Here is a 144,179-nt window from a genome sequence, read left to right as displayed (position 1 = left end):
TTTTCCTCACCTCCTTGTGGCCTAGTCTACATCCCATCTCTATGACTTTAACCATTCTACATACTCCATATAAGAATAATAATAAGTTGTGTGTGTGTGTGTGTGTGTGTGTGTGTCTGTGATTGGCTTATTTCATTACCATAGTGTCCTAAGTAAAGTTCATTCATGTTGTAGCATATTGCATAATTTATTTCCTTTTTAAGGCTGAATAGTATTCCATTGTACAAATGTATAAACATATTTTGTTTATCCATTCATCCATCAGTGGACGCTTGGGTTGCTTCTACATTTTGGCTATTATGAGTAATCCTACAATGATAATTGTTGTACAAATACCTCCTCAAAACCTGATTTAAGTTCTTTTAGATATATGCTTAGAAGTGGAATTGCTGTATCTCATGTTAATTCTATTTTAATTTTTTTGATGAACTGCCACACTGTTTCACATAGCAGCTGCACAAATTTACATTTTCACCAATGATGCACAAGAGTTCCAGTTTCTCCATATCCTCACCAAAAGTTGTTATTCTATTCCTCTTTTTTAAAACAGTAGCCACTCTAGTGTGAGGTGATACCTCATTGCAGTTTTGATTTGTGTTTCTCTATTGATTAGTGATGTACAACCTCTTTTAATCTTTTGACTACATGTTACTTGGGAGATATGTCTCTTTACCTATATTTAATTGTTATGGTTGTTGTTGAGCTGTAGGGTATATGTGTGTGTGTGTCTGTGTATATATATGTATATATGAATATGTGTGTGTGTGTGTGTGTGTCTATTCTGGACATTAATCCTTTATCATATGTATGATTTACAAATATTTTCCCCTATTCTATAGTTTCCCTTTTCACTGTGTTTTTGTCGGTATTAATGCACAAAAGTTTTTAAGTGCAATGTACTACCATTTTTAAAACTTTTGCTCTGGTTGACAATGTTTTTGGTGTCATATGCTGAAAATTGTTGCCAAACCTAATGTTGTAAAGCCTTTTCTCCTATTCTTTTCTAGGAGTTTTATAGTTTCAGATTAAACAGTATAACTTTGGTCCTTTTTGAGTTAATTTTTCATATGGTGTAACCTTATAGTACAATGGCATTCTTTCCCACGTAGATACCTAGTTTTCACAAAGCCATTTGTTTAATAGACTCTCTTTTCCCCACTGAATGGTTTTACCACCTTTGTAGAAAATAAAATAATCACATTTTTGAGGGTTTATTTCTGGATTTTCTACTGCCTAGATTCATTGTCTTTATGCCAGTCCAACCTGTTTTGATTACTATAGGCTTGTAATATGTTTTGAAATCAAAAATATTGTTATTTTGTTGAAGCTATTTTGGTTATTCAGGGTGCCTGACCACTCTGATTTTGTATTTGCCAGTGGAGAAGGAAGAGTTTCAGGTACATGATTTTCAGGGTTTGTTAGCATCCCTCATCTTCAGCTATGCCTGCTTTCTTAATAGTACCTAGAGAAGGAAACTTGGGCTTCAATGGGTAAGAGGCTGAAAACTAGTTCTCCAAGCTGGATCATATCTGCCACATTCAGTCAGGATGTTGGTGGGACAACCCTACAGACTGAGGGAAGTGAGGGGCGGGCTCCCTATCTAAGAGATGCCAAACCCCCTACCCCAGGGTGGCCAGGATGTAGGATCCCTCCTGTGGTGGTCTACTCTGCCTGATGCACATCTTAACTCTTTTCTCCTACTAATATGGATCCTGGGAATCTCACAAGGTCTTGGTGCTTCAGACTGGAGACGTTCAGTCACTTCATTTTGCTGCTTCCCTAATCCACCTCTGCTGGCAGGCAGAGGCCTCACAATTGTGGCAGTGCTGGAAGGTAGCTACCAAGTGATGGCGTAACCAGCCACACTGAGTTCTACAACATTCAAGCAGGTGATGGTCTCTGAGTACGGTTTGGAAACTCCAACTCTGTCATCTTTTAGCTAAAGCCTGAGCTCCTCCTCATCCCCCGTCCCACTTTCCCTCCTTTGCCATCTTTTTATTGGTGTCATTAGCATGAAAATAGAACAAGTGTTTAGTACATTGCACACAGGAGGAAAACTGTTTACTGCTGTCTCCTGATTGAGGGTTTCCATTGTTGGAAATGATACCAAGTCCAAACTCATTCTGCTCACCACACGACAGACCAGTAAATCAGGAGATGAGGTGTTGGGGCAAGAAATAATGACTTTATTTGGAAAGCTGACAGGCCAAGAGGCAGACTAATGATTTGCAAAACCATCTTCCCCAAGTCAGAATTCAGACTCTTTTTATACTAAAAAGTGGAGGGATGTGGTTGGTTGTTGCAAACTTCTTGGAGTAGGAATTCTTGTTCTTGCAGCTGTCCGCCTGGGTCAGGTCTTGGTGCCCCTGTAAACCTCCAACAAAACAAATGTTATTTTCTATTTGCAACTTGTTATTTTTATGTAAGTGCAAAAGTATTAATACCCTTAAAGGTCAGAGCCTTGAGAACAGGCTGTCCTGTATATTTCAGGCTAAAGGCAACATTATTTTACAAAAGTGCAGAACCAGCCTAGAAAACAGAGCACAGGTTTAAAGCCAAAAAAAAAACAAACAACAAAACAAAAAAAAACCCAGATCTAATGCAGAGTCAGATTTGTTCTCTTCTCTTACAGGTACCCACTGTCAATGTCCATTCTACAATCTTGTGGGAAGGGGTGATGACCATTGTGGTTACTTCCTGATGCACAGAGAGGTGAGAGGGTGAATATGGAACGGAATTGATCAGCCTAGGACAGGAAACATTCCTAAGAATCTTTAACTCAGTAGTATAATAATTAATAAATATTATAATTAATAATAATAATAAATAATAATAATTTTTCTTCCGTCCTTCCTTCTTTCCTTTCTTTTCTTCTCTTTTCTTTCCTTTTCTTTTTTACAACTACTTGAACCTGATAGACTCCTTAATACTTCATTGAACTTGGAGTTTTGGTTCCAGTTCCCAGTACATACCTATTCACTTTACTCTTGAGGCTGTGCCATATTTACACTAGATTCCCTGTGCTCTTTACTTGGACAAGCTTAAACAATCGTTGGTCTCTTTCCAGCTACAGTGAAACTATAATCTCAATACTCATCTTTTTTAAAGAGTAACCTTAAGTCTTCTAAGGGTTCACAAGACCATCGCTCCTCAGGCCTCTCAGGAGTTGGGTCACTTTCTGGTTCTGATGATGGTGGCGTGGCTTCACTCCACGTGTGATGAGTCCACGGCTTTACCCCAGCTAACCTGACAGACGAGTGTGTGGTCCCGTCCACCTTGCAGGCCGCTGATGCTCACGCCCTTGTTCCCTCCAGGTTTTAAGCAGGACTCGGTCTCCTTGTTGGGAAGGCTATGACTACTTCAGCTGCACAGGCAGGCCTGTGGAGGCAAACTCATGGGCAGAGGTGAGCAGAGCGCCCAGAGAGTTAACACACTAGGCAACTGTCAGGTCTTGTAGAGCACTTACAGATTCTGCGACCCAGGGAGCCACCTGGAACGGCCTACCGTACGGTATTTCAAAGGGACTTAATTTAAGCCTGCATCTGGGAGCCACTCTGCTCCTTAACAGGGCAAATGGCAAGGCCTTTCCCAAGTTACGTTAGTCTCCTGACATATTTTAGCAATGCTCCTTTTTAATGTACGATTCATTTTCTCGGTTTTTCCTGTTGATTGTGGTCTCTGGGATGAATGTAGTTGCCAGTTAACTTGCAATATGTTATACACTTGTTGGATTATGCTAGAGCAGCCCGTTATCACTTTGAAGAGTATTAGGCATTCCAAATTCAGAGACACTTTCTTTAAGGAAGGCTTTAACCACTTCAGATTGTCTCCTGTATTTCTATAGCATGTATAAGCTTTATTTCCCTGCCTGTATAAATGCCCATGAAAGCTCAACAAAGAAGTATTTCTTTTATGAAAAAAAGTTTTAAAATGTTCAGCATTTATGTTAATGTGAGTTAGGCACCCAAAAGACAAAGAAAAGAGTTAACATTAAGTCATGGTCCAGGTTTTCCCTTGTGAGAAACAAAAACAAGACTTATGGGACTCGATAAGTAAAGACCATCGAAGTAAACTGTATTTCAAATTTGTTTATATGAAAACATATTAACGATCACCTTAAAATTGTGTCCATCTTTTATTTTAAATGGGCATAGGCTCATCTACACTCATGTAAATGCAAACTCATGCAACGAACTCAACTAATACCTTTCTTAAGCTTTTAATATGAACACAGTTCCTTTTTTATGCAACCCAACAAAATCATATAAAGTGAAATTATTAGAAAAATATGCACCTTTCTTAATCTATATTGCATTTTTAATTACAGTTCAGATTATATGAAACACACGAATTTCAGGTTTTCAGATTAGCTGTGTCTTATAGAATATTAGCTATGGTCTTTATTTTGGCTGAAATGCAAAAATATGATTAATTTCTCAATAACAGATTAGTTAAAAATACTTTCCATTGACAGCAGTGCCAGTCCTAGAACAAAATATAAGTGAAACATATTTGTAAGTCATTTGTCTTTTAGTATCTCAAATATGCAGATTCTAACATTAAGCCCTTAATATGCATGTGCAAGATGTCCGAAGGGAAAGCTCACATATCTGGAGAACTAAAATTTTTTTAAATTAAAATACAATCAATTACAATGTGTCAGTTTCTGGTGTACCACACAATGTCCCAGCCATGCGTACGCATACATAGAAAAGTGTAATTCAAACAATTCTGTAAAGTAAGTTTGCTTTCAAAATTTAATTACACATTGCATATTGGATTTAAATTAACTTACAGTTAACTTATGACACATTGGATCATAAACACTAAATATGTAAAAGGATTTTAAAAAAAAACCATCCTTATGCAAAGATGGAACTAAACTCTGCAAGCAGTGCGTGCTGAGTAACCAGTCACTGCAACTGCTTCTTGGTTTGGCACAGTGACGGTGGTCAGAGGCCTCAGGGAAAGAATATTCAAGTACACACCCAGGTAAAACCAAGTCTGTCTAGTTTGTCTTTAATGGCAGTGACAAGACTTGAAATTCAACTATATTTTCCTTAAATATCATCAGAATTGTTCACGTGTTCGAAGGACCAAAGACAGTAAATTTTGACAGGGCTTCCTTTTGGCCATTTCTCCCCCAAAGAGTTGACAGCACTACTTAATACCAGTGAAACACCAAAGAGGCAGCCTTTCCTGGATTCCCATATCACTTGTCCCCCACTGTCAAAGTTACCCAGGGCTCCGGTGGGGAAATTGGAGTTGGGAGCCTCAAGTCTAGAAGAGCAATGGGGCCTCTATATTCATCAGAGTGTTCGTGGGAGCTCATGATTGGGTTAACAAATTGCAACAGACCCCAGCTGCTTGTCACCTTTAAGAAGAACAAATGTGCTTAGTAAATGCGCTGCTAGCAGGCCCTGTGCATCCTCCACACTCCCGTCTCCTTGCCATAAAAAGCAGAGACAATGCCTTGCTTGCACAGTTGAGTCTTTAGATAACACTGTGCTTCCTGGCAAAGCAATGACCCAGGCCCTCAGCTATAAAAGCCAGGCGTGCTTTCTGCTATTTAGTTAGTCTATCATCCCAAGACAAGAAACTGGCTGGTCTGGTGGTCTGCTTTGTAATTAATATGTCTAAAGGATGTATCATGTTCCCCTCTCCCCCTGACTTCCCTGAAGATAAACTAGGCCTCTGTACTCATTATGGATTCAACAATCTCTATCCCATTCTGTCTTTCCCTAAGTTCCTGCATTCCATCACACAACTGTGGATGATCTTTCCTTTGATTGTACACAATAAATGTGGGAGCATTTGAGAGGCTCATGGAGTTGGTCCCCCACTCCCTCACTCTCTTGACTTTCCACAGAGTCTTGAGTGATTCTTTCCATCATGGTGGGACTTCTGCCAGGCAGGGCCCACAAGTGTTCCTCTCCTTTTACAATACAAGGGGCTCCTAGCCTTCTTAATTGTTTTCCTGGATCAGACTCACAATTATGTAAAGTGCACACGTTGGTGGATAGAACTATGTATCCCCTAAAAATACAGGGCCCTGCACAGGCAGAGGACTGACACAAGAAGCCGCCGAAAGGAAGCCCCAGCATTAGTGCCAGTCCAGAAAAAGCGTCAAGACTTCCCAGTACTGTGGCCACATCATCTGGAAGCGCCCTGGCGAGGACAGACGAAGACGGAGTTACTGCTGCAGCAAAACTTACTGAGTGAGTTATTCTCATCGGGAAACACACAGCACGGAACACGGGTCCTTTTAGGCCTTGCTCCAGTACACACCGGAGGACTGTAATTTTTCCTGAGACACACATCCCTGGTACGACTTGTGCTCCAGTACGCACACGCTGTTTTCTACATACCCAAGATGCCAGCAAGTCCAACGAAGCATAACATCCAAAGGTCACACCAGGAACTGTATTGCCGGTTCCTTTCCAGCCTCCTTGGGGAAAAGGGCCCAGAGATAGAACAGCACGTCGTAGAACCTAAGTTAATGGAAGCTGCTCATACCAACGCAAAAATGTGCTCTCTGGAAAGCCGCCTGGGTGTCTCCCCTCCTGGAAGCCATCACCTCTTCATGTGCAAGGATGGGACAGGCTCTGAGAGCACGCAGCATCCTGCTGTTATCAAGTTTCCCAATCAGAAGCCATTTCCTTGGCTGTGGCATTTCATCACTGGGGGGCCCAGTGCCGGCCGTTTCCTTAGCTGTGGCATTTTATCACTGGGGGGCCCAGTGCTGGTGAAGACTGGGGTAGAATAGCCGGGCTGGGCTGAACCTGCGCTTGTCGCCAGTACAGCCGCACATGTCCAGCTGGTAAAGTACACGTCTCTGACACAGCACAGAGTCAAGGAAGCCAAGACATGAGCTGAGTGAGGTTGTGGTGAAGGACACGGGGCACCCCCGGGTGAAGCGGTGAGTGTCTGGAGTGAGCGTTTCCCTGTCGGGTAGCCTAGGAAAGCAACCTCTGCCAGCTGAGAGGGCAGCACTGATTACTGCAGGTCCCTCGCTTGTAGCGTGCGAGCACTTTCATGGGCCTTGCAGTCTGCTGTCGACCTGATAACTCCTTCCCCCAGCTTCAGAGGGGTCTTTACTTGCTTTTTGCTGGGGTTTCTTTGATTTTATCAAACCCAGACTACTGGCCATTAGCATTTAGGGCCCCTGTGGGTTAATGGTGTAGAAGGAATTGTCCCGTGCCGAGGGTGGCTCCTGGTCCGAACGCAGTGCCTTGTCAGCTCTCAGATGGCAACACCAGACCCGGTCCCTGTGCCCCAGGAACTAACAAGGATTTTCTAATTGATCCCTCTAAGGAGGGGGAGCCAGTCCGACCACTTCCTGAGCCCCAGTGCCAGGAACTGGGGCTGGCTGTGTAGGAAGGAGTGGATACACTGGCAGAGCAGCCAGAGCGGCTGGGACAGCTGGCTCGGCCGGAGAGTGAATGTTCGAAGGATCATATCCTAACGCGCATTCCTTTCCTTTTCTGATTTTCCCTCATGTAGTAGCACAAGTGCTTGTCCACAGGGCATCCCATCATCTTTCCCACTTTTTCAGAGTGTCTGAAATTGCAGGAGGGTGCAGAGCCCTTCAAAGGCCACCGCTCCCCAGCACCGTGCTGTAAACCTATAAATAGCCACTGCCCTTCTCTAAGCGCTTCGCCTTGGCGCTAACCAGCCGGGCCGAACTCCGGGCCTGCAGTGATTTTAGGAACTAAGTGGAACCCGTATATTCTCCCTGGGAACATCCTACTCTCAGGGGAGAAAAGAGTACTTTTTGGTTTTGTTGTTATTATTGTTGTTTTCTGTTCTCTTCCTCCATTTAACAACAGTGAAGTTCTAAGCATCACAAAACTAACTTGACTATAAATGGAGAAATGGCACCAAAAGAAAATGAAACAAAAATCCCAAAGGACCAACAGAAAACCCTAAATAAATGCTCAGGTTTGGTCTTGGGGTTTTACTTATACCGATGACACAGGAGACCACAAACGAGATGATTAACATAGCAAAGGTGGCAGTATATGGAGAGAACCTGGCATAAACCCCTTGTGGGATCCAAACAGGTGCTCTGGCCACACATTCTTCATCTTTCTCTTAGACATGGATTCATAGATATAATCAGATCACTTATTCAAAATATACCTAAGAGAAACTTCCTTAGGGATAGTTGAAACGTTCTCTCCCACTCCTTTTTTAAAAACAGGAAAACAAGACAAACAAAACACAAATGATGCACACAAATGCTGGCATCCAAAGAAATGAACCGGTTCACAAATCAGGTAAAAGTCCAACGATTTCCTCTCTATAACAGAGTACTCTTCTAAAACAACTCGGCTTATTTCAGAGGAAAAGCCCCAAATGGTGAGGAATAAAGTTTCTGGCTGTACACAGCAGAGCAACTTACCATACTGTATGGAGCCTGTTGGCCCCTGGATGTCAATTCCTTTTTCCAACTGCCAAGCACTAGAGCAGTTGGGGCCACTTTGGGGAATTTTGAAGGGAAATTTCTCAGGACAAGTGGTCCTGGCAGCTGCTAGGACTTTTGACTGAAAATTCCCGAAATGGGGCCAGCTGGCCACAAGCAGTAAGGCTCCTGGCTGGCTCCTAAAACTTGTTACTGAGTTCCAAACTTATTCTGCTTGCCACATGACAGGTCAATAAATTGGGAGATGAAGTGCTGTAGCAAAGAATAGCAACTTTATTCAGAAAGCTAGCAGACCTAGCAGATGGTAGATGAATGTGTTGGAGAACCATCTTCCCCAAGTCAGAATTCAGGCTCCTTTTATGCTAAAAAGGGGAAGGGGTGTAGTTGGTTGTTGCAAACTTCTTGGTGTAAGAATTTTTGTTCTTACAGCTGATCAAGTGGGTCAGGTCATGGTGCCTTTGTAAAACCTGTAACAAAACAAATGTTATTTTCTATTCTGCATCTTCTTATCTTTATTTTAAGTGCAAAAGTATTAATATCCTTAAAGGTCAGAGCCTTGAGAATAGGCTCTCCTGTGTATTTCAGGCTAAAAGCAACATTCATTTACAAAAGGTGCAGAGCCAGTGAGACTAAGCCTAGATAACAGGGCACAGGGTTAAAGCCAAAGAAAGAGATCTAACGTTGAGTCAGATTTGTTACTTTCTATTACAAGTGCTTCTGGCTTTGTGGACACACTGAGGTATTGGGAGTGTTGTGCACTGATCAAGGCATGGAAGAGCTACATCCCTCATATGTCTTCCATCTGGAGGCTCATTTTTTTCTGAGTTATATACTTTTATAACAAAGTATGTTGAAAGATGAAGTGGGATATTGAAAATTTTAAGATTTTACATGAATAAAAATATATTCAAATCAGGCAGTACAAAACCAGAAGTATTTAGGAATGCCCCACCCAAAGGAACTAGAGGAAAAACATGTATTAGACAAAAAGCAGAAGGAAAGCAAGGAAATTATTGCTTTACTGTAATTGTAAAAATTATTTTTAAATTATTAAATGTTTTATAATTATTATAATTACAAACTAATGATTTTATATCGCTTAACTGGTTACTTAATATGGAGATATCTACCTGGCTGTTTGTGATTGGTTTTTCTTAGGTTTTGATTTGTTAACCATTAGACTTTTATAAGCTTAGGTTTCCATTTGTTTATGTAGGCTTCTAAGGACTAGATTGTCACATTTTTGTGGAACTGAGGCCTTAACATCTATTCTGAAGCTACCCCCAGGTAGATAGTGTCAAGAGTTGAGTTAAACTGTACAACACTCAGCTGGTGTCATAGAATTGGTTGATGTGAGAAAAAAACCACACATCTAATGACAGAAATATTGAGTGTTTGAGTAAAGTAGAAGCACAGGGTAAGTGCATTTTTCCTTTACACACACTGTGAAAGATATGTTTCAAAAGTGCCTAGAGAAAAGCAGTTTACAAATCAATTTACTTAAAATTTATAGCTTATTAGAGGAAGTCTGCAGTGTTTTATTGCTTGTCAACTCCATATTACAGTCAATAACACTGATTCTGAAAGTGTTTTTCTTATTAGACTTGTGAGTAAGAGTATATAATTTTGTGCCTTGTCAAATATTTTTTAAGACTTAAAAAAATAGAATCATGGACGAACTGGAAGACTAAAGAAAAAGAATTTTAAGAAAAAAGAACCACAGAAGATTATTCTGAATAAGAGTAAAGATAATTCTGAATAATATACTTCTGAGTAAGAATAAGGAAGTTATTCTTTTGTAATGGAAAAGAACAAATCTGACTCTATATTTGATCTGCTCCTTTAGCTTTAACCACTGTGCCCTCTTTCCTAGGCTTAGTCTTGCTAGCTGTACACTCAGGTAAAATAACAAGTTACAGACTAGAGCATAAAATTTGTTTTGTTGAAGGTTTTGCAAGAGCACCATGACCTGACCCACGTACAGGAACAAAGAATTCCTGCACCAAGAAGTTTGCAACAACCAACTACACCTCCTCCCCTGTTTTTTTTTTGTTTTTTTGTTTTTGTATAAAGGGAGCCTGTATTCTGACTGTAGCAGGATGATTCTCCCTCTGCCAGCTCTCCAAATAAAGTCACTATTCCTTGCCAACACCTTATCTCCCAATTTATTGCCTGTCATGCAGTGAGCAGAATGAGTCTGTACTTGGTAACAATTTTTACTCAATATAACATTTAATTGGTGTTTCACCCTGTGTAAAACATCATACAAGAAATTTTAGAACCAAAAAAGAAGAGATGAATGGTTAAAATTAAGTGTTGTGCGCCCTGCCTAGGGAGTTGGCATACTACTAACTATGATTAGAGCCTAAGTGAATGAAACTATACTAGAACTGGAGATGATTATGAGAGAGACAAATGAAATGCCTGGCTTGCAGTGGGGCAGCCATAAAGGCTTCTTGGATGAGATGATTGAATAAAACCTTGGATGCCCAGAATGTTCAAAGGCTAAGATAATACCCTCAGCAAAGGCTTGAAAGGTTAATGTGAGTGATATGTTGGGGATGATGACTTATGCGGATGTGTTTGGAACAGGTTTATTAGCTAGGATGGGTAACTCTGCCACAGTCATCTCTTTGTCTGTTTATAGTGTGTGGCAGTGTGCATGACATGTATGTATAGATTTTAAAATTAAGATAATAAAGAATAATTATTTAATTTTTCTGCCATAATTGAATTGATTAGAACTATGACCAGCTCTCCAAAAATGTCTGGCTTTAATTTATGTGAGCATTCTTATTGGAATCTTTATTCTCTTCACTTGGATCTGACTTCTTGCTTCATTGTAGTAGTTAATTTTGGAAACCAGCAACACATGGAAGAAGGCTAGAGAAAGGGGTAATACTGATAAACTATAAATAATTGATAGTTCAGGATAGAAGTATGCATTAGAAAAGTTGGAAAATGGGAGTCCTTTTTGCTTTTTCAGTGCTGTGAGCTATTTATCCAGTTTCTCATCATAAATGTGTGCACTATGTGGCAGAACTGTTGGTCAAGTACATTAAGAGGAAGTCAAATTCAAGAGAAAAGAATAAAGACCAATGAATACATAATTGGTTTATTAAAACAAAAGTGTTTAACAGACAAGAGATAATTTGTGTCTCTAATTGTATACATCTAGTTCTAGGACCTTATTTGTAATCTTAGACCTAATTTTTTTTGAGATGTAATTATGTATCATAATTATAAGCCCATTTTGTACATATAAAATCAATATTGAACTTAATATTGCTTATTTTAGGTTTAGTTCAAAATTTTAATATGTATAAATCTTGCATAGCATAATTATAGCTTTCACATAATAGTTTCACATAATTGTAGCATAATAGTTTGCTTTCACATATAGTTTACTTCTATAGTTCCATGGTTTTATGTCTTGTCAAATAGTGTCAGAGCATTTCCCAGTTAGGCATTTAGATTATTCTAATTGCACCATTGTGGATATTTTTGAAATTTTTTCTTTTATTTTTTAGAGGAGGTAGACTTATTTTAGTCTAAGTATTGACACTATGGAGAGAGTTTCACCACTTGAAAAAGTGTTATGTGTTCCATAGCTTGAATCTTTTGGGAGAACCATGTTTCATTTTTATTACACATAAGCAAGGCAATTATAGTATTATCACATAGTTTATGGAAGATAAACACACAGGGTATATTAGTCCTGTAGAAAGTTCAGTTTGTTACTGAACCAGTCTTGGCTTCAATCACTGGACACCAGGTTGTGGTAAAGGAAAGTCCTGCTTCCTGGTTCCAGCTCCCTCCCCCTTCTTCTAGTTGTCTCCTCCTGCTGGGCTTTGCCTGGGGTCAGACCCACTCACCCTGGGTCAAATCCTCCTCCCATGGACTCAGACTCCGTGGAGGCTGGTCCTATACACAGCATGCACCAAAAACGGTCACTGAGACCCTGCTGTGAAGCAGCCCGCACTGGAAACCAGTGTATAGTCTCTCACTGACCCAGGTGGACCCAATCAATTTTCCTCTGGCCCTGTAAGTTACCACTTTTTCTTTAACTGAGAGGCAGGGGAAGTAGCTGGCTGTGTTACAGGATCCTGTTGGATGAAAAGTTTATTCCTCTGATGGCTGGAATCATGCAGTGCCATGGGGCGCTCATATCTGGGCCTGATGTGGCCTTGGGAGCCACAGGGGCTGGTCCCCTGCACCATTTAAGCTATTTGTTGGTCTTTGATTGAGTGTAAATAGTTGTACTCCATTTTGGGTACCTCTCATTTGTAAGACTTGCTACAGTTGTAACACAAGTGGGTTTGTGCACTGGGTGTGGCCTGCTTCCTGGGTTCCTGGTAAGGGGAGGCACTCACTGAGTACTCCTTGCAAAGCTGCTTTCCCATCTGCTGCAGAGACTGCTAGGCTTCTGGCAGGGAGGGGTGCCGTAGAGTCCTGCTCATGTGATTCCTACTTAATTTAAGACCTGTTCAGATTCTGGAGAGTCTAATAAACTTAGGGAGACATGTCAATAGACTGAATCCCACCAGTTCTGTCAGGTTCACTTGTTTTTGTGCAGATCTTGAAATAAAGGAAGCTATTGGAAGACCTCCCATTGCAACCCTTTCTTTGCACTGTGCCTGCGACAACAACAGGAAACATTTTATTTATCCGGAATAAACACACAGGCAGCTGAGGCTGCGTGCCTGTGGGTTAACAGTGCATTCCAATCCACCGCACTCCCTCCCTTTGCTAGCTATGTGAACTCCAGTGAGGAATGTCACATCTCTGAGTCAGTCCTCTGCTGGGAAACAAGCTGCTGGAGAACCAGCAACTAGAAACCAAGCTGCACCAGCATTTCCATGAGCGTAAAATCTTACATTCACACTTACTTGCTTAAAAATGCACATGCTTGCTTTCTTTTGACGTTTAACAGTAGATGACCTATAGCACGTATTTTGCTAAAGGAAACTTGTGAGGGGCAATCCTGAGATTGACCGTGAGTGCATGAAGGAGGGCAGACATCTCCTTAGGGTACAACAATGGACGGTCCTGAAAAGCCAGAGCGTCCCTTAGCAGAACTTGGTTCTGCCATGAAATCATGCGGTTTAACCCCAGGGAAATATTTGCTATCTCGAGATGTCCCAGAGGCAGTAACAGGATAGACTTAGAAATTTTGCAAACCCCGAGGAGGGTGACTGTTCCTGGAAGGGATGGGCCTGACATTAATCAGTTAGCCAGCAAGCAGAACTTAGTGCTCATCCTGTGGAATATCTAAGGCCCCACCTCTTTGATCGCATTTCTTTCTGAGCTGTGTACTCCTCATAAATACGATGTCGACCAGGCTTTTGGGACTCTAGATCCATGAGATCTTGAGTCCCCTGGTCCCATCTTTGCTCTTTTCTTTGTCTCTTTGTTTCTTAAGTCTTGTGTCACCTGTCCTCAGACACGGTCCCAAGCTGTGCTGGACGTAGCAGTACTCATCTGTGGATGGGGTGACGAGACACTGGTGAGGAGTGAGGGTGGTGAAGCAGAGGCAGAGCTTACAGGGCTCAGTGTTAGCGTGGTGGTGGTGGTGGTGGTGGTGGTGGTGGTGGTGGTGGTGGTGATTTTATCCTTAACTCCCGATTGTCAAGATTTTGAAGTCTCATTTTTTCCCATTGATTGAATGTATAAGTTGCGGGCTGCTATACCAAAGTCCCACAAAAATGCCCTTTGCTTTTAAAAAGGGGAGGGGCAGGGGTTGGAACTGTTGGTTTAGACTGCAGGTTCCTGGTGCTTGAGCACAGCTCCGCCTTGTCGGCACGGAAACCTTCGCACTGAAGTCGATCTTCAGGACCAGGATCCTTTGGCTTCAGTTGTCTGCGTCCACTGCCCTCTCATTTGCTCTGCCCATGACTCTTGCTGATATACCTGGCTGAAGACATGCCTTAAAGAAGCCTCTCCATACAACTCCCAGTAAAGACTTCTTCACGTGTCCCTTCCCCAGAGACTCCCGCACTCCTAGAATGAGCCTGGCACAGTGGCGGGCCACTACCCTGGTGTCCGTGTCTGAGTGACTCTTCCCAGCAGCTCTGAGGTAGGTACTGCTGTCACCGAGTCCCGGGGGCTGTGGGATGGCAGGTAGCTTGCCCTCGGGCCCTCGCCCTTGGCCTTTGGCACCAGGAGCCAGTTCTCCTTTCCCACAGCGGGCTTCTCTTTGCTCAGGAGAATGTTTCCCATCTGCCTTGGCGGCCTGGAAAGACACTGCATGACATTCTCCTCCACCGTAGCCCTGCTGTGTCACATCAGCACCTCTCCGTGGAGGGGCACTTCTTTTTCTTTCTTTGTGTTCACTTCATTTTATTCTCTGGAATGTGGTTATTCTAAACAACTCTAAATTTGGGCACATTTCGAAGAATGAATGAAATATTTTACATTTCATCTTAACAAAATTTTACAGATGTCTGAATGGGATACTTAAGTACAGTACGCAGGGGCAGGTGAAAACTTTTTGGAAAAAACAATGATTAAAATATAGTACTTGATTCAAGGGCTTTTTTTAGGCTGAGAAAGGTCATAGACAGCTTTCAGATGCAGTTTTCCTTCTAAATGAAGAATCTAGCTGCTAATAGAAGTCAGGGATTTCTTTCACATTTTAATTCTTGTGTTTACTCTTAAAATTATGAAAACAGATTGAATGTACATTGCTAAGGTGAGCTTTCTAATTTTTTCTCTGCAGATAATGATGATGTTTGAACTGAACAACTCAGGTAAGACATAGGACCTATATAATATGCTTTTCTTAATCAGATTTCTTTATAGGAACTGCTAAAGTCATGTTTTAACTTTGGTGGAGATTATTTCTTGGCTTTGGGTGATCCTTCCAAACTGGAGTATGACTTACTACATTTTAAGGTAAATTCTGAAAAGAACTTAGCAGGATATCTTTATTCCTTCAGCTTATACTAAAAAGTTTCAAAGGATTTTACTGTTTTTAGAGAAGAAAAGAGAACATTTTTAGTGTTTGTAAACAGATTATGTTGTGTTACTGTATTGATTGCACGAAGTTAGCTTCTGTTAGATGTCACTGGGAAATGAGAAGGCTTGCATAATTATCTATATCACCATGTATGTCTATATTCAGTGCTACAATTAGAATCAGAGAGCTGTTTGTGTGGATATTAGTTGTTTGAGCAAATGTCACCATACTCCCAAGTAGGATATATGGGAGGCCCTAAATTATAGATGGGAATTATAAAAAAATTGCACCCTATTTCTTGGTGTTTGGGTCTAGTATACCTCTAATTTGTTTCATCAGAATAGTAGCCCAAAGTAGGAAATCACACAGTATTATGAAAAAAGAAAAGAAGTATTGAAGAGTCCCGAAAAGTTATAAATTACAAATCTCAAGCAATTTCTAAGACTTAATTTGGTAAGTGTATGCAGCCACTCATCTGGGTGGAGGTTGCTAGATGGCATAATCTGGTTTGCAATTTGATGTAAAGATTCTAGTAAATCAGTGCTGAATAAAGACAACGTGTAAGGCAGTTTGAGACCTACTGAAATACTGGGATAAGTGATAGACTGGAATTCTGCACATCCATTACACCCTTATAACACAACGTGGAACTTTGTGGTTATGTATCTTCAGAATTGTGTGGAAGGAACAGTCTTGGGATGGGAGAGGTTCCCAGTGTTGGAAGTGAACATGCTGAGGTGAAGTGGGGTGGGGCCACCAGCAGAGGGATCAGCAGATGCCAGGGTAAAGGTGAGGGCAAGGGCTACTGCCAGGGCTGAGCGTGTGCAGCTGAATTTCACTTGCACCTGACCCTCCATTTCTGAATGGCTAAAGCAAGAATGGGCAGCAGGGCCAGGTGTCCTGTGTTAGAAGTTGGACTTAGACCTGAGTCTCTGGAGCAGCAGTGAAGAATGTTAAGGAACGGACATTAGATGGATGCTTTTCCTGTGTCAGTATAGTTGGTATGCCTGTTTGGGTTTGTGACTCTTTTTTCTAAGTAGAGGTCATATAAGCAAGACTGCAAAGAACTAAACAGAGGAACTGATTTAGTGCACTGTTGCTGTATCAGGAAATTAAGGGGTTTAGGATGGCTTTGGTTTCCTCTCAACATTAATTTAGCCTGGGCATTGGGCAGAGCGATCCACTGAAGCTGAAAAATCCTCAAGTGGCCGGCACTTTGATTGCCTCACACTTTTGTTGGCCAGTTTAAGTTGCTTTAATTATAGTAGTAATTACTGTAGTGGTAATTAAAGAGCCAGTAAGAGTTAGGGACAAGTTGCTACATGTTTTACCATAGCAGTGTGGGGCATGCAGTAGGAAATGCAGAATTATGGCACCTTATGAGAAGTGTTCAATTACATTATACTGGGTCGTATTTACATATAAGCAGGAGATTGCCAGATAATATTCACTGCAGTGATTTTGCCAGTTCATCCTAGTCAATGTAACAATTATTGTTCATACGTTTATTACCTGTCCATTGAGGGATTCAGAGTATCTTCTTTTAGGTTCAAGTTAATTACCATTTTTGCTCCAGGGCTCTGTTGTTCAGTACAGCTGTTTGTTCTTTAAATGTGACTATTTAAATTAGTTTAAATTACATAAAATTTAAAATTCATTTCCTCTCTCCCACGAGCCACACGTCAAGTGCTCAATAGCCACGTGTGGCTAGTTGCTGCCATATCAGACACTGCAGACAGAGGACAGAGAATTCTGTTACACACTGCTACTCTAAAAGTTGACTTCTTTTAGAAATTTTAATATCTTAAAAGCCATTTAATATTGAAATATTTAAATGTTAAGTGGTACAACTTGATTCAAAATAACTGGGGAGAAGGGAGAATGAGGAGCTGTGGAGGAAACAGGATTTGCTGTAAGTTGATAATTAGTAAAGCTACGTTTACATTCTGTATGGTGTCATTATAATATTCTCATTAGTCAGAAATGCTGTGTATATTTGAAATTTTCCATAATAAAGAATAAAAATAGAAGACTTACATAAGAACAATTCTTTCACCAGGCTGCAAAGGGGCACCTGAAGTTGACCCTCCCTCCACTACCTGTAGTGCCGGAAGCCTTCAGTCCTGCCACAGGGTTTCCCTTAAAGGGTACGCATAGTACCACATTTTTGTTTAAGGTTTATTTCATCCCTCCTGGAAACACAACAGTAACAGCTCAAGCTTGCATTTGTTAAGTGGAGTTGGAGCTGAGAAGTGAGTCTTGGGGGTAGAATGTGCTAGATTATCTTATTATACTAAAAGTTCCCTTGTGAGCATAGAGGAATGCTTGAGACGATGGTTTTGAGGGTTAGCCTGGGCCTTGAGTGCCCGCCTCTGTCAGCCGTGACCCCAGGGAAGGGGAGCATGAGCTGTCCACAGCTGTGTCAGAGGACCGATCGGGCGTTGCCTGGTAGGAGGTGGCGCACTTGGAGAATGGTGCCCGGCACAAGGTGGCGCCCTCAGCGGACGGTGCCTGGGAGGAGGTGGCGCACTCAATAGATGACAGCTCTTGCTATCGGTGTTCCTGTGCAGAAAGGAATTGGCACTCAGTGTTCTACTTCCCTTAGACACCCACATGCATAGAGGCAGGCAGAGCAGGGTACAGATCTGACAGGATATAACAGTACCTTTTATTTTCCAGGCTTGTGAGATCAAAGATCTTGAGATTAAGAATGGCAGGAAAATCATCGCTTTTTAAAGTAATTCTCCTTGGAGATGGTGGAGTTGGGAAGAGTTCTCTAATGAACAGATATGTGACTAATAAGTTTGATACCCAGCTCTTCCACACAATAGGTTGTGGAGTTTTTAAATAAAGATTTGGAGGTGGACGGACATTTTGTTACCATGCAGATCTGGGACACGGCCAGTCAAGAGCGATTCAGAAGCCTGAGGACGCCGTTTTACAGAGGCTCTGACTGTTGCCTGCTTACTTTTAGTGTTGATGATTCTCAGAGCTTCCAGAACTTGAGTAACTGGAAGAAAGAATTCATATATTATGGCGGATGTGAAAGAGCCCGAAAGCTTTCCCTTTGTGATTTGGGCAACAAGATTGATATAAGTGAACGGCAGGTGTCTGCAGAAGAAGCCCAAGCCTGGTGCAGGGACAACGGCGACTATCCTTACTTTGAAACAAGTGCAAAAGATGCCACGAATGTCGCAGCGGCCTTTGAGGAAGCAGTTCGGAGAGTGCTTGCTACCGAGGAGAGGTCAGATCACTTGATCCAGACAGACACGGTCAGTCTGCACCGAAAGCCCAAGGCCAGCTCATCTTGCTGTTGATGGTCAGAGAGGTGGCCCGTGCGACCTAACCAGCCCACACACATACATAAGCACGGGGTGGAGGAGAGAGTTAGCGTTAGCAGCAATGGGTCACATGCTCACTAAGTTAACCCTATTGCTGCCTCGTTAGTGGGTAGGAGAAGGGGGACATTCCACTCACAGGAGAATCTATGTACTCAGTAACGGCACCTTACATTTATAAATTCTGACGGTTGTCTAATAATGTTTAATTTAAATATGTAAGTTACAGAGCTAATACATGAGATGACCAAGACTAATTATAATTAAAACACTTGAGTATTCTAGAAATTACTGTTTTTTCCCTGGGAAATAGAGAGCTACTTTTTCTATGTGTACATTTTTATGTAATTAGCACTCTGTTCCTGGTTCAGGGAAAACGTGTCCTAAAGCAATAATGTTAGATATTAAAGATTAAAATCTAATGCATTTGCACAGCAGTTGTTTGATTTTATTACTTCATTCTCTTTAAAGTGATGTACGTATTCACGTTTTCATTCTACATCACAATTGTTCTCTCTGGTGATCACTTGTCATTTGTGTGCCACACGTGTGACCCCATCCAGCAGAGAAGCTGACTTTCCAGCAGAGCAGTGACAACCCTTGGAGGAAGCACTATGTGTGGATTGTACTTTGTGGGAGGGGAAATGAAGATGTCTTTATTTGGTCATGTTTATTCAGTGTCTTCTCTGCCACTGAACAGTGTTTAGTGATTTGGTCTCGAGATTTTCTGTCATTTTACTGTGGTGAACAGACTTACTGATAAAGCAAATTGTGGTCTCATGTGGGTAAAGTTCAAGTTCACATGCTGTGCCATTCCTGCCAGTCCTGTCCTGCAGAGGCACACCACCGCCTGGACTGCGTGTTCATGAGGACGGAACCCTTGACTGTGGGGCGGTGGGTTATCAAGGGACATGCTTTGGTGGGGGGTGTCATGTCGGGGAGTACATTTTGGAACAGCTAGATTGAGAGTTCTCTCCCTAGCCCCACTGTGTGGGAACCACTGACAAAGAATATCATTACAGTAAGCTAAGGTTTTGAAAGTCTGGCTTCCTAACATAGCAGGCAATTCGGCTTTAAGCAAACCATTTTAACATTTTAAATTTGGGGAAATGAAATCTCTTTGTATTCTCAGGTTAAAGAGAACTGTAGTTCTAATTATTTATAATCAGTTCCCCCTCCCCCCAAAAACCTACAATCCTCCATTCAAAAAACAAAATAGGAACCCACCATTACCAAACTGGTGTATTTTATATATTCCTTTTCCTCTAGAGGGCTTGTTATTTTAAATCAGGTGTACTGATTATTAGGACTTGCACTTTTCTCTTCCTCTGTCTGGATATATTTCCACTGTAGTAGACCTACCTCATTTATTAGCTGCATGGGTGTCTCACCCTCCATTCAAACCATTCCCCATTGATAGATAAATAGCTGTAGTATATTGAAGTGCCAGTTTCCCACACCTTGGTCAACAGTGAGTGTAAGGAGTACATTTTTTGTTGTTCGTGTTTTGAATAGATGAGTCACATGGTTGAAAATGACAGGGGACAATGCCACCCGATCCCTGGGCGTGGAGACAGCCACGCGCCAGCTCCTCGGGGGTCTGTCTAGGTGTTTGGTACCTAGGGAAGGGCACTGTGTTAATGTCTGTGGCTGCCGTGAGTGCCAGACGAGGTGGTGTGAACACTGGGAGCTCCTTCTCACCGTTCCGGAGGCTACAAGTCCAACATCAAGGTATATGGTTTAGTTCTTCCTGAGTCCTCTCTCCGTGGCTGGCAGATGACCTTTCCTCTGCACAGAGCACTCCCTCCACCCCTGGCCTCTCTGTGTCCAGATTTCCTCTTATAAGCACAGCAGTGAGATTGGAATAGGGACCAGCCCCATGGGCTCATTTTAACTCAAATTACCTCTTTAAAGGCCCCTTCTCCAATATAGTCCCTTTCTGAGGGACCGGGGACTAGGCCTATTGAATATGAATTTTGGGGGAGCACAATTCAGCCCATAACGTGTGTGTAGGTATTTATACAAAATGTGTAATTTCGATACTTGTATGGATTTAACTAACACCTTAGTCATTTTTCTAACTTTTAAGCATCTTCACCGTAACTCTTTTTCAGCTGAATATTCAGGGATTAGGTTAGTTGGCGTTCAAGAGGTCTAGAGCTGGGCAGCAAAAAATGATCAAAGGAGCGTATCTTCGTGTGTGCAGACAGGCTGATGGAAGGGAGAGTGATCGGCTTCACACCGTGACGTAGAGGGGCCTGGTGGACGGAGGCTGACTACCCACACGGTACTGAACTGTGACAGGAGGAGGAGGAACGGGACCTGACTGAGGAGCCTCGGCCTTCAAAGCAGTGACAAGTCACCGGAGGAGGAGCTCTTCCAAAGGCAACAAAAGGTAGCTGGAAACCTGATTCTTCTGTTTAAGTCAAAGGGCTTTGATGGGCTGGTGTTTCCTAGGCAAAGATGAGAATTGGGGAGAAAGCGAGAGCTGGGGAGCAGAGCAGGTGACCGTGGTGGCACGAGTGGCGGAAGCAGCGGCAGAGCCCCGAGGGAGCACGGCGCTGCCCTGTTCCGGGATGAGGGGCCCCACCATAACTGCCGATGCCCGCCACCCGGCCTGGCACAGGTGCTTTCGCACTGTCTGCGGATATAACGCCTTTGAGAGAGTGTTCAGTGTTTAAAAGGTCAAACCACTGAACTTGGGAGATGGACAGATGTCCACGTGACAGTCGATGTAGCCATCAGTGTGCCACTTGGAAGATGGCAAAGTGCACATTTGTTGACAAGTTAATGTTTTTGCCACCTTCCCTCTTGGGAAAAATTCCCTACCCTGGTCAAAGGGAACACAACCTTGTGTTTCACATTTCTATAAAAACTTGGGTAAGCTTTCACTTTAAGACCATGGCACTGTCACGCCAGTTCCACGGCACCCGCGGCTTGTGGGGCAGGGAGGTGTTAGGTGGAAACGTGGATCTGTGTCGTCAGCGGATCCTGAGAGGTCACCACTGTGCACGGTAAACCAGGAGGTGCTGTCGTGACAAAAAGTGAAAGGACGGCATAACAGGGCACAGGAGATCAGCGGTCTACACACGTGGAAAACACGGGCACCCCTGAAGCACCCTAGGAAGTGAAAGGGGACAGACTGGGGTTTGCGCATTTTACGTGAAGCGCTTTGGGAACGCTAACGTAGATGCGCACAGGCCTTCCCAGTGCGGCCCACCTTTGAGGTCCCACCACTCCTAAGCTCATCACTTGCCTTCAGGCTTCTTCAGAGGCAGTCACGTGAAACCTGATACTTAACTACACCGGTCCACTCACACAGGGCCCGCGTTCGTGTTCCCGTCTCACCATCACAGGCCTGGTGAAAGGCTCACTGTGTGCAGGGCACCGCCGTTGTGCGGCTGAGCCGGGGTCTGAACCGCCCCACCCTATGCCCTCCTGCTGAAACCCCACACTGCTGCTCCGGACAGGCAGGCGCATCACCGCCCTCTGGGTTCCCTGATCCTGGAGGGCAGAGCAGCCTGCAGACAGTACTTCCGCGTGGGTCTCTCCAATGAACGGGGCTGGAACTACATCTGGATTCCTAGCTGAGTATCTTTTTCTGCTCCCAAAGCTCTGGCAGCTGGTTTGAGGCGATTCGAGTTCTGCATAGTGTTAGTCTGCAGACTTTCAGTAGGGGAAACGGGACTAAGATGGCAGTAGTGGAGGGGTGAGCAGCACTTAAAACAGTCAGTATCAAACTGCCATAATCTTGGACAGACATCTTCATTTAGGAAATCTAATAAATAGGACAAAAAATTATGGTAGCCACTTCACATGAGGATACAAGACCACACTTAGAATTCCTTGCTCAGGTTATTCGGAATGAACAAAATTCTTCAGTGCCCACAATTAGCACAGAAAATACCTGGTGATGTTACCTGCTTGTCAATGGACACTTACTCGTGTTCAGGGGGACGCCACGCTGTTTCAGCACAAGAGGCCCCTCCCACCCCCTTGTATACAGCCTAAAGGGCCGAGAGTGCAGATGTGACTGTAACGCAAGCTTTTCCTGCTTTACAATTCTAGCCCTGCCCACAGCTCTTTACTAGTACAGCTATCAGCAGGCCCACTTAGTCTTTAGTTAGCTGTCTGAGGGGAGGGAAACGTAAGAACAGAGCTTGCTACTTTGGTCCGAGCCTCCTGTTTTACAGACATGGACCCAGGATTCTAGAGCGGCAGGACGGCTGTCCCCAGCCTCCGACAGGGGCAGGCGTGCCGCCTTTGGTGCTGCACAGGCTCTTTGCTTCAGCTTCTGGGGCAGTGCTGTGTACGCTGCCTGTGCGTTTTCAGAGCATCTCTGCATGTACTGATAAGCCCATGTGCGTGCTGTCAGCTTCACTCCCCACTGCAGAAGCTTTCAGTTTTAAATCTGCCTACCAAAGCTTGACGGTGACATTTGGTTCTGGGTTATTACATCACGAATAAGCTATAGGAGCAAAAAAAGCCAAAGCTTATTTTCAGGTTTTAAAAATATTTCAAGATTATTGATAAAGAGCTTTCTGTAAATAACACCACTCACAAGCAAGTATCAATCTGTTGATAATGGTAAGAAATTGAACTTACTGTTTTTAAATATAAAAGCAATTTCATTAAGTTTAGATAAATGGAGGCTACAAGTAAAACTTTTCTGGCTGTTTAATCAAGTTACTTACAATGTACACATTCCTGAGTACACCCCATCGCAGTGACATTGTTTATTTCTGAATTTTCTGCATTCAGCTTAAAAGGTGTTTCTTCCCAAGAAACTGAACTTTTCTGTCAAATGCGCTTGATCGAATAGGAGAATTGGGTTCATAAAATGGATTCACTGCAAACTAGGACAAAAGAAATTTTTTCAGTGAGTTTGTCAAAGGAAAACAGCTGACAAATCATAGGCCTCTAAAAGGAAATTATTTTAAAGTTTTAAGTCATCAAAGATATTCAAAACAAAAGTCTGAATACTACATTTTTCAGCTGCAGTGAAAATGTTGCATTGTTAAACAGTAACATCCCTTTAAGGAAGTTTCTGTCTTGGAGTTTAGGGAAGTACCTGTGGTCGGGGCAGTGCTGCCTGCATCAGCTCAGCTGACTTCCAGGGGTCACCTGTGCCTGAAACGCCCATCCACTCAGGTTTGTCATAAAGATGGGGTTTGTCCGTCAGGCCCGTTGACTACATAAAGCAAACTAAGTCTGCCATATGCTCAGAGTGAAGAAAAAGTTCCGCCACACTGCTATGAGAAGTCACCCTCGCAAGGCAAGCTTTTAACAATCATGTTTTTAATACTCTCCCTTAACACGAGGTGAAGTGATGAGTTTCTCAGATGTAAAGGGTACATAATAACATGTGTGAGAGTATTAGTCCTGGATGGAGTCACAAATGAGGAGAGTGACCAACTTCTATACCTTCATCACTTGATGTTGTCTGTCTGTATAAGAAGGCTATGTATTATTTGCTACTTCTGACTAGAAATATTGACTGTTAACTGTGCATATACACAAAAAAGTCTTGCCCAAATGCCACATGTTTAAATTATTAAGAATATACTATTGGGTGGAGAGGGTATATAGCTCAGTGGTAGAGTGTGAGCTTGGCATGCATGAAGTCCTGGGTTTAATCCCTAATACGTCCATTAAAATAAATGAGTAAGTAAAAGCATAATTACCTCCCTCCACCTTGAAAAAACAAACAAACAAACAAACAAAAACAAAGAAAAAGAAGATACTGTTGTGGTGGACAGTAGAATATGAGCTTAGCATGCATGAGATCCTGGGTTCAATCCCCAATACCTCTATTGAAAGAGAAATAAACCTAGTTACCCACCCTTCAATCATTTAAAAAGAAAAAAAGAATATACTGTTAGCACTGCAGTTAAATCATCTTATTACTATTTCATTATTTCCAGTTAATATCATGAAATGCAGGTGGCACCATTCTCCTTCAGTGACTGTGATAACATATGAAACATAACTTCCTACTGGTTTATGACCTGGATGCACTACATTGTAACTTATTTGCTCAGTAGGTGGAATACATTTTAGATTAGAATTATGAAGCAGCTTTCCTTATGTAGACTGCTTCTGTCCATCTCTTTAGGGTTTCCTCATAAAATTAACTAATGCACCAAAAGGGGGAGAATGAAACTGATCTGAAAATGCTGACCACGAGTTGTTGCCCTCCATACGTGACCGTGGTGGTGGAGACGTGCTGGGGGAGGCGCTGCCAGGGGCAAGGCGCACAGGGGGAGAGCTGGTCTGAGGTGGAAACTGGGCAGTCTCAGTGAGGTACTTCAGCAGGCCAGGTTCTTGTCAAGTTTAAACCCTTTTTTTTTCTAATTGAATCCCTTTTTATAATCAGATTATTACAGTTACAGAACATACCATACCTTTATGTAGAAATCATAGACATCAGTAAAGAAGTTCTTTATTCCATCTTCTTGCCTTACGTCATGCAGCATAATGAATCTCATATGTGAAATAATTAAGGTATAATCTTTAGAAATGAAAGCTGAAAAGGAATTTGCTGATACAGCAGTCCTCAGGTAAGTGACATGCGGTGTATTTTGCTTTGGAAAAGTGGAATACATCACCCATGTTCAAAGTTAGGTTAATTTTACCGTGAAGAGAACAGAATCTTTTTAAGTTAGAACATAACTGCAAAATAAAATCACTCTTGATATGGTTTAGATAAACCTTAGTTTTACACATGAGACTCGGTTTTAAAAGGTGGGTGTTTTTTTCCCTAAGAAAGTAAAAGCCCCAGAAATGGCAATTTTTACCTGACACTTTGCAATCCACAGACTCAGAGCCTAGTGTCTAGGCCCTGTGTTGGGCTGGTTTACTGCCCCCCTCCTTCATTAGCCCTCTTCATTAAGTAGGAAAGGATATGACCTGCAGTGACGAATGCTGAAACAAATCACTCATTGAACTTGTCCACAGTTTTCAAGTACATGTTGTTCGACAGCCACATGTTCTCATCCACGAGGTCAAGAGCAGCGTGCGCTATGAACTGGTTCAGGTGGCGATGGTCGTCCTGGGTGACAGCCAGCAGCAGCAGGTTAACATTTCCGTGCAGTGTCAAAACGCTAACTCTTTCCTCTTAAATTCTGTACAGCTTCCTCGTGGAGGGGAAGCTTTCTACTTTTACTTCTATTATTACTATCATGAGACATAAAAGATCTTCAGTGTTTTCACATCATTTTCTGTATTCTAATTTGATATCTAAAACTCAACAAATAAAAACAGCTAATGACTTATTAAATGACATGTTCAAGAAACTATATAGATTTTTAAAATTTTCCCAGAAGGAAGTTATTAAATGATACAGCCATTTAAGCATGTGAAAAAATAACACTACATTAAAAAAGAAAGGTAGATCCTGCCTTCAGGAGGCTCGCATCTTTTTGAAGAGGAAGACAGGAGAAAACTCTTGGTTATGGATAAAGGACAGCAGCTTCGGTAGGCCGGGGTAAGGAGGTGGTGAAGGAGAGCTGCTGGCACAGGCCATGGGTGGGGGTGGCAGGGGGAGGGGGGTTTCGTGTGCAGCGACACATGCTGAGCAGTGGACAGCCCGGCAGAGGCCTCCTGGAGGTGTAAGCTTACCTGGCAGAAGGCTGTGCTCAGCCCCACTGTGTGCAGTCACCTGCGCCAACAGCAGGAGACGGTCCTGTCAAAGCTGGCAGTGTCCTTTTCACAGGCTGAAAAGGCTTAACTAGAAAAGGTGGGAGTGTCCCACCAGAATGTGGAGAGGGAACTCACAACCTGGAATGCAGTCTCATTCCCGTGGAATTCTTACTCTCAAAATGCGTTTTCCAAAGGGCACCTGTGTTATAGGTTGAATTTGTGTGCCCCACCTTCCTATGTTGCAGCCATACCTCTTAGAACCTTAGAATGTGGCTATACTTGGAAAGAGGGTCATTACAGATGTCATTAATTGCCATGAGGTCGTGGGTCCCTAATCCAACGACTGGTGTATTTATAAAAGGGGGAAGTCTGGAGACAGACACCCATGCAGGAAGAAGGCCACGTGAGGACAAGTTTGACCACCACAAGCCCAGAACTGCCAGAAGCTGGGAGGGAGGCCTGGGACAGACCTTCCCCAGTGGCTCTGGACGGGGCGCGGCCCTGCCGACAGCTTGGTCTCAGACTTCTGGCCTCCAGAACTGTGAGACAGAACACTTCTGTTGCTCTCAGGGACCCAGTTTCTGGTCCTGTCACGGCAGCCCTAGGGAACAATATAACTTCCTCGCCCAGGCGGCTGCTGCTGGGACCGGGCTGGGGGACGGCTGCCGGTGGCCCTGGAACCCCCTGTGCAGCAAGTTTACGCCTCTCTCGCGTCACCATGACGAGGCCACTTTAACCCTCAGAGAAATGGATGCATTTTGTGTCTGGCTCACAGCAGTGTTTTCCTCTACACTGATGATCAATCATGGGAGATTAGAAGAAAACTACAGAAATGTTTTAAGAAAGTGAGTGGTAGCAGGAAAAAGAACTAAGATCAAGTCATGCAGCAGAGGATTTTTGCAGAACTGCTTCGCCTTCCACAAGGCCCCTGTGCTGAGCGAAAAACTATACGTAAGGAGCTGTATATCACACAAAGCACTTGCTGATACAGAGATGCCGCCAATCAAAATTCTCTTTTGGGGGTTGAGGTAATTAGGTTAGTTAATTACTTAACTTAATGGAAGTCCTGGGGATGGAACCCAGGACCTCGTGCATGCTAAGCGTGCACTCTGCCACTGAGCTGTACCCTCCCCCGCTCCGGCCACAGTTTTAATGAGCCGTGTGCTCATGTGAATGTGGGAAAATAATGTAGCGAAAACACCTGCTAGGATTAACACCTGAAATTTCTACATTTAGTGGCGAGATCTGAATAGTTGAGAAGCGTCTTACACTGGACATTACCATCACCACCAATCTCAGACATGAGTTCCTGCCTTAAAGGACATTAAAGCTTATTTTTGGAGGGTGGGAGAAAGCATAACTCGTCAGCAACTTATCAGGCATGCAGCCTTGTGCAGAAAGGTGGAAGGGACCCGGCTACTCCCACCTCCAGACTCTACGGGGCTGTTCCTCTGAACGGCAGTGTGTTCTAGAAGCAAGCCTGTTCCTCTGGAACCATCCCTGACAACAACCAAGCTGGTGGTGTCACTGGGGAGGAGAGCAGGCGGGCACCTGGCCAGTGGGGGCTGTGGAAGGCGCCTGAGAACGGCCCGTCTCAGGCAGCAGCAGCAGCAGGAGGGGCCCCTTTCACACCCCCGGGTGTAAATGCATCTAGTACGTACGTCCTGATGAACAACGTGACTCACTGCGCCAGATGGGCTTTCCGGGCATTTCAAGGCAGTGACAACTGTTCCTGCAGGCCCACAACAGGTCAACTATATTTCTGTGTGTTCAAGGAGCAGCTTTCCACAGGGGGTGACACTGAGCCAAAGGCCAGGAAAAAGAGCCCCAGGACATCCTGCCAGTACGTGCCAAGTGTGTGCTGAATCAGAGGATGAATAAACAATTCAGAGGCTGTTCCTGGCTGGCTTCTATCAACCCGTGGGGCCACAGGGCGGCCTCATTTAACCGTGGTGGCGTCGTTACCTGATCTGCCCAGGTCTCTCCCAGTTCTAAAAATCACATTACACCTTTATCATGACAACAACATATAACAATTGTTATGGAATTTTTTTAAGGTTCCATACGCACTTTGGATTCTGCTTTTCCAGCTGGCAAAAACTCCATTTCAAAGACTGGATTATCGTGGTGACCCACAATGATAAAGTAGAATCTTCCAGACATTGTCTTCAATATATAGCTCCTAATTAAATGAAAATAATATTTTTAGTACTCAATACTGAAAACCAAACACGGTTAACAGGAAGTGAAGAACACCATTTATTTACTTAAGCCTGAATTGCAGAGGAGGTGGCCCCAAGGCTTGGCATGCTTTCCAATATACCACATACATATATGCCTTTTTTTAAAAAAAAAAATCAAAAGTATAGTCAGTTCAGTGTTGTTTTAATTTCTGGTGTACAGCCTAATGTTTCAGTTTTATATATATATATATATATATATATATATATATATATACATACACACACACACACACATATATTCTTTTTCATGTTCTCTTTCATTATAGGCTATTACAAGATATTGAACATAGTTCCCTGTGCTGTATTGTAGGGCCTTGTTGTTTATCTGCTATATGGCTTTTGCATGAGATTAAATTATTCATCTGTGATATGCGTTGTAGAATCCAGGACTGTATTTTCATAGGGAAACTGAAAGACCTCTAATATGAAATTGTAAAAACACCCTCATGTTTTACAGTAAGCCGGCTAAACCGGAACTGGACTGGTTAGCATTAGCACTGACACGGGAAAGATTAATAAAAGTGCTAATTAGGGGAAAATTCGCTTGCCTTGGACATTTTCAGGAAGGGTGCTTCGGAGGAGGCTAAACACCACTCTGACGCATGTCATTTACACAAAGGAGAGAGCCTATGGCATTTATCTACAGCCTGGGCGGTCCTTGTCATCTTCCCACCCAAAGGATCTATGCTGTGAATGTCACTCTGCAAATGAAAGAGCCTGGGATATGCCTCTTCAAACACCATTCATAAGAGGAAAAAACAGCTTTGTATTCTAGAAAAGATGGAAGATGTCATAATCCCAAAAGGAAGACATTCTGAGGCATTAAGATGTCTTGGAACTAGGGTTAATAGGTCTGCTAAAGGAATAAAACCAAGAAAAAGTGGCGTGGTGGGAGAGAAATCAAGGATTCTGTGGCTTTTAGCACACTCAGAACCTGGGCGGGTGGACAGACGGGTGGATGGATTTATGCATGCATTTTCGGCACAAGGTCTTTGGGATCAGACAGAGCTAGGTTCATGTCTAGCTCTAGCAACACGAGCCCAGGCACAGTCCTTCATCTCCCAACGCCTGTTTCCTTCTCGGAAATCAAGATAACGGTGGGGATGACAATCGTAGCCCCTCGGGTGAGTCCGAGGACGACACCACGTAGTGGCCGTAAGGCGCGCAGCAGGGTGCCTGGCTCCTGGGAGGCACTCAGGAAACGTGACCAAGAACAACAGGGGAGCGCCCGCACACGGAGATGTGGGCCGAGTGAGGCCTCCTTGCGTCGGGGGGTCTCCCTAGCCGGGAGCACACCGTCTCGGGGAACGGCACTGAGGAGTGTCGCACCCCAGGGCTCATCTGGCCTCACTGGGACTTCCGTGGAGTGACACAGAACCTGTGACCAAATCAGAAGACATATGAATTTATTCCCTGATGAATACAACGTTTTGTAGAGGAAATCAGGGCACAGCTGGCACTTTCAACTCTGGAATCAGAAGGCCGTGACTGGAGGAAAAGGCAGGTGGGCAACCCCTGTGGCCTGATGAAGTAAGGAGGGGTTGAAAAGTTATTTGGCGCGGCGGCTGCACGCCGCAGCCCGTGGGCTCGTCTGGCCTGCCGTCCTCTCGCCACTGTGTGAGGCCGCTGTGGCCCCACGACGGCAGTGCAGGAAGGGCCACGGAGGCCAAACAGTAATGGACAACCAAGTAATGGACAACCAAGACAAGCAGGAATGACACAAAAGCTACGCAAGCCTGGGCGAACTGGCGATAATTCTCCAGAACAAGTGAGGGGAAGAGAGATGGGAGCCTGAAATTTCAACAGAATAAACAATGACCTCATTCATTCTTGCTCAGAGGTTTCATAGCTGGAGTTTGCCGAGGGAAGGGCTGAATTTTTTCAGCACATTTAAGCAGCAGCAGCAGGAAAAAAGACAAGACAAAAAAATGCTGCCAGGAAACTGCTTCTCTCCTACACACATTTAAGCAGCAGCAGGAAAGGAGACATGCATAAGGAAGATGGCCCACCCCTGCCCCGCCACACTCACTCCTACATGGAAATCCATGTCTGGGAGAGCAGCCCAGCATGGGTAACAGCAGGGAACTGAAGGACGTACTGCAGAAAGGGTCGATCACACGCTGTCCAGGGGGGCAGAACAAGCCCCCCAAAGCGATTTCACACACAGCTTTCCATAAAAAGAGATGCAATGCCAGATTCCATTCTGACAAGAAGCAGCTGAAGTGGGGGGACAGGAAGCCTCAGGAGGGCATAAGCCATCTACCGTCCTTTAACCCTTGGGTTTCTTATGCCCAGGGAGTGAGCCACCGTGACACACTCCAGCATTCTTTGCTGTCTGCTACATCGGACTGCCTGCGAGGGCGGAGCTGTTCTAAACCTGCTCCATTGCCCCATCACCTGAAATGAGGGCCCTTCAAGCATCTCCAAGGTGTGGAGGTAGTTACACACAGCTTGGCAATGAGTTAAACTGGGGAACTGAGGATGAGGGATGTATCCAAACGTCTGGCTGAGGTGATCAAGCACAATATCAAGGTAATGATGCTATTCACCGAGAAAGGAAATAAGAGGGAAGGAAGAGGTATGAAAACGAGCATGTCTATTGTAAACAAGTGATGATAGCCAAAATGGCTCCCATGAATCTCACCAAAATGTCCTAATTTCGAGAACCAGTGAATGTTAATTCACACGGCAGAGAACTAAGGCAGCCCATCAGCTGATCTCAGACAGGAAGAGGCTTTGGGCTACTCAGACCTGACCAGAAGGTTAACCAAGTGCTCCACATCAGTGGATGGCATGGGGTCTGTAGAGAGACTGAGGTTGACCTTAACCTAGACAAGGTCAACATTTGAATCAGTAACTGAGATGAAACAAACTTCCACACTCTCAAGATAACATGCTAAGAACACCTAATTTATTAGAAGGCCGAGTCAGGATTAAAAAGATCTCCATGGCAAGGAGAAATGGGTGACATGAACAGGATAGAATGTAAAAGGATTTGGAATCTAGTCCTGTACTTGGGCTTAAAAAATCAACTGGACAACAATAGGATGAAGGAAACCTAGTTTAAGAGCAGTTCATCTAGGAGAACTCGTTTGCATTCATTGCAAGCTCAGTCAGAGGTTGTTAAAGTAGTAAAGTGATCAAAAAACCTAATGCAATTCTAGGCTGCATTAAGAGAAGATGATTCCAGTGGTGGCGGGGGTGGAGGGGAGCAAGAAAAAACAGATTTTTTTCTCTCTCTTTTTCCTTTATTCTTTTTAGGATGTGTTTGCACCTACATGACTAATAGTCTAAAGCAAACAGAGGATGGGGTTAACATACTTGAAAAACAGAGTAAACACAAATCAAAAGCATATGATAGAGTCACAAAAACTAAAAAGAAACCAAGTTAATACAAAGGAAAATCATCAAACCACAAAAAGAAAAACAAAAAGAAACAGAAAGGAACAAAGAAGAAATGCCAGATCAACTGGAAAACAAAGTTCAAAATGGCAGTAAACATACATCTATCAATAATTACCATAAATGTCAATGGACTAAATGCTACAATTAAAAGGCACACAGTGGCAGGTTGGATAATAAAACTAAAGCCTACAATATGCTGCCTGCAAGACACCCATTTTACAGTGAAGGACATACATACATTGAAAGTGAGAGGATGGAAAAAGATATTTCATGCAAATGGAAATGACAAGAAAGTAGGATTAGCAACACTCTTATCAGACAAAACAGACTTTAAAACAAAGACCATAATGAAAGACAAAAAGGACACTATATATGATCAAAGGAGCAAAACAATATGAAGATATTACACTTGTTAACATATATGCACCCAATATAGAAGCACTTAAATATATAAAACAAATGTTAACAGATATAAATGGAGAAATTGATGGAAAAACAATAATAGGAGGAAACTTTAACATCCCACTAACATATCTGGATAGGTCTTCCAGACAGAAAATCAATAAAGCAATGGAGATACTAAATGACACAATGGAACTGTGGGACTTGGTTGATATTTTTAGGACATTACATCTCCCCAAAACATATTATACATTCTATTCAAGTGCCCATGGAACATTCTCTAGGAATAGACCACATGCTCAGGCACAAATGGAGCCTCAACAAATTTTAGAGGATAGAAATTATTCCAAGCATTTTCTCTGACAACAGTGGCATGAAACTAGAAATCAACCTAGAAAAAGAAACTTTGAAAAAAAAAGACCGCAATGGATACTAAACAACATGCTATTAAAAAACCAATGGATCAACAATGGTATCAAAGAAGTTAAAAAATACCTTGAGACAAATGACAATGAAAACAAAACCACACAAAATCTATGGGACGCAGCAAAAGCAGTCCTTAGAGGGAAGTTCATAACAATACAGGCCTTCCTCAAAAAAGAACATTCTCAAACAACCTAATCTACCACTTAAAAGAATCAGAAAATGGACAAACAAAACCTAAAGTCACCAAAAGTAAAGCAGTAATAAAGATCAAGGAGGAAATAAATAAAATAGAAATTAAAAAACAAGAGAAAAATCAATCAAACCAAGAGCTGGTTTTCTGAAAGAGTAAACAAAATAGACAAACCCCTGGCCAGGGAGACCAAGAAAAGAAAGGGCACACAAATAAACAAAATAAGAAATGAAAGTGGAGAGATTACAACCAACACTACAGAAATAACAAAAAATCATAAGAGAATACTTTAAACAATTGTATGGCAATAAATTGGACAACTTAGAAGAGATGGACAAGTTTCTACAAATATACAGTCCACCAAAACTGAATCAAGAAGAAACTGATCATTTGAACAGATGAATTACTAGAAGTGAAGAAGAATCAGCAATAGAAACCTGCATACAAAAGTCCAGGAACAAGATGGTTTCACTGGGGAATTCTATCAAACATACAAAGAAGAGCTCATTCCAATCCTTCTCAAACTCTTCCAAAAAATTGAAGAGGAGGGAATACTCCCAATAAAGCTGCCATCACCCTGATACCAAAGCCAGAAAGAGACACTACCAAAAAAGAAATCTATAGGCCAATATTGTTGATGTACATAGATGTAAAAATCCTCAACAAAATTTTAGCAAACAGAATCCAACAGCACTTAAAAAAGATCATATACCATGATCAAGTTGGGTTCATCTCAGGGACACAAGGATGGTTCAATACATGGAAATCAATCAATGTAATAAAGCACATGAACAAGAGAAAGGACAAAAACCACACGATCATCTCAATAGACGCAGAAAAAGCATTTGATAAAATTCAACACCCATTTATGATAAAAACTCTCACTAAAGTGGGTATAGAGGGAACGTATCTCAACATAATACAACTATTTATAACAAACCTACAGCCAGCATAATACTCAATGTTGAAAAGCAAAAAGCCTTTCCACTAAAATCTGAAACAAGTCAAGGATGCCCACTCTCACCACATCTATTCAATAAAGTATTGGAAGTCCTAGCCACAACAATCAGGCAAGAAAAAGAAATAAAAGGGATCCAAATTGGAATAGAAGAGGTAAAACTGTCATGTGCAGATGACATGATATTGTATATAGAAATCCGAAAAGGCTGCACACAAAAACTACTAGAACTCATCAAAGAATTCAGCAAAGTAGCAGAATACAAGATCAACATAGAGAAATCAGTGGCATTTCTTTACAACAACAAGAAAATATCAGAAAAGGAAAGTAAAGCATTAATCCCTTTTAAAACTGCATCCAAAACAATAAAATACTTAGGAATAAATCTGACCAAGGAAGTGAAAGACTTCTATGTGGAGAACTACAAAATGCTAATGAAAATATAGATGATTTAAAGTAATGGAAAGATATCCCATGTTCTTGGATTGGAAGAATTAATATTGTTAAAATGGCCATAATACCCAAAGCAATCTACAGATACAATGCAATCCCTATCATGTTACCCAGGACATCTTTCGCAGAACTAGAACAAATCATCCTAAAATTTTTATGGAATCACAAAAGAACCAGAATTGCCAAAGCATTACTGAAGAAAAAGAATGAAGCTGGAGGAATAACACTCCCAATACAATACTTCAGGGCTATAGTAATCACAACAGCACGGTATTGATACAAAAACACACATATGGATCAATGGAACAAAATAGAGAATCCAGAAATGAACCCACAAAGTGTTGGTCAATTAATCTTTGACAAAGGTAGCAAGAACATACAATGGAATATAGACAGTCTCTTCAGCAAATGGTATTGGGAAAACTGGAAAGCAGCATGTAAATCAATGAAGTTAGAATACTCCCTCATACCATACACACACAAAAAAACCCTCAAACTGGCTTAAAGATTTAAACACAAGACAAGACACTATAAACCTCTTAGAAGAAAAACATAGGCAAAACATTCTCTGACATACGTCTCAGCAATGTTCTCCTAGGGCAGTCTATGCAAACAATAAAAATAAAAGCAAAAGTAAACAAATGGGATCCAATTAAACTTACAAGCTTTTGCACAGCAAAGGAAACCATAAGCATAACAAAATGACAACCTATGGAATGAAAGAAAATATTTGCAAAAGATGAGACTGACAAGGGATTAATTTCCAGGATATATAAACAGCCCATACAACTTAATTATAAGGAAAAAAAAAAAAACAACCCAATCCAAAAATGGGCAAAATTAAACAAGCAATTCTCCAATGAATACATATAAATGGCCAATAGGCACATGAAAAAATGCTCCATGTGGCTAAGTATCAGAGAAATGCAAATCAAAACTACAATGATGTATCACCTCACGCAGTCAGAATGTCAATGATGCAAAAGTCCACAAATGATAAACGAGGATGTGGAGAAAAGGGAATCTTCCTACTCTGTTGATGGGAATGTAGCTTGGTGCAGCCATTGTGGAAAACAGTAGGGAGAGTCCTTAAAAGACTAAAAATAGACTTACCCTACCATCCAACAATCCCACTGCTATGCATATGTCCAGAGAGAACCTCAATCGAAAAAAATACATGCATTCCAATATTCATAGCAGCATTATGTATAATAGCCAAGACATGGAAACAACCTAAACGTCCACTGACACATGACTGGATATAGAAGCTGTGGTGTATTTATATAATGGAATACTACTCAGCCATAAAAAAGAATAAAATAATGCCATTTGCAGCAACATGGATGGTCCTGGAGATTGTCATTCTAAGTGAAGTAAGCCAGTAAGAGAAAGAAAAATACTGTATGAGATCACTCATATGTGGAATCTTAAAAAAATAAATAAACAAACATTTAAAAACAGAAACAGACTCAGAGGCATAGAAAACAAATTTATGGTTACCAGAACGTAAGAGAGTGGTAAGGGATAAACTGGGATTTCGAGTTTGCTGATACTGACTGGTATATATAAAACAGATTAAGTTCATACTGTATAGCATAAGGACCTATATTCGATATCTTGTAACTTATGGTGAAAAAGAATATAAAAACAAATATATGTTCATGTATGGCTGAAGCCTTGTGCTGTACACAAGAAACTGACACATTGTAAACTGCTCATATTTCAATAAAATATATTTTAAAGGCCTAAAAAATTTTAATGGATATATTATAATGAAACTAAAAAAACATGCTAAAAAAAAAAGATGATTCCTCTTCACTAATAGTATCATCTCTGGGGTATATACTCAGTTCTGGGAATTGCTTTTTAAAAGGATCAATAAATATGAAATGTGTTTGCTGGGAGGGGGAGGGTTCTACTTTAGTGAATGTTCTGGAAACAAGAGCTACTGAAGGAACTGAGGATGCTGGACCTGAGCAGGGGTGGGGTGAAGCAGAGTAGGGTACAGGGTACAATCTGTAAATAGGATGATGTCTAATGGAAAGGGACTTGACTAGGGAAACGGTAAATGGGTTTCCCCTCTTGAGACGGTTCTAATCAACTGGTACAGAAGGCTGGAAACTGGGGCAAAGAGAGAGACTAAGTGGTCAGCGGGAAAAACTGCTGTGATCAATTACGCACGTCTGCTATGGGGGTCAGTGCACAGGTCGCCCCAGCACGAATAATTTTCCGGCTCCAAACGGTTAGGAAACATGGGGTTAGCCGAATGGCCCAGTTAAAAGTGGAAGAAGAGAAGCCGGAGCCAGCGGACGTGTGACGTTTGCAGGTTGAAAGATGGTTTGGACTGGCCAGGTGGGCTGCGATGCCTCTGGCAGGGCCCGGAACTTCCCCCAGAGTCCTGAAGCGCCAGCCGCCCACTCGCTCCATCCCCTACCTGGGGCGAGACCACGGCAACGGAAACGCCCAGTCAGTTCTAGAGGAAGACCCGCGATCCGCCGCTTCTGTCAGGACTCCCAAAGCTGCCCTCGCGAGACTCCACGGTTGCGCTCTCGCGATACGTGGGCGGGGCTTCCGGTCCGGCCGGATGGCCGCGCCGCGGGGGCGTGGGCCGTAGTCCTACTCAAGGCGGGCGCGGCTAATCTTGGGGGACTGCGGGCTGGGGAAGGGTCAGCTCTGAGCTGTGCCGACTCCAGGCGGGACCTCGCCTTCTTGCCTTCTCTCTGCCCGCCTCCGCGCTCCAGCCGCGGGGACAGTCGCGCGTGGCCCAACCCCGCCCACCTGTCAGAACGCGGAGAAAGGCAGTGCGCGTCTGGGACTGAGTTCCTAGTTCGGAGTGCGAGGCAGGTATTCAGTTGGCTTGTTTCCCGGTCCTCGTAGAGCATGGCTCTGAGGGCAGGGAATTGCCCTGCGCCTGAACCTGCCGCCCAGACTAGGTCTCCGACTGTGGCCTGGGCGGGGCGGGGCGGGGCGGGCTCGGAAGGTAGCCTACACCAGGTGGCTCAGGTAGGTGCACGGGCTCCCTCCCGGGCGGGCGGAAGTGGAGCCTTTGTTTCCGTTAGACCTCTTCCCCCTGGGCCACTTAGGGCTTCTTTGGAGGCCCTGGTTTGTCTACAGAAATTCACGTCCCTTCTGCCCGCCAGGTAACCCGTAACCGGTTTCTCTTCCAGTCCACCATGACCCCCAAACCTGAAGTGTTGAGTCAAGATGAATTGCGGAAAAAACTGTACCAGACGTTTAAGGATCGGGGTATACTGGACACACTCGAGGTATCTGTTTTAGGCGTATCTGTTTGTATAGCTTTTACAAGTGTCACCTGTAACAAGTAGTACACATTTAAATACATCCGTGTCTTGGGTATTAAAAATAGCATGGTGTGCCGATTGTAGTGGTGAATTGCTGTTCTGACCCTGTGTAACTCTTTAATCCTGGAACAGTAAACACGTTTTAGTAAAGATAGATTTGTTTTAAAAAGCTGGCTTACAGGTTTCTGAATCATTAAGTGGTTTAGTCTTACTCGTATATGAATGAGTGGAGGTAATTGATAGTATAGAGAAAACATGAACAGATTGCTTACTGTAGAATAGTTTGGGGGAAATAAGACGTTTCTTCTTTACAATATATTGGAAGATACAAATACTGGAGTAGTATTTGTTGTAAGTTACCAGCAAGGGATCGGATTAGCTCGGATGTGTTTTCATTATTGATACACATTTCAGAAGAGTATTTTATGCTTAAAATGGTAAGTTAAGGAAAAGTAAATTGGATTTTTCCCCCTTCTTCTCTCTCCATTGTTTTTGTAAGTTAAATATACTTCAGATTCATCTGAAATACAGAAAAGTATAAAGAAGAGTCATCTCTAATACAACCACTAATTGACATAGTGTTGGGTGTGTTTGTTTTCTCTTTAGTTTTATATGGTGACTGTTCTTCTGTCTCTTTAAAACTTTCTTGAAAGCCTCCCTTCTTTGGATGGATGGGTAATTTATGTACCAGTCCCCTGTTGTTATATATTTAGCTTATATACAGTCCTTCAATTGCCATCTCTCATTTTTTGCCTATGAGAGATGAAATGGCCTTGAAGAATTAAAGGGAGTAAGATTTTTCAGGCTTTTGGTGTGTGCAGCTTTTTCTAAAAGATTTTAATACTGTTGCCCCTTGAACAACATAGGTTTGAACTGCTGAGGTTCAGCTGTAGAGACTTTTTTTTAAAAAAAAACTATTACAATATTATACTTTTTGTGGTTGAGTCCTCAAATGCAAAACTAGGAATATAGAGAGTGCCCCTAACCTCTAGAGATTCAAGGGTGTGAACAAAAAATATTGCAAACCAAATCAGTAAAAAAAGAATGCTGAAGCCATCAAGTCATCAGCCCCTGCCTCCACTGCCCACAGTGAAGACAAACAGGCAGCCTAGCCACTGCAGCCTAAGGGAACTCAGACAGAATAAGAAAGGACAAAATACTGGCCCTAGGTAGCTAGGAGCTTGTCAAAGCAATGCTTTTAATGAGGCCAAATGTTGCTCCTTCTCATATATAGAAAAGTGCTAAATTCTTTAACTTGAGATGTCTGGTTTTCTTTTACTGTTCTGACTACCCAGTCTTTGTTGTAGAACTCCTGTGTATCCTGGCTCCTCCCCTATCACTTCAGAGCAGTACCTCAGGCAGTCTGAGAGGCTGTCATCCCAGGTTCCAGTCCTTAGAAATGTCCCCCTAATAAAACAGCTGTCAACTTTTAGGCTGTACATTAATTTCTGTCAACAGTTTGGGAAACCACTATGAAGGGACCCAGAGCAGACTTCTTTTCTTCGCCTGAACTCTCCAAGGATCCAGAGCCTTGGTACCAGCAGAGGCCTTTTGGGCCTATCTCCCTCCTTGTAGAGTCCAGACAAATTTGGGTGAGTCTTTCTTGGTTCTCGGATCTCCCATATTGGTTGATGATCCTGAGTTTTATTTGGCTGTATATGCAGGTACCTGGCCCTCCAGTTGAAAGATACTGGGAGGAAATACCCACCCAGTGGAGATGTGCTGGGTGGGACCTAATTGCAAGATACCAGGAAATACCCTCCTAGAGGAGACGTCCTAGGTGGGGCTGATTAAAAGATACCAGGAAAATAACCACTTAGAGAAGACATCCTAAGTGGGACTGGTTGAAAGATGTCTGGACTGAGTGCTTAGCTAAGAGGCTGGTCTAATGCTTTTCTCAGTTTGGCTACCTCCATTGAATTTTTTGAGGTAAAAGTGAAATCTTATGAGAAGTTGATGGACTCCAAAGATGGACCCTCCTGGCTAGCAAGGGCTTTCTCATGTGACTGAGAAACTTCCAGGAGTGGTGGAGGCAAAGACCTCATGCTGTGCAACTGACCCTGAGGGGAAACCCACTAGCAATTTTATTCTGACAACATGACCTTAGAATTGGGAATAGAGCTTTCTAAACAGAAGAAAAAGAAATGACAGATTGCCAGCCTCCAGTTAATGCCGCAGCCAAGTTTATGTACATTCAAAATTTACAAGTACTTAATTGGGAATTAAAGAAAATCTCACCATGAAAATAACTAAGCCAAGTTTTTTTATTGCATATACAGTTAAGTTAAAAAAAAAAAAAAGCTAGTCTGGTAAAAAATTTTTTCAAAATTCTGACCTTACAAAAAACAAAAGCCCTTTTAGGGGGAACTTGGATTTCTCTTCCTGTGTCTTTCAGATGTACATGTTTTATGTTTCTGTGGGTGTTTTGCTTGTTCAGATGTACATGTTTTATGTTTCTCACTTTATTAATGTTACTAACTGTATTACTTGTACTATTTTGAAAGATTGCTGTTCTTACATTTCCTAATGTGTAACTAGACCTCCAACGAGATTGATTATGGCTAAACATCTTAAGGAAACAGACTACATTATAAGCCTGCATAGAATAATTATAATAGTGTGATTCGACATTTGGAAATAAGCAATGGGGGGAAACATTCCTGGAGCATAACAGACTAATAAGACAAGTGATCCAGAGAATTTTTTGAGCATCAACAGGGCCTGGTCCAAAAATTAGTACACTGAGTGGCATGTCAACAGTCTTCACCTGATCTGGAGATGAGCCTTCCTAGTGTCATGGGACAAAATTGGTCATGAAATCTCTCCCAAAATATTGATCGAACTTAGGACCAAGGGGGAGCATTGTGAATGAAAATACTACAACCATATCAGTAAACAAAGGATGCTGAAGCCATCAAGTCAGCCACAGCTGCCACTCCCTCAGTGAAGACAAGCCTGCAGCCCAGCCTCTGCAGCCACTCACAGTAGTGCACTCCGAGCAGACTCAGAATAAGAAAGGACAGGACACTGGCCCTAGATAGCTAGGTGCTTGTCAAAGGAGTGAATTCAGTGAGCCCAGATGTTTGCTCCCTCCCCATACATAGAACAACGCTAAATTCTTTAACATGAGATGCCAGATTTTCTTCAGTTAACAAGCAATCTTTTATTGTTCCAACTCCCTGGTCTTTGTTGTAAAGGTCCTATATATCCTTGCTCCTCCCCATCACTTCAGAGCAGTCCCTCAGAGCAAACATCTGAGAGGCTGTTATCCAGGAATGAGTCCTCAAAATTGCCACTGAATTAAACGTAACTCTCAGCTTCTAGATTGTGCATTTATTTCAGTCGACAGATTTGCAATATTTTTGTTCGCAACAGTTAATAACATTAATAAAGTGATAAAAGCATAACAATTTATAAACAAAGAACAAATTAAAACATTGATTAGTATAACTAGTTGAAATCTGGTTGAGACAACCATCAAATACACAGGGGAGTCAGCTGACAAGTAAAATTCTAAAAAGACTAGAGAAAAAGATAAATGTTTCATCCTTGTTTACAAAGTCATGTGTTGTCAACTTATTGTAGGTCACAGAGTTAGAGGAAAGGTTTTCTTGAAAATAAAGAGTAAAGGCCAGACTGTTTCTCAAAAACCTCAAAAAATCATAATACTGTCAATCTTATTTATTAGTTCATTCAGTTTCATATAATTAATTTCTGTTTATCCTGAAGAAGTCATCAGGTTTCCATTCGTTTCATAATTTACCCAGTTCAGCGGTATGATCTAAAAGTTATCAGGAACATATTTGTTTAAAAGTCCCTTTTTTATGAATCTTCCTGAAGTTCTTCATTTTATGAAAGCATCAGAATAAAACAATGTCTCTTTATATAAATAACAAGGCTTAAAATGGCGTGGTTGAAGATTTGATTATAATGCAACTGACAAGCAACTTGGATATTTTGACATACAACTTTTTAAGATAATAATTAGAAATATGACTGATAACCAGGACATACTACATTTTTAAGAATGTTATACAAACTTCGGAATAACTATATTAGGGACTTATATCTTTACAATATAACCTAAACTTTATCTCCAATCACTCGACAATATTTTTTAAAAAGTAATTTAACATACCAAATATATCTAGTTAGTTTAATATCTCTCTTCTGGATGTTTCGGGGGCCCTCTGAACTATCCTAAAGTTATCTGGAGATCAAAAGAACTTTAATCAAAATTTGATATTTGGAAGCTTGTTAAAAAGTTTCAGAACACTTGGTTAGATAAAATCATAGGTCACTGTGAAACAATACTTCTACTCAGCCAAAGTGACAATGGTTTTAAAAATAGATACAAATCCTTTAAAGTACACTCACACAATCTGTTATAAAAGTAGCACTCTAAGAAACTTTGTTTTCTTAACATAGATAATTAAACCCAGTCTTGTATCAGCTTACTTCAACAAAAATCCATTTACTTAGTCAATCCCTACCATACACAAAACTCTTCTCAGGATTCCTTATCCACAACCTTTTATCACTTTCTGTATCCGTATTATTTTATCCCTTTATTCTCCCTTCTAGAAACTGCCAACTCCTAAGAAGCAAAATGCAATCTTTAATATCTTCTTTTCCTGAAAACACTTTTTTCTACTATATATAAAAATGTTTCTTCATTATTTGTAGTAGCTTTAAATACATATTTAAATTAGAACATTTAACTCTTAAAATCCTTAATTTCCTGTGAAAACTAGGAAATAAGCAATTATGAACTGTCTTTGACATTAGTCTTCTGTAGGTTGACAAACATAAATACCAACAATAATTTTTTAAAACTATGTGCTTTCTCTTTGAAAATCTCTTAAGGTGGCACCAAACATTTTTATCAATAGTCTCAAATACCTTTAGCTTCTCTGTGAAGGGAAGGCAATGTTTAGTAATTAATGTTTTAATATCTTACTTTATTTAGGAATGACCTAGTTATTTAATAAACTCCAATCATTTAACTTAATTTAGCGCAACTCTAGAATTTTAAGATAGCACATATTTGCAAATTATTTAAGCATACATTTAAAAAATATGTTTACTTACCCCAAAGCTCTTGTCTCATTTGTGCTTAATTTACTGGTAAGAATTTTATCACACCAAATTACTATTATATTTTTGACAAATTTGCAACAGATATAACAAGATCTTGTTAGACTTTCAATAAACCTAGGTAAACGTATTATGCTTAATATAGATAATTCTAAAGATGTCTACATTAATTAGATCAACAAACTTAAACTAAACTGAATACCAGACTAAATATCTAATAGTTTTCAGTTCATGTGAACCTGACAGTCAGTTTGGCCAGTTTTTATTTTAGAAATACTTAATTTGTAAGTGTTTACTTTTAAGAAGTTAATTAAATAGAGCTCTTTTTTAACTTTAATTTGGGTAATTTTTAGCAGTAGAGACATCTCACATCTACAATGTGTACACAGTCTTATAAACAGATAAAGCTAGAGATCTCATAGCTTCACTTTAAAACTTAGTTATGAATTAGGTATTACAATATAAATTTACTGCTTATAAGTAACAGTTGGAATAGGTTGAATTTGCTTGCTCAGATCACTAAAGCTTACTATTTATGAGAAAGACTTTTAAGATTTCGATTTGTCCTTGACAAAGTCTGAAGGACCTGTCAGAGCTCTGAGGCCTAAAATGCCAAAAATTTCTTTGACCTTAAGTTTTACCTCATTGAGCAAATTAGGCTCAGTCTCAGGTCATTGTTAGCTTATTTACGTTTCTGATCCACAAGACAAAGACAGTTGCTTTTAGTTCCCCAAAGAGCTGCTCTGTCACTTAAGTCCAACTCTCTCTCCTTAATTTGCTTTTCTGTATCAGTGAGAAGCCCTCCAAAAAGAGTTCCATGTTTTAAAACTTCTGGGTTTAATTTATCACGTCTTCAAAGGCTTGCATGAGGCACTTAACTCTCTTCCTTGAGTTACAAGTTCAACCCAGAGTAAATCTCTATTACTATTTTTATTGGCCCCTGGATATTAGTTTTAGTTCTCCTTTATACTATGCAGCTCAGGTAACACTACTGGTTTCCTTTAGTGTGTTTAGTTAATTTTTCCTCAGGGGCAGACTGATGTGCCCAGTCTTTTAATACCAAGCAGGGGAAGCATTCCTCATTGAAACATAGCTATCCCACAACATAATTAAGCACAAGAGGTTTATACAGAGACAATTTATATATATCAATTTTATAAACTTTTATCTCAATTTTTTCAACTCTTATACCTTTAATTTTAGTTTTTATGAGGTGAAATTAAGAAGTCTTATTTTACAAGGAGTCCTAGAAGCTTTTTTCTTGTTTTCTTTTTCTTTTTTATTGTTTAGCTTTGGTATCACGGTTACACTAGCCTCCTTGACTTCACAGCTGTAGGGTCCTCTGGAGAAATACTGTTTTCTTGTTTGCTGCTGGCCGTTCAGTTTCTCTTACTCTACCTTGATCAATGGCATGATGGAGTTTTACTTTCTCCAGCTGAGCTACTTTACTTTCTCAGTTCGGTGACTGGCCTGGATGAGTTCCAATGTGAAAAAAATTTTAGTGGCCTAATTCCAATCTTATGTATGTGTTGGAAAAGAATTTGTATTTATGATTAAGAACAGAGTCATACTGATACGTGTTAAATGAAGTTTTAAGAAATCTTCTTTATCCTTATTTAGAGTTGTTAATTTCTGAGACATGTGCAGAGGGTCCACAAGTTTTCTCTCTTGCGTTTCCCCTCCTCCCACAATAATTGTCCTTATTTCTGTCTGAGGAACATTACAGTCATTAATGCTAAATTGATTTCCCTTTTTGCTTTGGCTGCTGGAAAGCCCCCCGCCAGTTTTTGGATCTTTCTAGCAAGTGCTAGATGGCCTGCTCTTTGTGTTAAGATGAAAATTCATCTGCAATGTCATTTCACTCTTCACTACTCTTTTCCTTATACCCTGCTTTTATTCACTCATTGAATTTTTATACTGTTTCAGATAAAGGTAACCTATTTTTTTTAATTAATTAAGCTGGATCTGAATTTTTTCTTTACTTAGGTTAGAAATGTAATTAAAACACCTCTAAATTTTATTGGTGGAGAATAGTTTCTTGTTTTATTATTTCAGTTATTTAATTGTGTTAGATGAACAAAAACATGTGTATTTTGTTCAATGTAAGTGTCTTTTACTGTGGTATTTTAGATGTATGTATAATAAAGTTCTGTTCTATGCTGGTAATTATATACTGTTCGACTCTAGCTAAAGGATAGAAAAAAGAGGTGAAACAAGAACTCCATTTCTTTCTTGCTTGTATTCTATTAATAAGATTATTAGGTGTTACTGACTGTTGAACTCCACCTAGACAGTGTACTCTTAAGCTCAGCCCAGTTGTATGTTTCCAGATTATATGCAAAATAGATTAGAACAAATGTCCAGCAGTCCAATAAATTTAGGATATTTTCTTAAAACCCAAATGAATAACACTAGTGTTAAGACCTTGAGAAATTGCCCCACCCTGAAACTAAATTTCATCATTTATAATATGTAGGAGAATTACTGTGATTCCCGGTATCTTGAGTTGTAAATAGTCTATATGGGAAAGTGAATCTTGATACGGCTTCTTTCGGTTTATTGATTTCTTTTGTATATCATATTTCCTTTTTTCAGTACCCAATTTTATTTTGGTCAATATACTGTAATATATTTAAGTCACTATTATTTTCGTATCCTCCAACAATCCACAGGAAGGTGAGGAGGTTGCAGAATTTTCTCCTGTATTTGATAACCTGATGAAAGTGGCTGAAGTGGGCTCATAGGACAGTGAAATTGGAGTCTCCCTGCCTTTGGGCTAATCACCAGTTCACTTGGCAGCTGAGGAAAGCAAGCTGCTTTTCCCACAAGCCACAGGGCTGCTTATCTAACGGGGTCAGATAAAGCGTGGAAGGTTTCTGCCTTGAGGCTATGGATCTAATTCTGTTCTGGAAATCAAAGGAAGGGTTCTAATTCATGTGGCAAACTTGTGTGTCACCAGTGCAGTAATCCTGCTGAAATTGTTTTCCCCCCTTGCTCTGTTTTGTTTCTGAGCCAGACCCAACTCCAAAAGCAGCTGATTCACATACTGATGCACCTTGTTTTTCCCCCTTGCTCCATTTTGTATTTGAGCCAGACCCAACTCCGAAAGCAGTTGATTCAAGAACTGATGCACCCTGTGTTGACTGAAGACCTGCAGCCCCCATCCATTTCAGTGGAAGGGAGTACCCTCTTAGTCAGAGCTTGTAACTCGCTTGTGGCAGATCACTTACGAAGATGTGGCTATGAGTATTCACTTTCTGTTTTCTTTCCAGAAAGTGGTTTGGCAAAACAAAAGGTAATGTCTTCGCTTTTTGGTCTCTGAATTTTCCGCTAGCAGATTTTTCTTCAGATGATAAAGTGCTGCAAGTAACTCAGTGCTCCTTGGCTAGCTGGGTCTGTTTCTTGTTCATCTTTGGATTTACATCATGTATTTATTACATAATGTAACAAAGGAGTGTGAAATTTCATATTGCTACCAATTCCTTGGTTGTTTGGGAGGTGGGGGTAATTTGGTTTGTTTGTTTGTTTTTAACGGCGGTGCTGGGAATTGACCTCCTGCATGCTAAGCATGTGCTCTACGACAGACCTATACCTTCCCCTCAATTCCTTGGAGTCTTAGTTTATCTTTTGTAAAATTGTGATGTGTAGCGGGCAGGGTATAGCTCACTTGTGGAGTGCATGTCTAGCATACATGAGGTCCTGGATTCACTCCTCAGTACCACCATTAAAAAAATAAATAATTAATGAACCCAATTACCTCCCCCACATAAAAAAATTGTGATGTGTAGAGTCACTAAATATTTGAGAGCAAGGGTTGCTCTCCCACTCCCTGTCGTCTGAGACCCATACCTGCCATTCCTGTTGAACATCTGCTGTGTGCTGGGCACCGCTGCTCCCACTTCAGCTGTTCCATGTGTTTCAGAGGGGGCTCTGGGGTCTGGAGAGGGAAGGTGATTTGCTCATGGTCATTTGATGTGTAAGTGACAAGGCATGGCAGTCAGTCTAGATCTCTAAAATGTGCTTTTTATCACAGTACAGTCTTTTCAGGTATTTGTCTTTGTGATTATTGTAAGAGAAGTGAAGAATAATTTTTAAAAATCGGTAGAGTTCTCAAATACTAAAAACACATTTGACCACTTTTCTAATGATTTTAACTCTATTGAACATACTAATCACACTTTGTTATTTTAAAGGTAGATATAGCAAACTTTCCCTAATTTTTAAATAGACTTAACTTTTTAGAGCAGTTTAGGATGACAGAAAATGGAGCAGAAAGGGAGAGTTCCCATGGGCTCCCTGACCCCACACCCACACAGCCTCCTGCTTTGTCAGCATCATTCACCATGTACATTTTTACACTTGATGAATCTACATGTGGTCACATCCTTATCACCCCAAGTCCCTAGCTGACATTAGGGTTTGCGCTTGTGGTTGTCATGTGTTTTTACTCTTTATCTTGGCTATAATTGTCAAAAAGTTCGATACTCAGTTCTTTTAAGAAAGCAACATGTTAGAATTTGAAAAACTTAACATTTAAATATGCTGTATTCATGCAGTAACAACCAAATGTTACCAACATTAGGAATTTTTTTTTTGGCCCATCAATCTCTGAGTGTCTAATTGTATTTCATAATTTTGCTTATTACGTGAATAATGGTGAATAATTATATAGTTACTATAGCAGTAGTAATCTACTTCATACATTCAAAGTTTGCTATACTATAAAGTACTGTGCAGAATACTTTCTTCAAAGGAAGACCAATTGAAAATATCAGTATCCCAGGGTAGACATAGTAAAGCTGATTAAGAATAGCTGCCCAAATGTTTGACTGAAGTGTATCTAAAATAGTTCTAAACAGTCATAGTTGTAAAGACAGTAAAAACTTAAGTTTATCCACATTTTGAAGCAATGGGAATTAAAAGTCATTGCAGTTGAAAGACTGGAATTTACTCATATATTCATTGGTGTCTCAGATGTTTGTCATCTGTAAGGCATTTCCCATTTCTGTCATTTCTCTTAGGCATATCATCTTTAATGTGGAGTATTTGGTGGTTTAACTACATGATCAAGAGAGAGATTTTATCCTTTTGACCTTAATGTTTATTGTAATTTATTTAGTAGTATATAGTTATCTTTTTTATTTAATTTGAAGCATGATTCTTAGTATTATATTCAGCAACATCTTCTTTTATCTTTTAAACATTGATGTTAAAATACGTTTACTTACTTTTTTTTTTTCTTTAAGGTATTGACTATGCAGGATCTGTTACAACTCATTAAAATCAGTTCTGAATCCAGTCTCTACAAATCACTGGTAGGACTGTTAAGTTTTTAATAACCTGCTTTGGTTTGTTAATTATAACGGAATAGTTGAATAAAGGTAAAATATTTTCTTTTAACAGATTTCAGGATTTGATAAAGAAAACCAAAAAGGTAGGAGCCTTCATCTTTGTAGAGAATAGGAATATTTTTGTAAGATGTTTTTTCCTATAAAAGTATGAAACCAAACATTTTGAGGGGAAGAATAGGGAATTTAATGCTGACAATACCTTACCTTTCAGAAAAACATAGTGATTCGTCTGTTTTGACAGATGTGGATCATTTCTCCCAAATTTCTATCTTTTTTATAGCTTTTAGCTCCTCAAGTCAGAAAGCTAGACAGTATCAAGAGCCCTGCAAACAGATTGAAAGCCAGTCTTTGTATAAATACCCACTGTTGGGAACATTTCCCCCAAACAAAACTGGGAACATTTAGGTCGGTTGTCTTTGTATGCTAGGTACCCCTCTCCTGAAGTTCAATGTATAGAGTATTAATATTTGCTTAAAGAATGAAATATTTGTTCAGTAATTGTATTTTTTTATTCACTGTTGATACATGCCTGTTAAATGGCTTTAATTTTGGCTTTGATAATAGCCTTTATAGGTCATAGAAGATGTAACTATAATATTGGTCTTTGGCGTCTGTTCTTGATAACTGGGCTCCTGAAACCCTTGTAAGTTCCTGGGTGATAGGAACGTCTTTTGTTTTAATGAACCAACTCTGGGTGGGTCCCTTGATGAGGGCCGGTCTCTGGTCACCACAGAGATCAAGGTGTGGTTACAAATGTGGGATTTTCAGCCTTGCCCCCATTCTCTTGAAGGCAGAGGAATTGAAGGTGGTATTACTAATTGACAGCACATATGTGATGAAGCCTCCTTCAGTTTGGGGATCAGAGACCTCCTGGGTTGGTGAACACGGGCAGGCGCTGGGAGGGTGGTGCATCTAGGGAGGGCAGGGAAGCTCCAGGTCCCCTCCCACAATGCCTTGCCCTGTGCATCTGTTCCATTTGACTGTTCATCTGTATCCTTGATCATATCCTTTAACAAACTGGTAAACATACACTATTTCCCAGAGTTCTGTGAACTGCTCTGGCAGATTAACTGAACCTTGAAGTGCATCTATGTATGAGGAGACAGAAGGGTGGGGTGTCTGGTGGGACTGAAGCCCTTAACCCACAGGATCTGATGCCATCTCCAGGTAGACAGTGTCAGAATTGAGTTAAGTAGTAGAACAGTCCTCTGGTGTCACAGAATTGCTCGGTGTGGAGGAAATCTGCACATGAGGTGAGCAGGAGTGTCGGGAGTAAAGTATTGTTAAGTGTTTGTGTACAAGAAAAGCCCAAGGAGGCTCCACCACCTTGTGTTCCTGCCAGTGATGAGTGAGAGCTCCACTGCTCCACATCCTGATCAGCATTTGGTGCTGTAGCTGTTCTGGATTTTAGCCATCTGAATAGCTGTAATGCTGTCTCATTGTTTTAATTTGCACTTCTGTAAGGACAGATAATGCGGAGCATTTTTTCATGTGCTTATCTGTGGGGAGGTGACATGGTAGGCACAGGGTGGGTGTTTCCCACACAGGAGGAAGGCTGAGGGCTTTTCCTCTTTACAGCTGCTATGGGTGACACACCACAGCAACACTTAATAGTGGACTTTGTATTTTGAGCATAAGCTTGTCAACTGCCTGTAATGCATATTCTTGAGATCTTTTTAAAAAAATCTATGACATTATGTAATGGTCTTTGCATGTTGGTGTGGTCCTGGGTTTTGTCTGTTGCCAGCACTACTACCATCCCTGATAGGACACTCATTCAGAGCTTTCCATTCGTCAAACACTTGAGTACCTGCTTTCTGCCAGTCATGACTTAACTGCCTGGTCTCCTGGGAGTGATGTCAACAGCGGATGAGTAAAGTGGATCACACGGTAGTCTGGACCGCTTGCAAAGGAGCTGGTCAGTACTGAAGTGGAGACTGGTGGGTGATCCTAGATTGTGGATTCTAAGGCAGTGCTGCCTAGATCACTCTGATGATGGGACCGTCTGTATCTCTTGTTTGGTATGGTAGCCACTGCCTGCCTGTGGCTACTGAGTGCCTGAGACGTGGTTAGTGTGACTGGAGAACTGAGATTGTAATTTAACTAGCTCCCTGTGAGTAGTGCCTGTCACACTGGACAGCACAGGTCTAGGTAACCAGCTGCTGTCTGTAGCTTAGCTGTTTCAGAAAGACACTCAGGGCTTGAAGGGCTACTGTGAAATAATCTGTGTACGTATAGGTGTTTATGTTATTAAAAGTCACCTTTCACCTTTAAACACTCTTTAAGTCTTTCTACTCCAGAAAGACATTTGGCTGGCAGCTCTTAGCAGCTTTGGCCAGCACCCTTGTAAAATGTGGAAGACTCAGGAAAACTGAGTTGCAGATGTGTCAGGACTCCCCGTGGTAAACTTGGGTGGAACTCTTTGCTAACAGTGCAACAGCTGCTGTTAAATGAAGTGATCTTCAAGTGAAGGGATGGCTCGCAGTTAGGAGACTGAGACCATCGGGAAGCACGTAGAAGATACTTTGTACCTAAGTGTTGTCTGTCCCCTGACGGAGGCCTGTGGTCTTCTGTTACTGTGTCTGTGCTGAGGGTGCTGGTGTGTTGCGTGGTTAGAGTACTCTTCTCCTAGATTCCACTCACCCGTCCTTCCCACCCCACATCTGTCCTTTCAGAGATAGTGATGCCCAGAAAATAGCTGGGCAGGAAACAGGGACACTGGCTCTTTTCTGTGTGCAAGTGAAAATCCTTACCTGTGATTGGCAGAAGAATAGATACATACACCAGTGGGGCAGAACAGAGAGCCCCAAAATAGACCTACAGCAGACACAGTGAACCGGTTTCTGACAAAGGCAATTCAGTGGAGGAACGATAGTCTTTTCAGCAAATAGTACTGGATCAACTGGACATTCATATGTGTGAAAGTGACCCTAGACGTAGACCAGCAATCTAAATGTAAAATGCAGAGAAGTAAAACTTCTAGAAGAAAATGTAAGAGAAAATCTTGTGTTCTCGGGTTTGGCAATGTGATTTAACACCAGGAATATAATACATGAAAAAAAAAAGTAGACCAATTAATTAGACCTTATTAAAATTTTTAAATGTTCTGTGAAACACAAAGACTAAAAAGACAAGTTACAGACTGTGAGAAGATAATTGTCAAAAACATCTAATAAAGGGCTTGCATCACAATTAAAGAACTGTGAAAACTCAACAGTAAAGAGACAACTCAGGTTGAAAATAGGCAAAGGATCTGAACAGACAGCTCTCCAAAGAAAATTTATAGATGGCAGATAAGCACATGAAAAAATGCTTTGCATTATCTGTCCTTACAGAAGTGCAAATTAAAACAATGAGACAGCATTTCAGCTATTCAGATGGCTAAAATCCAGAACAGCTACAGCACCAAATGCTGACCAGGATGTGGAGCAGTGGAGCTCTCACTCATCACTGGCAGGAACACAAGGTGGTGGAGCCTCAAGGTGGTGGATCCTCCTGAGGAGAGAGTTGGGTGGTTTCTTACAAAGCTGAACATAGTCTTACCACAATCCAGCAGTCTCATTCCTAGGTATTTACCCAACTAATGGGAAAGCTTAAGCCCATACAGACACCCACGTGTAAAGTTTTGTAGCAACTTTTTGCAGAATTGTCAGATATTGGGAACAACCAAGATGCCCTTCAGTCGGTGGATGGACAAACAAGCTGTGAGACATCCAGACAGTGGAATATTACTCAGCTGAAAGGCATGAGCTCTCAGGCCATGCAGAAAGAGAACTGAATCAGAAATGCATATGGTTGATAAAAGAAGCCTGTCTGAAAAGGCTACATATGCCATAGGATTCTATTTATATGACACCTGGAAAAGACAGAACTAGAGATGGTCAGCACATCGGTGGTTGCTGGGGATTTGGAGGGAAGGGATGGGAGGTTGAATAGGTGAAGCACAGGAGTATTCTTGCGTTACCGTCGTGGTGGGATGCGTGGTGCCGGGCATTTGCCACAACCTGTAGGACTTTACACAGAGTGCACCTTCATGCACATAGAGGGGGTCCGGTGATCTCAGGGTGGGATGCAGACCATGCCAAAACAAGCTCGCTGGGGGTAACCTCACTGACGCGGGCGGGGGAAAGACGCCGAGCTCGCATACTTCGGGAAGGATTGAAGACTCAGCCTCAAGGCAGAAGGAGCTGCGCGTAGGCGATGCGTTCGGGGTGAGAGTCCTTTCTCGTGGGGGTCCCGGCGAACAGTTCTGAAACCGTTCTCCACGTAGACTGGAAGTGAGCAATGAGGTAAATGGGCAGCAGGCGGCGGGAGCCAGGTCTTCCCTGTTGGAGTGGGAATTTACGGATGAGCAGGAGGGAGGCGCGGATCCTCCGCGTGGTAATGGAGTAGTTGGAGGCCTCAGTATGAACTCATGTTTAGCCTGATGTAGGAGGAGACGATCTAGAGATATTTATAGGTGTGTACGTGTGCACAGGTTAGTGTGCGCTCATATCTCCTTGCTCTGCAGGCTGAGGGGCTAGGAGCGGTGCCCTCCCCCCCTTCCCCAGGCACAGTGAGCGCACCTCGAGCCCAGTTTCGGGCACTAAGATACGGTTCCTCATACCATTCCAGAATAATAGGAACCAGGGCTCCTTGGAGCAATGGTTGATTCCAGGAATGGGGCAGAGACTATGCAGGGTGAGCTGGGAGCCTCTTACAGGCCAGGACCTGAGGAAGTGCTTAAGAAAAACGTCCACAGTGAGAGCGCTCCCAGAGGCCGAGGCTGGAACACTTGGAGCAATAAAACAAAAGATGGGGTGATATAAATGAATTAGAGAATTATAATTACCAAAGTATAAAGTAGTCCCTACGGATGTAAATGACTGCAAAACGAGGACACTAGACAAATCCTGCTTGGCGGAGGGGTGTGTGTGGAGGGGAGGTGGGGAGTGGAGCTAATTGGGGCTGCGGAAAGCACTGCAGAGCGGAGAAGACGCATGGCGTTAGCAACACTGCGTTGGAAGAGCACATCTCTGCAGATGATCTACTGCAGGATGTTGAAGATTTCTGCCCAGTGTTGACTTGTTCCATAGAAGGGAGCTACGGATCTGGCCTCAGCATGACAGCAGGAAGGGGTGAGGTGAGAACAGGCCTGGCTGCAAACTGGTCAAGAGAAGAGGGTGGATGAGGCAGAAGAATTGCCAGGCAGTGGAGATGAAGGAGCAGAGTTTATATGTGCAGTGGGGGAGGCAGAAAAATAGTGTTTTAACATCTTCAGCAGAAAAGAAGAACTCTGTACTTGGCTGATGCAGAAGTCCATTCAGCTGTCTTAAGAAACTGAAAACTCCAAAAGTAATTTATACTCATGGCTTAGAAAGTTTAGAAACTATTCAGGAAGGTATAAAATGAAAGAAGAAGTAGAAGTTTCTGCCCATATTCTCTGATTTCACTTTCTGCTGATAACTAGAATGAGAAGTGTCTTGTTTATTCTACCAGAATTTAGTTTATGGAAGTAGGTCTATATATGTAATTAAAATACATGTATACCCATAAATGGGATCATATGGCAGATACAGTTGTGTGATTTGCTTTCTTTGTGCACCAGTGTATCTTTGTCTAGCTGTATACTTGGACTAGTTATTTTTAAAGAATGTAATTAGCCCCCTGTTGATGGAGATTTTGATTGTTTTATTGTTTGTTTTTTTGCCGTGAGGAACAGTGTGCAGTGTACACTCCTGTCCCCTTGGGAGTGTAAACTCAAAGAGGTGGAATGACTACATCAAAGGGCACTTGCATTTTGAACATTCATAAACACTGACAGATTTCCCTCCCGAGCAAAAGGGCACGCCTGCTTCCCCACTCCCTTGCCGAAACTTAGATTGCTAAGGTTACAACTTTGATAAATACACTTACTGGAAAAATATGATCATTCTGTTCTAGTATTAATTTGCATTTGTTTATGATTTTGTTCATGTTTATTTGACATTTAAATTTTTTGCTTATAAAGTCTTTTCATGTCTTGCCCTGTTTTTGTCTTACTGATTTGTAAAAGCTTTTTGATAATATGAAAATTTGTCCTCTGTCTCTGTGTTATGGTAAATATTTGTTTCCAATGTATCTGTTGTGTTTGACTTTATTTCATGCCATACATAAGTTGTTTCATGTTCAATGATTATTTCTCCTTATAATTTTGAGGTTTCTGTGTCATACTTGGAAAGACCTGTCATAAGAAATTATTCTTCTAACTTACATAATGTAAAAAAGATAATGTTATAAAACCAGATTGCATAAACAGTGATGAAGCAATGATTGAGTGAAAGAAAGTTGTAAAACGAATCTATATATGTTGTGGTTTTTAGGTTTTCTCATGAAGTTTCTGAAAGAATTGGCAGACTATCATCAGCCTAAAGAGAGCTGCAATATGGAAACTCAGACAAGCTCAGCGTTTCCCATCAAAGACTCTCTCGGTAATTGTAGCCATCTTCCATAATTTCAGTTCTTCTCTTTTCTGTTTGAATGAAGGAGATGTTCAGATGTCCCGTATTATGTGTTTGTTCCTTGCCTGGGAGGGATGTAGGCTGCCAGCGGCAGGGCCACTCATTTTTTCTGAATCGTTGCTGGGAGGTACCAGGAGCTGCTCTCCAGGGCTGCTCCTCCCTTCACAACCGCCGGGGCTGTGCTTCCCAAACCTCGCGGGAACCAAAGGCCCTCTTTCTTGTGTGCTGGGTTGAAGCTCTCCTGACTGGGAGGGTCCTCCCTGTGCGCATCTTGCTTGCTTTTTTACAGTCACTAAAGTGAGAAATCCTAGACTGTCTGCTTTGCAGAGAACTAACGAAGTCAGCGGCACATCAGTTCGTTTCATAGTTGACGAAACTGAGGTCAGCAGAGGAAGAGCAGCTTGGCGACACTCAGTCTGGGTCAGGACTGATAGTAGAGTCTTAGTTTTCCGGTCCCTGATCCAGAGCCCTTTCCACTGTCTTTGATAGTGTCCTGCCCTTCAGTTGTGTGCTCAGGAGAGAAGGGAAGCAGCTGGCCAAAGCGGCGTGCTGAATTGGCTTCTTGGCCCTTCTTCACTCTTACAGAGCACTGGTGCCTTGAACTTGTAAAAGCCTGTAGTTTGTAATGACTGTGTCGTATGACTAGGCCATCAGTTTATTTAGGTGTAGGTTCTGTCCCATTAGAAGCAGAACATGCTTATTCTAGAGCAGCTCTGTTCAATAATGTAAGCCTCATGTGTAATTGGAAATTTTCCAGTAGCCACAGTAAAAAAAAGGTAAGAAGAAATGGGAAATTTGCTTTTGTAATGTATTTATTTAATCTGGTATTTTTAAAATACTGTTACAACATGAAAGTAATATAAAAATATTAATGAGATATTTTACATTTGCTCTCTGTCCTCAGTCTTTGGTATCTGATGTGTCTTTTACACTTAGAGGACATCTCATTTTGGACTAGTCACATTCCAAGTACTCAATATGACGGGGAGGGTAGTGCTTAGTGGTAGAGCGTGTGCTTAGCATGTGCAAAGTCCTGGGTTCAAACCTTGGTACCTCCATTTAAAAAAAAAAAGAAAGTAGCCAAGTACTCAGGATGGCCACATGTGGCTACAGTCCTGTCTTGGGCACCCCAGGTTGGTGCATTTGGGAGAATACAGAAAAGTAGAGGGAAAACCATAGCTAAAGTTTTGCTGAGCAGAGACGCACCTGCCAGTATTTTAGCCTGCTTCTGCCAGCCTTTTACCCTGTGTGTCCTCCTGGCGGTGTTGGTGTTGCACGTGATCGTACTCGAGGGCCGGCTGTGCGCTGTGCCGTGGGGTTGGTTTGCTGACCGCAGGTCTAGTGGATGGAAGGCTGGGATGGGAGACCGTCAGTAGCACTGGCTTCAGCCCCACTGATGGCACTGTGCGCTTACTCAGCCCTCAGGAGTTCGCTTCACTTGTCTGGGCATCGGTTTCCTGCTCTGTAAAGTGCAGGAGCGGAAGCACGCGCTCTCACATTCCCCCCATTTTGTTTCCTGGATTCCTCTTAAGGCCAGTGTTTTGAAATGTGAGTCAGCTTTAAGCAAAGTCCAGCGAAAGAGCTCTCCACCATGGTGCTTAGAGACTGGAAAGAGATGACCAGTGTTTTCTGACTTAAATTGTACTGTTTTCTGTTCCCCTGACATTTTAGGATGAGAATTTCAGTCAGGAAAGTAGGACCACTTCTACAGTGAGCACTTGTATACCTCGCTTCTGCCACTGAGTTTGTGTCACACCTGCTTGGTCACTTCTCTGTCCGTCCATTTTTTGTCCATCTTAGTTTTTTGATGTATTTCACAATAAATCGCAGACCTCCCTGCACTTTCCCTGAAGTGTACTCTTTCTTTTGAACAAATTTCTGGCCTCTTGCTTACCCGACCACGTTTCTCTAGCCTAATGTCCCATGTCGTTTTTTAATAGCGGAGAAGCTTCAGCTGATTGATGATCAGTTTGCAGGTGCTCACCCCCAGCATCCAAAGTTAGAATCTTTAGAAATCAGGTTAAACGAATATAAGAGAGAAGTAGAACATCAGCTCCAGGCAGACATGTGTCAAAAGGTAAGCTTTGTCTTCTTGTTACCAAAAGTGGTGTTTTTGCTGGTCTGTTCATGTCTTAACCTTAGGCATGTGGGAAAATACCTAGAATCTTTATGAATGAAAGGAATGCTATCCTGTCGTGCAAGTTATTTTTCTTCCTGATTGACGTCATTTCTTTATGCCTTTGGAAGGAATCCTACAGGTACAGTGAATGAGATGAAACTTAAAGATGAATTAGACGAAATGTATTTAGACAGCATTAATGTGGAACCTAACAGGAAAGAGAGAATCTGTTACTATTTCTTTACCAGTTACTGGTATTGACAGTTTTTTGTCATCAATTGGCAGTGGAAGCACTTTAAAGATACTGAAATAGCAGAAATTAAAATGGAAGAGAAAAGAAGGTGTGAGAAGGAATTAGCTGAGGTCCGGAACGAATTCGAGAGAGCTTGTCAAGCAAAGTCTGAAGCCCTCATTTCTCGGGAAAAGATGACCTTTGAGAGAATTCAAAAGCACCAGGAGGTAATAATTCTAAAATCACTTCCTGGCTGTGTCACCAGTAGGGACTTGGGGTCAAGAGCACCAGGGGAAGGATCCACTAACTCCCTTCCTCCGAGACGGCTGGAGGGAAAGACCCACACCAAAGAAGCAGCAGGCTTGAGGCTTAGAGAGCAGCTTGGAGGTGGCAGCCTGGCACTGAAGGAGACCCAACCAGGTGCTTGGAGGAGAGGGTTCCGGGGCAGCTCTCGGGAGGGTGTGTAGCGTCAGCGAGGGCGGAAGGATAGAGGTTCCCCAGGAGAGGAGCCCTAGAGAGCTGAGTTTCTTTGGCTTGGGAAAGGCAACCAGTTTAATGGAAAACACTGGGGTTTGGCGGGGTGGGGAGGGGAGCCAGAGAGGATGGTGGCTGCTCATGTCGGGCAGCAGGGAGGGCGATGTGGCTGTCTTGAAGACATCAACAAACAGGTCTGGGGAATCTGACGGCTGGAAGGATAAGGTCGGGCCAAGAGGCCAGAGTTGCAGGGGTGTTTTCTGGGGAATGATGGGAAAGCATAACTCAGCTACTGTCAGGAGCAGAGATGAGGTCCCTCGGTGGGGAGGAGTCCAGGGCTGTGAGGGTCATCACGATGGTCCTTTTGATCTTGTCCCCAGGAAGATGGTAGCATGGGAGGTTGAGGCTGACGCACTGGTGGGGATTGCACATCAGCAGGAGGGGTTGGATCCGCTGCTTCAGGAAAAGCAGGCTCCTTTACCTGAGGGCATGCCTTGACCTGCCTGGACTGGGGCAGTGCGACCTGCGGACGGCCAGCGCTTCCGCTGTCAGGCGGTGCTGAAAGTAGGAGACTTCCTCCCAGCACCTACCCTTGCTTGGGGCTTCTCAGTGAGACCCAGACCCAGTTATTGAGTGGGAATTGCACCCCTTCTGCGAAGTTTTGAACAGCATTTCTGTTCAATTGGGCTCAGTTTAGCTGTAAAATAAAGGTTGGAAGCTCCAGTGTTTGAGAGGCTTGTGTTGTATTCATACTAACAACGTCATCTTCAAGATAGGTGACTGACGACCTCAGATCACCCAGTTAACAGACTCGAAGCCTAATTAGTCACCTGATGCTCTGAGGGCTCTGGAGAAGGTTACCATCCTCGTGAAAATCACTGTGCCTTTACTCTGCCATTTGGGTTAGCCCTGCCCTTGTCTGCCCGATATGACCCTCCAGCCCTTCAGAATCCAGCTGGGATTTCACCGCCTTGTGATGCCTCTCCAGACTCCCACTGGTGGGCTGCTTCAGGCGTCGTTCTGCCATGGAGTCTTGACATACTTGTGATGTACTTGGGTTGTGAAGTTGTCACACTGTAGTGACTGTTGGGTTTCTCTCTCCCTGATGAGACTGTGAACCTGTTAAAGATGAGGACTGTACTATATCTGTCCCTCTTTGTATGTATGTCCAGCGCCCAGTGTGTCCATGACAGGCGATAGATGTTGCAGTCCTTGCTCGGGGGACACGTAAGTGGAAGCGTGGCCATTTTATTAGGGCTCACGCGCGCATGCTAGCTGAGTCAGGATGACCTTGAATTGGAAACTTGCAGATGACAACAACCACGGGGATTCTCTTCTTTTAAGTTCTACTGCTGAATGTCCATTTTGTTCCATTTTTTCTTGCTGAGAACTTAAACAGTCGAATAATTAGACAAGGGGATGCTAGAAATATAGGGTAATGTAGCTTAATGGCCCTTGGGGGAAGGGAGTCAAGTTTTGTGTAACTAGAAAAGGCAAAACGTACACCTCGAGTTGGAACCTTCTTGAAAGTGAAATTGTTCTAAGCTTAAATTTCCTTTGTTGTCTTTAGCTTGCTTGCTAAAAGTTAATGCTTTCCTATACAGAAATGAAGCCAAACAAATTTATGCTCAAAGGCAGCTTCTACTAAAAGATATAGATTTGCTCAGAGACAGAGAAGCAGAGCTGAAGCAGAGAGTCGAAGCTTTTGAATTGTAAGTATGTGTGTTTATTGTGGATATGTGGAATGAATGAGATTAAAAAGAACAGCTAAATGTGTCTAAATATTCTAACATTAACTACGAGATAGAGCTCTCGGTTGGAAAGGTGATGTCCCCTAGCTTTAAAAGGCACAGGTTATCGGAGGAAAAAGGCACAAGGTAAGACAAAGACCAGGTTTCACTTTTGAAACATCAGGTACTGGGATGGAAAGCAGGATGAGACATGGTCATCAGGCTACAATGAGACCAGACAGATCGTTGGTAGATGCTAATAACGCTTCAGTAGGTCATATATTTGGCATTTCTGTTCAGTCATTCGGGTCTCAGTTTCACATGCACGTAGTAACTGAAACCCACATATCCAGACCTGCTGCGTCTACCTGCTCTGCTGCTCAGAAAAGGAAGTAGGGGTGGCTCTGAGTTGACTTACACTGGGTGAAATGCTTTTCCTATGATGTGTGTGTTGCTTTTTCTCTGTGCTCACCAGTATGTTCATTCTTCATGTCTTCCCTGGGATTAATAGCAAGCTCACCTATAGGTTCTGTTTATTGTGGGTTTTGTCCAGCGGAAGTGCCACTGCGGAAAAAACAAAATTATTCGACTTTATCAGGTCAAGAGAGTGAGAGGGAGCCAGCGACCAACTCCCCAAGGTCCTCCAAAGCCCTTGATTTTTATTGACAATAGTCAAAGAATCAAAGTAAAATGTGTCATAGGAATGAGTAAAGGGCATGGTATACATGCAGGGATGCAGGTCAGCAGTTTCAGTTTGTGAAAAACAGAAACATTATAATCTTAATTTATACTTAAAGTCAAGGTTACAGTATTGATAGTACAAATGGTTATTTTAAGCCTTAAACAATCATGAACAAGGTTATAGTGTTCCAAATAATTGATAATGAAAACTGAGACCACCACAGAGGCTCTATACAATGATCAGAAATCATCTAAGCACACAAAGCAGCCCAGCTGTTCCCAGCTGAGGGATAAATCACAGTTTTCTCCTAGCAAAGCAGCTTTAAGGTAACTGAGTTAAGTTCCATAGATGAGAATGGTGACTGGTATTGAAAGTTTAGTCTTTTGTGCTCTTAGACACTTTCCTTTGAAGTAGCAGCATAATGGCAAATATAGAAGGCATAGGATTTGATTATACATTTCTTATGTGCTTACATAAGGGTGAGAATACAGAAAGGTGAGAATATGATTTGGGAAAAGCCGTTATTACAATATCAAAGTTTGTTAACCCAAGTTTGTGCTCCCACACTCACCAGTCTCCAGCTGAGGGAAGGAGCCTTCTTTCCCATTTGGGATATGCTGTTAATTGTCACAGATACTCCAGGAATCACGTCTCATTAAAGGATCGATCTTCCTCTTCATTAATGTTGTTGTCTAGGCTTAGTTCGTTGGATTTCTCCGCTCTGCCTACCTTACTTTCTTTCTTTCTGGCAGTGCTGAAGAGGTAGATCAATCATAGCAGAGAAAAGGGAAGGAATGAAATGTGGGCCTACATAGTTGGTGGTTATATCATGCCTTCTCTCCCTCCACTCCCCTCCTCCTCCCTTCTGAGCATATTGTGAGCTAAATAAGGTGTGAGTTTACTGCTCCATCCCTAGCCAGATTAGCCAGCAGAGAGCGCTAACATACAGCTTTTAGTCTGTGTTCCTAGCACTTTCCATCATGGTGCGATGGGGGTACCCATGAACCCGACTGCCCGGCTCTGGAATTGATTTTGTGCTTGACTTAAGGTCTCACTGTGAAGACCATTCCATCCTTCGATACTGGGAAGTTCTGATGGACCCACCTACCTTTTACTCTCTTTCAACACTCGTTTTAAGTTTCAGTGAGTAGATTATCAAATGCCAGGATGAGTCTTCTGCCTTTAATAGCTATGGACCAATCAGTTAAGTCTTAGAGACCATATTCTGGGAGAACCAAGCACTTATGTACGCTAGCCAAAGTTTGGTCTGTAGTTTTGTGACTAATAACATCATTCTTTCTTCCCTGAATTGATGATGACCATTTAAAACTTGCAACCATTTTGTAAGTGTGATTCATTCATCTTACCTGCACCCCCAGCGCCCCCCGGTGCCGACGGGTGTACCCGTAGGGCTCCATCTGCTAGTTCAGATCCAGCCTCACCAGGTCAGCTCACAAAATATGTGCCAGACTTCCAGCTCTTTCCGTTTACTTCCCAGCGGTCACAGTCACCTAACAGTTTGAGTCTGTGGAGCTAAAAACACGTATTATCTTTCCCCCCTATATTCAGTACCTCAAGTATTACTGTTCTAATTTGTCTTAACCCATTTTTGCTAATTTCAGGGCCCAGAGGCTACAAGAGGAAAAGAATAAAAGCATGGCTGATAGGCTTAGGCGGCGGGAGCTGAGTATAAAGAGTATTGAGGAGACCTATGACCAAAAGCTCAAGAACGAACTTCTCAAGTAAGTGCTGGGCATTTTTTTAAACAGTATCTTGTTGGAATTAAGTTGACGGAAACACAGCATCGCTAATGAAGTGGATGAGACTAATATTGTATGGCAAAGCCTAGTGTTTAAAAACACACGTGTTTTCAATGACACTCAAGCCTTTTCCATGAGGCGAGTTTTAAAGGTAGCTTGAAGAAGACACAGTACAGAGAATGGCGACCCCTCCTCATTCTTACTTGTTGCTTCTCTGACATTTACGTAGGGCTTGTGATTTGGTTGAATTTTTGAGGGCGCCTTGTGACTTAGCTTGCACTGCTGAAAAGCTGTAAAAGTGCGGTTGTAGTCACTTTTATGTTGGACTCCCACTGCCATTCAGATGGCGGTAGCTAACAATTTATAAATTCTCAGTAGTTGTAGTACTTGTCAGTGAACCAGTGCCTTGTATTCCTTCAAGAGTCTGCAAAGCCAGAATCAAAAGAAACTAGAGTTAACTATATGAAGCAAAAAATGATACAGGGACAGGAAAACACAGACAACTGTGGTGCCATGGATTTCCTGTAGGCTGAGTTTTCTTGTGTTCCAGTGAATAATACCTTCATGCAAAGACAGGAAGCCCATACACGGTCACTTTTCTCTCCAGTGCTCAGTGTGACATCTGGCACATAGTAAGTGTTCAGTTAATGTTTATTGAGTAAATGAATTCATGGTGGAGAGATGACACGACTCAACAGCTCTGGGTATTCCTTAATCATTGGCTTCTTTTACTGCCTCATCCATCATTTGTCCTTGATAGTCCATTATGTACTACTTGCAAAGGTTTTTTGAGGTTATTCCTTAAAAGAATTCTAACAAAAAAATATAGCACCTTTTCCATATGTCAGTTTTAAATGATGGATTTGATTGACATATTCTATGTCAGTTCCTCTCATACAGCAGTTAGCGCTGAAGCATCTGTAGTTGTAAAGCTGTTGGAATAAATGAATGTAAGTGTGTGTGTGAACTTGACATAGCCGTGGAGTAGGGAACTGTTTGGTATCTTTGTCTGGACTTGGTTGTCCTCATGTGACATTGGCAAGCGTTGGAGTTTGGAGGATATCAACCACACGAGTGCTTCTCTTTCCTTTCTCCCATCTCTGAACCAGAATGTCAGCTGTAGTAGCTGGTGGAGATAAGTAAAATTCCATGAAAATGTGCCTTTGGTATCTCCAAGCTGGATACGATGCTGTTGGCCACAGCTCTCAATACTGTGCTCAGCCTCTGAGGGTGAAAGGTCACCCTGCTTGGGGGTGGGGAGGCCAGACTTGTGGATTAGAAGCGACTGCCTTCTTATCTTTTGGGATTTAGTCTGTTGTCTACATTGTAAACTGAACTTAATTGACTTTGTGTCAGTGGACACCAACGGTGTAATACTGCCCTCCGTAACGTCAATAACGTGCCCCTTCGTCTTGTGCTTGAGTTTTGGGACCCAATTTACAGCACTGCAGCTGGGTTTTACTGGACCTTTTATGTCCAGAATTTGGATTCTGGCCTCAAAGTTCGACTGACCTTGAAGTTCATGCCTTGTCCTGTTCAGTGCCCTTCTTCTTTGATAGCACTCTGCCTGGGAAAGTGATAGGAACTCATTATCCATCATTCTGATTCTCAGGTATCAACTGGAACTGAAGGAGGACTACATCTCCAGAACTAATAGACTGATTGAAGAGGAAAGGCAGGAATAAAGGTGATCCTTGGCGGGAGCCAAAGGCTGTATTTTTCAGTTCTGATGCAGGTTATTAGCTTCCTAAATTGGGCCTGTTCTATAATCCGAAAAGTATATACCTTACACTTTATTTTTACTGCAAAATTACATACTTTTTGCCCCTTTAATTTTACAAAATTAAAAAATAATTACTGTTTTTACTGTGTTTTTGCAACCTTCATGTTTAACCCTTTGTATATTCAGAATGATCACTGGTTTATCATTAGGATTTTATCCAACTTTATTTCAGTATATTTTGACAAAATCTGATGTCAAGCAGGTGCAGCGACTTCCTGCCATCAGATACTGGTTACTCTTAACCATGAAAGATTTCATTTTTCCCTGACAGAAAATTTCATGTTAACTTCTCCATCCCCTGTGACTTAGTTTCTTACATCTCTTAATTCTAATATCTATTTCTGCTTCATGAGATTTTAACTCGACATAGAACCTCCTAAACTCTTGTATACGTTAACCTGAGATTGGGAAGTTGGGGAAGTTGGGGACTTTGTCAGTCTTTCAGCTGTTTTACATCTCATTGTATTTGTGGGGACTTGCCTGTGATCAGAACTTCTGGTGAACATTTCAGATGACCTGCTGGGACTAAGCCAGGGCTGGGTCCTTGATACTGATCAGAAGGTCACCCAGTGCACGGTTGCTCCTTGGCGACTATCTTGAGGAGACTACTACTTGTTTAGGGATTAGTACCATCGTGAAGTCAGCAAAGTACTTTTTGATGATTTATCTGCATAGACTTGGGTTAGATGAAGTGAAAACGACAAAATAATGACGACAGAATCCTAACAGACCAGTTAAGAAACTGCCTTTAAAGAAATTCAGATCCGTCGGCACGAGGGCCCCACGCTCTGCGCAGATGGTGTAACTCTGGTTAGTTGTGTGTGGCAGGAGCAAATTCAACACACACAACTGTTAAAAGTAACTTCCCATCACCTCTTAGTAATGGGCTTATTTCTTACTTGCCCACTGATTTTTCTTTTGACCCAGCATCCTCTATTTTTGTTTTCTCTTTGTTTGCTTGCTTGTCTATTTTATGAGGGGAGGTAATTAGGTTTATTTATTTATTTTTAGAGACGGTACCGAGGATTGAACCCAGAACCTCGTGCATGCTGAGCATGTGCTCTGCCATGAGCTAGCCCTCCCCACCACATCCGCTATTTTACATTATGAAATAATGGTCATTTGGTCTGCCATACTGGCCCTAAATTATTAAATGACTTTTGTGTTCTCTGGGAAAACATGATGATGTGTGGTTGGTCGGCCCTGTCTTTCAGAAAAAGCTATACACCTGCAAAAGGAGCTTGTAGTGCTCAGTTTTAAAAAGGAAGAGCTCGATCATTCTGTGAAGCGTGTGAAAGAACTTGAGGTAATTGTTCAGCCTGTTGGTTTTCTGAAACTGATGTCAGACGACACATAAAACTTTAGTTTCAGTCATACGTAATTTACCTTGAGTTATCCTCTTCGTGTGTTTGGATTGTTTATTTTGGGGAGGGGGTAATTAGGTTTATTTCTTTATGTTTGAAGGAGGTGTTGGGGATCGAACCCAGTACCTCATGCGTGCTAAGCATGCGCTCTGCCACTGAGCTCTGCCCTCCCCCCTGTTTAGATGGTTTATTATCTGACAGGGTGATGCAGCAGTTCTTCGTTTCACTCTTAGTCTCCTGGAGAAGTGTAGAAAGAGCATGTCCTTTGGGGCCCAGGGTCCTCCTTGAATCCTGTCTGTCCCCATCACTGCTCATGTGCCTATGGGCAAGTTCCGTGACCTTGGATCCCTCATCTGTGGACTTGGGGCTGTTGTCCACATCCCGTGGTTGCTGAGGGACTTCAGTGAGCTGACAGGTTTGCCTGACCAATAGCAGGTGGCTGACATGCATTAGTATCTACTCAGCCTCTTCTCCCTTCCCATCAGCAGCCTGTAAAATTCCCATCACTTCCTCAGGATCTCACAGGTTAAAATAAACGGAGATGTGTTTTCCATATGCCACTGTTACTTTATTTCTGTTTATTTGTGTGCTTGCTGTCCAAAGGACACAGCTGGGACTTTAGCAACTTAAAGTATGTTCTGTGTATAAAATGTTTCCACCTATGATGACTTATTTGAGAACTTGGTAGGTTTCTGTCTCCAAACATGAGATGTATTACAGTAAGAAAAGGAGAGCACCTCACAGCACGTTATTGGTATCTGGCTCACATTTTCATATTGAAAAAAAAAATATATATATATATATATCAAATCTGTGATGGCTTTTGGGTCCTTAGTTGCATCTGGAAAATGGGATGGTAATCCAAAGCACTTGCTTTGTAGGACAGGCTTCTACATAAATCGAGTTGGATGAACTTGCCCCTGCCCCACAGCAAAAGATGACATTCATTGTCATAGTTAGGGTCATCTTGTCGCAGGGAACACGACTTCTGTCAAGCGACCTTAAGTACATCGTGCCGCCAGGCTGAGAGAGAGTAGCGCACTGGCTTTTGCTGCGGCTGTACTATAAAGTCACTGTTAAAATACAAGTTTTCTTTTTCCAATTCCAGCTCGAGTTAGAGTCTTCCAAAGCCCAGTGTGCAGCCTTAACAAAGCAAAACCACGTGCTGACTGAGAAGGTTCAAGAGATGAGCGATTATCCGCTCCTAAAAGAAGGGAAACTGGAGCTTCAGGCCCAAAATAAATTACTCAAAAAGCAACTGGAGGAGACTAAAAATGAAAACTTGCGCCTCCTAAACCGTAAGTCTTTTCTTCTGATTTGCAGGTTTTCCTAATTCAAATTGGCTTCCTCTTGTGAATAACTGCTCTAAAGGAGGTGTCAATTGGGAAGATTTTATAAAATGAAGATTCTCACGTTGAGTTCCTCCCTTTCTGCTTGCTCTTGCATAACTAGTAGTGTCCCTAAGAAGAAACATTTTAAAGCTGTCCACATGTGCCTCTCCGGGTGGTACCGGGCTCCCCTCGCCCTCTGACTGTCGGTCAGAGGTGCCCAATGGGCCCCCTCAGGCACTTGGGGTTGGGGGAGAGGTCGAGGTTGTGTGTCGTCTCCGCCACGTCCCTGTTCAGTGGCCCCGGGCTGCCCCTGCCCCTCTCAGCCAAGCCAGACCCCAGTGCTTGCGGGATGGCCTTTTACCTGCACCCTGCACCAGCTCGCGCTCTCCAGTTCCAGGAATTCCTCCCTCCCTGGCCCTCCAGGTCCAAGGAGCAGTAGCAGGATGGCCCTGTTACTAGCCCAGGGAACTACATCGGCCTCTGTGGCTAGGAACCCCGTGGAAGTCCCTCTTTATTGAAGAGTCCTCTGGTGACCCAGATAAGGGACACTGTCTGCTTTTTGCCTGGACCCTGAGAGCCGGGGACAGGTGCACGGATCGAATGGGACCTCAGGATGCTCCTTGTCTGCCTCTGCACGTGGTAAAGGGGAGAGGCGGGCTTTCCAGTTAATTTGAGGATTTGAAAGGCTTCTTTGACATGGAGTAGGGCTCGAGGCTAGTAGCCATTGGCATTTATGTGCATTAAACTGTGTTGTTTTGAAACGTGTGAGTCAGAATTGCTCTTAGTCCATTTGATAGAATTAATTTAACATCATGTGTGTACAAAGAATAGGAAGAACAATTTGAAGTCTCTTTCACTGCTTTTGTCAAGTGAAATGGGAAACTGTCAGGTTGGCAATGACCAGGCTTTCTTTTCTCCGTAGGCATAGCTCAGCCAGCTCCCGAGCTGGTGGTTTTTCAGCAAGAATTAAAGAAAGCAGAAAATGCTATTGCGCTTGAGCACAAGGAGTTTGAAACCCACAAGCAAGCGCTGCAGAAACAGCTGCAAAGTGAAGTGAGTATCGCTCCTCGTGTGTCTGGGGGTCGAGTCCGTCCACTCTGCAGGCGTGTCACCTTGGCACGCGCCTCACCAGTGTAAATCAGGTCGATTTTAGCATCCAAGATCCCCTAAGATGCTAACGATGCCCTTTCTCATCTGACGAGAACGGTCCAGTGACCGTGTGACTTTATATTCGTAATAGTCATAAAGTCCAGAGGCCAGCCAGCTCACCTCATTACAGAATGTTCCGCGTCCTGATGCCGCCCACAGCGGCAGCATCTCAGCTCTCACCCTGACTTGGAAACTGCTGCCCTCTCTCTGGCGTCTGCCTGCGCCCGGGAGCAGCTGCTCCACCAGGGGGGGCACGAGGAGGTGGACACCTGGGTGCCTTGTGGCTGTCTTAGAGGGGCCCCGTGTGTTACAGGTGTCAGGCTGCTCAGAGTGGGCAAAATGAAAAAGAATAGCACACCCCGCCAAAAAAAACCCCCCAAAAAAACAGAAACAAAAAAGAACAAGCCCAATGAGCGAACTGTTCCCTTTGGAAGGGAGCGGTGATTGGTCTCACACTGATGGCTTTTCCTTCTCTGTCTTTGCAGATTGAGCATTCTGCACAACTCAAGGCCCAGATACTAGATTACTGATGCTTCTGTCAAGAGGTTAACTTTGCAGGTTACAGATTTAAAATTGCAACTGAAACAAACGCAGACAGGTAGAGACATTTTAACCTACAGTGTGTGTGTGTGTGTGTGTGTGTGTGAAACTTCTAACACTATGTGGAAGTGTAGTGATTGTTACTCGTTGAATTTTCAGTAATTCTCACAGTAGGTGAAAAGCCATGGAAATGTGTGCTGTCTTAGAAGTCCACCTGCCCGTCCATTTCAGGGATACCAGCCGGGTCCTCAGCGAAGGTGATGTGCTCTGACCGGTGCCCTGTGCCAGGGAGAGCCTCCCACCCCACGCAGGACAGGTGCGGTGGTGATGCAGGGGTCCCCAGATGGATCCTGGACCTAGGCTTTCCTTTTATATTTGTTACCCTGATAACAAGACCAGTGGGCTCTTCAGGGCTTTCATACCCACGCTGACAGGGATACGTCTGTGGGGGAAGCAGGTGGCCTGGCAGAAGGAGCACTGCTACTGGAATCAGAAAATTGCTTTTAGGCCCCAGTTTTTAAATTAGTTGCTTGGCCTTAAACATGTTCCTTGTAACTTCCTTGGGCCTCAGTTTCCTCCTTCGTCATGGAGATGATAAAACCTCCCAGGCCGTGGAGGATGAAGGTGAAACGAGGTGGCTCCAGTACAGTGCCTGGAACATAGAAAACCCTCAGGAAATGGCCCTGCCAGCATTTGATCCCGTGTCATCCTGTGGCTTTGTGACGTCTGCCCCTCCTGCTTCCTAACAAGGGTGCTGAAGCTTAGAGACTTTCTTCCGCTGCCTTCAGGTTCAGACAGGTTCTTTCTGTTTCTGACACTGAGCTTTCCTTGCTTTCCACTTGCTCTTCCCTTGCTCAGGCCTGTGGCCCCTTCTCCCCACACCACTTTTATTTTGATCTCTTCACTCATTTCTGCTCTTCCCTGTTCCTTGTTTTCTTGCAGCCATTACACGTTTGCTGTGGTTCCAGCTTTGCGTGGTTTGGCAGTCTCGCGTCATGAGAAATAGTTGAATGGTGATGGAAACTTTTTGAACACACGCACGTAGCAGGCGTCTCCCATGGTGTCGTGGAGGCGGTGTTGCGGGAGGGCAGCGCATATGCCCGCCGGCTCGGCCTCCGGCCCCCAGCGGCTCTCTGCCCTGCTGACCGCGTGACCTGGCCTGGGGCTGGCCTCGGTCCCCCACTGGTGATGTGGGAGCAGGGAGAGTTCTGAGCCACTGCGGTGCTGTGACTGCATGGCCTCCTCACTGCCTCGGAACTCGGGCCAGGCGCTGTGGATTTTGCCGTCGCGCTGGGAGTTGTGTGGCAGCAGCCTGCAGGGGAGCACGTTCGTGCTTGTGCAGTCAGGCATCCGGCTGTTGATGCTGGGTGGGATAAACCAAGATAGTAAGTGGGTTTAGATCAGCTCAGGTCAGGGTTTTCAACCACACAAGTTCAAGTCTGGCTAGGCTTTGCCACCAAAAAAATTACGAAAGCCTTTCCAATCTCAGAGCTTTTTAAGGATTTCAAGGTTGTGCATGATGGGTGGTGAAACAACACCAAGTGTTAGGAAAGAAGGCATACGAAGCAGTAGCTGGTGCACATAAGTTCTCAGTCAACGTTAGTAACTCCTGTTAGGACCGTGGCTGCAGAAACTGTTTAATGTGCTAGTTTGTCCTTAGGTCTTTGATTTTTTCAAAAAAATTTCTCGGTACATTTCAGCTTTGGGTGTCGCCTTTTCCCTCATGTCTCCTGTTATCTGCTTGTACTCCCGCAGCCCTGGAGAACGAAGTGTACCGCAACCGTGAAGCCAGCTGTGCTTCAGTCGCTCCATCAGCGGATCACTGGGCGGCAGGACGGTGCCCCACGGTGCTGACATCGGCGAGGACTTCTTAAAAAATCCTCTCAGACAGGAGGAGCTGATGGCAGGCTCCGGTAGCCCAAGGATCCCAAGTTACCCAAATGCCAGCACAGAGGGCAGTTCCCCCGATTCTGACCTTGAGTTTGTAGCCAATACCAAGGCCATGGTGAGAGAGCTGGAGCAAGAGGCCGAGCGCTTGGAAAAAGCTTTCCAGAGTTACCATCGGAGAGTCAGGCAGTACCCCACCAAGAGCCTGGCAGCAGACAGGAGCCCACCCGCCCTGCGCTCGCTGGAAAGCCTCAAGGGCGTCACTTCGGGGGCCCCTGAGAGGGGGATGTTTGCAGAGGACAGAGTTGCCCCCCAGCAGCCTCTAGTGAGCGCCCGGAGAGAAGAAGAGAGCGAGGCCTCCGAGGTGGCCGGCAGCATGGCCTCACGGCCCCACCGGGGCATGGCCTCCAGACGCCTCTCCTCCACCCCACTCCCCAAAGCAAGGAGAAGCCTTGATGGTGAAATGTGCCTGGAAGGTAAGCTCCTGCCAGAGGGGTTGCAGGATACTGTGCACACAAGTGGGTTGCTCCTCAGTGGACCTCTCCTGAGTTACGAGTGCCGTTGGGCCCAGGAGAGTCTGCCCTCTGACCCTGGGGACCCGGGGCATCTCCCCGCATCACAGGGCTGGCGTGGGAGGCAGTGGGATGGAGCCTCAAGTGCCAGCATTTTGCTTGGCACACAGGGGTGTTCAGAGAGTGACGGTGGCTTTGCCTTTGCTGCCGGTTAGCTTTATGTGTTTTATTGTCTCAAAGCACTGCAATTTTACTTTGGTGCCTGAATCGTTCTCTGGATCCCGTTCACTCATACTCGGCTGTGGGCAAGGACAGGTAGAGTTCATTTTCAAAGTAATAGGACTCTTGAGAAACCACATTGCTATCTTCCCCATGCAACTTTTGTAACATGCTCGCACTGGTTCCCTCTTCCCTGTAGGTCTGGGACGGTCCCACACTGCTGTCCCTGGTCCTGACCGAACACCGCAGCCTTCACCTGCCCCTGTCTCTGCATAGCCTTTACAGACACTCGCTCTCCAGCCCCCCAGAGCAGAAGGCCAGGTAAATTGGCTGCCTAAGGTCTCAGCCTTGACTTGTTTGGGTTTTCTAGGTAACATGAAAAACCATGTGGCAATGTGGAATTTGCAGTCCGATTGTAAGATGTGTGATCTTGGAGACTCATCTGAATTACCTGGGGGAGAAAACGTTCCTTGCTAATTAAACTAAATGTAGAGAATCTGTACTATGGTATTGATAAGCACCGTCTAGTTCCATGAATAGACTTGGTTTATTAACGGCTTAATCAGACATACAAAATCCGCAAAAGCAAATAAATTCAGTGTGAACTTAAAGCAGTTTCACACATCATTAGAAAGTCATTTAAAAATATATTGGCACTTAAATATAAGGAAATAAGTTTCCAGTTTGTAAATCATTGAGCAATTCTAAAGTGGTAGTGAGTCCAAGGGCACGATTGCTTTAGCAGGGTGGCACGGATGTGTTGAAGCTCAGCGACTTGCCGCCTGGGCTGGGGCTCATGTCACGTGCGGGACTCCTGCCTACAGTCCCCACGGCGGGAGATCCTGACTCCTTGGTTCTGGGCTGCGGCCTGGGCATCTGCGTGTCGATTCAGTTGTAGAGTTGAAACGGCCACGTGTGCCCATCCATCCTAGTCGTAAAGTGGGTCATGTTTGTTTATAGTGCTCCTTCCGTGAGATAGCCAAGAGGAGAGACAGGGCCCACAGAGGCCGGGTCAGGGCACTGTGATCCCCCGACTTGGGCTTGTAGTATTGCACCTTCAGCTGGCTTGTGCTAAACGTGTGCAGAATTTGGTTTCTTCAAATTTTTTAATTTTTTGGTTTTGTAGTTCTTAAAAAAAATTCTCCTAGAAACAGCATCGAGTGCAACATTATTCTTTGTTAACGACGGTGGTCCCGACCTCGCAGCATGAGGCGGTCTGCAGGAGGAACTGAGTTAAGGCGCACTAACTGTTCGGAGCGATGCCTGGTGCGTGGAGGGGGCGCAGTGCAGCATAAGCTCTTACGCTCTTGAGTCGGTGAAAATTTAATTTTCTAAAGCATTTTCTTGAGTCGCAAAAGGCTTCTCATTACCCTCTGCTCTTACGTTGTGCGTTATTATTAAAGCTTTACATTCTTGAATTTTATTCTTCCAATCCAGTCTTTTTGAAAACCAAATGGAACTTAAAGACAAAAGTGAATTTTCCAATCTGGACAAGCTAGCTTTTAAGGATAATGAAGAATTTGAATCATCTTTTGAATGTAAGTTCACATATGAGTACTTTTTTTTTTAACAAACACTACCTTTATTCTGCAGCATCATTTAATCTTTGGGGATATGTGTACATACATATATATGTAAACTTGTTTATCTATTTTATTTATAGTCATTAGTATCTGCAAATTTTGAGCTCCCCATTTATCCCTCCCCACCCACGAGTACTTATTTTTGTAAGTTCAAAATGTGGAAAGCTTAGTTTTGGCGATACATAGCTACTGTTGTCAAAAGCAAAGCAGTTATAAATGAGGACATTTTTATTTTGTGATAAAACTACAAATACAGATATAGTGCCTGGTTTCTGTGTCACAAGGAGTTTCAGGTTCTGAATTCGATGTATTAAAAATCTCAGGATAACTAACTTTAGAGTTGGAGCTAAGCCCCTGAGTGAATCCTTAATTAGGTTTGAGATTGCCTCAGATTTAAAACAAATGACTTCTTAAAATGTGCTCCCCCCCCCTTATGGAATATGAAGATAAGCTATCTTTGTATTGTATTGATTTCATCAATTGCCTCTGATTTAGAAAACCCTTCCTTAGTTACAGAATGGAGGGAAAAGGCCATTGGCTTAAGAATCTAGAGACCTGTGTGCTGGCTTTGGCTCTGCCTTAATGCTGCTCTACCTTAGCACCTGCTGCTTCAGTGTAAAACTGGGTTGTAATGTCATCCAGCCCCGTGGTTCTTTGCAGCTTGGGAAGCCTTTTTTTTGGTTAGAAGCTTTATTCATAGTAGCCAAAAACTTGAAACAACCCAGATACTTTTCAATTAATGAGTGGTTGAACTATGGTAAGACTATACCATGAACCACCAGTCAGCAGCTAAAAGGCGCAGAACACTGATACACGTCACAGTTTGCATGGCTCTCCAGGGAATTAGCTTAGTGAGCAAAATCAATCCCAAGGTTACATACTATAATGATTGATTTAGATAGCATCCTGGGGGAGGGCATAGCTCAGTGGTAGAGCACATGCTTAGCAGCATGCACGAGGTCCTGGGTTCAATACCCAGCACCTCCATTAAAAACATATGAATAAAAAAAATAAACTTAATTACCTCTCCCGACCAAAAGAAAAACAAAACTAAATAGCATCTTTTTTTTTTAATTGAAGTATAGTTGATAGACAGTATTATGTTACAGGTGTCCACTAGTGAGGCACAATTTTTAAAGGTGATACTCCGTTTGTACTTATTATAGAATATTGGATACATTCCCTGTGTTGTATTGGGAAGTCTTTATGTTTGTGTGTTAAACTGTCATTTTGCCTTATGAGCTTCATTTTCAAGCATGAATGTATAGTATTTTGAACAGGTAACCAAGAAGTCTTAGAATATTTTGCAAAAATCCTTGCAGCCAACTTAGTTAACTTTCTTAAATCATGGATATTTAAATCGAATTCAAATGATGATCAGCAAGCCAGGTGTATTCTTCTGTCACTGAATTGATTTTCCCACTGGGTAGCAGATCAAACTTGTCAATGAATCTCATAAAGAAAACTTTCAAAAGCAGATAGATTGGCAAGTGGTGATGGTAACTTCTAGAATCCTGTAAGGAAAGGGCCAGCCCACTTGCTTTGGCTGAAGCTTAAGTGCCCCACCATGAGTTAGCCCCCACTCCCTTGTCTTGCTGCTGCTGCTGCTGCTAAGGACTCAGGGGACACTTGTTTGTGCCATCGTAGATGCAGGGAACGTGCCCAGGCAGTTTGAGGTGGATGGCCTCCACCCTGAGGGCGACATGCCTCACACGGATGGGGCCGCAGCCTCTGTGCCCACCAGGCCTGTCTCCTGTCACTATCCAAGTAGGATTTTCTTTGAACTACTAACAAAATGTATTCGTTCATTAATAATATTTAACATTATTTCTCTTTCTGTTTGCTTCCTTTGTGCCTTAAAAAGTTAGGACAGTTAAACCCTTATATTTCCATCTTTAGAAAAGCTGAGGACGGTGGTGGAAGAGTGGTGCTCAGACTTCTCCAGGCTGGCCCGCTTCCTCCCCCCCCCCCACTCCAGACTCCCCGCGCCCTGCGCCTGTGCATTGGGGGGGGGTGCGAGCTTCGTCCTGGGGCTCAGCCACCGGCCGGGTCCTCTCCTCCTTGGACCAGAGTGTGGAAGCCTTGTAAACGCTTCAAGTAAAACCTTCTACTGGCCCTTTCCAAGCCCTGGGAGGACACCGCCCCTAAACCCATGCAGAGCCTCTTGGGAGCAGCTCCTTACTTTCAGTCGCAGCACTCAGGCAGATGAGGAGTTGCTGACCGAAGCAGTGTTGTGAGAGGGTTGATTTTGCCGACTTCAGAGTAAATCATTCTGGAAAGCACTCATTTGGCGCGACTTGATCAAGAGCTTTTTCTGTGCCAGGCACTTTTGTGGGGGCTGGGCACCCAGCAGGGAACGACCCAAGCCCTTGCTGCCTGGGGCTTCTAGTGGAGAGTTGGACAGGCAGGAAGCCATCACCAGGGAACTCCAATGGGATGGGGACTGAGAAGGGACAGTGGCCACCCAAGAGCAGATCTGATGGGCAGCCATCCAGCAGAGACTGGAGTAGGGAATGAAAATGATAGAATAAGGGAAACCAGCCGAGTAGATAGGTGTTCTGCCTCTGAGATGTGCTGTACGTGATAAAAATAGCTTTTAAAAAAAATATGTAGTCCAACTGTCTTGGGGGGGAGAGGGAGGTAATTAAGTTTGTTTATATATTTATTTTAATGGAGGTACTGGGGATTGAACCCAGGACTTCATGCATGCTAATAAGCATGTGCTTTACCACTGAGCTACACCTTCCCCCAATAATGACTTTTAAAATGATGATGAAATAGTGTAGTTACACTTTGATTGTTGAAAAATTCTTCGATCTTTATCATTTCACCTCTTCATCTGGCTGCAGAGGGAAATGAAAAGGCTGAAACTTGGTATCTCTGAGGTGCCCTATGGAAGCACTTTTTTCCTCTTTCATCCAAAGAGCTTCTGTATGCCACTGTGCAGCCACAAAGTATACCCCACAGCAAAGAGGCTGTCTTTTTTTCTTCCTTCTTTATTTTTTTTTTAACAAAGTTTATTCTAGAAAAAGCAACTCATTGCAACATAAAACTGTTGGAAAATCTACATACATGTACTCTTCATTGTTTCTAAGAACAGTTTAGAGCTTTAGCCTTTTAAAATTACATAGTTAACAAAGGAATAAAGCCAACCAGAAAATAAGAATCGACAGGATGCAGTAATCCAATCATGAAGGACAGTCAAATGTGCTTATACATACTCAAGAAATCAATCATCTAAGTTATAAATAATAACTAGTTCCTTTGTGTCCTTTTTTTGAAATTACACATATCAGTGATATCATATGGTATTTTTCTTTCTCTTTCTGGCTTACGTCACTTAGAATGACGATCTCCACGTCCATCCATGTTGCTGCAGATGGCATTGTTTTATTCTTTTTTATGGCCAAGTAGTATTCCATTGTATGTATATATACCACAATTTCTTTATCCAGTCATCTGTTGATGGACATTTGGGTTGTTTCCATATGTTGGCTGTTGTAAATAGTGCTGCTATGAACATTGGGATGCATGTATCTTTTCAAATTATATTCTTCTCCGGGTATCTGCCCTGGAGTGGGATTGCTGGATCATATGGTAAGTCTATTTTTAGTTTTTTTAAGGAATCTCCATACTGTTTTCCATAGTGGCTGCACCAATTTACATTCCCACCAGTAGTGTAGGAGGGTTCCTTTTTCTTCACACCTTCTCCAGCATGTATAGTTTGTAGACTTTTTAATGATGGCCATTCTGGCTGGTGTGAAGTGGTATCTCATTGTAGTTTTGATTTGCATTTCTCTAACAATTAGTGATGTTGAGCATCTTTTCTTGTGCTTGTTGGCCATCTGTCTGTCTGTCTTTGGAGAGATGTCAGTTTAGGTCTTCTGCCCATTTTCTGATTAAGTTGCTTGTTTTTTGATATTAAAGTGTGTGAGCTGTTTATGTATTTTGGAAATTAGTCCTTTGTCAGTCACATCATTTGCAAATATTTTCTCCCATTCTGTAGGTTGTCTTTTCATTTTGTTGATGGTATCTTTAGCTGTGCAAAAGCTTTTAAGTTTAATTAGATCCCATTGGTTTACTTTTGCTTTTATTTCCATTATTCCAACAGCTGGTTCAAAAAATATATTGCTGTGATTTATGTCAAAGAGTGTTCTGTCTATGTTTTCCTCTAGGAATTTTATAGTATCTCGTCTTACATTTAAGACTTTAATCCATTTTTAGTTTACTTTTGTATACAGTGTTAGGGAATGTTCTAATTTCAGTCTTTTACAGGTAGCTGTCCAGTTTTCCCAGCACCACTTATTGAAGAGACTGTCTTTTGTCCATTGTGTATTCTTGCTGCCTTTGTCGTAGATTAATTGACCTTAAGTGCGTGGGTTTATTTCTGGACTTTCTATCCTGCTCCATTGATCTATGTGTCTGTTTTTGTGCCAATACCATACTGTTTTGATTACTGTAGCTTTGTAATATAGTCTGAATTCAGGGAGCATGATTCCCCCAGCTCCGTCCTCCTTTTTCAAGATTGCTTAGGCTATTCAGGTTCTTCTGTATTTCCATACAAATTTTATCATTTTTTGTACCAGGTCTATGAAAAATGTCATTGATAATTTGATAGGGATTGCATTGAATATGTATATCACCTTGGGTAGTATGGCCATTTTAACAATATTGATTCTTCCAATCCAAGAACACAGTATATCTTTCCATTTGTTTATGTTGTCTTCAGTTTCCTCCATTCAGTGTCTTACAGTTTTTGGCATACAGGTCTTTTGCCTCCTTGGGTAGGTTTATTCCTAGGTATTTTATTCTTTCCGGTGTGTTGGTAAATGGGGATTGTGTCCTTAATTTCTTTTTCTGTTATTTTATTAGAGTATAGAAATGCAACTGATTTCTGTATATTAATTGTGTATTCTGCAACTTTACCAAATTCATTGAGTTCTAGTAGTTTTTTGGTCACTTCTTTAGGGTTTTCTTTGTACAGTATCATGTCACCTGCAAACAGTGGCAGTTTTATTTCTTTGTTTCCAATTTGGATTCCTTTTATTTCTTCTCTGATGGCTATGGCTAGGACTTCCAAAACTATGTTGAATAAAAGTGGTGAGAGTGGTCATCCTTGTCTTTTTCCTGATCTTAGAGGAATGCTTTCAGCTTAAGAATGATGTTAGCTTTGGGTTTGTCATATATGGCCTTTATTACGATGGGGTATGTTTTGTCTATGCCAACTTTCTGGAAAGTTTTTATCATATATAGATGTTGAATTTTATCAAAAGCTTTTTCTGCATCTGTTGAGTTGATCACATGGTTTTTATTCTTCAGTTTGTTAATGTGGTGTATCACATTGATTGGCGGATAGTGAAGAACCCCTGCATCCCTGGGATAAATCCCACGGGATCATGGTGTGTGATCCTTTTAATGCATTGTTGGAGTAGATTTGCTAGTATTTTGTTGAGGATTAAGGTTTTTTTGAAGTATAGTTGATTTACAATGTTGTGTTAATTTCTGGTGTAAAACAAGCTGATTTGGTTATACATGTATTATTTTTCATATTCTTTTCATTATAGGTTATTACAAGGTATTGACTATAGTTCCCTGGGCTATATAGTAGGATCTTATCGTTTGTCTGTTTTGTATGTAGTAGTGTGTATCTGCTAATCCCAAACTCCTACTTTATCCCTCCCCTGCTTTTCCCTTTGGTAACCATAGGTTTGTTTTCTATGTCTGTGAGCCTGTTTGTTTCATAAATATTTTCATTTGTGTCATTTTTTTTTAGATTCCACATATATGATATTTGTCTTTTTTGTCTGGCTTACTTCAGTTAGTTTGATAATCTCCAGGTACATCCATGTTGTTGCAAATGGCATTATTTCATTCTTCTCATGGCTGAGTAGTATTCCATCATATATATAGACCAGAACTTCCTTATCCAGATATCTGTCAATGGACATTTAGATTGTCTCTATGTCTTGGCTATTATAAATGCTGCTATAGACATTGGGGTGCGTGTATCTTTTCCAGTTAGTTTTCTCCAGATATATACCCAGGAGCGGGATTGCTGGATCACATGCTAGTTCTAGTTCTAGTTTTAAGGAACCTCCATACTGTTTTCCACAGTGGCTGCATCAAATTACATTCCCACCAGCAGTGTAGGAGGGCTCCCTTTTCTCCACACCCGTTCCAGCATTTATCATTTGTGGACTTTTTAATGATGGCCATTTGTACTGGTGTGAGGTGATATTTCATTATGGGTTTGATTTGCACTTCTCTGATAATTAGCAATGTTGAGCATCTTTTCATGTGCCTGTTGGCCATCTGGATGTCTTCACTGGAGAAATGTCTGTTCAGGTCTTCTGCCCGTTTTGTGTTTGGGTTGTTTGTGGGGTTTTTGTTACTGAGTTGTAGGAGCTGTTCGTGTAGTCTGGAAATTAAGCATTTGTTAGTCACATCGTTTGCGGATATTTTCTTTCTTCAACTTCTTAAAATGGCACCCAAGCTGCATTCCAATCTGAGACCGCTATTGCAGGTGAGAAAGTGGCACCGTCTAGGAGTGACCCCTCTGCCCCAGCAGGGCAGGCGGACGTTGCGTTTCTGCCCGGGGCAACGAGCCGCTGCCTCCTCTGGTACTAGAGGCCATGGCCGGGGTCATGAGAGAGAAGATTGTGAGCTTGGCTCCTGTTAGAGAAACCAACGCAGTTCTGCTGGTGACTTAGAACTGGGGACAGCACAGAGGTTCAGAGTCCTCTGGGGAACCTCTGAATTTGTCTGTTTCTCAGCATTGTTTGAGGGGAAAAGCTTAGGTTGTAGGCCAGAGCTGGAGGAGGAAGGTCAGCATACTCATCGGCGGGACTGAAATGTAATGAAGCCTGTGAATTGCCGGGACTACTGCTGTGAGCTCCAGGAGCAGACAGATAACTAAAGCATGGGCCTCACCGGCAGGAATAGAAAACACATACACGGGGTTTTTGAGAAGGCAGGTGCAAAATACTATGGGAATATGGCGCCGGAGAAGCTGCTTGTCAGTATCGGGAACAGGAGGCCCGTGGAGCGGAGGTGCATCCGAGTGGGAGCCTGCGCAGGAGGTCGGGTTTTGCAGGAGACATGGGAGGAAGGGAGCCAGCCAGGTTCGGGAGAGAGTGGAAGTGAGGGCAGGAGCAGGGAGGAGCAGCTGAAGCCAGGGACCAGTGAGTGTGCTGGCACACGTAGGGTGTTTCACAGGCAAAAGTGATGGTGATAGAAGAAGTCAGTCTGGAAAGGGAAAGGCAGATGGGCAGAGCCTGGGCTGCCGTGGGTTGGAACTGCACCGGAGCAGGGGCAGTGCCCAGCAAATCCAGGCCTTCTCTTCAGGAAGTGACTGGTGCTGGCCTAGGGTGAGCACTTGCAGGTGGTGAGACTGATGTCACGGAGAGAGTGGACGCTGTAACTTCCACCATCCAGGGTGATGGTGATAAGGACCTTGATTGCAGCAGCAGCAGGAGGAGGGGATGGGCTCTGCAAGCTGGTGGCTGAGAGGACATAGTGTAGGACGAGCATGATTAAAGGGACAGGAACGATAACCTCAGGTGTGAAGCCAGCGCTGTTGGATGTCCATGTGCTGATGGCAGGGACCCCATTAGACACGGGAGGTAAGGCTAGGGGGGAGATCGGGACTAGAGAAGAGGTGTGGGAACGATCAGGAAGAGGAGGTAGCTGAAACCCCGAGGAGGGGGGTCAGCCTGGAGGGAGCAGGGTGACGGCAGGGTGGCTAGAGCAGCCGGGGAGGGTGGTGGTCATGTTCTGTTCTGGCCAGGAGAGACTTGGGCGTCCTTCTGGGAATAAGGGGTGGAGAGTGACCAGAGTTCTTTGTCAGTAAATGGGGACTGACAGTAGCTTCAGCACTGTAAGGGTGGAGGGGGCTTGGAACCGCATGCAGAGTAGAAATGCAGGGCTTGCCTTGGAAAGGATGGAGGCGGGAGGAGATGGGTGAGCAGGAGGAGGAGACGTGACCGGAGAGGGGGACAGTGGACAACGTCGTGGCTCAGATGACCTGAATTCATCTTGGTGAGGTGGGGGGCGGGTGTGGTCTGGGGGCTCAAAGGCCGTGAAGGTGGAGCAGCCACTCAGAGCAGGTCATCTCAGGTGGGCATCTCAGTGTCTCCCTGAGGCTTGGCGAGGCCCCTCCCGGCCGGTCCCACATTTGTTTGAAAAATCTGATGCTGGAAGCTACTCCTGATTATTTATGACTATGTTTGATGTCCCACTAGGGGTAGATCAGAAACAAATTGGAGAACTGAAGGAAGAAGAAAAACTTTGGGAACAGCAAGCGAAAGAACGAAGGCAGGAAGAAGAGAGGACGCAGAGCGAGCGACAGGAGGCTTTGGAAAGGGAGCGGCGGGAGCTGGAGAGACTGGATCAGGAAAGGGTAATGCCGAGCCCAGTGAGTTCTCTGTCCTAGCTTCTCCTGCCGCACCTGCAGCAGGTGCCTTGCTCTCCGGGAAGTGAGTCCTTTGTGGGTCCCGAAGTCCTGGGAGTGGCGGGGAGCTGACAAGCCTTGGCTGAGGAGCCCTGAGCTTGGCTGTGGGTCACGCGGACCTCGTGTTTCCTGGCTCGGGTAGCTTGGCAAGCCCGTTTGCGTGCATACTCATTTGGTCTTGAAAATGAGCTGGGAACAAGGAGGACCTCTCACTGTAAATGAGGTTGGAAGAAGAGACCCCATCTCTATCCCCTAACCCCTGCCCAAGACCAGCTAGCTGGGACTAGAGGAACCCAGGGCACATGGCTCCCAGGGTCGCCTGCCCTCCTCTGTCCTCTGGTGCTCTGTCGGCCGTCTGCGTCCTGAGTCGGGTCCAGACGGATTACTCTGGCCACATCACAAGCCGACTGGGTCCTATGTATATTAATCTTCCATCCGGATGGTCCTTGGACTTCTGGTTAACTGGGTCTAAAGCACAGGACACTTGATGCAAATTAATCCCTCCCTTCATTGAGATGACATGTTTGTGCCCCTTTGATGGCAGCAATGACGTCAATTTTTTAAAAAGTAATGAGTTGTACATTTAGGTTGTACTTAAAGGATCAGGAATTAAATTACTGTTCATTTTAGACATTTAAAAGATGGAATTGTGTATTTCTTATTTTGGTACCCATCTATTTCAGAGGCTAACTGAAGAATCATTGAAGATGGAAATGGAAAAAGAAATTGAAATGAGTATTCAAGAAATGAAAGAGAAATCTAAGTCTGGTGGTGGTGGAAGTCCTTTAGAGAAGTACATGAAAATCCTCCAGCAGGATCAAGGCCAGGACGCGGCAGATAAGGTGCCAGTGCCGTGGGCCGGCGTCTGGGGTGGGGCTGCCAAGGGCTTCTGTGCTTTATTTGACAACCTTGGAGTAAGAATATGCCTTCTCCATTGCAGACAAAAAGGTAAAAACCATAGCAACTCCAAAGGTCAGAGGGAGCTTCAAGCTTTTTAAATATCTTACACTCCTGACAAAATGTCCTCACTTTTGCTTCGGTAAAAAATTGAAGAGATTTTGTCAAAGTTGATAAAAGTTGGAGTGTCTCTTATTTTAAGAACAAGAAATAAGTATAATGAAAGCCCTGTGAATGAATAACAAATTCATTAGTACTATTTGAGACACTAATATTTTATATAAGTCTGCAGTACCATAGGTATTGAGAATACATTCCAGGTAGTGAATTTTGATGTTTTTCCTAAACATCATATTTAAAAGTCACTGCTTTTTTAGACTTTTAAATTACATGTGTATTTCAAAAATAGAATTAATACGTATCTAATTACAGAATTCTTCTTTTCCCCGCTTTGTGTCAGAGTTCAAAAAAGCTGGTCAGAGAGGACTCCCAAGTGGAAACGCTGCCATCTAGTGACAAAGATGAAAGGTACAGTGTCCCCAGCATTGTGTTCTTACACAAACCATGATCATACCGCTGCTTTTCCTAGCCGGGGAGACGTTCGGATACTTGAGTCTGCCTGTAAGAAACAGAATCAGTCAAAATGACTACCTTCCAAAAAAAAAATCTGCATTTTTTTAGCTTGTGAAATTGCTACCCATAAAAAGAGGAAGCAAGGCCAGAAACCCCACAGGGAAGGAAAAACGTAAAGATCCCTGAATAAGTTTGACAAGCAGTTAACAAATGTTTAAATTTTGTCTTTCTTTCATGTAGTTTCACAGGTTTTTCTCAGGAGGAACCAGATGACTTCTGGTAATCACGTTTGCTGCCCAGCTTCGTAGACAGATAAAGTAACTAAAGACCTGTGAGTTCTCTGTAATAAGACAAAATTGTCAATAAAAATTCACTTGCAATCCAGTGTGATTTTTTTTTCCATAACTGTAGTTGGTGCTATAGTGTGTAAGTGAAAAATAATCTAGTCACGTGACACCTTTACAGAGTTCTCATTCTTAGGCCTTCCATTACGCTAGAAAGAGCTGCTATTTTTTTTTTTCCCCATTTTTGTCTTAGGTTATATTTACTTGAAAACTGATTTTATGGGTCAAGCTCTAGGCCTGCAGTTTTGGAAGTTTCAGCAGTGTTCCTTCCTCTGCAGGGTTGGGCGACCACTGGTCAAACAAGAGGCCGTCTTCCCCAGCACTCTCCTGATAGTCCCTGAAAATCAAGACATAGGTTTTTCTATCTTAGGTTCTAGAAATAGTATGATGCCACCTCTGGTCTTTACTTTTGACATCTTTTTCTGGATTTTCCTTCCCCACATCTCCAAATCATAAATAGCAGAAGACCTCGACCCCTTTCCATCAGCACCAGGCTACAGAGCTGACATCCCCTCTCTCAGGCTCCAACTGCAAACAGTTATTACGTGTCAGTCAGGGTCCGATACATGGAAATAGCATTCGTATTAAATAAGAAAATTAGAGAATGTCCGAAATCTCTATAGCATCAGCGGAACCAAAGCATATTTAATGCATGTGCCCCTCCCGTTTCCCCTGGGCATTAGCACAAAACAATGCAGTCCGTGTCCCGGGAACATAGAGTGCAGAGCCTGGGACCTCAGTTATGACTCATTATAGTAATTAGAAAAGACAGCTTCCCCAATCCTGCTCCCCAAGGTGACAGACTGCGGACATCCTTCTGTGCCAGACCATGTTCGGGAGAGAGATGGGGACCGGGAATGGGTTGAGGAAGGGCTGCTCTATTCACATCTGCCTCCAGAAGCAAGCCTCCCTGAAAGCGAGGCCAGGCCATCGGGATGGTTTCAAGCTTACCTGACAAGAGGCACAAACCCCGCCACCCCCTTTTCCGCCCCCCAGTGGAAAGCTTTAAACAGGCTATTGTCAGAGCCCTGGGTACCTTTTCTCTCTTGGCTTTGTTCAGTATTTTCCTCGGCGGCAGTTTCCATGGCTGGCTTCATACCATGCACCAAAAATGCCTTTGCCCGCTCCCCCAGCACACACTTCTCCCCCTCCTCTGCCTTTTCTTTTGGACTCCCCTCCGGCTCTTATTTACGCCCGCGTGACTGAGAGCTGCTGTTCTTCACTACAGAAGATTACAGTCCCTTCCAAGATGCGAAAGTCTCGGCGGCGTCGATCTCCCTCTGCCTACTGGTCCAGAGAGACAGCTGCCAAGGAGCCGGCAGCCGTACGTCACCGAGGATCCCGGTTATAAAACAGGCTCCCCGCGCGCGCCCCGGGGCCCCGCGCCCCCACCGGGCTGCGCTCTCGCTCTCCTGCGCGCGCCTCGGCGCGCTCCTCTCTCCCCGCCAACTGCGCGCGGTGAATGCTAATTAATTCTCCCAGGAAAGAACAGATCTGTGACATCAGAGCAGGGGCCGCGCGGGAGAGAGGAGAGAGCCCCCTCCCACCACGTGACCCAGCCGGTCGGCCCCGGCGCCTGTTCCTCTCGGCAGAGCGCAGGTCTTCGCCTAAGCTGCTCGCTCTTTCCCACGGGGCCCCCTTACCGGGCATCAGTTTGTTTTCCTTCATTTTCCCCCCAGCCCTGGCAGGATCTAGCCAAAGGACTTCCCGTGGTCTCCATTTGCTTTTTCTTTTTTCGCTATGTCCAGAGAAAGACAAGCATCACATGATAACACTGATACGTGGAATCTTAAAAAAAGGCTACAAGCGAACTTATTTACAAAACAGAAGTAGACTCACAGACATAGAAAACAAATTTAGGGTTACCAAGGGGTAAAGAGGGGCGAGGGATAAATTAGGAGTTTGCAATGAACAGATACATATATCACATAGAAAAACAACAAGGACCTACTGTACAGCACAGGGAACTATATTCAATATCTTGCAATAGCCTATAATGGAAGAGAATCTGAGGAAGAATAGATATTTATATAACTGAATCACTATGCTGTACACGAGAAACTAACACAACATTGTGAATCAACTACACTTTAATAACAATGCGTGTCTTTCGCACAACCTCTAGTGAGCCAGGTAGATTGACTTGAAAATATATATATATCAAAAAGGTGAGAAAAAGTACTTAAGGGGGAATAGAGCCCAAATACAGATTTAACAATAGCAGTGTAGCAATTCAGTAACAGAACCCATTTCTTGATCTACAGCTAAGTTATATAATGGCAAGGGAAACTTTAGCTCAAGCCCAATTCATAAAAAAGGACCCATCCTTATTTAAAAATAAGCATAATATGCTACAAGTATAATCTGGCTGACGTTTTGGTGGCTCCTTAGAATGAAAAATCAAAATCGAGTGGCTTTTTCTTGTCGGATGTGGTTACTTTAATATGGAGCTTTATTACTTACAACTCCTCACTCAAAGTCAAAAGGCGGTTTTCGAGAGCATTCTGAATGTTCAGCAGAAAGGCTACTGTACCAATAATGATTTTGATTGTCAGTTTCACAAGTCTTCTTGCTTACCCAGATACTACTGGACCAATGTCAACCTATCTAAGCACAGAATCCTTTATCATGGTCATAAGCCTTGTGTTTCCAAGCATCACTAATTTCTGCACCATTTTTTTAAGCATTTGTTGGACCCATTTACCTGCATTGTCCCTATTTAAAAGATTTATCAAAATTCAGTGGATCCCTCAGGGTTCATCCACGTATGCTAAGTGAAAAACAGTCAGACTGAGAAAGACAAATAGCATACAATTTTACTTATATGTGGAATCTAAATAACAAACGAAACAAAATAAACAAAACCCAGACTGAATGATACAGAGAACAGAATGGTGGTTGCCAGAGGGAAGGGGAATTGAGGGGGTGAAATGGGTGAAGGGGATAAAGAAGTACAGCCTTCCAGTTACAGATATGTTAGTCATGAGGATATCATGTACAGCATGTGAAATACAATAATATTGCATTTGCTTTGTAAGGTGACAGATGTTAACTAGCCTTATTGTGATGACCATTTTGCTGTGTATACAGATGTTGGATCACTATGTGGTATACTTGAAACTAATAGAGTATTATATGTCAATTATACCACAATTAAAAAAATTATAGACAAATGCAGGGATGGCCATTGGTAAGCACAGGGTGAAGGGCTCCCTGAGACAGAGAACACAGTCTGCTAGTTGTTTGGGTTGAACACCCATCTTAGAAGAACATATAAAGATAAGTTGGAGGCCACCCCCTCCAGAAAAAACAAATGTCTCGGTTTTGGTGCTCAACATTTTTTTTAAAAAGTATAAGATCCTGAATCAAAAGCCTCTAACAACCTGATCTTTTAATGCATTAGTTTTGGATAATTCAATACCCCTGGTCCTGTTAAACCAGAAAAGACTGTGAAAACCAGTTTAGCCTGTTTCAAAATTTTCTTTTATTTTTACATCTCATTTTTCACTTTGCCCATCGGCCTAGGAGACCACGCCCACCATCAACCATCCCCTTCAATTATGGCCACAGTCGATCTCATTGTCTCATGGCAAGGAGACTGAGAAGAATGGCAGCCTAAAATTTCAGACTTGCAGAAACAGATTCATTTGTGATGCAGCTGACCTGCACAGGAGAACCTGATGATGTGACCAAACAGGATGGTCTTAAAACATTTGTGCAAAGACGGCTTAGGTGCATTCAGATAGGAAGGTGGCAACTGTTTTGTGACAGGCGTGTCCTCCCTCAGCAGTGCTTCAAGAGAGAAATGGTACCAAAACAAAAGTCAATTCAGCGCAAAAGGGGACATTTGTGATTAGCTTTGTTAATACTGATTTTCATTGAGAAAGTATAATCATTCAGTCAAAAGCAAAATTATCCAATTATAGAACTGGCAGAATAGAATAATTTAGGGGAGCTATTACTTAAGAATAGTATTTTTATTGAACTATTGTTAATTTACAATTTGTGTTATATATATATATTCTTTTTCATATTCTTTTCATTAGAGGTTATTACACAGTAACAAATACAGTTCCTTGACAGTACTTGAATTTATAAAGCCTTACTAAATTAAAAAAGACAAGAATAGTACTTTTAAGTGTTAGTAGAAATGAGAAGGCAGAATATGAAAGACATTCTAAATTTAAGGCCAACTCTCGTTTTGTATCACAGTCACAAAATCAAAATTATTGGACAAAATCGTCACAAATTCTCCAACTGACAGTTTGATCTCCTTTTCACCTTGAAAAACTACAGACAATTCATCGCTTTTGCCTGATTCGCAACTTGATCATTTTCTTTTCCTTGGACTGACCGTTAGTGTGACAATTCTACAAGTTACCATTGTATCACTTTAGAAGCAGCCTCAAAACCTCATTGGTGTGTATGAGAAATGACTTGAATCAGAAGAAAACATGATAGAGAAATGGTTCGCAGACAGACAGGAAACAGAACATAACATTTACAACATTTCTGAGATATGTGTACATTTTTGGCCAGAAAATAACATGAGTATGTAGATTGAAGAGGGTGGGAAATGTCTCCCAGAGCTGGAAATTATTCTTTGCATCTCACAACACTGCCCCCCGCCCACTTCAGACATCGATCTCAAATCCAGGTTGTCCCCTGTGCTTCAGACCAGCTATACATGGAGCTTCCAATGACCCCCTCCTTGGGTATGATTAACTTGCTAGTGTCTCACAGAACTCATTGAAATATTTTACTGACTAGATTACTGGGTTTATTATAAAAAGAATATTAAAGGCCAGGAGAAACCTAAAATATGATTCTACAAATCAAAGGCCCAAGGAAGAGATGCAGAGGGCAAGGTCTGGGGAAGGACACAGAGCTCCCAGCTCATTTCCACATGTTCACCAGCCAGTAGCTTTCCAAACGCGGTCCTTGTGGGTTTTTTATGGAGGCTTCATTACGTAGGCATGACTGATTAAATGACTGGTCATTGGTAACTGAACTCAGTGTACAGCCCCTCTCCCCTCCCCAGACATGAAGGGTGGAGGACAAAGGAGGAAAGGGAGTCAGGGTGGGAGTGCGAGAACCTCTAATCACGTGGCCGACTACACTGACAACCAGCCCCCATCCTTAGGTTCCAAAAGTCCCTTCATTAACAAAAGACACTTAATCACTACCCATCACAGGAAATTTCCCATGGTTTCAGGAGCTCTGTGCTAGAAATAGGACAAAGGCCAAATATATGTTTCTTATTACAAACTATAACATCACAGTCTCCAAGTACCATAAATTTGCCTTATTTTCCTCATGTGATCCTGTGATCTCAATAGCTGATGGAAGTGTTAACCACAACAAGACCAAGGTGAGAGACTCCTTTGAGGGCCACTATGGACATCCTCCTGGTCGGGTGACTGGATGGTTGGTTCGTTCATTCATTCAACCAAGCTTCTTCACGCACCTGCAGCATACCAGAGGCTGGTCACTATCCTGTTACATGACTCTGATTGTTCAGTCAGTTGGGAACTCACCAAGTTTTCCAATGATCCACCTACATATCCTTATCAGAGTCACATAGCTATCAGTAAAGTTAGCCAAACGTGTATTCCTTTCAACTTTCAGAATTATATTTTAGGTTTCTCCTGGCCTCAGAATGACTCCTTAGTGGGGAGTCATTTATCACTAAGATGTTTCCATAGTCAGTCAAACTACAATTGACCCTTGAACAGCATGGAGGCTCGGGGCACTGAGCACCAGCAGTTGAAAATCTGAATATACCTTTACAGTTGACCCTCTGTAGACATGGTTCCAAATCTTCAAATCCGACCAACCTTGGATCATGTAATAGGTATTCAGAGGAAAGAAAAAATCCATGCATAAGTGGACCCATGCAGTTCAAACCTGTGTTGTTCAAGTGTCAACTGTAATTCCTCTGAAACTGTCACACTCTATGGAAATTTTTTTCCCAAGTCCACCTCCCACTCAGTGCCCAAGGACAGAGTCTCCTCATGGCCATGCAGCTCCAGGTGATAAAGCATCATTCGTTCCCTTTCCATTCACCTCATTTGCCATTCTTGGCATTGACTCTGCTTTCTGGACCATCTCCATCCTCCTGGAGATGCGTGCTCCCTCCCTTTTCCTGAAGCCCCTTCACCTCACTCCTGAGTAAGGAGCTAAGACTACATTTGTGGAAGACATCATGGCGACCACCTCCAATAAAGGCAGGCAACTTGTAGCTGGTGGCTGTCCCCAAGATTCAGCCCTCTCAGCACTGCAACTCACCAGCCCTGGTACGAGTCTTTCTCTTTGCCCATCAAAGGAAATGAACACCCAGAGCAGCAACCCCAGAACCAAACACAACCTCATCTCACATTCTAGTGTGAAAATCCCTCACCTGCTTGAATGGATGAATTGTGAATAAATTGCGTTTTAACAGAAATTAAGTGACTCTTACTTTCACACTACTCCCTAAGACAAAACCAAAGATGTGTTCTAGTAGCAAATACCTGAGCCTTTGGAGAGACTAGAGATACAAATACAGCAGGAATTTTTAAATCTTATATTCAAAGCAGAAAAAGACACTATGAAGTGGTAGTAATATTCAAAATTATCATTCTTCTGTGCTGCGGTCAAGATGTTGCCTAAGTTTAAAACACAGAAACTGCAGCATAGAGCCAGAGATTTAGAATGTGATTGTCCAGAATTGGGTCTTTGCCATCGTTAGACCTTCCCGGAAGCCTTAGCAATTTGGCAAAGCTCTGCTCCCATTACCAGAATGAAATTTCTAATTTTACATCCAACGTGGGTTTGAGTGCCTTTTGACTCCTTACTCTTCTTGCTCAATTATTCGCTTTCCTGTTGCGTTTCCTCAGTACCTCCTCTATATGTGTTATACTTCCCTTTACAGGGAAGGCTAAAGAGCTTCTTCCTTCATAGCACAAAGCTAAGAGCTGAAATGACCAAATTGGATGATGTACTGTTCGAAAACTCTTACAAACTGTAATGCTGCCTAAGTATCCGTCATCATCGTGAGAGTTTCTCCTTAATGGCAGAGGAGGTTCCTAGGCAGGGCAGGGCCATCGATCACAGGGCACGCACGGGAGCCTCCGGGAGCCAGCCTCTTCCCGCTCGAATCGGCTGTATTTAGCGACAGACAGCATCCTCCTTAGGAGACGCCAAAACCGTGACTGTTCAGATGGCAGACGCCATCTGAGAGGTGGTGAGCCTCCTTCTTCTGGCCAAAATGCCACTAAGCCTCATTTTGAAAAGCAGAGCAAGAGCACACACCGGGCAGGCGCAGGCTAAGGCGCCACATGACGGACACAGGCGCAGCACGAGCGGTTTCGGCGTGCGGGGCGCGGGGCGCGGCGGCGCGGGGCGGGGCGGCGCGGGGCGCGGGGCGGCGGCGTTTCTCCTGGTGCTGCAGCCCACAGCTGTCCTCTCCCCCAAAGTCAAGGCCAGCGCTGCTGCTTCTGTCCCATCTCTGAAAGCGGGGCTGCTCAACGTCCGCACGGGTGACAGCCGGGGCTGCATCACGGCGGGATCACTCTGGGGCCGTCCTGTGCACTGCAGGGGGCGGGGCAGCCACCCGGGTCCCTACCCGCGAGACGCCAGTGACTGCACCCTAGTCGTGACCACAAACGTCCCGAGGCGTTGCCAAATGTCTCCTGCGGGGCAAAATCACCCTGCTCGAGGGCCACTGACATCTCTCTCTTCCCTAAATTTCCTCCTGTGGGTCCTGTGGGTCCATGGTCCTCAGGCCTGGCTGCGCACTGGAATCATCTGGGGAGCTCTGAAAATGCGGATGCCTGGGTGCCGCCCTCACACATCCTGGTCTCATAGTCAGCGGCGTGAATTGAGCACAAGAGCTTTAAAATTTTCCCAGGTGATCCCAATGTGCAGTGAACTGGTCACTCCAACTGGCAGTGGGGCACACCAAATCTGTGCTGCAGTGACAGCGACACGATCAGAACTGCTTTATGAAAATTGTATCGACTGCTGTTTGCTGGATGGAGAGGAGATGGGAGAGGCCGGAGTCAGGGTGACTGCACTCCACCAGAGAAGATGTGGAGACACTGCACCCAGTCGAGGCAACAAGGTGATGGGAAACTAGGCATCAAGGTGAGGGAAAGGGGATTCAGGGCTGAGTCCAGGAGTTCAGCGTGGATTCCTAGAAGGACGGCACATGGGGAGATCAGTGACGGAGGAGTTTCCTAGGGTCGCTGTCACAAAGTGCGACAAACTGGGTGGCCTTCCACCAGAGATTATTCTCTCCCAGTCCTGGGGGCTACAAATCCGAAAGCAAGATGTCTGCAGGGCCAAGCCCTCTCCAAAGGCTCGAGGGGAGCACCCATCCTTGCCCCTTCTAGATTCTGGGGGTTGCTGGTGGTCCTTGGCTTATAGGTACAGCTTTCCAACCTCCGCCACCACGTGGCACTTTTCCTGTGTGTTTCCCTTGTCGTGAGGACACCAGGCACAGTGAAACAGGGCACAGTCTAATTGAGTATGGCCCTGTCTTAAGTTGGTTACATCTACAAAGACCCTACTTCCAATGGGGTACATTCACAGGTACCAGGGCTTAGGGCTTTGACATATTTTTCTGGGGGCTACAGTTCAACCTACAATGAGTGAGGTAAGTGAGTGAGAAAGTCTACCAAGTCTGGAAGCCCCGTGGGCAGCATCTGTGCAGCTGCTCAGACTGGTCGAGTTTGGGCATGAAGACTTGGGCATTATCAGCAGAGAGGAAGCAATTACCATCATGGGAAGGGGTGAGATGCCCACAGAGGAGAAAGCCTTGTGGGACCACCCAATTTGGGGGTCTCTAGTGGAAGGACTACTCAGGGGATGCAGAGGATGCAGGAGACCTAGGGCAGCACCCTGTCATGGAGGAGGAGGGACTTCTGAGAAGGAAGAGGTGGTCCACAGTCCAGGCAGCCAGAAGGCCAGGACTCGGCAAAGGTCACTGGAAGGAAAAATTCCACTTTCCTTACCAGCGTCAGTAGAAAGATAGAATGGAAAGCAGACTAGAGAGGAAGCAGGGGGAGCCTACTTTCTAAAGACACGTGACAGTGGCGGGAGGGCACTAGGAAGACGCTGGCAGAGTAAGGGGAGAAACACAGTAAGGAAAAGAATCCTGAAACATTTTATGCTGAAAAGGCGGTGGTGGTTGAAAGAGAGGGATTTCATATGAGGCAAGTGAAGATGGAGAAAAAAATAAATGGATATCCTAGGACAGGCGGAGGGCCAGCTCTTGGGGGGAAATGGAGGTAAAAGGGAACGGTTCCCCAAGATGCAAGGAATTTCATCTTAGAAGAGGTGGCGGGGGCAGGGAGGGAAAAGGGGCTACCTGTCCAGCCCTGAGAAGGGTACACTTGTTACTTGATGTAGTCCGCGGCACAGCCTGAGGAGGGAGGGATCGTTAGCCCCTTTGACAGGTGATGTCACAGAAGATACGACAGTGTTGATCGCAGTAAGGAAGGCAGCTTGCCCTGAGCGCGGACTGCCTGGGGTCAGGAGTGGGGCTGAGTCTTCAGGAGGTCAGAGCCCAGAGGCAGAGCCAGGGAGATAACTCCCTCCCTGCGTGTCTCATCACCCTGCGGAGAAGTGGACCCCAGTATGATGGAGCCCCACGGAAAGCCAAAACCCAAACAGGGACCAGGTGATGGGTTTTGAAACTGGCTTTGATTAAAAAGGGGAAAGTTTCTATTTCTTCCTGTGTACACAAGGCATGCACCAGTCCCTACTGCATTAGCCAGAAACCCCAGGGCCCAGGGTATGCTCTTACTCAGAGGGAGCTGGTGGTTCAACCTCAAAGCTGGGTGGAACTGGGGTGCTCTCTGGGGGATTTTTCTCACATCATCTGCCAAAACCCCAGCCCACGCCGTCCCCACCCAACTCCTCTTCTTCTCCTGGAAGGCAGAGCCCAAAGCCCACCTCCTTGGTTAAATCCACGCAGTCTCCTCTTCCTCCTGTCCTCCCCTCGGGCGCTGTTATAAACGCTGCCTCTCTGAATCACAGCTACTTCCGCTGGAGAGACACTTTCCTGCCTCCCACACAGGTGGGAGACCAAGACTTGTACCAACTAGGACCAAACTGGCCCTCAATGTTATACCCCTAAGGAAGGCAAGGCTCTCCATCTTTGGCCTCTTTGAGGCAGGAAGCCAGACATTTTCAAATTTAAAGTTAAATCACAAGGCATATGCCCTCTGGAAATTTTTAGTGGAAGTTGGAAAATGACGGGATGAGCCCATCAGGGTAGGAATAAAGATGGTGCGGGCCCTTTAAATTCTGAGAAGTCAAAGGGCATTACATGAGGCCTTCTTCATGCCTAGCAGCTTCTCCGGCTGGTTCCTTGTCCTCACCTCACTGTCCTCACTTCCTCACTGTGCAGGAGTCACTGTCACCTTTCCCTGAAGTGGGGTCAATGTGTGGATTAAAGGGTTTCTAGCTGTTGGGCTGCTGGGTAAAGGTTCTGTATCAGGCAGGCACACAGACTCTCACCTCCCTCTTGGGGAATCGACCCGCCCCCCAGGCCCACCCCCGACAGTGCTGACTTTGTGTAGATCTGAGCAGCAGAAGGCATCAACAGCCCCAGAGGCCGGTGATACCCTCCCACTCTGTACACGAGCCTCTGCTATTATCCCCAGGTCATCACACAAAGACTGTAAGCACCATCTACCAGGGACACTTGGCCGGGTCCCTTCAAGAGCCGTTTCCACCTGCTGCAGGCCAAAGAGGGCTGGTTGTGGAGACCAGGGAACAGGCTCAGTGCGCACCCAATGGCCCAGCACACCCACACGAGACGTGAGGCTAGCGCAGGAGGGGTGGACAGAGGTCAGCACTCGGGGACTGAGGGTCCCTCTGTACCAGCGTTGCTGCAGGAACTTTAACCCATGCTTTTTCAGTTTTGCCTTCACGACGGCATTGAGAGGCCCGCATAACCACCCACTTCGCATAGACGAAGGATCCAACACCAAAGGGAGCCAAAGGGACTTGCCAAGGTCACGCAGGCGGTCAGAGGCCGAGCTGAGTCCTGAGTCAGCCACTGGATGTCAAAGCTGGGAACTCGTGAGTCAGGAAGCCACGACGGAGGCCAGGAGGTCAGGTGCACCAACTCAGAGAATCCGGGTCACCACCAAAGCCTTGCTCAGAAAGGCAAGAAACAGGGGGCCGCGAACATCCGCGGAGTCAGGCTCCCTCGCCTGCTGGCTTCCAGGCCAGCTCCACCATTTACCACCTTATTATACCACACGACCTTTCTGAGCCTCAGCTTTGCCATCTCTTAAACGGGCTCTTAGAGATGGCCCTTCGTCAGGTTACTCAGGGCAGTGAAGGACTGCACGTAGAGTCTCAGCACAGTGCGTCCTCCGCGCTGCTTACGAAGGGCTGTCACTGCTGTCCTGTGTTCTCCATGCTCCCACCAGCATCACAGGTCTGAGGAACAGGCGGTGCGAGGAAGGAACAGCTGCTGATTCTCTGTCGTTCCAGATCCATCCCTGTCCCTGACGGGCTCACTTCCGTGCCCTTGCCCGGCCTGACTGGATGTCTAAGGGCACGCCCTACCCAACACCTGCCCCCGACCTCCCTGCCAAGGTACAGCTTGGATGCAATGCCTGCGAGTAATCTGCAAGTAAATCAATGGAACTGAGATGAACAAGGGAACGCGATTAAAAAAGAGGTGCCTCCAAGGGCACTCTTCAGCAAATTGTCCAGATTGGTTTCTGGAACCTGGAGGGTGGTGCTGACACCTGGGTACTCAAGATCAAATTAGATTTGCCTCTGATATATACATTTTTTTTACTCACAGAGAGTCCTGCTCTCAGAAGGGCCTCAAGCTTGGTTTCACATTCTTCTGTCAATGTCTGGAAATTCTCTGTAATTTGATCTTTGAACTTGGGTTCTGCAAGTGAAATCCAATGGGACAACGGAACATGTGTATGAGCAGGGGACCTAGGCGTTCCTTGCCCCCTCCCTGCGTACAGCATTCACAGCACCCCATGCACAGGATGCTGGTGGTCCACGAGGCACGGGAAGTTCACTGAGATTCACTGTCAGTACAGGGGAAGGAAGTTATGTCTACCGTTGAGTGCACACTGGCTCTGTCTTGCCGGTCATGATGACGTGGGCAACTCACCTCTCAGCCTGTTTCCTCACCTTTCTCTCCACGTGACCTTCCTGAAACTACCTACTCAGATGAAGGACGATGGGCATCCCAAACAAGCAGTCTCACACCAAGTGATTCTGATAAACACATCAAAGTCTGAAAACCACTGATTTGTGGAAGAGTATGATTCTCCAACATGCAGCTTGACAGAATATTTGAGACTTACCAGTACGGAGCTTGACAAGAGAATATGTGAAATTTACTTTCTGATGTTAGAATGCCTGTTCTTGCTACTTCAGGGAAACACCTAGGATTGGCAGATCTGTAACTCAAATGCCCTCAGATTAAAGTCTACAGAAAACCAGTGCCTTGTTGGATCAGCTGCTGGGTGGTCCAGGGTTGCTATAAAACATGAACTGCACAAAAATGTGAGCTATTTCATTTAGTCTACTGCTGGTGAGAATCTACACTACAAAAGACCAAGCCCCACATATTTTAAAATATATTCACATTTATGCAAATACATATTTTATTAAATTGCCTCTTCTGTTTATTTTCTGGGATAGAAATTAGGAGAAGTAGGATGAAGTCACTTAAGTGACTCCACTACTTTACTCCACTAAAATAATCAGGGGGCTTTGAAAGTTGGAAACCATTGGGACAGCTCAAAAAACCCTCCCTGCCAAATCATACAGAAAATATCCTAGAGGGTAGAAAGGCAACCAATGCAGAGTAAATCTTACCAATCACACTGAAATGGATCAGTAATATTTTACATCATTAAATCAAACATGATGACTTTTTATTGGGGAATCTACAGATTCATCTCAGAGGAAAAGGTAAAATCTGAGGAACAACCTCTGTATAGACTCCGAACCCAGGAACGAGCATGGCAGACGAGGACAACCACCTGCTGGGTATGCACCAACATCTCTGGGACTTGAGCTGTGTTCATCATGGCTAAATTTGAAATTTTAAGGGGTGATTGCACGCCTGCTATAGAAAATCACTGTGCAGAAAGAGAGATGGTAGGAATTGAGACAAAAAAAAACTGTCCTAAATTTCTAAGGCAGACAGAACAGAATTCTCTCTGATCACTGAAAAAACTCCAGAAGAGTTTTTGCAATGGATGACTCAGGAACACTTGTAACAGAAAACTTTTGTGAAGCCATGATAGGTTTCTGGAGGAACGCATGATATGAAATTAATCTAGCTTTTAAAATTTACATATTTAATTTGTGGTTTTAACGTGCTTAAAAAACAGTAAATTTGAAAGGGGAAAAAAAAAAGGCTTTCTCCAAATTCTGCTTCTGCATCTTCAACTTTATTCATTCAGCCAATCAGAATCTTTGTGACAGTGCCATTTGGAGTCACAGAGCAGATTCCCAGAGCTTGTTAGCTTTGCTCCCTTCTGAGCCAAGCCATGGCACTTCTGACAAATCTGGGGATGATGCTGAGATTTGCTCAGCAGACAAGGACCCACTGACAGAATTTGCATCTTTAGCTGGGTCAGGTGGTTAAGAGTTTCTTCTCAATTGTGGATTTGTTATTTTACATCAGTGATATACTTTATTGTGAAAAGCCATCTTTTTTTTTTTTTTAAGTTACAAAAACTAGGTCAGGTGACTGTTGTCTTCTACACTGAACCCACAAGTCATTTGATAAAACCCTTCCTGCATTTTGGGAGATGAGACAGTGAAATGCTGGCAACCAGCGAGTATACTTGATAATAAGCCTGCATTTTGCACTTGCAATCAACAAAATTTAAGGTCACTTAATCATATACTCAAGCAGAAACAGAATGGGATACTGTGCTTTCAAAGTAGTTACTAAATAATGGGTGTCAATTCAGAGCAGAAGATTTCTAGTGTTGTGCCTTTGGGCTTTGTCCTTGGTCTGGACCGTGCAGATAGATGGCAATGTCGCCTAGGGTCCTAAGAGAGCCAGGCATTTCATGTTACCAACGAGGCACTTAAGATGAAGCCACCAGAGTCAAGCAACCTAGAATTTCTTCACAGAAACTACCATGAGAAGAATTTGGTTCCATTCTTCCCTGATTTTCTGGCCTGGCTTAAAATCAGCGTTACACACACAACAAATTCTAAAGCAGGAGGAAATTTTTTCAAGCCATCTGGCCTTGCTCTCCTTTTCTGGTATGTAAACAGAAAAGACAGGACTAAAGATTCAGGTATGTTGACTCACAGCCAATCAAGCTCTTGTTTTCATGTGATTCAGAGTTATCAAAGTAAATGTTCTGTTAGGATGAGGTTGAAATACCAGATATGAAATGAACACACATGACACAGACAATTCTTCCTAGAGTATACATTATAACTTTCCAAAAACATGTGTGTGTATCTTAACAAAATATCTTTTAAATATCCAGAGTGAAACGGACACAACAGCATAAATCTTTGGTAATCAATGCTTCTTAATGTCAATTTATCTTTTTAATGAAAAGCCACTGATAAACCATGCCAGTGGGTTGAGTACCTAATGCATGCCATGGGCTTTGCACAGGAGCTAGGAACACTCAATAAAAAGTAGCTGCTATGATTAATAGGCAAGACCGGAGTGGGGCTTGAAATGCTCCTTCACGAAGGCAATAAAGCTCCAGGATGGAGCTTGTCAACCAGTCCCGGCCAAAGCGTAATGGATGGATAATGGTCACCTGCTCCACCCACTCTCAGGGGGCAAACCTAGGATTATGGGCAATTCCCAGCCCCCAGGCTGAGATCCCACACAGGAAAGCAGATCAAAGTGCAAGGGAGTGGTAGCAGTATATAAGAATAGAGGCATACATTTATAAAAAGAAAAAAAGGCAATCAGTGCACATCTCCATGCTTTATCATTCCTAACAAATTGGAACTTCTCACTAATAACCATAGCACACGAGTGTGATCTGTTCCCCAGCTGAGAAAGGATGCTTCAAGGGAATATGAAATGACTCTAAAGCACTGAAAATGATAAAGCATTAAGAGATTCCAAGCTTTTGTTGTTGTTAAACTGCCAAAGGAGAGATGCTCACTACTGTTTGCAATCGGAGAAAAATAAGCACATTCTTGATTTGGGTTAATTCTTCACATCCCAAACACAGTATGAATTTGCAGTGGGTTTTTTTGTTCTTTTTTTTTTTTTTTAGGTGTTGGCATATCAAGGATAAACTGAACATGGTGATGTAAAACTCAAATTTATTTAGAACATTTAAACATTTTCAATTGGCCATCCTGATAATGAGCTTGCTTCAAATGTCAAAAATCATGTTTTGAGGGATGTGCTGTGTAACCTTTCCTGCTGCTCTGTCAGTTTCACAGGTAAACTGACAGGTAATTTGTTATGTTCACGTCAGTTTATCAATCAATATGCTAATTATCCAGTATATTTACTCCTTTTAAAAAAAGTAATTTTGTCATTTTTTACTAATTACTACTAACCCCATTGGAAATACTGCAAGGAAAGGAGATATGGATTTTAAACTTCTTAACCCCATGCTTATTTTAATACATTCTGACGACAAAGACAGAAATTATTTCACAGCTTAAACTGTTAGCATAAAAAATGATTATTTTTATCATTCTGAATAAAAAGCAGTAAACCTTTGCCAGAAGGGGTAACTTTTGAACTTTTCAGCCAGAACATTTCCATTCCCTTCTCTTTGCATTCCTCTTCCTCACTCGACAAAAATCCAGATACATCATTATTTCTCAATTAAAACCTTTTTAACAGTCACTGTTGGAAATTCACAGGAGACATCAAAGGCTCATTCTTTTTTAATTACTTGCAGTTGAGTACTAGCAACATCTAAAACCAGTCCTAAACTTTTTTTTCTTTGGGTAAAGGTAGATTTATTCAGAGAGATACATTGAAAGGTAAGAGAAAGGCCATGAGGTGTAGGGGTTGGGTGCTCAGATTAAAAGTAGGTACACTTTCCATAGACAGAATGTGGGCTGTCTCCAAAGAGGGAGAGAGAGGCAGCCTAAAACTGTTAAGTCAGTAACTCATTTGCTCACTTAACACACATTTATCACATGACCAGGATTGTGCTAGGCACTGTGATGTCTTGCTTCTTTTTTTTTGGAATCAGCCGTTAATATTTTTAATTGAGATGTGATTGACATATAACATTATATTGGTTTCAGGTATACAACACGGTGATTCAATATTGGTACACATTGTGAAATGATCACAAGTCTAGTTGACATCCATCACCTTACACAGCAATTTATTTTTCCTTATGATGAGAACTTTCAAGAGCTACTCTCTTAGCAACTGTCAAATATAGAGCGTTACTAAGTATAGTCAGCATGCTGCACATCAGGCCCCCAGGACTTACGGGTCTTACAACTGGGCGTTTGTACCTTTTGACCCCCTTCACCCATTCCGCCTGCCCAGCATCCCTGACAACAACCAGTCTTCTCTCTGTATCTACACTGGCTTCTCATTTGAGGAGCAAGGGAGCTCCTCGGAGCAGAGGGACACCTTCACTTCCGATTCAGCAAATATTTATTCATCCCCTACCCACCGGTGTGCGGGCTCTGTCATGGCAGCTGGAACCACAGCGCATCCACCTGAACGCAGACTCCGTGTCCGATTTGTTCCTGGGTGCAGGCCGCGCATCTGGCCCTGGGCAACTGTTACCAGTGTCGCTGACTGGCCACCAAGAGGGCTCTGGTCCTTGGCTGCCCGGAACTCACACAACCCACAACCCTCAGGAAGATGTGGGGGAGCCACGGCTGATCTTGGCGGGCTGGGGACAAGGAAGGCTTCAGAGAAGAACACTACCTGATTGGGTTCCTGACAGGTCAGGAGCAGGAGTTTTCTCCCTGTGATACGTTTAGGAATTTCACAGTTTCTTTGGGAGTCCTAGACCCCCCTGTAAAAATCAGGAGTTTAAGTGTTTCTCCAGCTCGACCTGGGAGGCAGGTTACTCAACTCCGTCTCAGATCCTCACTGGTAACCCCCTTAAAGTGACTGGGAGATTAAAGAGAACATAGCAAAGTGGTGAGAACAGTTCCTGGCCCCCATAAGTAGTGTTCAGTATATTTCAGTGTCGATCAAAGTAATCATTTACACGTGCCTTTTCAAAGCTGTCATTATATGATACTTTTTTTCCAAGTCGTACCTTCATGATCTGTGGGCTGCCAGAACCATCAAGAACTCAATGAGGGTTCCGCGCATCACCGAGTTTCAAATCTGGGGAAAGAAGTCTGGTTTTTGGGGTCTGCTTAGCTCCAGTTTCATCCAAACTTTACATGTTTATAGTGAAACATATAAGTACATGATCACTGTTAGATGTGATCTAACTCACTCAGCCAGATACGCACTAGCTCCAGCTCCTGCAGATGCGAAGGGAGCAGCGGCTTACAGGCGCACCGAAACTGACTCAGAAACGCATACAAATGCATACTGATCTTATGCCACCTGTTGAGGTTTTAAAAATAAAGGAAACATGTTAAGCCATCACTTTGTGATCTATGCACATTTGAGCAAGACAAATCTTGGGCTTGCAACCAGTAGCAGTTGTTAGAGCAGGCAGACAGCTAGATATGAGCGGGGGGGGGGGGGTGGCCACAAGCCAAACGCAGGAAACCACAGATCATGTAAGCAGCAGGGGCCCTTGGGCAGAGAAAGAAAAGCAGGAACCTTGGGGCTGATAAGAGATCATGCTTTTTGGGGTGACAAGTGGCCTGGAGAAGAACAAACAAAGGTGAGAAAAGGCAGGAATTTCTAGTGTCCATATATAACCTTTTGCTCATTATGCCCTCATTTCAATAAAATCAGCCTTGCAGATCAGAAGTACCCATCATGCACTGATGGCATGACACTTCCGATCCAGACTAAATAAAGACAAAAATCTCTCCTCCCTTTGGGGAGGTGGAGCTGGGATGATAATCAGGGAATACGACCCCAAACCCTTCCCTCCCCAATGAATATTCTACCCATTCATTTTTACACCCTATGTAACTCACTTGCCAAAGAAACTCAGGGCAGCCACTCACCTCAGCCTGCCCGCTCTCCCCTTGAGAGTGTACTGTCCATCCTTCAATAAATCCTCACTTTACTTTTTTAACTGTTATGTCTTGTCTCTGAATTTTTTCTGAGACAGACAAGAACCTGGAACACTGGTTCATCTACTGGCAACACAGTCACTAAAATAGATGGCTGATCTTCTTCGCTATGAGATCACCAGTCTGCTATGATTTTAACCAGCATAAAAGATTGATGCAAGCTATTTATGAGCTTCAGTTCTAATGCTAACGCTTGTATTTATCACACCAGCAAACAAGAACCCACCCAAAGGAAGATTCCAGACCTTAATTTAAGAAAGAATCAAATCCACACTGCATCATTCACTTAATACCTGTGTGCATCCAGGTACATGACCTGTTTCTTTGTAGAGGTGAATAAATGGACTTTAACCCTAATTTCTAGCCATTGTCAGACACTCCACAGGTATGAGGATCTTCCCATTTTTAAAGTGCAAAGATTGATTAATCATGTTTGAGCTTTTCAGAATTTATCAGGAAGAGAAACAAAGATGCAATGCTTAATATATTAACAAAGTACTTTTAGAGACCACTGCAGTAAAGACATCCTGTACTTTGTTTCCCACCTAAATCGTACAACCATCCGTATCTACCCAGTAATCAATGCAAACCTAGAATTCAATTAACATTCATTTTCTAGTTTTGATGATATAAAATCCTAGAATCCACAGAGTACACAACACGTAGACATGACAGGTATATGAACTGCATCTAATGAGTCATGTGAACTTTCAGTTTGGAAGCACATTTGCAGATCTTAATGGCTGGTAATGCATGAGTTATTCTTCAGTTATAAAATTCACACTTTAAAAAAACTAACTGGGCTGTAATGTATCCATGAAGAATTTAATTAATTCATTTGCCCACATAAAAATCAGCCACTTGGAGCACATAGTAAAATAAGTTTTCCCTGCTGCTGAAGGGAGCATTCCACAGCCAATACTGTCATCTCACTGTATCCTGAAATCTTGGCTAAATTTGCCACATAAAAATCACAGTTGCACGCAGGAAAATTTAGCTACCCATCTAGTTATCTGAAAGGAGAACCAATGGAGGAAGCGGAGAATTGATGAAAATAAACACAGCTGCAAAGATCTTAAACCATGGTCAGACAGGCTTTGAAAGTTCAAGGATTTAGATCATGCTTCAGTCAGGACCTTGGCATAATCAAGTTTTTGCTGCCGGTCTAGGCGGTGGCACCCCCGAGCCCCCGTCCCTTGTGTAACTTCCCTGCCTTGTCGCATTTAATAATTATCAGCACAGAGCCTTCCTGAGAGGGGGACGGTGGGGCCAGCGAGCCCAGGGGGACCCACTCATCTGGGGTGGGGGGGCGCACCCCCCAGGGGCATCATGGGTGACTGGAGAGGCCGCCCAGCTCAGCCCCTTTCTCCCTGCACAATGCGGGCCGAGCCCTCAGAAGCCGCCTTCACCTTCTTCATCATAGTTCATATCTCAGCTATGACAGGCTCAAAAAAGACTCGGAGGGGAACTGTGCCTCAAATTAGCATTTTCCTCCCCTCCACACAATAGAGGCTTTTAAGCTTCTGCTTTTTAAAAGCAGGGGAGAGAGAGGAGGAGGGGCAGAGCCAGGCTGCTCTTAGCAACAGTGTCTGAATGTCAGGATCTGCCTCCCCCAAGGTGACTGGCCTGCTTTCCCATTTTCTTAAAGCAAGCCTCCCCTAGGATGGCCTCAAAACTTCTTTGAAAATATTTATTGAGCCACTGAGTAATCTATAGCCTTCCTCCTACTAAATTTCATTTAAGCTCTTTGATTAAAAAAACAATAATTAAAAACTCTAAACTCTTCCTCCAATCTTCCTGGGGAGGATAACATTAAGACAGGAGGGAAGGGGGCAGGTACAACTGTGAAAAGAATGACAAAACAGATTGCACCAAGATGATGGAAGATTCAGATCCCAGTAGACTTTGAGATTTAATATATGATAATTAAAATAGAATAGCATGCTAAATGGTACTCCCATTGGTGCCAGGATGGTTTTAATGCTGACCGTAAAAGGTCAAGGGTGGGTGATGGCTCAATTCCTGGGAATCCCACCACTTCCCCAAAGTACTCAGAATAATCCTCCCACTTGTAACATATGAAGTATAAAATGTAATAATCCCCATACCTCCAGAAACCTCCCCTCCTAAGTGAGATGGACCAACCAGCCTCTGTCTATGGAGTGTGTATCTACTTTTACTTTAAACTAAGCTCCCAACCCCCACACCTCATGGCCTTTCTCTGGCCTTCTGAAACAGTCTGCACTCTGTCTATGGAGAGTGTATCTCTCTTAATAAATCAACAATTACCCAACTGTAGCTTAATCTTGAATTCTTTACTGCATGAAGCCAAGGACCCACACCTAGTGGGGGACATCCTGGAACTCATTCAAGACCTAGGAAACAACCATTCTCTAGTCCCACATTAACAGTGACATCTGCTTCTAGTGACTAGCAGCAAACCCCTGCCTAGATGTGTGCTTGACTGCACGTGCCCCCTTTCACTGAAATCATATATAATACTGAGTTCTCCCCCTGCCTTTTCAGAACAGTTTCTCAGAGCTTTCTAGGATGCTGTCTCCTGGACTATAGTCCTCATTTTGCCCTCAGATAAAATTTAAGTGATAACTCTTATACTATGTGATTTTATTTCAGTTGACAGTTTCCAATCTCTTTCTTTTCTCACTAAAAGAAAGAGGAAAAGACTGAAAGACACTGTAGATGCTCCAACTGCTCTATACTTGACTACAGGCTGCTAGCCATCACTTCATGTTAACTGGACTTCCTTGGAGGCTGTCCCTGTTACCTTTGTTTTTGCTAATGGAGACTTCTAAAGCTGCAACAGGCACTGGCTGGCCAACCAGACTGGAACATTTGAAGGGTCCTAAACACATGAATCCAGTGCAGTGCTAACTGGTGCCTGCTGAGGCCATATGACCCCCAGTAACTTCTAGCACTTAGATGTCCACCTGCATCCACCTGCTCATCTTTAGAAGATAAATTCCTGAAGAGTGTTTTTAGACAGCATGAGGAATATATTCCAGGCAAAGATAAAATCCCAGAAGAAGAAACAAATATGAGATAGGCAATTTATCTGAGAAAGACTTTAAAGTAAGGATGGTGAAGATGTTCAGAGAACTCAAGAGGAGTACAGATGTACAGAGCAAAGTTTTTAGCAGAGTTGGAAAACATAAAGAATACCCAAACAGAGTTGAAGAATAAAAATCACTGAAATGAATAACACACTGGAAGGAACCAAGAACAGACTAAATGAGGCAGAAGAATGGATCGGTTAGCTAGAAGATGATTAGTGGAAGAGACTGCAGAACAGAAAAAAGAAAAAAGAATGAAAAGAAATGAGGATGGTTTAAGAGAACTCTGGGACAAAATAAAGAGCACTAATATTCACATTATACAGGTTCCAGAAAAAGAAGAGGGAGAGAAATGATCTGAGAAATTTTTTGAAGAGATAATAATGGAAAACTCCCCCAACTTGGCAAAGTAAACAGCCACCCCAGTCCAGGAAGGGCAGACATTTCCACACAGGATTAACCTAAGAGGAACACAGGATTAACCCACCAAGGCACATAGTCATCAAATTGACAAAAATTAAGGATAAGGAGAAAATATTAAAATCAGCAATAAAGGCAACAAATAACATACAAGGGAACTCCCATAAGGTTATCAGCTAATTTTTCAGCAGAAACTCTACAAGCCAGAAGGGAGTGGCAAGATATATTTAAAGTGCTGAAAGAGAAAAATTTACAACCAAGAATACTCTATCCAGCAAAGCTCTCATTCAGATTTGATGGAGAAATGAAATGTTTAGCTTCACAGATAAACAAAAGCTAAAAGAATTCAGCACCTCCAAACCAGCTTTACAACAAATGTTAAAGAAACTTCTCTAGTCATCAACCCACAAGAAAAGAGAATAAAAAGAAGAAAGAGATGGGAAAAGACCTACAAAAATGAGCCTAAAACAACTAACAAAATGACAATAAGACCATACATATCAATAACTAACTTAAATGTAAATGGATTAAATGCTCCAACAAGAGACATAGACTAGCTGAATGGATACAATAACAAGACCCATATATATGCTCTTTATAAGAGAACTACTTCAGAGCTAGAGACACATTCTTCTCAAGTGCACACAGAACATTCTCCAGAATCAATCACATGTTGGCACACAAAACAAGCCTCAGTATACTTAAGAAAATTCAAATTATACCAAACATATTTTCTGATCACAACGATATGAGTTAGAAATCAACTACAAGAAAACAATGCAAACACATGGAGGCTAAACAATATGGTACTAAACAATCAATGGATCAGTACAGAAATCAAAGGGGAAATCAATCAATATTTTGAAACAAATGAAAACAAAAACACACTAATCCAAAACCTCTGGGATGTAATAAAAGCAGTTCTAAGAGGGAAGTTTATAGAGATACAAGCTTACTTCAGGGAACAAGAACAATTTCAAATAAACATCCTAAACTTACACCTAAAGCAACTAGAGAAAGAAGAACTAACAAAACCAAAGTTAGCAAAAGGAAAAAAATCATAAAGATTAGAGCAGAAATAAATGGAACAGATAATTAAAAAAAACAACAGAAAACGGCAATGAAACAAAAAGCTGACTCTTTGAAAAGGTAAACAAAATTGATAAAGATTTAGTCAGACTTAACAAGAAAACAAGGGAGAAGGCCCAAATTAATAAAACCAGAAATGAAAAAGAAGTTACAACTGACACCACAGAAATACAAGGGATCATAAGAGGCCACTAAGAGCAACTACACACCAGCAGAAAAGACAACTCAGAAGAAATGGACATTCCTTAGAAAGGTATAATTTGCCAAGCCTGAACTAGGAAGAAATAGATAATTATGAATAGAACAATTACCAGTACTGAAATCAAATCAGTAATTTAAAAACTCCCCAAAAAAACAAAAGTCCAGGACCAGATGGCTTCACAAGTGAATTCTACCAAACATTCAAAGAAGAGTTAACATCTATACTTTTTGAAAGTATTTCAAAAAATCTGCAGAGGAAGGAACACTTCCAAAGTCATTCTAGGAGGCCACCATCACCCTGATACCAAACCCAAAGATATCACAAAAAAGAAAATTATAGGCCATTATCACTTTTGAATATAGATGTAAATCTCCTCAATAAAACATTAGCAAATCGACTTCAGTGATGCATTAAGAAGATGATACACCATGATCAAGTGGGATTTATCTCAGGGATGCAAAGATTTTTCAATATCCTCAAATCAATGTGATGCACCACATTAACAAACTGAAGAATAAAAACCTGTAGTCATTTCAACAGATGCAGAAAAAGCTTTCAGTAAAATTCAACATTCATTTATGATAAAGAAAAAAAACTATCCAGAACTTGGGCATAGAGGGAACATACCTCAACATAATAAAGGCCATATATGAGAAACCCACAGCTAATATCATACCCAATGGTGAAAAGCTGAAAGCATTTCCTGTAAGATCAGGAATAGGACAAGGATGCCCACTCTTACCACTTTTATTCCACATAGTTTTGGAAATCCTAGACATAGCAATCAGAGAAGAAAAAGACATAAAAAGAATCCAAACTGGAAATGAAGATATAAAACTGTCACTGTTTGAAGATGACATGCCACTATATACAGAGAACCCTAAAGAAGTGACCAGAAGACTACTGGAACTCATCAATGAATTTGGTAAAGATACAGGATACAAAATTAATATACAGAAATCAGTTGCATTTCTATACACTAACAACAAAATAGCAGAAAAAAAGATTAAGGAAATAATCCCATTTACCATTACACCAAAAAAGAGTAAAATATCTAGGAATAAATCTACCCAAAGATGCAAAGTACCTGTACTCTGAAAGCTTTAAGACACTGATGAAAGAAATTGTAGATGACATAAACAGATGGAAAGAGATTCCATGTTCTTGGATTGGAAGAATCAATATTGTTTAAATGACCATACTACCCAAGGCATTATACAGATTCAATACAATCCCTGCCAAATGACCAATAACATTTTTTACAGAACTGGAATGAAAAAATACTAAAATTTGTATGGAAACACAAAAAAGCCTTAACAGCCAAAATAGTCTTGAAAAAGGAGAATGGAGCTGGGGAAATCATTCTCCCTGACTTCAGACTATAGTACAAAGCCACAATAATCAAAACAGTATGACACTGGCACAAAAACAGACACATAGGTCACTGGAAAAGGATAGAATGTCCAGAAATAAAACCACACAATTATGGTCAATTATTCTATGACGAAGAAGGCAGGAATATACAATGAGAAGACAGTCTCTTCAATAAGTGGTGCTGGGAGAACTGGACAGCACCTGTAAAAGACTGAAATTACAACATTCTCTAACACCATGTACAAAAATAAACTCAAAATGGATTGAAGACCTAAATGCAAGACCAGAACCTATAAAACTCCTAGAGGAATAAAGGAACTCTGACATAAAAAACAACAATATTTTTTTTCAAACCAGCTCCTAGTGTAATGGAAATAAAAGCAAAAATAAACAAATGGGACATAATTAACTTAAAAGCTTTGCACAGGTAAAGATACGATCAATGAAATAAAAAGACAACCTACAGAATGGGAGAAAAATAATTGCAAATGATGCAACCAACAAGGGATTAATATCCAAAATATACAAATGGCTCATACACTTTAACAGCAATGAAACAAGCAACCCAATCAAAAAATGAGCAGAAGATCTAAATAGACATCTTTCCAAAGCAGACATCCAGATTGCCAATAGGCACATGAAAAAATATTCAATATCGCTAATTATCAGAGAAATGCAAATCAAAACTACAATGAGGAATCACCTCATACCAGTCAGAATGGCCATCATTCAAAAATCCACAAATGACAAATGCTGGAGACAGTGTGGAGAAAAGGGAACCCTCCTACACTGCTTGTGGAAATGTAAACTGGTGCAGCCACTATAGAGGACAGTTTGGAGAATCCTTACAAAACTGAAAATAGACTTACCATGTGATCCAGCTATCCCACTTCTGGGTGTATATCTAGAGAAAACGCTAATTAGAAAATACACATGAACCCCAGTGTACACTCTATTTGCAATACCCAAGACATGGAAACAACATAAATGCCCATCGACAGATGACTAGAAAATTAGAAGTTGTGGTGTATTTACACAATGAAATACTACTGCGGTATAAAAATGAATGAAATAATACCATTTGCAGCAACACAGATGGAACTGGAGATTGTCATTCTAAGTGAATAAGCCACCCTGTCTTAGGCTATCCATTATGTGCACACTCCTCATAAGCAGAGTCCATGTTTCTTTAGCCCTTCTATTCTATAGAAAACCCTCAAGTGTTACTGTTATTTGCACTAGCCAAATGAGCTTTTCCTGTTTGCATGGGGACTGAAGGCTAGGAAACGCAATCTGCAGCTCAACTCACTCACTGCCCCAACCAGGGCAGACTTTGACCCATGTAATTTACGTTTCCCTCTGAGTCCACTACCAAGGATGTAAGTCTTGATTTATTTCTCTTTCCTTCCTACTAGATTATATATGTATCTTTTTTATAGTCTTGGTCGTATAGAAGTCTTTCTGACCATTTCGAATTAGTTTTCAGTGAGAATTGTTACACATGTAGTTGTATTTTTCATGTGTTCATGGTGGGGGCTGAAATCCACATCCACATATTTCACCACATGATCTCCCCTAAAATGAGCATTCTGAAAGAAAAGAGGGAACTTAGTCCATAAGCATGCAAAGATCTATGTTCAATGCATAACTTCATTACCTTGGAAGTGCAGTCTTCCTCAATCTTAGGGCTAAAACCCTGCCTAACACCTTGACTGCAGCTTTACAAGACTCTGAGGCAACTGACCCCTACCTGACTTATTTCAATCAGTATAATGCCTCAAGTGGCACTTAAGGTGTCACAAAGGGCAGGTTTCCTTCTTTTTTATGGATGAATAACATGCCATTGTATATCTATATATAACATATTCTTTATCCGTTCATACATTGATGCACTCTTGTTTTCATGTCTTAGCCATTAGGGTCCCAAGCATACATTAAATGGACGGCTTGCAAGTTATACTGACAATCAAAATCAGTTTACTCATATCAACTAGATCAAATAGACAGTGGTAAATAATGAATGTCATTTTGAACCTAAATTATGTATGAAATTAGAGCATATGTAGCAGTTGATATAACACGAGCACTCAAAAGGAACCATTTCAGATTTTAAAAAAGTAGCATCCCATACTGCTTCTACACAATGCAGAGGGCAAACACTAAAATAATAAAAGTTTCCATAACTATACATGGGATTGGGATCAAGACACATCTGTTCATCTTTATATACTCTAATTGTTAATTCTTCATTTCATGCATTACAAATGTACTTTTTCAGTCTTTTTCTTTCTTCGAGTGGTACTGATATATTTTGATGTACATAGATTGCTCTTAACTTTGATGCCTTCAATTTGACCAATTTTTAGCTTTATAGCTTGATAAACCAATATCCAGTACAAAATCACTAACTTACATATCTATAATTATTATAAACTTTTAAGTTTTTCTTTTCATATTTAATCTTAAATTATCTTAAATATATTTTTCCTATAATATGAAGTACAAATTCCCTAATCTTTGGGTTACTGATAGTATCCCATTAAATTTGTTCCTTCTCTCAGAGCTCTAGGAAACAGAACAAGGTTTATGTTAATTTCTTGGTATAATATTTCAACACTTTGCAAGAAACAGAAGTTTAAGTTTTATATCTATTGAATAGCTCACAGATAAAACATAAATCTGTTTAGGACTCTAGAGCAGGAGTATGCCCACCACCTGATTTTATAAATTAAATTTTATTAGAACATGCTCACATCCTGAGAAGAAAATAGAGTAAGACTCTTTCTGGAATTAAAATTTTTTAAAGTAGTCATGTATATAGAGGATTTAGAAAGCCATGAACTGGCTCAGGCAAGATGATCAGAAAAGACCTCAGAAGTCCTTAAGCTTTTTAATTGGGCTGATGTTTAAGTTCAAAACAGTTTTAGATAATTGGGGAAGGAGTGCCCACAATAGAGTCAATTATAAAAAACTAGGACAGCTTCTGGCATATATTAGCCTTACAATTAACTGAACATTATCAGTTAATTTTCACATAACTGAAAGGAAGACAAATTAATCAAACATGACAAGAAAAACTATTTTCAAAAGTTGCTTGGTGGGGAGGTAATTGCTCAACTGGTAGAGCCCGTGCTTAGCATGACAAAGTCCTGGGTTCAATCCCTAGTACCTCCTATAAAAATAAATCAATAAATAAACCTAATTACCTCCTTCCCCAAAAAAGGAAATTAAAAAAAATTTTTAAGTTGCTTGGAAAAGACTCAATATACATGAACATATAAAGCCTTCAAAAAGCAAAGCAAACAAATATGTAATAGTCAAAAGCCCAATTTTCAATAAAGAAATCATCACATACAAAGAAATAAGAAAACACAAACTATTCAAAGGAACAAAATAAAAAGATAGTAACAAACCCTGAGTGAGTCCAGACTTTAGAATTACTAGACAAAGATTTTTCAATAACTAATTAAAATAGGTCAAGGAGCTAAAGAAAAAAAAATACACAAAGAATCTAAGAAACTCAGGAAAAGAAGTATAGATAATACTATGTCAACAGAGGCAGAAACTGTAAAAACAAGCTAAACCAAAACTCTGTCAGTGAAAAATAAAGTACCTGAAGTGAATATTTTACTAGAGGGCTTTATAGAGCAGGTTTGAGCAGGTAAAAGAAATAATAAGCAAACTTGATTGTGTCTCAGGAGCAAAAAGAACAAAAGAATGAAGCAGAGTGGACACAATTTAATAGATTTATTGGTTATGAACAAGAGAACCAAAAAAACAAAAAAACAAAACAAAAAAAAAACCAAACCCAACATATTTTGAATAAAAAATAAGGAGAGAAAAGTAGAAAGATTATTTCAAAAAATAATGGCCAAAAACTTCTCCAAAATACACATGAATATACAGGTCTTAGAATATTAATAAAAACCAAGCAGAATAAAATCAGAGACCCACTCACACCAAGACAAATTATAACACTTTAAGACTATCAAAATAAATAGAGAGGCACAAATTACCATAGAAAAGGGATTGTCAATAAAATTGTGAACTGATTTCTCATTAGGAAAGTGAGGGCTAGAAAGTAGTATCGTGATTTATTCAAAGCACCAAAAGGGAAAAACAAAACAAAACAAAAAATGGTTAAGTGAGAATTCTATATCCAGGAAAATTCTTTTCAGAATAGGGAGGCTGTTGTTGGCAGGCACCCCAGAGATTCGAGCAAGAGGACCATGAACCAGTAATAGAAGTGAGTCCTGGTCCCAGGTTCAGGTCTACCAGTTAGCTCCTGCAGCCTTGGCCCTGTTTGGGCAGTGAAAGACACTGGAGAAGTTGCTGTGGCAGAACCAGTGTTCCCTGAACTGTGCCATACGACAGCTGGACAATGAGCGATAGAAACTAGAGACCAAGGAGAAGAAAATAATTATAGACATCAAGAAAATGGCCAAGAAGGGCCAAATCTACACCATGCACGTCACAGCAGATGTGGTGCCCACGTGGCATTATATGTGCAAGTTTGTGTTGCTGCAACCCAACATCCAAGCTGTCTCAGGACCCAGATAGTCAGCTCTAACTCAATAGCTCCAGCTGTGAAGGGTGTCACAAAGGCCATGGGCACCATGATCAGCTGAAATTGCCCCAGATCCAGAAGATCATGATAAGTGTTTGAGCTGCAGGCGGATGCCGTTGTCAATGTCATGGATGATGAGGAAGATGAAGTGACACTTTTGTAGCCTATGTCCTGGATCAGCTGGAGTCGAACCTGGCAGATGAGCTGTCAAACCTCCCCGCCTCCAGAGGCTTGCTGATCCAGTGGGACTACCAGTGGGAAGGAAGTGGAGGCTGAAGCTGATGCAGACTCATTCGAAGGCCATGCCACACGAGGGAGCCAGTGGATGGCTCAGAATTTTCACTGTATCTTCTGTAATAAAACAGATAAGACACTTTAAAAACTTTCCTCAAAAATCAGAAGGAAATTAAAACTTTCCCACATGAATGACAGCCAAAAATATTTATTACTACTAAACCCTTCACATCATATTAAACACTAAAAGCAGTACTCCAAGTAAATGAAAAGACACTAGACAGTAATTTGAAGGTGTAAGAAAATGTAAACATATCCAGAAAAGGTAAAAACATGAGCTAATAAAGACAGTATTATTGTAATTTTGGCTTGTAACTTACTTTCTATTCTCTATAGGATTTAACAGAAATGCATACAAATAATTATGTCTATGTCCCCATATACACAATGTGTAAAGATGCAATTTATGAAACAATACCATAAAATGAGGTGCAAAAATTGTGCCAAAGCAGTAGACGTCTTGTGTGAAACTTAATAAGAAGAAAATTGCTTATTTTAACAGAAAATTCAAAATTAGAACAACTAATGTTATAAGCTCAAAAATGTTTATTTCTACACCCAAATATATACATTTAATATATATATGTACATTATATATATATGTTTATATATTCACTCATTTTATCCAGTATCCTATAGGTTTATTCTATGATAAATTTTAGAGATACATTATTTAGGCCTCTAACCTGTACTTTCTCTTTTCTAATAGATGGAGGGGAAATGATCTCCAAAATGAAGATCAAGACTTGAAATGGAACCAGAAGAAAGAAAAGTGATAAACTAAGTTAAACTGATGATGGTATCATGGGAAATTTTTTTTCAGAAAGTACAATTTTGAATACTCAAAATGCTATATTAATTGTATAGGAAAGTAGATTTTTACCAAAAGACTGAACTAAAATTAAAACTTTATTCACATAAGCAAGGTAAACATTAAAAACAAATTATGTACCATTTTTCACTGTAAGTCCTGAAATGTCCAAATTAAGAACTTTTCAAAGTAGATTGTGCAGTCTGAAAGCAGGAAGCTTCTATGTAACATTGAAGACTAAACATCATTACTCTTACCTAAGCAAATACAGAGAAATGTAACTGCACATATACTGTAGAATAGGAAATATGACTTCCCTGTTTTCCTTAGAACAGAAAATGTAATGTATTTATTTACACATGTGAATAATTAAAATTTGAGTCAAATCTGCCAAGGTATCAGACCAAATACTGTCCCCATGAACTAGGTACTAGAGTGCTACTTCTAGAATTTAGAGAATAGGAAGAGATATATGGTATACTACCCAAAAGATTCTACTCAGTGAAAGCAATACCATTACTTTAAAACAAGGACAATTAAACTTGGCGATATTGACCTTTGGGGCTGGATATTATTTTGAGGAAGTTTCTCATACATCGTAGTAAGTTTAGCAGTATTTTGACCTCTACTCACTAGAAGCCTTGAAAGGATTAAAATCTGAATGTGCGCAAGTCTTTCAAGAAAATAAAGACACTATTTGGAGAGACAATGACCTTAGCATTTGGAGTCACACTCCACCTCTCTCTAGCCTGAAGTTGTGATAATTGAGAATGTCTCCAGATATTGCTAAGAAATGTCCTCTAGAGAGAGAAGATTGTGTGGCAAATTGCCTATGATTGAGGACCACTATCTAAAAACGCAAAGATTATATGTACTGTGTACATGAGGAAAAACCTTTCATCCTCCATCATAACTAAATCTGTACTGATAATTGAGAGAGAATAATATCAATTTCTTATCTCAAGTCTGAAATACTGGCTAAGTATTATATTATTATAAATATAAATAAAACAAATAATATACTAATATAATAAATTAAATATACATATTGAAATTGTTTATTATTTAAATATATCAATTTAATTCTAATCTAAAGTATGAAGGATCACATTTTATTTAAAAGCTTATAATTTCTAACTTTATGCATAGAAAAAAATGTTAACAGTGATTATTCTAAGCAAAGATTACAGATTTTACTTCAAAAATCAATGTAATAAATGCATAATTAGAAAATAATAAATTTATCTTTCCAAGTTAAAAAAATAAGTCTGTAATTTCTATTCTAAAATTATTGGTGATAAAACCATTCAAGTTGCTAGTTTTAAAAGCTCAAGGACTGGATTTTATCTGATAAAATGCTTCCATGTTTAGTGATTAAATTTCTAAATTTCTTTTAATGTGTCAGAGCCAGGATATTTCCCAAAACCTCCTTCCAAACATGTGCAAAGTAACCTCATCTTTTAAAAGATTTCAGAGTTTCTGTAGTAGGTTACATGTATAGGTTTACTAAGTTCCTTTTTATAATAAGGAAACAGACCAATCAAGGACTAAATTGAAAAGTATCATTGGCCCTTGTACTTTTTGTTTTATTGAACATACATAAAGGATATTTATCAGTATATGTTTTTAGGAATGGTAACATTTTAAAGATATCATGCATGAATAAAAAAACATATATTTTCTTTTTATATGACTTCATATTTACTATCTAAAGCAGTAGGTTAAGAGTGATATTTAAAGAAACCTTTTTTTAATTGTATTACAAACCATACAAAATATAGAGAAATTCACTTTTTTTCCCTGCCAGAAGACTTCATGCCTTTTTGTATTAAAATACAAAATTAAAATAATAATCTAAATTTTTTTACATAAGGTAGCAAATATCAACATTTGGAAGTAAATAGAATAATTGATTTATTAAAAATCAGCTTTATTTATCATAACTATACTTACTAATGAAAAATTATTAAGCTCCCAAATACAAAACTATTGAAATGAGTACAATATGAAGCAAGTTACACAGATAAGAAAGCTCTGGATGCTTGACATTTATAATTCCTGCATTAAAACAAAAACTAAGTTTGTAGAAAGTATTGAAAATATTAAAAACTACCTGTATGCCAGACTTTGAAGAAATTAAAGACAGACAATAACCATAGCATTTTGTTCTGTTTACCTCTATTTTGTTGAGATTTCTATCAAGCTATTTAATAATTAGTTCATTTTTATCACCTTGTATGTGACACATATCATATAGAATCTTCATATTAGATGTGAATTAATGACAGTGTCTCCTTTGATTATTACGCTTATATCTTTCTGCCTATCTGACAGAAAATATAAAATCAATATTTTGAATTGTGCTTCTTTTGGTCACACATTTAACAATTTCCTATGCCATTATCAAACATATAAACATATCAACACTTGGATTGAAATTTAATGTTTTTCTGATACAAAAAAATCCAGTATATTAGAAAAGTTTCCAAAACGTATCTTTCTAATACTATGATAGCACTTCTCTTAAAATATATGAATAAGGCATAGCTAACGTGCTTATTTTAAAAAATAAAATATATTCTGATACTATAGTATATATTAATAGTTCCTTTAAAATATTGTTACATGCTTATTCAAATTTATAAAAGCTTATTTTGAAATTAATTAAGTTTGTATAGCTTTCTATTTATAAACTCCAAGCTTAATAATGTGTTAATTTATTTAGATTAGTAAGTGTATTTAAACTACATCATTGATATATTTATAATTTAATCTGAAAAAGGCAAGACAGTTTAAGACAGTTGCATAATATTTGGAAATTATTTCCTCCAGATACAGCAAATCTATAACTACGTATGGAATAATTCCTTCAAAAAGGGATATGAGAACTAAATGAAGAGAACCCTCACAGCAAAACACAAAAGGATGCTATTGAGATTGATAAAAGAGGCAGAGGCAGAGAGATGGGCTTGCCAAGGAAAAACTCACATGCTAGTCATAGCAAGCTATAATGAGGCGGTATCACACAGGTATGACTCTTTTCTCTGAGGTACTCCACATCAGGTACCCCAAAACTTAGATATCTCCTGCAAAGTCAAGACAAGACCACAAACCTTTTGACTTTGAAAACAAGCAGGGAGTATAACCAGGAAAATTACAGAAATTCATAGACTGGTATATACACTCTTAAAGGGCTGCTCTCATGCAGGCTCACTCAAACCAAAAACCAACACAAAACCCCCAAATTGAAAAGTACAATGGCCACAGGTGGGGGTAACAGTTTTATTAATATTGAATCATCAGAAATCTATTGAGACAGTTATTAGGGAGAGTCACTTGTGAGAGCCTATATTATCTCAGGTTACCTTCCTAATACCAGCATTGGCTGATTCCATTTTGCCATTATTCATCAAACCTGCTAGCATCAGTGGGCACTTGCCACTGACACTTCTCCCACCCCTGTACCTTGGCCAAGTCTCACATTTGGCTGAGCAAAAGCCTCACACACCCATGCCCCAAAGGAACCACAGCCTCACCACAACATAAGGACAACCATAGCCCATAGAGGGATACTCCCTTGAGTGCCCAGGTTAGGGGGTCATGAGGGAGTGTGCTTTTGAGCTCCCCAGGATATCTCCTAAATAAGATTACTCCTTTATATCTGAAAGAAATAGCTGATATAACGAATAATAGAAACAAACCAGAGAATTAGCCAAAATAAGGAGTTGAAAAACATGTTTTAACTAAAAGAATAAGGCAAAAACTAAGAAAAAGAACTAAGTGAAAAGGAGATAAGCAATCTGCCAGATAATGAGTTCAAGAAATGACCATAGAGATGCTCACCAAAAACAGCATCTTTTATTACCATGTCAATAAAAACATAAAAAAAAAAAAAAGGAAGGAAAGAAGGAAGGAAAAGGGGAGAGAGGGAGGGAGAAAGAAAATGAAAGGAAAAGGTGGGGAGAGGAAGAAAAGAAAAGAAAGAAAAAACAAACAAAAGTTATATCTGAAAGGAAAAATATACCAGAGGGTACAACAGAATGGATGAGTTAAAGAATTAATCAATGAGCTGGAAAATGAAAAATGGAACTCAGAGCAGCAAAATTTAGGGAAAAACATTTTTAAAAGATATTTTCAGGGAACTTTGGGACAATATCAAGTGGAATAATATTCACATTAAAGGTGTCCCTGAAGAAGCGAGGGAAAATGGCCAGAAAATTTATTTAAAGCAATTGCGGCTGAAAACTTCCCTATTCTGGGAATGTAAATAGACATTCACATCCAATAAGCCCAGAGAGTTCCAAATAGAATTCCAAAGAGAACCACACCAACAGAACCACATCATAATTAATAGTAAAAATTAAGGATAAAGAGAAAAACAATTTGTTATATGTAAAGAAAGCACCATAAGGATATCAGTAAATTTTTCAGTAGAAATCTTAGTCACAGGAAGTGGCATGACATCTTCAAACTTCTAAAAGGAAAACATTTCCAACTAAGAATTCTCTACCCAGCAAGGAATTATTCAGAACTGAAGGAGCAATCAAAATTTTCCCAGATAAGCAAAAGATTAAAAAGTTTATCACCACTAAACCAGCTCTTCAAAAAATACTAATAGATACTTCTTTAACGTGGAAAGAAAGGAAACTAATTAATTATATGAAAACATAAGAAAAGCAAAAAATCTCACTGGAGAATGTAAGATTATTGGTAAACATGTAATTAAGGTAGTGGATCAATCATTATTATTAAGCACAAAAGTTAAGGGACAAAATTAGTAAAAAATAACCAAAATTACAGTAATTAGTTAAGAGGTGCATAAAACAAAAAGAAATAAAATATATCATTAAAAATAGAAAATGTTGTGGGGGGGAAGTAAGATAAATCTTTTGAATGTTGTCTCAGTTGCTACAACTTAAAACAGATTTCTACTTACATAGAATGTCATCTGTGAACCTCGGCTAATCATAATGAAAAAACTTATAATAAATACACAAAAGAGGATAAAAAAGAATTCTAAACATAGCTCTGAAGAAAACCACAAAACCACAAGGGAGGTGAGAAAGATGGGGAGAAAATAAAGAGAAACTATAAAAACAGAAAACAATTAACAAAATAGCAGTTTAGATATATTTACTAGCAAATAATTTAAGTATAAATAAACTAAATTTGCAAATTAAATGACATAGTGTGGTGAATAAATTTAAAAAAAAAGACTTATCTATATGCTGCCAATAACATACCCACTTCAAAAACATTGACACACACAAATGAAAGTGAAGAAATAGAGAAAGATATTCTATGCAAATGGAAATGAAGGGAAAGCTGAAGTAGCTATGGTCATATCTGACAAAATAGACTTTAAAGCAAAGCCTGTAAAAAAGACAAAGAAGGATGTTATATAATGATGAAGTGATCAATACATCAAGAACATGTGTTATTTATAAACATATACGCACCCACAGGGGAGTACCAAGATATATAAAGCAACTATTTATCGATTTAAAGAGAGAAAACAAATAGAATATAATTTTAACTGGGGGCTTTAACAGTTTATTTACCTCAGAGATAAATTATTCAGACAGAAAATCAATAAGAAAACATTAGACTTAAACAATACATTAGACAAAATAAAATAGATGTGTGCAAAACATCCGACCCAAAAGCAGCAAAATACACACTTTTTTCAATACATATGGAATATTATCCAGGGTAGATTATATGTTAGGTTATGAAACAAGTCTCAGTAAATTTAAGAAGGTTGCAATTATATCAAGCATATTCTCCCCACACGGTGGCATAAAACTAAAAATCAATCACAAGGGAAAAGCAGGGGAAGAAAACACAGAAATGTGAACATTAGACAACACGTTATTAAACAAATGGGCCATCAAAGAAATCAAAGAAAAAACTTTTTAAAACCTACAAACAAATAAAAACAAAAATACAACATATCAAAATCTATGGGATGCAACTTTCCTAAGAGGAGAGTTGATAGCAATACAGACCTACCTCAAGAAATAAAAATCTACAATTTTCTTAAATAATCTAATTTTACATCTAAAGAAAATAGAAAGAGAACAAAGCCCAAAGTTAGTAGAAAGTAGGATACAACAAAGATCAGAGCAGAAATAAATTAAATAGAGACCCCCCAAAACTAGAAAAGATCAATGAAACTAAAAGCTGGTTCTCTAAAGTGCAAACAAAATCTATAAATGTTTAGTTAGACTTACCAAGAGAAAAAGAGAGAGGACTCAAAAGTATATAAAATCAGAGATTGAAAAAGGATAAATTACAATTGATGCCACAGAAATACAAAAGGTCATAACAAACAACTATGAACAATTATATACCAACAAATTGGACAATCTAGAAGAAATAAATACATTCTCAACATACAACCTTCAAATAATAAATCATGAAGAAATAGAACATATGAATATACTGATTATCAGTAAAAAGATTGAAACAATACAGGCATACCTTGAAGATACTGGGGGTTTGGCTCCACAGCATGGCAGTGCAATAAAGTTAATATCACCATAAAGCAAAGCACACAAAAGGTTTGGTTTCCTATTGTATAAAAGTTACATTTACTGTACTATAGTCTAATAAGTATACAAAAACATAGGTCTAAAGAAGGTACATACCTTAATTTAAAATATTTTATTGCTTGAAAATGATAACAATTACCTGAGCCACTGGCAACCTATAATCTTTTCTTTTTCATTTTTTTTCTTTGTGTTGGAGGGACTTACCTCAGTGTTTCTGGCAGCTGAGTGATCAGGATGGTGGTTACTGAAGGCTGCAGTGACTGCAGCAATTACTTAACATAAGACCACAATGATTTTTATTGAATCAATTGACTCTTCCTTTTACAAATGATTTCTCTGTAGCATGCAATGCTGTTAAACAGCATTTTATCTGCCTTAGAAGATCTTTCAAAATTGAAGTCAATTTTATTGAACTCTGCTACTGTTTTATTAATTAAGTTTATTTACTATTCTAAATTTTTGGTTGTCAAAATAAATAAATAAAATTTTGGTTGTCATTTCAAAAATCTTCACAGCATCTTCACCACGAGTAGATTCCATCCCAAGAAACCACTTTCTTTGCTCATCCAAATAAAGTTTCTCCTTACTCATCAAAGTTTTATTACAAGACTGCAACAATTTAGTCACATCTTCAGGCTCCACTTCTAATTCTAGTTCTCTTGCTATTTCCATCACATCTATAGTTACATCCTCCTCTTAATCTCTCAAAGTCATCCATGAGGATTGGAATCAACTTTCAAAATCCTGTTAATATTAATATTTTTGCCTCTTCCCAAGAGTCACTAATGTTCTTTAAGCCACCTATAACTGGAAATTATTTCCAGAAGATTTTAAGATTCATCAGAGATTTTACTATCTATGGGAGCTATAGTTTTATGAAATGCATTTCTTAAGTAATAGGATTTCAAAGTCAAAACTACTTCTTGATCCTTGGATTGAAGAATCAATGTTGTGTTAGCAGAACTGAACACAGTAATTTTGTACACCTCCATCAGAGATCTTTGGTTCTCAGCTTCATTCACTCATCAATGACCAGTAATATTTTGAAAGGAATACTTTTTTCTGAATATTAGTTCTCAGCAGTGGGCTTAAAACATTCAGTAAACCATGTTATAAACATACGTGCTGTCTATAAGTTTTGTTGTTCCATGTATAGAACCCAGAATAGATTTAACCTAATTCTTAAGGGTCCTAGGATTTTTGGAATAGTATGTGAGCATTGGCTTCAACTTGATATCACCAGGTACTTTAGCCTCTAACAAGAGAGTCAGTTTGTCCTATAAAGTTTTAGAGCCAAGCATTAATTTCTTCTCTCTAGCTATGAAATTCTAGACCATCTTCTTCCAATACAAGGCTCCTTATTCTACTTTGAAAAATCTATTTTTGTGTAGCTGTCAGTGGAAATTATCTTAGCTAGATCTTCTGAATAACTTCCTACAACTTTTATCTTAGACTTTCTGCTTCACCTTACACTTCCATCTTATGGAGATAGCTTCTTTTCTTAAACCCCATGAATCAAAATCCAGTAGCTCCCAGCTTTTCTTCTGCAGCTTCCTCACCTCTCAGAGTCTTCAAAGAATTGAAGAGACTTAGGTTCTTGCTCTGGATTGGACTTTGGCTTAACAGAATATTGTGGCTAGGTTGATCTTATGAAACCACCAAAACTTTCTCCATATCAGTAGTAAGCCTGTTCCACTTTTTTATCATTCATGTGTTCACTGGAGTAGCACTTCTAATATTCTTCAAGAATTTTTTTGTGTGTGTGGCATTTTCAACTTGGCTAACTGACATGAGAGGCCTAGATTTCAGTGTAGGTATGCTTTTGAGATGCCTTCCTCACTAAGCTTAATCATTTCTAGCCTTTGACTTAAAGTGAGAAACATGTGATTCCTCCTGCCACTTGAATATTTACAAATCACTTAGGATTACTGAATAACCTAATTTAAATATTCTTGTGTCTCAGGGAATAGGGAGGCCTGATGAAAGGGAGAGAGATAGGGGAACAGCTGATCAGTAGAGCAGTAAAAAGACACAATATTTATCAATTAAATCTTACATGGGTGCAGCTTATAGCACCTGAAAACAATTACAGTAGTAACATCAAAGATCATTGATCAGCAATGATCATAACAAAATATTTTGAAATATTGTGAGAAATACCAAAATAAGTTATGAAGACATCAAGTGAAGAAAGAGTGTTGGAGAAAATGTCTCAATAGACTTGTTCTACAAAGAATTGCCAGAAATTTTCAATTTGTAAAAAACTCAGTATCTATGAAGTGCATTAAAGCAAAATTCAACAAAATGATGTAAGCCTGTACCCAAAAATATTCCAATAAAAATAAAGCCTAACACCAGGTGGCTTCATTGGAAAATTTTACAAAATATTCAAAGATTTAATACCTATTCTTCCTGAACTCTTTCCAAAGAATTAAAGAAAGAGAAATTTTCCAAACATATTTTATGAGCATTACTCTGATACCAAAACCAGACAAAGACATCACAGAAAAGAAAATTACAGGAAAAAAATCCATGATAAATATAGATGCAAAATCCACAAAAAATTAGTAGCATTCACCAATATATTCAACTGGATCCATCAATACATTGAAAGGATCATACAGTATGATCAAGTGGAATTTATTCCATGAATGCAGGAATATTTCAGCATTCACAAATCAACCAAAGTGAAACATCACATTAACAAAATGTAGAATAAAAATCATACAATCATTTCAACAGAAAAAAGTATTTGGCAAAATTCAACATTCAGTAATAACAAAAACTGTCAACAAAGTAGGTAGAAAGTACCTCAACATAATAAAGGCCATGTATGACAAATCCACATCTAACATCATGTTCAGTGATGAAATTCACAGCTAATCTTAAAGGATACAAAATCCATATACAGATATCTGTTGCGTCTGTACTGTAATAATAAATGATCTAAAAAGAGAAATTAACAAGACGATCCCACTTATAATTTCACCAAAAAGAATAAAATACCTAGAAATAAATTTTACAGAGGAGGTGAAACAATGGAACACTTCAAACTGTAAGATTAATGAAAGACACTGACGAGGACAGAAATAAATGGAAAGACATTCCATGTTTATACATTCAAAGAATATTGTTAAAATGTCTTTACCACCCAAGGCAATTCACAGATTCAATACATTTTCTATGAAAATTCCATAGACATATTTCACAGAAGTGGCATAAATAATTCTAAAATTTGTGTGAAACCACAAAAGATCCTGAATTGTCAGAAAAACCTTGAGAAAGAAGAATAACGCAATAATAATCAAAATAGTGTGTACTGGGTGAGGGGAAGACACATAGATCAAGGAAGCAGAATTCAGGGTCCAGAAATAAACTCAAACATACATGAACAATTAATTTACACAAAGGAGCAAAGAATATGCAATGGAAAAAGCATAGTCTCTTAAATAAACAATGCTGGGAAAATTAGACTGCCACAGGCAATGAATGAAAAAAAGTGATCTAAATGGAACTAGACCACTATCTTACACCATAAAGAATTAACCCAAAATGTATTTAAGTTTTGATTTTAAGAGCTGAACCATAAAATTCATAGAAGAAAGCATAGCTGGTAACTTCATCAGCATTGGATTCAGTAGTGTTTTTTGGATTTGACTCCAAAAGCAAAGAAATACAAGCTAAAAATAATCCACACAGTGAAAGAAACCATTATCAAAATGGAAAGACAGGAACTGAATGGAAGAAGACATTTATGAATCATATATATAATAAGGATTAATATTCAAAGTATGCAAATAATTCAGTCCACTCAATAAAAACAAATAACTCAATTTAAAATGAGCAGAAGATCTGAATACACATTTTTCCAAAGATGACCAAGAGGAATACAAGATGTTCAACATCACTAATTTTAAGTGAAATGAAAATCAAAACCACATTGAGATATCATTTCAAATCTTTTTAAGTGGCTGTTATCAAAAGACAGGAAATAAGACATGTTGTAGATCACATGGGGAAAAAAGGAACACTTGAACACTGTTGGTGAATATGTAAATTGTTACCATAACTATGAAAAATGGTATAAAGTTTCCTCAGAAAATGAAGAACAGAACTACTGTATGACCCCATTATTCCATTTCAGAGTATTTATTTGAAAAACACAAAAAGACTACTTCACAAAGATATATGCATACCTATGTTTATTGCAGCATTATTTACAATAGCCAAAAATCTGAAACAATCTAAGTGTTCATTGATGGATGAAGAGTATAGAAGTGCATATATTATGTACACATATACAATTGAATACTACTCAGCCATAAGAAATAATGAAATAATGGCATTTTCTACGATATGGTTGGACCTTGATGTATTATGTTTATTGTAATAAGTCAGCAGAGAAAGACAAATACCATACGATCTCACTCATATTGGAACTGAAAGCAAAACAAAACAAACAAGATAAAAAAGAAATATGTACAGCACAGGAAACTATATTCAATATTTTATAATAACCTTTAATGAAGAAGAATATGAAAACAAATATGTGTGTGTGTATGTGTGTGTGTGTGTGTGTGTGTGTACATGGCTGGGACATTGCTGTACAGCAGAAATTGACACACTGTAACTGACTATAGTTCAATTAATAAAAAAGGGGGGGAAAAGAGAAAACAGAAACACACTTACACATACAGAGAATAAATTAATGGTCAACAGAAGGGAAGGGGGTTGGAGGATGGGCGAAATGCATGAAGGGGAATCACCTGTATGGTAACGGACTTACTGTGATTATCACTTTGTAGTGTACACAGATATTGATTTATAATCCTGTACACCTGAAACACCTATTCAAAACTCTATCCCTCCAATTGCTGATGCACTGAGGGAGACCAGGTCACCTTGGAGGCAAAGAAACATGTACATTGGAACATATACATGTTCAGTGGAACAATATTTTATATAGGATTTGAGATTCTGCTAAATGATTCCAGGAGGGACTAGGTAAAGTGAGGATAGTTTAGTAACTGGCTATGTCAGCAATTTTTGTTGTGGAGTAGGTAGAAACAAATGCCAGGGAAGTTATCATGTCACTTACATTTTTGTGTTACTAGTCATCTTGAACCTACAAGTGTTTATTTGGGAGGAATATGTTCTCTTGGTTTTCTCCGCTGTCTTCTATATATATATAATTAGAATCTGATTATTAGCCATGTAACCAAGTAGGATTCTTTGGAGCTTTCCCAGAGTAGCCCCTTTCCCATATCCTCTGCTGTAGCTCCTTTCTGGAGTACCTAGATAATAGTATTTCATGCATTTTTCAGATGCTAAAAACTATCACCAAATGGAAGGAATTAATTAACAGCAGGGAATATTGTCATCAGTGGCCATGCAGTATTTGTAACTGCTTAACTGTATAGTAGTTATTTGGTTTTTCTCATGCTTTTGCTAACATGAGACTGCTGGACTTGGTGGTAGGGGACTTGGGTGAGCCCAACTCCTGGTGATGCTGTGTGCAGGGATCATGCACAGTTCCCTGCCTTCGCTCCTCACACATCAGAAATGGCAGCTGGGTTTCTGGTTTTTGTAACTTGTTTGTAACTCAGTCCAATTGAACATGTATGCAGTTAATTTCTTTGTATTTTGTTGGTCAATGTGCAGCCTGTGCAGGTGCTGCAGGAAGACATTCCAGGTCTTGACCTGCCTCAATACTAGAAACATGTATCTATCTGACTTTAAACTACACAAATTTTTCCTTAGAGCACTTTTCCATACATCTCATTCCTAAACAGCCTTTATTCTATGCACAAGATTATTAGCAGTTTAGGGTCATTGATTCCCAAAGGCCAAGGATGAACAATATACCTAGTCAAAGGAATGGTATCACTGCATCTGCAAAAACAAGAAAAATATTGCAATGATTTGTTGATCTCTAAGGAAACCGGCAATGCATCTTGAACTTTTACTATAAAACCCCTACCTTGTCACCCCAGCAGGCTCACAGTCTTGGAGGCATTAGCTCACTGTGATCTGCTTTACTGGCAAAGAAATGAAGCTATTTATCTACTTCTCCCAAAACTCTAAGTCAGTAATCAAGAGTACAGAGACTTTCTTTCCTCCCTCAACAGCCAGATTAATTTTTACCTTTTCACTTCACAGCCCCAATCTAATTTCTCATCATCTCTTACCTAATGATTGTAATATTCTAGCTTTCCTTCATTTACTCTATTGTAAACCAGAGTAATTTATCTAAAATGTAATATGACAACACCTAGCCTCTATTTAAAAATCTTCCAACTATTCTTCTTACCTACTGAACATAATGAAAGTCTCTTGTCTTACCAGTTCCTCCTCCAAAATCTAGCATCAGACTACCACTTTCATTGTATTCCTTGATGCTCTGGAAAAGCACTTTAAATCTGATGGCCAAACTTTGTGAGTTTCCAGGCAGATTCTACATTATTTCATTATGCAATGCCCTTGTTTATAGTGATCTGTAACCCCATCACTACCCTATTTATCTGGGTAACTGTCCTCTTCTTTTAAAACAACAAAGATGTTCTTTAAGGATACTAACTTGCAACGAATAGTAAATAAGTCCTATAGATCTAATGCACAGAGAACATACACAAGTTTGTATTTACAACTTCCAAACCTGCTAAGAGACTAGAACTTAATTAGTCTAACACTAAAAAAAAAAAAAAAAAAATAGTAAGTGGAGAGGTGCTAATTATTGCTATAATGAAATTTTTATAATAGGTAAATTATCAAAATAACATGTTGCACACCTTAATTTTACACAAGGTTATATGTTAAATGTATTTTATTTTCTAATATTTATTCTCTCAGATCAAAATAACAACAAAAAACCCCTTCAAATCAGGGCAACATGACAATGCCACTGAAATATCTTTACATGGAGCTTATGATACATCTTCATCCTGCTCATTCTCTGGCCCTAAGTTATAAACACCTTAGGGGAAAAGTTTACATCTCTTTGTTCCCTATTTTGACTACCGAATGAAAGTGGGTGGAATTTGAAGCTGTATTTGACTGATAGGTGGAATTTCGGAAAGAAGTGGAGCCTGGAAGAGTCAGATTGGGAACTAAGTTCAGCAACCGTGCAATGACATTTCATGAATAGATATGTTACTGAGGCCCAACTTGTTCTGCTTGCTACAAACAGGCCTATAAATTGGGAAATGAGGTGTTGGGGTAATGAATAGTGACTTTATGTGGAAAGCTGGCCGACCAAGATGGCAGACTAATGTCCTGAAGAACCATCTTCCCCAAGTCAGAATTCAGGCTCCTTTTATACTAAAAAGGGGCGGGGTGTGGTTGGTTGTTGCAAACTTCTTGGTGTAGGAAATCCTTGTCCTTGGAATCCTTTGTCCTTGTAGCTGTCCACGTGGGTCAGCTCATGGTGCCCCTGTAAACCTCCAACAAGATGAATGTTATCCTCTGTTCTGCAACTTGTTATCTTTATTTGAATGGGAAAGTGTTGTACCCTTAAAGGTCAGAGCCTTCAGAATGGGCTGTCCTCTGTATTTCAGGCTACAGACAACATTCTTCTACAAAAGCTGCAGAGCAAGGACTAAGGGCAGGAGACAGAGCACCGGGTTAGAGCCAAAAGAACAGATCTAATAAGGAGTCAGATTTGTTCTTCCCTACTACAATTCCCCGCCGTCAATGTCTGTTCCGCAATGGACATTGTGGGAAAAGGGTGATGACCGTTTTGGCAGCTTCCTGCTGAACAGAGGCGATGAGGGAATGATTACGGAATGGAATTGATCCGCCTTGGACAGGGAACAGTCCTTAGACTCCTTGGTCAGTAGTGCAATCCTCTTTCCTTCTTTATCTACTTTATCTATTCAAACCTGATGAAGCCTCTTCGTACTTTGTTGAACTTGAGGTTCTTGGTTCCAGTTCCCAGTACACACCTATTCACTTTACTCTTGAGGCTGTGCCATATTTACACTAGATTCCCTGTGCTCTTTACTTGGACAAGCTTAAACAATCGTTGGTCTCTTTCCAGCTACAGTGAAACTATAATCTCAATACTCATCTTTTTTAAAGAGTAACCTTAAGTCTTCTAAGGGTTCACAAGACCATCGCTCCTCAGGCCTCTCAGGAGTTGGGTCACTTTCTGGTTCTGATGATGGTGGCGTGGCTTCACTCCATGTGTGATGAGTCCACGGCTTTACCCCAGCTAACCTGACAGACGAGTGTGCGGTCCCGTCCACCTTGCAGGCCGCTGATGCTCACGCCCTTGTTCCCTCCAGGTTTTAAGCAGGACTCGGTCTCCTTGTTGGGAAGGCTATGACTACTTCAGCTGCACAGGCAGGCCTGTGGAGGCAAACTCATGGGCAGAGGTGAGCAGAGCGCCCAGAGAGTTAACACACTAGGCAACTGTCAGGTCTTGTAGAGCACTTACAGATTCTGCGACCCAGGGAGCCACCTGGAACGGCCTACCGTACGGTATTTCAAAGGGACTTAATTTAAGCCTGCATCTGGGAGCCACTCTGCTCCTTAACAGGGCAAATGGCAAGGCCTTTCCCAAGTTACGTTAGTCTCCTGACTTATTTTAGCAATGCTCCTTTTTAATGTACGATTCATTTTCTCGGTTTTTCCTGTTGATTGTGGTCTCTGGGATGAATGTAGTTGCCAGTTAACTTGCAATATGTTATACACTTGTTGGATTATGCTAGAGCAGCCCGTTATCACTTTGAAGAGTATTAGGCATTCCAAATTCAGAGACACTTTCTTTAAGGAAGGCTTTAACCACTTCAGATTGTCTCCTGTATTTCTATAGCATGTATAAGCTTTATTTCCCTGCCTGTATAAATGCCCATGAAAGCTCAACAAAGAAGTATTTCTTTTATGAAAAAAAGTTTTAAAATGTTCAGCATTTATGTTAATGTGAGTTAGGCACCCAAAAGACAAAGAAAAGAGTTAACATTAAGTCATGGTCCAGGTTTTCCCTTGTGAGAAACAAAAACAAGACTTATGGGACTCGATAAGTAAAGACCATCGAAGTAAACTGTATTTCAAATTTGTTTATATGAAAACATATTAACGATCACCTTAAAATTGTGTCCATCTTTTATTTTAAATGGGCATAGGCTCATCTACACTCATGTAAATGCAAACTCATGCAACGAACTCAACTAATACCTTTCTTAAGCTTTTAATATGAACACAGTTCCTTTTTTATGCAACCCAACAAAATCATATAAAGTGAAATTATTAGAAAAATATGCACCTTTCTTAATCTATATTGCATTTTTAATTACAGTTCAGATTATATGAAACACACGAATTTCAGGTTTTCAGATTAGCTGTGTCTTATAGAATATTAGCTATGGTCTTTATTTTGGCTGAAATGCAAAAATATGATTAATTTCTCAATAACAGATTAGTTAAAAATACTTTCCATTGACAGCAGTGCCAGTCCTAGAACAAAATATAAGTGAAACATATTTGTAAGTCATTTGTCTTTTAGTATCTCAAATATGCAGATTCTAACATTAAGCCCTTAATATGCATGTGCAAGATGTCCGAAGGGAAAGCTCACATATCTGGAGAACTAAAATTTTTTTAAATTAAAATACAATCAATTACAATGTGTCAGTTTCTGGTGTACCACACAATGTCCCAGCCATGCGTACGCATACATAGAAAAGTGTAATTCAAACAATTCTGTAAAGTAAGTTTGCTTTCAAAATTTAATTACACATTGCATATTGGATTTAAATTAACTTACAGTTAACTTATGACACATTGGATCATAAACACTAAATATGTAAAAGGATTTTAAAAAAAAACCATCCTTATGCAAAGATGGAACTAAACTCTGCAAGCAGTGCGTGCTGAGTAACCAGTCACTGCAACTGCTTCTTGGTTTGGCACAGTGACGGTGGTCAGAGGCCTCAGGGAAAGAATATTCAAGTACACACCCAGGTAAAACCAAGTCTGTCTAGTTTGTCTTTAATGGCAGTGACAAGACTTGAAATTCAACTATATTTTCCTTAAATATCATCAGAATTGTTCACGTGTTCGAAGGACCAAAGACAGTAAATTTTGACAGGGCTTCCTTTTGGCCATTTCTCCCCCAAAGAGTTGACAGCACTACTTAATACCAGTGAAACACCAAAGAGGCAGCCTTTCCTGGATTCCCATATCACTTGTCCCCCACTGTCAAAGTTACCCAGGGCTCCGGTGGGGAAATTGGAGTTGGGAGCCTCAAGTCTAGAAGAGCAATGGGGCCTCTATATTCATCAGAGTGTTCGTGGGAGCTCATGATTGGGTTAACAAATTGCAACAGACCCCAGCCGCTTGTCACCTTTAAGAAGAACAAATGTGCTTAGTAAATGCGCTGCTAGCAGGCCCTGTGCATCCTCCACACTCCCGTCTCCTTGCCATAAAAAGCAGAGACAATGCCTTGCTTGCACAGTTGAGTCTTTAGATAACACTGTGCTTCCTGGCAAAGCAATGACCCAGGCCCTCAGCTATAAATGCCAGGCGTGCTTTCTGCTATTTAGTTAGTCTATCATCCCAAGACAAGAAACTGGCTGGTCTGGTGGTCTGCTTTGTAATTAATATGTCTAAAGGATGTATCATGTTCCCCTCTCCCCCTGACTTCCCTGAAGATAAACTAGGCCTCTGTACTCATTATGGATTCAACAATCTCTATCCCATTCTGTCTTTCCCTAAGTTCCTGCATTCCATCACACAACTGTGGATGATCTTTCCTTTGATTGTACACAATAAATGTGGGAGCATTTGAGAGGCTCATGGAGTTGGTCCCCCACTCCCTCACTCTCTTGACTTTCCACAGAGTCTTGAGTGATTCTTTCCATCATGGTGGGACTTCTGCCAGGCAGGGCCCACAAGTGTTCCTCTCCTTTTACAATACAAGGGGCTCCTAGCCTTCTTAATTGTTTTCCTGGATCAGACTCACAATTATGTAAAGTGCACACGTTGGTGGATAGAACTATGTATCCCCTAAAAATACAGGGCCCTGCACAGGCAGAGGACTGACACAAGAAGCCGCCGAAAGGAAGCCCCAGCATTAGTGCCAGTCCAGAAAAAGCGTCAAGACTTCCCAGTACTGTGGCCACATCATCTGGAAGCGCCCTGGCGAGGACAGACGAAGACGGAGTTACTGCTGCAGCAAAACTTACTGAGTGAGTTATTCTCATCGGGAAACACACAGCACGGAACACGGGTCCTTTTAGGCCTTGCTCCAGTACACACCGGAGGACTGTAATTTTTCCTGAGACACACATCCCTGGTACGACTTGTGCTCCAGTACGCACACGCTGTTTTCTACATACCCAAGATGCCAGCAAGTCCAACGAAGCATAACATCCAAAGGTCACACCAGGAACTGTATTGCCGGTTCCTTTCCAGCCTCCTTGGGGAAAAGGGCCCAGAGATAGAACAGCACGTCGTAGAACCTAAGTTAATGGAAGCTGCTCATACCAACGCAAAAATGTGCTCTCTGGAAAGCCGCCTGGGTGTCTCCCCTCCTGGAAGCCATCACCTCTTCATGTGCAAGGATGGGACAGGCTCTGAGAGCACGCAGCATCCTGCTGTTATCAAGTTTCCCAATCAGAAGCCATTTCCTTGGCTGTGGCATTTCATCACTGGGGGGCCCAGTGCCGGCCGTTTCCTTAGCTGCGGCATTTTATCACTGGTGGGCCCATTGCTGGTGAAGGCGTGGCGTACAATAGCCGGGCGCTGGGCTGTATATTTATTATATATTTATTTATTGGCTACTTCTGCTGATCATAATGTATCTGAAATCATGGTTTGACTGTGTCACTGAGTAAAGTACATAATTTCAAAATATTCTTAGGACCAGTCTCTCTCTGGTCTTAAAGTCAGGTCTAATATCTTTTGCTCTCAAATCCACGACTGGAATCCTAATACTGAAGTCTTCTACTTTGTTTATGATTTGATCAGACCCTAACCTTAATAATTTTGTTATGTTATAGAAGAGAATGTCACATAATTTGAAAAAAAGATGGAATTACAGCTATGGATTTTTTTTTTCTAATAGTTGGAAATGACCAGTAAGAGTTGAAACACAACACTACCACTGCTAGTTGACACTCTTCCTACACTTCAAGGCTAAATTTAGTTAATAAATTCAAAGCAACACTTCTGTTTACTAACTCCAAGATGTTTTGAATTTCTTTTTTAATTTCTCTTTCCCATTTTCTTTTTTACTGTTCTATGTATCTTCTTGTCTTTGTGCTAATTCTCAATACACTTGCCCTTTGAATCAATGGGTTCCACATCCACAGCTTCTGCTGCAGTTACAATGAACTGTGGTTTGAAGATATTTCCCCACCACACACACACACACAAAATCCAAAAAGTTCCAAAAACAGCTACTTATATAACATTTACACTTTATTAGGTATTATACATGATCTAAAGATGATTAGTGTATAGGGAGGATGTGCATAACTTATATGCAAATACTGTACTCTTTTGTGTAAGGGACTTGAGTATCCATGGATTTTGGTATCCAAAGTGGTCCTGGATTCAGTCTTCCACCGGTAGTGAGAAATGATTGTACAACTAATAAAAAATTAAGTGGAAGTGCCTGTCATACACAACACAATATCATGGTAGAAGCACCAGGATGGTTTGACTTGCCCTGTGCTCCAGAACATGCCACTGTAACTCTTCATGACTTCTCAACTCAGAAGTAAATTATTGGGAGGGTAGGGGCCAAGATGGCAGAGAAGAAGGAAGCTCGTAGCGCAGCCTCTCCCATAAATTCACCAAAACTCACATCCATGGACTCACCCAGACAACTAGAGCACCTGCTGAACTCTGACAGAATCACCTTCTTCAAAAGACAAAGATGCCATGAATCTGGTAGGAGAAAAGGAAAAAAGAAAGAAGAAAAATCAAAACAGTGTGGACTGTTCCTGTGGGGAGGGTGCAGCAAAGGAGGAATAGCGCTTATTCCCTGCATCTCCCCCCTCTTCAACAGAGAGGTCAGTGGGATATAGGAGGAACTTCTGAGGCTCAGATCTGTACAGAGCATCCCTTGACTGACAGAACTAAGTTAAATGGGTACAAATGGTCCCTGTGACACCCATCCCTAAAGGCAAAGTGGCAGGTGGGGGGCGGGACAGGCTGCCTGAGCCAGATGGAGAACTGGGACAGGCTGCACACAGGCAACCCTGGGGGAATGCAGGGTGCTGCACACCATGGATGAGTGGGTACACAGGACAAAACAACATGGGCCCTCCATAAAACAACACGGCTGATGTGCTTGGGGGGGACAGGTGTCATATCCCCATCTCTGAAACCCTGCAGAAGGTTTTTAGGAGAAGAGAGGCAGGGCTTAGGCACAGCTGCGATATCCTCCAGTGCTTAGTACCTAGGCAGGGGTGGGGCCAAAACCTGAATCCGTACCTAAGGGCTTAGCAGCCTCAAAGGCCAGATGGAGACTTGTCTACAGCCCGAGGCAGATAGGATCCTTCCACCCTGGTACCTCAGAGAACTCACACCACCAAGACAAACAAGGAGTTGAGTTTTGGCATGGAGCAGGGAAGGCGCCGTTCCGAGGTCTTCCCCAAGTCCACCTACAGAGCGGCAACCCAAGACAGAGTGGGCACAGAGCAGCGGAGCAACCAGCACGGGAGAGGGCGGGTGGCCACCCACCTTCCTGGCAGGAGTAGCACTTGACCGTGGTGCTGGGAGGGGGCGCAATCTGCCCACCTGCCTTGCCTGAGCGTGCTGCAGAATCTGGAGGGGGAATGACCTGCTTGCCCAACGTGAAGGAGCGCAGCACCTGACCCAGTGTTGGGAAAGGGTGCAATCAGCTTGCTGACAGGCATTGGGAGCAGCACAGAAGAGGGCGCCAACAGACAGCCTCTGGAAACAGCAAGCTGAGTTCACAAAACAGGGCAAAGACAGAAAAACCTCTCAATAAAATCATTAAGAGCACACAGTCTCCACGAGAACACATCCTCCCTCTTTTTTTTTTTTTTAATCTTTTAAAATCTGTTCTATTTTCTATTACCTTCTTAATTTTTACTTTTAAACAATTGTATATGCTTCCAGTTTTAATCCTTTTTAAATTTTTAAAAAATATTTTTATTATTATTATTTTTTAAAAATCCACCTCATTTCATTTTTATTTCTCTTGGTTTTGATCTCCTGTTATTGATTATACACAGGTTTCATTTTTTTCTGTTTTCTTCTTTTTTTAAGTTTTTAAAAGACATCTCAACCTGATTGCTATTCTGCTTCAACTTGCTCTTCTATTATTGATTACACACTGTTTTCAAACCTTTTCTTCTCCCTTCTTTTACAATTCTCTTTTTATTTTATGTTTTTAATCTGTTCTATTTTCTATTACCTTTTTAATTTTTACTTTTTAAACAAGTGTGTAAGTCTCCAGTTTAATCCCTTTAAAATTTTTCTTTAAAATATCCACCTGAGTTTATTTTCATTTCTCTTGGTTTTGATTTTATTTGACTGATTATACACAGGTTTCAAGTATTGGGTTTTTTTGCTCTTTTCTCCTTTTTCAAAATGTTTTTAAAAGGTGTCTCAACTTGATTGTTAGTCTGATTCAACTTGCTCTTCTATTACTGATTATACACTGTTTTCAAACCTTTATTCTCTCACGTCTTTTAAAATTCTCTCTCTCTCTCTTTTAAAGTTTTATTCCTGCATAGGCATTAGAAAGATAACTAAATAAACTCCTTAAGGAACACAATAGATAATTGATACTCCATGAGCCACAGTGCCAGAGAGACATGAGCAAGATGAAGAAGTAGAGGAACAACTCCCAATTAAAAGATCAAGAGAAATCCCTATAAAGAACAATCAAGGAAATAGATATTGATGGCCACTAAATAAAGATTTCAGAAAAGGTAGTGATCAAAGTACTGAAGAAACTAAAAGAAATAGTGTTTAGAGATATAAAATATGTCAAAAATGAAATTGAATGTATAAAGAAGAGCCAAGTAGAATTGGTAAACTTATTTTCTGAGATGAGAGCTGACCTAAAGGCTGTATGAAGCAGACTAGATAATGCAGAGGAATGAATAAATGACCTAATAGACAGGACAACAGAAAGCACCCAATCAGAACAGCTGAGAGAAAAACGAATAAAAACCAGTAAAAATAACATAAGGGACCTATTGGATAATATAAAGTGGGCCAATCTACACATAATAGGGATTCCAGAAGGGGAAGAAAGATGAAAGGGGATTGAAAAGGTACTAGAAGAAATCATGACTGAAAACTTCCCAACCCTAAAGAAGGAATCAGATATCCATGTACAAGAAGCTCAGAGGGACCCAAACAGGAAGAACCCAAACAGACCCACACCAAGACATATCGTAATTAAGATGGCCAGAGTCAAGGACAAAGAAAGGATCCTAAAAGCAGCAAGAGAGAAAAATAAAGAGTGAGTTACAAGGGAACCCCCATAAGGCTCTCAGCTGATTTCACTACCCAAATACTACAGGCCAGAAGGGAGTGGCAAGATATATTCAAAGTCCTGCGTGAAAAAAAGATGCAGCCTAGGTTACTCTATCCAGCAAGGCTATCCTTTAGGATACAAGGAGAGATAAAGAACTTCACTGACAAGCAAAAATTACAAAGGCTTAGCAACACTCAACCCATGCTAAAAGAAATACTGACAGGTCTACTCTAAATAGAAAAGAAGCAGGATGCTACAAAAATGAGAAACTCATAACTGGAAAGGAGATAACTGCCATGAAGTACAAATAGAAGAATAAACACAAAATTGTAAAAGAAAACATCTAAATCATTAAGAGTGGAGAGAGGGGAGCAAGGAAAGCCATTGTGGAAAACAATATGGAGACTCCTCAAAAGACTAGGAATAGACTTACCATATGACTCAGGAATCCCACTCCTGGGCATCTATCCAGAGGGAACCCTACTTCAAAATGACACCTGCACCCCAATGTTCATAGCAGCACTATTTACAATAGCCAAGACATGGAAACAGCTTAAATATCCATCAACCAATGACTGGATAAAGAAGAGGTGGTATATTTATACAATGGAATACTATTCAGTCATAAAAACTGACAACATAATGCCATTTGCAGCAACATGGTTGTTCCTGGAGAATCATTCTGAGTGAAGTGAGCCAGAGAGAGAAAGAAAAATACCATGTGAGATTGCTCATATCAGGAATCTAAGCAAACAAACAAACAAAAACACATAAATACAAAACAGAAACAGACTCATAGACATACAGTACAAGCTTGGGGTTGCTAGGGGGGCAGGGGGTGGGAAGGGACAGACTGGGATTTTAAAATGCAGAATAGATAAACAAGATTATATTGTATAGCACAGGGAAATATATGCAGGATCTTGTGGTAGCTCACAGTGAAAAAAAATGTGACAATGAATATATGTATGTTCATGTATAGCTGAAAAACTGTGCTGTACACTGGAATTTGACACATTGTAAAATGAGTATAATGCAAAAAAAGTTTAAAAAGAAGACTTAAAAGTTAAAAGAGAAGGTTTGAGGAGGCATTTGAGGGACATATGATTAACCTATCAATATTTATATGCTAATGAAAATAGCACAAAATTCTTGTAGAAAAATCTCCCCACCTCACTGTGTTCCACTTAAGTTTGGAAAGAAATGAAGATAAGCAAAAAAACAAAAAACAAAAACCAAAAAGAAACAGAGAAAAATGTTATCTGTTGTGATCAAATTTGGGGAAAAAAATGCTTGCCATTTAAGAGAAATTTTCTATTTGTTCTATACATTCTAAAATCTATATGCAACAAAGGAGAATAGTATATATCATCAGTCTAGAAACTTGAAAGAAAAGATCTACTTCTATTTTTCACCCTGAGGCTGTTCTAGTTCCAGGCTGAATTAGTTGTAGGCTATCACAAGTCTTTCCTCATTTATGCTGGCACATTTCAAGCAAATTCAAAGTTAATTTAACTTTGTTAAATTCACATTAGTGAAAAACAGAATATCATAAATACAGGTTTTTCTTAGTGAAGTTTGAGTATCTGTCTTCATCTCACTTTAAAAAAAAAAATCCAATACAAATATGCACAGAATAAAGCACTGTAATTCAGTATAGTATTGTGAAAGAAAATATAAATTAAAAGCCAAAGGGGTAAGTTCTAACACATTACACAAAATCTTTTATTCAGAACAATAAAAACTACCATCTACAGGAAGTAGGTGGTGAAACCTAACATTTTATACTTAAACTATTTTTTTACATTGAAAATCTGCAAATTAATCTGATTAGTCTTCATATTTAATTATTTTCAAAAAATTTTAACTCAACGACCATCCCAGCTGGAAACACTTGAGTGTTATTTCTACAAAAAAATTAATTAATTAAAAAAAAAATAAAACCAAGTAAGTGAATGAAGGGCCACAGATGGCAAAATATCCTTTCTTCTCATGGGTGAGTTGTATTCCATTATATATATATATATATATATATATGCTGTGTCTTCTCTACCTATTCAGCTATTGATGTGCACTTAGGATGCTTCCATATCTTGGCAATTATAAATAATGTTGCTGTTAATAGCAGAGTGTATGTATCTTTTTGAATTAATTCTTATTATCTGCTTGGCTTTATTCCTTTTAGAACTATGTAAGTTTAAAAATCTAACGCTCTAAACATTCTGAGAAACAATGAACAGTACATATATGTAAATTTTTAAATGTACAGTATATTGTGATATGTATCTATCTGCAATATATTGTAAATTTCCAGTCAAATTGTGACAATTCTACCTAATAAAACTGAAAAATGAACGAAGTGTCATTTCTACAAATATAATTTAAGTGTGGAACTTAAGTAGGTATTCTTTTCTCTTTTACTTATTGAAGTTTCTCTTAATCATTCAAGTTCCTTTAACTGTGCTAATGTTGTTCGCAGTTAGGTTCTTGTCCTGTCACAGAAAGGACTGAGAGACAAGCACGGAGTCAAGAAAGTAAAATGAGTACTTATTAAGGGATAGACAGCACATTCTCAAGGCGAGAGCAAGCAGGCTCAGGTGACCGGCTGCCCTGAGTTTCTGTGTCAAGCTGGTTACATGAATAGACATAATATTCACTGGGGAGGGGAGAGTCTGGGGTCATATTCCCTGATTTCCATCCCAGTTCCATTAAAGGAAGATGGAATTTTTATCCTTATTCAGTCTGGATTGGATTGGAAGTGTCACAGCATTGGTGCATGGTGGGAACTTCTAATCTGCAAGGCTAATTTTATTGTGAGGAAGGCATAATGAACAAAAAGTTACATTAAGACACTGGAAATTACTGCCTTTTCTCCCCTTTCTTTGCCTGCCCACAAGGACATTTGTCACCCCAAAATGTGTGATTTCTTATCAGTCTGAACGTTCCTGCTTTTCTTTGTCTGCTTAGGGACCCCTGTTGTTCACATGATGCAGGGTGTCCTGCCATTTGGCCCTATGCCCTTTTTCTCTGTTCATATCTAGCTACCTGCCTGCTAATTTTACTGCTAATAAATCTGGCCAGATAGCAATATCCATCAAACAGTCTTAAATTTGAAGGAGAGGGAAGAATCACACAATCAAAATAAAATTAAAATGAATGCTAAAGATGTAGATTCTGAAAATAATTCTCAAAAAATTATTACAGAATTATCTTATAACAATCCAAAAAAAAAAAAGCAGTAACAAGATATTTGGAATTTATGATGTGGCAACTTTACTTTAGTAAAATTGTTTAATGATGCAACAAATCTTATCTCATTTAAAACAACTCACTGACAGAAAATAAACAAGCATTGCTAGATATCAAACTGGATCCCAATTAAATCCTGAACAGAGCGGTTTTTGAAAGCAACAGTATACTGCATTACTAGACAACATGCAAATCAAACCCGTTATGAGATCTTGGAAAAGAGTGGACTGATTAATTCCTAGATATTGAGAGCCCGCAGGGTGCTGAGGCCAGGTAGCAAGGGGGAAGCACAGGGGCAGATTCGCTTAAGAAAGGATTATGGGGTAAGAGAGAGAGTACCAGAATTCTGTATCCATTCCACCACACCCTATTCATACTTTGTAGAATAATTTACTCTCCATAAAAAAAAAGTTCAGGATTTGGAAATACACTACTATATATAAAATAGATAAATAAGGTCCTACTGCAGAGCACAGGGAATTGTATTCAATACCTTGTAATAATGGAAAAGAATGTGTGTATTTCTGAATCACTATGCTGTACACCAGAAATTAACACAACAGTTGTTAAGTCGACTATACGTCAATTAAAGAAGGTAGGAAAGAAAGAAAACGTAGCAGGGAGGGAATAGCTCAGTAGCAGATCGCATGCTTGGCATGCATAAGGTCCTAGGTTCAATCTCCAGTACCTCCATTAACAAATAAGTAAATAAAAAAACCTAATTATGTCCCCCACTCCGCCAAAAAGAGAAAGAAAACGTTCCTCGGTCCAGCAGTCTCCCATGCTCCCCGCCCCCCACCTCTCCCCACGGGGCCGCACTCCATCACTGACCCAGCGAGGTGACCCAGCGAGGTGACAGCTAAGGAGAGGGGCCAGACAATGGCAACCGTCGCGGTGCAGAGCGGTGCAGAGGGCGCCCAGGATGCTCCGCCGCCGCCGCCTCCCTCCGTCCCCCGCCGCCAACCCCTCCCACAAATACGCCTCAAAGCTTGAGGTGATTCCCGAACCACAGGTGCCGCGGGGCCGCCGCAGCGTCCGAGACTGGCCTCCGCATCCCGAGGCGCGGCGCAGAGCGGAGAGGGGAACGGACGCGGAGAGAAGTGAGGCGCCGTGCCCCAGTGGCGGGCCGGGCGGGCAAGCTCGGGGTGGGGTCGTCCGGGCGCTCGGGGGGCGGCGGAGAGCTCTCGCGACCCTCCCTCCCTGGTCCCCGTCCCCGGCGCCCCCTCTCGCTTCCCGGGACTTACCGCGGCCGCGGGCCGTGGGAGTGGCGGCCTGCCCCAGGGGCCAGACGAGGGAGGACCCGGGGCTGCCAGCAGAGGGGCAGTCGGGCAGCGTGCTGGAAGCCCGGAGACGTAGCCAAGGGCATGGAGGCAGCTCAGGAGACCACAGAGTCCAAGGAAGCCAACTGGGCTGTGTCTCTACAGAGGGGTGGTGGACATAGGAAGCCAGGCCACGTGAGCCTGAATCTGCTTCTGTAAGTCCGTCTGCGCATTTGGACACCCTTTCCTTACCCTGAATTATGTGGCCACATGCCCCTATATTCACACATCATCTTAAACTTTACTTTTACAAACCCTGCTTGTATAACAGAAAAGAACAAATCTGACTCCATATTAGATCTGTTCCTTTGGCTTTAAGTCCCTGTGCCATTTCCTGGGCTTAGTCTTGTTAGCTCTGTACCTTTTGTAAAAGAATGTTGCCTTTAGCCTGAAATAGTTAGGAGCCTATTTGCAAGGCTCTGACCTTTAAGGGTATTAATAATTTTCCATTCATAGAAAGATAACGACTTGCAGAATGGAAAATAACGTCTGTTTTTGCTGGAGGCTTTTAGAGGCACCATGAACTGACCCACAAGGATAGCTGCAAGAACAACGGATTCCAAGAACAGAATTCCTACACCAAGAAGTTTGCAACAACCAACCACACCCCCTCCCCTATTTAGTATAAAAGGAGCCTGAATTCTGACTTGGGGAAGATGCTCTTCAGGACATTAGTCTGTCATCTTCTCAGTCCGCCAGTTTTCTGACTAGTTACTATTCTTTGCCTCAACACCTCATCATATAATTTATTAGCCTGTTGTGTGCTGAGCAGAAAAAGTAACTCATAATCCACTGCCTGGAATATAAAATATAACTAAGAAATATGCATTAACTAAAAAGCACGGTAAGATTATAGATTTGTTAAAAGCTATAATGCTGACCATAGTGCCTACTATTTTATGGGTGGGCCCTTTTTGGGGTTTTTTTTTTTAATAAATGAAAGAATGGATGGGTCATCTACTTGAACTTGTAAAGACAAGATGAGAGGGAAGCCTCACGAGTTTTGAATACTTCCCATGTCAAATGCTATTATCTTCACACCTAAGTTCTTACAAATGAAACAAAAATTGTGTTTGTTGGGCCATAACCTTTTTGCTGAAGATCCCAAACATAAATCACCAGAGCTTTTTAATGGCCCACTGTAAGAAAGAAATGCTGTTTTTCATGAAGCTAAATTTAATCAATGTTTAGGAATTCCTTATACGGATTATGTTTTTCTATTTTATTATATGCATTTAATGTCTTTCTAAAATTAAGATCTATATAGGTAGGGTTTACGGGCATTTTTAATGACTGGCCAAGTATGTACTAGTAATACTGCCTCTTTTAAGCACTTTTTCTAAAATCCATTTGAACTGCTTGGAAATTTTTCTATTAACATAGTAATATACACTGGAATGCAAAATAAGTGTACAGTACAAAGCACAGAGCTGGTTTTTCTATTTCTTTAACCTCCTACACAAATTTCTCCCTTCTCCATGACCAATTGTGTATCAAAGCCACATGCCAAAGTCCCATATTTCTACAAAAAATAGATACCATTAAACATTTCAAAGATATGTTTATTGTGGTCTAATGGGTCTCTGATTCTAATTTCTTCTCTTCCCTTGACACTTAACAAAACATATATATTCTGAGGCTTGCAGAATAGGCAAGTTAAGAAGCGGAGAAACTTAGAACAGTGGTGTGTTGTGGTGTGTGTGTGTGTGTGTCTGTGTGTGTAACACTGGCACCCACCTTTGTCCCTGCACCTCTGTGATCAGAATAGATATTGCCAATATTTGGGGGAAAAAATTTTATTGCCTACCTGGTGACTGCAAGGTATTCCAGGACTGCATGCACTACTACCAGCTATGGGTTTGGCGGTGGCTTATGGTATCTGTTACTATGCTAACAACTACAACTGACTAATATTAAGTTCAATTTACCATGAAAACCCATTGCTGGAATTTGTAAGCTTTTGTATAGACACTAGAGTTCCAAAATATTTACATTAGACAGGTTGTACAACTGTTGTTTAAGTGGGGAGAGGGATTCCCAGAACTTTTGATTCTACCATCTTCTGGACATATGTCCATCTCTCCCTTTTTTTTTTTTTTTCCTTTTTGTATATTCTGCAGATATTTTCTATGTGGTTAACATAGGAATTATAGACAGCATTGTAAAAATATAACAATCTATTTTAATACATAACACCTTAACTTTAATCATATGAAACAACTTTATCCTATACAGCTTTGCTTCACTCCCCATTTTGTTGCTTATATAAAAAACATTTCTACATTGTATAGTCACTAACATAGACATATTGTTCTTAATGTATTTTTCTCTTAAATTATATGGAATTAAAAGTGGAGTTACCAACCAAAATTACATTACTGGTTATTATGTTTGTTCATGTATTTATCTTTATTATAGATTTTTAAATGTCCATTTGACTTTAAGTAAGCCTCTAGGATAATTTTAATTCAAATGGATGGAATTCCTTTAGTATTTCTTCTAGAGATCGTCTAGCGGCAATAAACCTTCTCTTTTAAAAACTATCTGGGATTTTCTTAATTTCTCTGTCCTTTTTGAAGGACAGTTTTCCAGGGCATAGAAGTAATTCTCAGTTTACTGTTTTTCTTTCAGTATCTTAAAGATATTTCAGAACTCTAATATTTCAGAAGAGAAATTATCTATTCATCTTAATGAGGATCGCTTTTACACAATGAGTGACTCTTTTCTTGTTGCTTTCAAAGCTGTCTTTGCTTTTGACAATGTGATTGTAGTGTTTCTTGTACACATCTTCACGTTTTCCACTTGGCCTTTGTTGAGTTTCTTGGTTTATGTGTCAGGTCTTTCATCAAATCTGAGATACTTTCAGCCATTTTTTTCTTCAAATAATCTCTCTGCCTCTCTCTTTTTTCCTTCAAAGACTCTCTCATTATGTATATTTGTTTTTGCTTGATGGTTTCGTTAGTCTCATATGCCCTTACACTTTTCTTATTCTTTCATTTTTCTCCTCCTCAGAGTTGATCATTTCAATTCTGATAACTTCACATTTGCTATTTTTTCTACCAACTTAAGTAATCTGTTGACCTCTTCTCGTCACTTTTTAATGTCAATTATTTTATTTTTCAGCTCCAGAACTTATTTTTAAATTTTTAAAAACAATGTACAATTTTGTTGATTTTCTCCTATCTTCATACATTGTTTTCCTGATATTCTCTACTTTTTTGTGTTTTCCTTCAGCTCTTTGAACATATTTGAGGGCTGTTTAAAAAATCCTTATCTAGTAAGTCTGATGTCTTTGTTTCCTCTAGGACAGTTTCTGTCAACTTAGTTTCTTTAAATGGACCATATTTCTTTGTAATGTCTTGTATATTTTCTGTTGTTGAAAATTGAGCATTTAAAAAAAAGTCATCTTTCTTAGCCTTTACAGATTTCTTCTTTCTTTTTTAAAAAATCAAAATATGTTTGATTTACAATGTTGTATTTGATTCAGATGTACAGCAAAGTGATTCAGTTTTCCAGATTCTTTTCCACTATAGGTTATTACAAGATATTGAATATAGGTCCCTATACTATACAGTAGATACTTATTGTTTATCTGTTTCATATATAGTAGCATGTATGTGTGTTTGTGTGTTAATCCCAAGCTCCCAGTTTATATATCTCTTCGATTTCAATTTCCTTTTGGTAACCATAGTTTGTTTTCTAAGTTTGTGAATCTGTTTCTGTTTTGTAAATAAGTTTATTTGTAACTGTTTTTTTTTAGATTCCACATATAAATAAAATAAAACATTTGTCTTTCTCTGTCTGACTTATTTCACTTAGCAAACTACCCTCTACATCCAACCATGTTGTTAAAAATTGCAAAATTTAATTCTTTCCTTTGGCAGAGTAGTATTCCATTATGTGTGTGTATGTATGTATGTGCATCTTCTTTATCCATTCTTTATCCAGTCACTGTTCATGGACACATAGGTTGCTTCCATGTCTTGGCTATTGTAAATAGTGCTGCTGTGAACCTTGTGGTTATGTATTTTTTCAAATTAGAGTTTTCATCTTTTCCAGATATATGCCCATGTGTGGGATTACTGGATCATAGGGTAACTCTGTTTTTAGTTTTTAAAGGAATCTCCATACTGTTCCTCATAGTGGTAGTACTAAGTTGCATTCCTACCAGCACTGCAGGAGAGTTCCTTTTTCTCCAAATCCTCTCCAGTGTTTATTATTTGTAGTCTTTTAAAAAAATCATTTTATATTATTTAAATTTATTTGTTTGTTTGTTTGTATTAGTTTTGTTTTGTCTTGGGGGAGGTAATTAGGTTTGTTTGTTTGTTTGTTTGTTTGTTTGTTTGTTTGTTTTAATGGAGGTACTGGGGATTGAACCCAGAGGTGAGGGAATGGCAAAGGAAGAATAGGGCTTTTATGGTGGGATGCCCCTTCTCCAACAGAGAAGTAAGCAGGGAACCTCCAAGTCTCGGAGGTGTGCACAGCAGCCTCTTAGGCAACAGAACTGAGAGAAATGAGCAGAAAGGATCTCTGCAATCCCCAGCCATGTACACAAGCCAACAGGGGTGGGCTGGGATTGGCTGCCCAAGCCCAGGCAGAGGGCTGGGGCTCACCGCATAGAGGCAGCCTCAGGGGACTACAGCATGCTGTGGTCCATGACTGGGAGTGTACATAGAACAGAAGAGCCTGTGTCTCCCATAAAAAAAAGCACCACTGCTGGTGTGCATTGGACGGATGGACACAATACAGCTAAGCCATAGCCGCTATCTTCACAGGCCCATAACATCATTTGCTGGTATGTTCTCAGATGTCCAGACTTACAGTCAATTAATCTTTGACAAAGGAGGCAAGAATATACCGTGGAGTAAAGACAGCCTTTTCAGCAAGTGGTGTTGCAAAAACTGAACAGCTTCATGTAAATCAATGCAGTTAGAACACTCCCTCACTCCAAACACAATAATATCTCAAAATGGCTTAAAGGCTTAAAAATAAGACACAATAAACTTGCTAGAAGATAACATAGGCAAAACATTTTCCAATATAAACCTTTGTAATGTTCTTCTAGGCCAGCCTACCCAGGGAATAGAAATAAAAGCAAAATAAACAAATGGGACCTAATTAAACTTACAAGCTTTTGCATGGCGAAGGAAACCATGAGCAAAACAAAAATACAACTATGAAATGGGAGGAAATATTTGCAAATGATGCAACTGAAAAGAGATCAATTTCCAGAATATATAAACAGCTCATACAACTTAACAACAAAAAACAAACAACCCAATCCAAAAATGAG

General features: G+C 41.3%; 2 protein-coding genes, 1 non-coding gene and 2 pseudogenes across 3 annotated transcripts; 3 read left to right on the top strand and 2 right to left on the bottom strand.

The window, feature by feature from the left end:
- The first annotated feature begins 14,392 nt into the window (after nucleotides 1-14,392).
- On the top strand, nucleotides 14,393-19,153 carry LOC116662240 (annotated as a pseudogene).
- Nucleotides 19,154-23,380: 4,227 nt separating this feature from the next.
- LOC102516001 (trafficking protein particle complex subunit 2) lies at nucleotides 23,381-37,328 on the bottom strand. The gene is given in 5 exon segments (XM_032475977.1): nucleotides 23,381-23,577; nucleotides 25,126-25,211; nucleotides 25,628-25,772; nucleotides 28,433-28,544; nucleotides 36,874-37,328. Coding segments are annotated over 4 exon segments (423 nt in total). The 5' UTR covers nucleotides 28,526-28,544; nucleotides 36,874-37,328; the 3' UTR covers nucleotides 23,381-23,478.
- On the top strand, nucleotides 37,298-82,332 carry LOC102510121 (OFD1 centriole and centriolar satellite protein). Its single transcript, XM_032475978.1, is given in 25 exon segments — nucleotides 37,298-37,442; nucleotides 37,607-37,705; nucleotides 45,933-46,133; nucleotides 48,085-48,153; nucleotides 48,242-48,272; nucleotides 54,531-54,638; nucleotides 56,609-56,745; nucleotides 57,073-57,246; nucleotides 59,099-59,205; nucleotides 61,528-61,647; nucleotides 63,278-63,375; nucleotides 64,663-64,754; nucleotides 65,921-66,110; nucleotides 67,066-67,196; nucleotides 67,778-67,819; nucleotides 67,821-67,890; nucleotides 69,588-69,619; nucleotides 69,622-70,195; nucleotides 70,650-70,714; nucleotides 70,716-70,771; nucleotides 71,888-71,988; nucleotides 80,274-80,431; nucleotides 81,166-81,324; nucleotides 81,840-81,907; nucleotides 82,193-82,332. Coding segments are annotated over 25 exon segments (3,048 nt in total). The 5' UTR covers nucleotides 37,298-37,319; the 3' UTR covers nucleotides 82,236-82,332.
- TRNAN-AUU lies at nucleotides 74,705-74,779 on the bottom strand. The gene has a single exon. It is a non-coding gene; the product is annotated as a tRNA-Asn (tRNA).
- A 1,213-nt stretch (nucleotides 82,333-83,545) lies between the features above and the next one.
- On the top strand, nucleotides 83,546-111,542 carry LOC102510589 (annotated as a pseudogene).
- Nucleotides 111,543-144,179: the final 32,637 nt, after the last annotated feature.

This window comes from Camelus ferus, chromosome X, assembly GCF_009834535.1.
Source record: "Camelus ferus isolate YT-003-E chromosome X, BCGSAC_Cfer_1.0, whole genome shotgun sequence".
NCBI lineage: Eukaryota > Metazoa > Chordata > Mammalia > Artiodactyla > Camelidae > Camelus > Camelus ferus.
The sequence above is the reverse complement of the archived record's forward strand: the minus strand, read 5'-3'. Positions and strand labels throughout refer to the sequence as shown.